At 41.4% G+C, this 144,179-nt stretch overlaps 24 non-coding genes and 3 pseudogenes across 24 annotated transcripts; 10 read left to right on the top strand and 17 right to left on the bottom strand.

Annotated features, from left to right (window-relative positions):
* Positions 1 to 4,579: 4,579 nt before the first annotated feature.
* TRNAN-AUU (transfer RNA asparagine (anticodon AUU)) lies at positions 4,580 to 4,653 on the bottom strand. The gene has a single exon. It is a non-coding gene; the product is annotated as a tRNA-Asn (tRNA).
* Positions 4,654 to 26,559: 21,906 nt separating this feature from the next.
* On the top strand, positions 26,560 to 26,738 carry LOC135013605 (U1 spliceosomal RNA; annotated as a pseudogene).
* Positions 26,739 to 29,991: 3,253 nt separating this feature from the next.
* On the bottom strand, positions 29,992 to 30,154 carry LOC135013499 (U1 spliceosomal RNA). Its single transcript, XR_010212172.1, has one exon. It is a non-coding gene; the product is annotated as a U1 spliceosomal RNA (small nuclear RNA).
* A 29,482-nt stretch (positions 30,155 to 59,636) lies between these two features.
* LOC135013482 (U1 spliceosomal RNA) lies at positions 59,637 to 59,800 on the bottom strand. The gene has a single exon (XR_010212155.1). It is a non-coding gene; the product is annotated as a U1 spliceosomal RNA (small nuclear RNA).
* Positions 59,801 to 59,944: 144 nt separating this feature from the next.
* LOC135013611 (U5 spliceosomal RNA) lies at positions 59,945 to 60,060 on the top strand. The gene has a single exon (XR_010212263.1). It is a non-coding gene; the product is annotated as a U5 spliceosomal RNA (small nuclear RNA).
* Positions 60,061 to 60,330: 270 nt separating this feature from the next.
* On the top strand, positions 60,331 to 60,446 carry LOC135013640 (U5 spliceosomal RNA). The gene has a single exon (XR_010212292.1). It is a non-coding gene; the product is annotated as a U5 spliceosomal RNA (small nuclear RNA).
* A 2,445-nt stretch (positions 60,447 to 62,891) lies between these two features.
* Positions 62,892 to 63,007, top strand: LOC135013622 (U5 spliceosomal RNA). Its single transcript, XR_010212274.1, has one exon. It is a non-coding gene; the product is annotated as a U5 spliceosomal RNA (small nuclear RNA).
* Positions 63,008 to 63,282: 275 nt separating this feature from the next.
* On the top strand, positions 63,283 to 63,398 carry LOC135013628 (U5 spliceosomal RNA). The gene has a single exon (XR_010212280.1). It is a non-coding gene; the product is annotated as a U5 spliceosomal RNA (small nuclear RNA).
* A 275-nt stretch (positions 63,399 to 63,673) lies between these two features.
* Positions 63,674 to 63,786, top strand: LOC135013651 (U5 spliceosomal RNA). The gene has a single exon (XR_010212303.1). It is a non-coding gene; the product is annotated as a U5 spliceosomal RNA (small nuclear RNA).
* A 3,834-nt stretch (positions 63,787 to 67,620) lies between these two features.
* LOC135013471 (U1 spliceosomal RNA) lies at positions 67,621 to 67,784 on the bottom strand. Its single transcript, XR_010212144.1, has one exon. It is a non-coding gene; the product is annotated as a U1 spliceosomal RNA (small nuclear RNA).
* A 144-nt stretch (positions 67,785 to 67,928) lies between these two features.
* LOC135013610 (U5 spliceosomal RNA) lies at positions 67,929 to 68,044 on the top strand. Its single transcript, XR_010212262.1, has one exon. It is a non-coding gene; the product is annotated as a U5 spliceosomal RNA (small nuclear RNA).
* A 270-nt stretch (positions 68,045 to 68,314) lies between these two features.
* LOC135013645 (U5 spliceosomal RNA) lies at positions 68,315 to 68,431 on the top strand. The gene has a single exon (XR_010212297.1). It is a non-coding gene; the product is annotated as a U5 spliceosomal RNA (small nuclear RNA).
* Positions 68,432 to 68,717: 286 nt separating this feature from the next.
* Positions 68,718 to 68,833, top strand: LOC135013618 (U5 spliceosomal RNA). Its single transcript, XR_010212270.1, has one exon. It is a non-coding gene; the product is annotated as a U5 spliceosomal RNA (small nuclear RNA).
* Positions 68,834 to 75,461: 6,628 nt separating this feature from the next.
* LOC135013557 (U1 spliceosomal RNA) lies at positions 75,462 to 75,625 on the bottom strand. The gene has a single exon (XR_010212222.1). It is a non-coding gene; the product is annotated as a U1 spliceosomal RNA (small nuclear RNA).
* Positions 75,626 to 76,296: 671 nt separating this feature from the next.
* Positions 76,297 to 76,459, bottom strand: LOC135013602 (U1 spliceosomal RNA). The gene has a single exon (XR_010212258.1). It is a non-coding gene; the product is annotated as a U1 spliceosomal RNA (small nuclear RNA).
* A 152-nt stretch (positions 76,460 to 76,611) lies between these two features.
* On the bottom strand, positions 76,612 to 76,775 carry LOC135013339 (U1 spliceosomal RNA). The gene has a single exon (XR_010212018.1). It is a non-coding gene; the product is annotated as a U1 spliceosomal RNA (small nuclear RNA).
* Positions 76,776 to 77,446: 671 nt separating this feature from the next.
* On the bottom strand, positions 77,447 to 77,609 carry LOC135013530 (U1 spliceosomal RNA). Its single transcript, XR_010212200.1, has one exon. It is a non-coding gene; the product is annotated as a U1 spliceosomal RNA (small nuclear RNA).
* A 152-nt stretch (positions 77,610 to 77,761) lies between these two features.
* LOC135013328 (U1 spliceosomal RNA) lies at positions 77,762 to 77,925 on the bottom strand. Its single transcript, XR_010212008.1, has one exon. It is a non-coding gene; the product is annotated as a U1 spliceosomal RNA (small nuclear RNA).
* Positions 77,926 to 78,626: 701 nt separating this feature from the next.
* On the bottom strand, positions 78,627 to 78,761 carry LOC135013593 (U1 spliceosomal RNA; annotated as a pseudogene).
* Positions 78,762 to 78,913: 152 nt separating this feature from the next.
* On the bottom strand, positions 78,914 to 79,077 carry LOC135013370 (U1 spliceosomal RNA). The gene has a single exon (XR_010212049.1). It is a non-coding gene; the product is annotated as a U1 spliceosomal RNA (small nuclear RNA).
* A 6,722-nt stretch (positions 79,078 to 85,799) lies between these two features.
* LOC135013346 (U1 spliceosomal RNA) lies at positions 85,800 to 85,963 on the bottom strand. Its single transcript, XR_010212025.1, has one exon. It is a non-coding gene; the product is annotated as a U1 spliceosomal RNA (small nuclear RNA).
* A 655-nt stretch (positions 85,964 to 86,618) lies between these two features.
* On the bottom strand, positions 86,619 to 86,781 carry LOC135013473 (U1 spliceosomal RNA). Its single transcript, XR_010212146.1, has one exon. It is a non-coding gene; the product is annotated as a U1 spliceosomal RNA (small nuclear RNA).
* Positions 86,782 to 86,933: 152 nt separating this feature from the next.
* On the bottom strand, positions 86,934 to 87,097 carry LOC135013394 (U1 spliceosomal RNA). Its single transcript, XR_010212071.1, has one exon. It is a non-coding gene; the product is annotated as a U1 spliceosomal RNA (small nuclear RNA).
* Positions 87,098 to 109,532: 22,435 nt separating this feature from the next.
* On the top strand, positions 109,533 to 109,695 carry LOC135013498 (U1 spliceosomal RNA). Its single transcript, XR_010212171.1, has one exon. It is a non-coding gene; the product is annotated as a U1 spliceosomal RNA (small nuclear RNA).
* Positions 109,696 to 112,948: 3,253 nt separating this feature from the next.
* Positions 112,949 to 113,127, bottom strand: LOC135013604 (U1 spliceosomal RNA; annotated as a pseudogene).
* Positions 113,128 to 133,405: 20,278 nt separating this feature from the next.
* On the bottom strand, positions 133,406 to 133,568 carry LOC135013567 (U1 spliceosomal RNA). The gene has a single exon (XR_010212232.1). It is a non-coding gene; the product is annotated as a U1 spliceosomal RNA (small nuclear RNA).
* A 152-nt stretch (positions 133,569 to 133,720) lies between these two features.
* Positions 133,721 to 133,884, bottom strand: LOC135013337 (U1 spliceosomal RNA). The gene has a single exon (XR_010212016.1). It is a non-coding gene; the product is annotated as a U1 spliceosomal RNA (small nuclear RNA).
* Between the last annotated feature and the right edge of the window lie 10,295 nt (positions 133,885 to 144,179).

Below are 144,179 nucleotides of genomic sequence, written 5' to 3'. Positions count from 1 at the left end.
TTTCTCTTAGTACGTAGAGGATGCTGGGCACCCGTCCCAGTCCATACTGTGTCTGCAGTTATTACTTGTGGTTATACACATGTTGTGTTACGGTTCTGGTCAGCTTTTTGCTGCAATTGTTCATGCCGTTGGCTTGTGTTCTGTTGAATGCCACGTTCTGCGGCATGCTTAAGGTGTGAGCTGGTAAGATGCTCACCTTAGTTTAACAATAAATCCTTTCCTCGAAATGTCCGTCTCCCTGGGCACAGTTCCTATAACTGGAGTCTGGAGGAGGGGCATAGAGGGAGGAGCCAGTTCACACCCTTTGAAAGTCTTAAAGTGCCCATGTCTCTTGCGGATCCCGTCTATACCCCATGGTTCTTAATGTGACCCCAGCATCCTTTACGGACTAAGAGAAAAGGATGCCCTTGTGTACTATCCTGACTTCTCCTCCCGTCTGCTTACTTTGTGCCTTCCAACGCACAATGCGAACTACAGGTGGTGCTGCAGGGCCCACACCCTTTTACTTGCCTTACAGAGCAGCTCTGGAGCTGTTACAGTGCCCAGCTGCTGCAAGAAATCAGCATGAATGCTTCAGGGGATGGGGCATGGCCAACATGAGCCCCACACCAAAGGAGGGTGGGGGTGTTTAATGCAAACTAGGGGTCATCCAAGCACTGCAAAAGGCCGCCATGCCCTGCATGCCCCTTTTCTCTTTTTATATGCAGATGAGGGTTCCAGCCAACTTTGGCCCACTGCTTGGATGACATCACCGTATGCAAATCCGTCTGCTGCAGACCTTCCCCCAGGAATGCTTGTACTAGTTGTTGGATATGGTTTGATATTTGATGGTGCTTCAGTATTAGGCAGCCTTCCGCCCTCCCATGTTCATCTGAAAAGATGTGGTCTCCCTGCAGTTGTTGTCCCCAGACGAGAGTTCCCTTGTGCTTCCTCAGTTGAATCTCCTTAACTTGACGGGGGAGGGGCTGCCCGAGCTGCCACCCTCCCCAGCCCTATCCCAACTCATACTTATTTTACATATTAGATCTCTTGATCATGAAGATTGTTCTCACAGGGTGAGGTTCATCCATTATATTTTAAAATAGGAAGGTACAAATTACATATTTGAATTGCATCTATGTGCTGGATTCAAATGCCCCCCCCCTTCCTTTCTCAATTGTGCCCGTCAGCAGCTATTCTAAGGTTGCTGCCAATGGGTGTGACACATTAATTTCTTCTGTGGGGTACACTGGACTCCACAAGGATTCACATTGGGGTGTAGAGTAGGATCTTGATCTGAGGCACCAACCGGCTCAAAGCTTTTGACTGTTCCCAAGATGCTCAGCGCATCCTCCTCTATAACCCCGCTTCCATGAACAGGGAGCTCAGTTTGTAGTTGGTGCCTTCAGTAGCAGGCCACTTAACAGGGGCCTGCCTCAGGCAGCCTATTCTTAGCTATTAATTTTGACAAGAAAAGAAGAACTTGTTTTATGAGAATCTACAAGGGCTGCTGCAGGCTAGGTCTAATAGACATCTTTACTGCAGCTTCATCACTCCCAGCGGCGCTGTATACTCCCGTGCCCTGGTTGCTGGGTCACTGCAGCGGAGGCTCCGGTTTCTTCCTAAGGTCAGTCACACACACACACCGCCCTTCCGGATCACGAGGCCGCTGATTAAGGGGAGCGTGGCCGTAGGGGGTGGGCCGTGTGCGCACTGGGGTGGACACTGATTACTGGGCAGCCGCTCCACTAGCCACCAGGTACAGTTAAGGAGCACAGGTCTGGGGGTTTTTCTCCTATATTAACCCAATTTTGTACTGCCCGCAGCGCATTGTGATAGGTAATAGGGCCTGATTCAGGTTGGATTGCAATCACAATAAGCGATCCAACTGCAAAAATTGCTAAGAGCATACGCATGTGCCTGCATGCGATCGCCTCTGCCTGTCAATCGGGGCAGGGGGGGAGAGTGGGGTCAGCAACACTCCATTTCCAAGTCAGGGATGGAGCAGTGCGGGGGCAAGGCTTCAAAATGGGGTCTGCAATGGAGGAGACACAGGGGGCGTGGTCACAGCGGCTGTATGACATCACATTCAGCCGCTGTGATCACAAAAATGGTGGCGGCTTCCTGCGCGCACATACAGTCTGCACCAGCAGGAGGCTACACCATTGTTTATGATCACGCTGAACTGCAGTGCGACTGCAATTACAGCATGGTCAAGAAGGGAGGTGTCATACTGGGTGGCCATGCCCTATCACTGTGCAGGAGCCAGCACCGCTTACACACTAGTCCCCGGGTGCAGCACCCAACCCCCGGGACACCCGGAGCAACAAAATGTAGATTCAGGCCACCAGGCCACGCCCCTACCTATGAAATCATGCCTCCTTTTTACCATTGCGCTGCTTATTTGCACGCACTGCATTACAATCTCCCTCGACACCTCTCTGGGTGTCACCAGTGATAGTGACACCTCTGCCATGCTTGTAGCAGCTAGTCCAAAGATCTATGCCTCAAGCCCTGAGTGTTTGCCCTTGTGACTTGTTGATCATCATAGCGAAGCAGATGCTTACAGAAAACTGCAGGGGCTTAGATTGAAAATAAAAAAAATTGATGGGTATAAGGTAGAGAGGAGCGGGTTCGGTTCTCCGAGAACCGAATTCCCCACGAACTCCACGTGGTTTACACTGGTCTGAGGCAGGCTCGGTTGTTCCCGCCTGACTCGGAAAACCTGAACAAGGGAAAATGTCATCATCCCGCTGTCGGATTCTCGCGAGATTCGGATATTATATATAGAGCAGCGCGTTGCCGCCATTTTTACTCGTGCATTGAAGAGAGAGCGGAGAGGACGTGGCTATGTTCTCTCAGTGGAAATCTCAATATCAGTGCTCAGTATCAGTGGTTACTTATTGCTGCTCAGTAATACTAGTAGTGTGTCTCTCCTGCTCAGTGTCAGTTCTCAGTAGTATCCTCATCAGTGCTCAGTATCACTGCTCATTGTCTTGTGCTGCATTGTGGTGCTCAGCATACTACAGTACATTACTAATAGTCCAGTGCTGCATCTTGCTGCTCAGTGTCAGTTCTAGTATCCTCATCAGTGCTCACTATCACTGCTCATTGCATTGTGGTGTTCTGTATACTACAGTAATATAGTAACATATAGTAACATAGTTTTTGAGGTTGAATAGAGGCAAATTGCCCATCGTGTTCAACCTGTTTTAAGTTGTGATGATTCTACATACTTGCTGAATAATGTTTTATGACTAGTTAGCTACTATAACTCATGTTACCCCCGGATTAACCATGTTGATATTTTAAGTATTATAACCTTGGATAGCTTTTTCATTCAGAAATGTATCCATTCCTTTTTTAAATCCAATTACAGAGTCCGCCATTACCACCTTCCCTGGCAGGGAATTCCACATCCTGATTGCCCTAACAGTGAAGAAACCTTTCCTCCATTGCGTTCTGAACTTTCCTCCAGTCGCAGCGAGTGACCACGTGTTCTTTTAATAAATAATTCCTCTGATAACTCTTTGTTATGTATCTTTACATATTTGAAGATATTAATAATATCTCCTCTTAGGCACCTCTTTTCTAGTGTATACATATTCAGCCTAGTAAGTCTTTCCTTATAGTCCAGTACTTTTAGGCCTTTAATCAATTTAGTCTTCAGGATCTCTCGGACTTCCATGAGCAGCAGAGTAGTGCAATGGAAGGATGCTGGGCGCATAACCCAGAGGTCGATTAATCGAAACTATCCTCTGCTATGTGCATTTTTTTTTATAATTAAAGTAATCAAAAACTGGGATTGATATTTTGGCTCTTTTATTTTTACTTAAAGTACAATAACTTTTATCATTTTAATTTGTTTTAATAGTATATTGACAGCATTGTTTTCTTTAAAAAATCCACTTAATTTTCTTTACCCTATTACTGAAATGGTAATTGACAAAAACAAACTACATTGTCACCAGAAGAGCAATGCAAAATGTACAAGTGATATATTAAAATCATCTTCCATCTTGAATTTCAATGATGCATTGGGACAACAATTTTGTGAGAAACATCTTCACCCATAAAGAAAGATTTTCTTAATTCCTTATCTGTGTGCTGATTAGATATTACCTTGTTTTCACATTAAACAGACTTCCACATGAGAAAGCAGCAAGGATGCAGTAACGTTTATGTTTCCTGGTGTCAACCTGTATTATTTCAGTAGACATTGAAATGAGGATGCATCTTGCTGCCTTTCCAATGTAGCAAGTTTAATTCAGTAATAGGTGAAAAAACATTCCTACAAAGGTGTTAATCAGAGACTTGGCTTTGTGGACACTTTTCAGAGAGCAAATTTGTTAGCATAAAAATAAAGTCAGAAAATGAAGAGCTGTTTAATCACTCAATTGGACTTTTCTGCCAGCATAATTTTTTTTTCTCTGCAACCCACTGCTAAATTGTGCTTCCTAGCTGTTTTTTATAAAATCACTTAATCAAATCTAACTCTGATTACATCAGAGAAGGCCAGGTACCCTACACCATAAGAGGGGGTTTGAAATTTTGACTTGTCTACTTAAAGATCACCAAAATCTGATCACAAGGTCAATTACATCCCTGGGTGGGATTGAACCACCAACCTTTTGGTTAATAGCCAAACATGCTAACCGATTGCACCACAGAGACACCTCGTAAAAGTCCATTCTGACAAAGGCTAATAAGCATTCATCTAGAACGTTTCCTAGAAAAACTTTAAAAAGTCAATAATCTGGAGAGTTTTTGTAAGAAACACATTGCTACTTTCCCATGATGAGTGAGTGCTTCAGGATCTCTTGCACTTACATGAGCAGCAGAGTACTGCAACGGAAGCATGCTGGGCCCATAACCCAGATGTAGGCAGATTGAAACTATCTTCTGCTATATGCATTGTTTTTTGTTAATTAAAGTAATCCAAAACTGGGATTGATATTTTGGCTCTTTTATTTTTACTTAAAGTACAATAACTTTTACCATTTTAATTTGTTTTAATAGTAAATTGACAGTATTGTTTTCTTTCAAAAATCCACTTAATTTTCTTTACCCTATTATTAAAATGGTAATTGACAAAAACAAACTACATTGTCACCAGAAGAGCAGTATAAAATGTACAAGTGATATATTAAAATCATCATTCCAGCTTGAATTTCAATGATGCTTTGGTGCAACAATTTTGTGAGAAACATCTTCACCCATAAAGAAAGATTTTCTTAATTCCTTACCTGTGTGCTGATTAGATATCACCTTGTTTTCACATTAAACAGACTTCCCCATGAGGAAGCAGCAAGGATGCAGTGACGTTTATGTTTCCTGGTGTCAACCTGTATTATTTCAGTAGACATTGAAATGAGGATGCATCTTGCTGCCTTTCCAATGAAGCAAGTTTAATTCAGTAATAGGTGAAAAACCATTCCTACAAAGGTGTTAATCAGAGACTTTACTTTGTGGACACTTTTCAGAGAGCAAATTTGTTAGCATAAACATAAAATCAGAAAATGAAGAGCTGTTTAATCACTCAATTGGACTTTTCTGCCAGCATAGTTTTTTTTCTCTGCAACCCACTGCTAAATTGTGCTTCCTAGCTGTTTTTTATAAAATCACTTAATCAAATCTAACTCTGATTACATCAGAGAAGGCCAGGTACCCTACACCATAAGAGGGAGTTTGACATTTTGACTTGTCTACTTAAAGATTACCAAAATCTAATCACAAGGTCAATTACATCCATGGGTGGGATTGAACCACCAACCTTTTGGTTAATAGCCAAACATGCTAACCGATTGCACCACAGAGACACCTCGTAAAAGTATATACTGACAAAGGCTAATAAGCATTCATCTAGAACGTTTCCTAGAAAAACTTTAAAAAGTCAATAATCTGGAGAGTTTTTGTAAGAAACACATTGGTACTTTCCCATGATGAGTGAGTGCTTCAGGATCTCTTGCACTTACATGAGCAGCAGAGTACTGCAACGGAAGCATGCTGGGCCCATAACCCAGAGGTAGGCAGATTGAAACTATCCTCTGCTATATGCATTGTTTTTTGTTAATTAAAGTAATCCAAAACTGGGATTGATATTTTGGCTCTTTTATTTTTACTTAAAGTACAATAACTTTTACCATTTTAATTTGTTTTAATAGTATATTGACAGTATTGTTTTCTTTCAAAAATCCACTTAATTTTCTTTACCCTATTATTAAAATGGTAATTGACAAAAACAAACTACATTGTCACCAGAAGAGCAGTACAAAATGTACAAGTGATATATTAAAATCATCTTTCCAGCTTGAATTTCAATGATGCTTTGGTGCAACAATTTTGTGAGAAACATCTTCACCCATAAAGAAGGATTTTCTTAATTCCTTACCTGTGTGCTGATTAGATATCACCTTGTTTTCACATTAAACAGACTTCCCCATGAGGAAGCAGCAAGGATGCAGTGACGTTTATGTTTCCTGGTGTCAACCTGTATTATTTCAGTAGACATTGAAATGAGGATGCATCTTGCTGCCTTTCCAATGAAGCAAGTTTAATTCAGTAATAGGTGAAAAACCATCCCTACAAAGGTGTTAATCAGAGACTTGGCTTTGTGGACACTTTTCAGAGAGCAAATTTGTTAGCATAAACATAAAATCAGAAAATGAAGAGCTGTTTCGTCACTAAATTGGACTTTTCTGCCAGCATAATTTTTTTTCTCTGCAACCCACTGCTAAATTGTGCTTCCTAGCTGTTTTTTTATAAAATGACTTAATCAAATCTAACTCTGATTACATCAGAGAAGGCCAGGTACCCTACACCATAAGAGGGGGTTTGAAATTTTGACTTGTCTATTTAAAGATCACCAAAATCTGATTACAAGGTTATTTACATCCCTGGGTGGGATTGAACCACCAACCTTTTGGTTAATAGCCAAACATGCTAACCGATTGCGCCACATAGACACCTTGCAAAAGTAGATACTGACAAAGGCTAATAAGCATTTATCTAGAACGTTTCCTAGAAAAACTTTAAAAAGTCAATAATCTGGAGAATTTTTGTAAGAAACACATTGGTACTTTCCCATGATGAGTGAGTGCTTCAGGATCTCTTTCACTTACATGGGCTATTAACCAAAAGGTTGGTGGTTCAATCCCACCCAGGGATGTAATTGACCTTGTGATCAGATTTTGGTGATCTTTAAGTAGACAAGTCAAAATGTCAAACCCCCTCTTATGGTGTAGGGTACCTGGCCTTCTCTGACGTAATCAGAGTTAGATTTAATTAAGTGATTTTATAAAAAACAGCTAGGAAGCACAATTTAGCAGTGGGTTGCAGAGAAAAAAATAACATTTTAAACCTACCGGTAAATTTTTTTTCTCGTAGTCCGTAGAGGATGATGGGGACTCCGTAAGGACCATGGGGGATAGACGGGCTCCGCAGCAGACATGGGCACTTTAAGAAAGACTTTAGATCTGGGTGTGCACTGGCTCCTCCCTCTATGCCCCTCCTCCATACCTCAGTTAGAGAAACTGTGCCCAGAGGAGACGGACAGTACGAGGAAAGGATTTTTGTTAATCCAAGGTCAAGATTCATACCAGCCACACCAATCACACCGTATAACTTGTGATATACTACCCAGTTAACAGTATGAAAACAACATAGCATCAGTCCAAGACCGATGAAAACTAACATATAACCCTTATGTAAGCAATAACTATATACAAGTCTTGCAGAAGTAGTCCGCACTTGGGACGGGCACCCAGCATCCTCTACGGACTACGAGAAAAAGATTTACCGGTAGGTTTAAAATCTTATTTTCTCTTACGTCCTAAAAGATGCTGGGGACTCCGTAAGGACCATGGGGATTATACCAAAGCTCCCAAACGGGCTCCTGCGGATGACTCTGCAGCACCGATTGAGCAAACAGGAGGTCCTCCTCAGCCAGGGTATCAAACTTATAGAACTTTGCAAAGGTGTTTGAACCCGACCAAGTAGCAGCTCGGCACAGCTGTAGTGCCGAGACCCCCGGGCAGCTGCCCAAGAAGAGCCCACCTTCCTAGTGGAATGGGCCTTGACTGAATTAGGCAACGGCAATCCCGCCATAGAATGCGCCTGCTGAATCGTGTTACAGATCCAGAGAGCAATAGTCTGATTTGAAGCAGGGGTGCCAATCTTGTTGGCTGCATACAGGACAAACAGTGCTTCTGTTTTTCTGACTCTAGCCGTTCTGGCCACGTAAATTTTCAAAGCCCTGACCACATCAAGGGACTCGGAATCCTCCAAGTCACGCGTAGCCACAGGCACCACAATAGGTTGGTTCATATGAAAGGATGAGTCCACTTTTAGCAGGAATTGAGGACGGGTCTGCAATTCCGCTCTATCCATATGGAAAACCAGATAGGGGATTTTATGTGATAAAGCTGCTAATTCCGACACTCGCCTAGCGGAAGCCAAGGCTAATAACATGACCACCTTCCAAGTGAGATATTTAAACTCCACCATTTTAAGTGGTTCAAACCATAACCTTAACACCACGTTAAGGTCCCAAGGGACCACCGGAGGTACAAAAGGAGGCTGAATATGCAGTACTCCCTTCACAAAAGTTTGTACTTACTTCAGGAAGAGAGGCCAATTCCTTTTGAAAGAAAATGGATAAGGCCAAAATCTGAACCTTAATAGAGCCTAATTTTAGGCCCAAATTCACTCCAGTTTGTAGGAAGTGAAGGAAGTGGCCCAGGTGGAATTCTTACGTATGAGCATTCCTGGCCTCACACAAAGAAACATATTTTCGCCATATACAGTGATAATGTTTAGATGTCACGTCCTTCCTAGCCTTTATTAGCGTAGGAATGACCTCATCTGGAATACCCTTTTCCGCTAGGATCCGGCGTTCAACCGCCATGCCGTCAAACGCAGCCGCGGTAAGTCTTGGAACAGACAGGGCCCCTGTTGCAACAGGTCCTGTCTTAGAGGAAGTGGCCACGGATCTTCTGTGAGCATTTCCTGCAGATCTGGATACCAGGTCCTTCGCGGCCAATCTGGAACAATGAGAATTGTTCTTACTCCTCTTTTTCTTACTATTATCAACACCTTGGGTATGAGAGGTAGAGGAGGAAATACATAGACCGACCAGAACACCCACGGTGTCACTAGGGCGTCTACAGCTACTGCCCGAGGGTCTCTTGACCTGTTGCAATACCTCTGTAGCTTTTTGTTGAGGCGGGACGCCATCATGTCTATCTGGAACAGTCCCCACCGACTTGCAATCTGTGCGAAGACTTCCTGATGGAGTCCCCACTCTCCTGGATGTAGGTCGTGTCTGCTGAGGAAGTCTGCATCCCAGTTGTCCACTCCCGGAATGAACACTGCTGACAGTGCGCTTTGATAAAGCTAAATATTTATCTTATTTAAAACCCTTTGTGAGGTCTAAGAACACTGTACGCTATTTGCGTATGGAGTACTGTAAGGGTACGCTCGTTGCGTAACAATCGCTTAGCCGTGGTCGAGACGCTCAAGCGTCACGTTCGCTCACGGCCAAGAGATCACAGGCAGACACGCTATTGGCTGCTGACTAACGTAATGGTTCGCTATAGCATAATGGACGCTGTATCGGGAGCGGGCTGCTCGAGCGATACAGACGCTCACGAGAATACACTGTTGGTATCGGGCACACTTATAGGTGAGCGACTACCGTAATGCTACGCTATCAGCGTAGCGGACGCTCGAGACCACGAGGAGATCACGAGCGGCGCCGACGCTCACAATGTTAAACCTTTATGTCTAAACCACAAACAATGTAATTTGCTGTAAAACCTTAGTGTAGAGATAGGGTGTAAATGCAACACTGTATAACCTTATTAACTCAAAAGCTGTTCGAGCGTCACCGACGCTCTGAGAATACTTAACACTATAAGAAATACACAAATACCGTGCTTAGGGTCCAACGCCTAATATATATATTATGAATGTTATACTTGCAAAAGAATTAATACAATACAAGTCATACACTACAATATAACATAGACTAACTAACCAGGTAACTACACAGTAAATACAATACAAGTACGTTTAAGAGAAAATGAGAGAAAGAGAAGAGAGAGAGAGAAAGATATGGCCCATAATAACAAGAAAAGACAATATGATTACGGAGAAAACTTACGCACAAAGGAAACGATCGCATGCGCCTCTGGACATCCAGCTCCCGATTTTCAGCAATGATAACCGATGAAGAGTGAGTGCTGGATGTGATCGGCCTGTCTATTTATGCCCCACACACAATACAATTCAATGGTCCCTACAATCTCATTGTTCATTGGACACAGGAATTCGTCTTCGCATTATAACAAAAGGTCATAGGTTGATTCATACAGGTGGGCTGTGACTATTTCCAACAGCTCAGGTGGGAGGGAAACTGGGTTTCCCGCCGCATGGATAAGTAAGTGCAAATACAGTAAATGTTCATAAACTTCTTATGTCCATAACTATTCGCACGAGCGATTGATCCGCTTCAAACCAACACCGGAATATTGCTAATTAAATACTCTTCCGATGGATACTAAACACCACTGTATTACTCCTGTCTGACCCTTCGTATCAAACAATGAGGGATCTCTCTGTCCAGGAACATACTACATTAACTAAACTTTCAGAATCTATCAAAGGGACCATAATCTACAAAATGCATTATATGGTGAAAATATGTAACGAAAGAGTCGCCCGCTAGACGCACACAATCTCTACCGTAAATGTGCATACCGTGCGCCTGCGGGTGCCCGCAACAGCGAGTATGCGCACGCACGGTAGAGCGCACGCATGCGCAGCAGGGACACATATGAGGTGCAAATATGGCAGTGTGCATCGTGATATTTTTCTGACTTTGACAGTCCACCCTTTGGCAGTCAACAATAACTGCCACTTCCTAAAACATTTCAAAAAGAGAAAAATATATGTCAGGGGTTAATACATTTACATGGTTGGGTAGGGGAGGAGAGGAGAAGGTAGGAAAAGGGTATGACCTAGTGAGATAGCAGAAGCATGTGTGTATGAATCCATGTTTGGGGGGTCATGTATCATCGTGCCGTACGTGTTTTAAATCAAGCTTTGAGGTATTGCGAAGTATACATTTGAATTCCTTCTTATCCCGTGGTACGGGTCTGTGGATGGGCTGTCAAACTTTACCGAGCTTTTTTCGGATTTTGGTTGTAACAAAAATGGGGAGCACATTTTAGTTGATGATACATGAATGGGGGAATATGTGATTGCTGATATCTGTGCCTGTATTCCCTATACTATGTGTGTAATTACCTGAAGGTTGTAGAGATGAAGAAAATACATAGTTACGGTAAATGCAGTGGTATTCTATGTCAGGTTAATGAACATTCGTCGATTGAGGTCTTGTTTGGTGTCTGTTGAATGCAGTCTTCTTTGTGCTTTTGCCCATAAGGTGCGAGCAAAAAGCTTTGTCAATGTCCATAGATTTACAAAAGTGTTGGGCTAGAGTAATTTTAAAATTTCTAGGGAAACTGGGGATCTATGGCATAGTTCATCAAAAATCTGTGTATAAGGTTGTCAAAACTTCTTCTTTAATCCATCTGTTGTCTGTATATCGGCTCATCAAATTCCTCGTCCAAGTGGGTCTTTTTACCTCAGAGGAAAACGGAAAAACAGGTGAAAGAAACGGACCGTAGAAATCGCATTACAATTTCCTCACTCCTTAAACTCATCACCCTGGTACTTCGTTTGCACTTCGTTAAAGCCTGACCGCATCTAAATATCAAGCCAATCGTTATGATAACACCTAAGATACATAGGAGAAACTTCCCTACATCCATTATAACTCCTTGAGCCCATTCTCCTAAACCGGAGAACCAATTTCGCGGGTTCAACCATGACACCCAACTAGTCAGCTCATTACTCACAGCAGCAAGGGTGAGATTGTGTCTCCTGCGAAATTCCCACTTCAATTGGAGAATATCGTCCATCTTTTGGTCTATGACCTCGACCGGGTCCTCGGTACTATTCGTTATATATGTGCAGCATTTCACGCCGTACTGCGTTGCCAGTGTGACACAATATCCACCTGTTACTGCTGTGAGATAATTGAGAATCATTCTATGCTGAACTAGTTCTGTTTTATAAGCTTGAAGTTCTCTTCCAGTATACCTAAACGTGTCATCATACATTTCTGTGATATTGTCTAACAAATTTGCGAGCGCAGATATGTATTTATAATTCAACACTCCTCTGGCGGTGCGAGCGAGGTCTAACGCAAGTAGAAACTGAATCCCGGTGGATTCATGGATCATGTCAGAGGCCGGGTGCTCTGTTCTTTCTATCAGGTGCCGTTTAACTACGTGCTCGTAATGGGTGTGAGTATAAGGAGTTTGGGCAACACGGTGTATGTCTTTCATTTTGGCATGTGATACAGTCATTACCTCAGGCAATACTTTTCCAATATAACACAATCCTTCAGAGTTTGGGGCAAGCCACTTATACGCCTTCCTCCCGCATATGAAATATGCATCATCGGGGAGAACATATGGGACGGAGTAGGACATAACCATATTACACATTTTCCATGTGAAATCTCCTAACCCTAATTCTCCCATCTGTCTAGTACACGTATCAGCTTGTACGATATGTGCACAGTATCCTGGTGATACCTCTCCAACTCTCGTAATCCTACTTCCTAGGGTATACCTATACCGGAAAGATTTTCCTCTACTGGCTATGTGGCGTATAAGCTCTGTATCTGTCGGCATTCTATCTGCTCTATATGAAAAGGTCATGGTTTGGTTACTCCATGACACTTCCCAATTTCCCGGCTTTCGGGGATTGGAAATGTTAAAACATATGAGGGATCTATCCACATGATATTGGTGGAGCTTCAAACTAGGAGGACTGGAGATATTAAACCTCCTGTCCACCGGTCTCCCACCACTTAGCTCAAGTACCTCCCCTATCGTTAAAGGAAATGGTACTAGTCCTGATTTGCTATGACCTTGAGGTACTTGAGAGCATACCCAACAATCTGTTTGATTTAACACGCTACCCACTAAGGAGTGATAGTCACTCAAGGGATGCCGGTCCATGTGGATATTAAAACTGGATTGGCATTTCTTAATGCACCCATCCTCGACTACGTTGTCACAGAGCCTACAGATACAGTTTTCTTCAGCTAACAATCCTTCACAATTCCTTCTATTGTCAATGCTATCGGATCGTTTTCTGATACTCGCCTTTGCTTGTTGATTATGTTGTTCTCGGAAAACTACGCCTCCATCTCTGTCATCAGAACCCATTCCAGAACCTCTCTCGACCTCCATGGTACTCTCGCCGGAACAGACTGCTCTGGTCAACATCATGGTCAACAGGAAAATCCGGATCACAGTCTCTTGGGGCAAGTCCATCTTATAGGAGGAAACGAAGAAGAATGAGAAGGGGGGGAAAATAATTTGAGGGAGAGGGGATGGGAAGTTGGAGAAAAACAATAAAAGGGAACAGGGAATCGACAACTGCTTTTGATCTTGTGATTTTCAATGCTCAGGTGCCGCCTCAGTCCTCCTGGAACAGACACTCCAGTGATACAACGTCCTCTACCGTCTGTTCCTTATCACGGGACCTCTCTGGATCAGCAACCTTCTTACAATGGGACGAATGAACCCAAGTCTCTCTCTCGGCAACTTTCAATGCTGTAGTGCTAGTCAATAAGACTTGGTATGGTCCTTCCCATCTGTCAATAAGGCAACCTGAGCGTAGAAAATTTTGTATCATTACATACTCCCCAGGTTCAATGTCATGACAATTACTTTCTGGTAAATCAGGAATCACCAACTTCAAATTATTATTTTGATTCCTTAGCTGTTTACTCATATTAACCAGGTACTTTACAGTCACTTCATTGTTACACTTCAAATCATCCTGAGGGTTAATCATAACATGCGGTTGTCGACCAAACAAGATTTCAAAAGGGGACAGATTAAGAGGGGACCTGGGAGTGGTTCTGATGCTGTACAGTACAATGGGTAAAGCTTCTGGCCATGTCAATCCTGTTTCTGCCATAACTTTGCTCAAATTATTTTTAATAGTGCTATTCACTCTTTCCACCTTCGCACTCGCCTGTGGACGGTATGGAGTGTGCAGCTTGCTATCAATTCCCATCAACTTACACATTCCTTGAAAGACATCACCTGTAAAATGGGTACCCCTATCACTTTTGATAATTCTAGGGATACCATATCTACATACAAATTCCTGCACAATTTTCTTAGCAGTAAACATAGCGGTATTTGTGGCCGCCGGGAATGCTTCAACCCAATTTGAGAACACATCTATACAAACAAGTACATATTTCAAATTTCGACAAGGGGGTAATTGAATGAAGTCAATCTGTATTGCCTGGAAAGGACCGCCTGCAGGTGGGATATGAGATGGTTCTGTTGGTATTGCCTTTCCGATATTCTTTCTCAAACAGGTAAGGCATGACATTGCTCTCTTACTTGCATGAGATGAAAATCCTGGGGCGCACCAATATGCTCTTACCAACTTGCACATTCCTTCCTTGCCCAGATGAGTCAGCCCGTGAGCTGCCTCAGCTAAACATGGAAGATATGCTCTGGGGGCCACCGGTTTACCTTGTCCATCCGTCCAGAGTCCTGAGGACTCCTGGCCATATCCCTTCGCCTTCCAGACTGCCTTTTCCTGTGTGGAACACAAATTTTGCATTTCACACAACTTCTGTGTGTTGATGGTATTAAATACCATCAGTTGTGTGGTGTCTGTCTGTCTGGGGGTACCAGCTGCTAACTTAGCTGCTTCGTCTGCTCGGCTGTTACCAAGTGATACTGGGTCCTAGCTATATGTGTGTGCTTTACACTTGATAACAGCCACTCTGTCGGGTTCCTGTATCGCTGTTAGAAGCCTTTTGATGTGAGCTGCATGCGCTACCGGTGTACCAGCTGCCGTCATGAAATTTCTGAGGCGCCATAGGGCTCCGAAATCATGGACTACCCCGAATGCGTATCTAGAGTCGGTGTAGATATTGGCTGATTTGCCCTTAGCCAATTCACATGCTCTGGTTAGGGCGACCAGTTCAGCAACCTGGGCTGAGTGAGGTGGGCCTAGCGGTTCCGCTTCTATGGTGCCTTGGTCATCTACGACTGCGTATCCAGTACACAAGTCTCCCGAGTCTGACTGTCTGTGACAACTACCGTCCGTGTAGAAAGTTAGATCTACATTTTCCAGCGGGTTGTCACTGATGTCAGGCCTTGCGGTAAAATTTTGGGTCAAATATTCCATACAATCATGTGTGTCCTCCTGTGTGTTAAATTCTCCTTCCCCACCACTCTCATCCTCCACCCTTTGTGCCTGTCCAGGCACACCTGGGAGATATGTTGCAGGATTTAATGCACTGCATCTCCTTATGGTGATGTTTACGGGGGCCATTAGTGCCAATTCCCATCTTGTAAACCGCGCTGATGAGACGTGCCTGGTTTGGGCAGAATTTAGCAAGGCTGACACTGCATGTGGTGTATGAATTGTGAGGTTGTGACCTAGCACTACATCTTCGCTTTTCGTTACTAGCAATGCTATCGCAGCGACGCTTCGCAAGCATGTGGGGAGGGATCGCGCTACCGTGTCTAGCTGAGCGCTGTAGTATGCTACTGGCCTGCTGGCATCACCGTGCTTTTGGGTTAAGACGCCTGCCGCGCAACCAGCACTTTCTGTTCCGTACAGCTCAAAGGGTTTCCCATAGTCTGGCATACCTAATGCTGGTGCCTGCGTTAGGCACTGTTTAAGTCTCTCAAATGCCATCTCGGACTCGTCTGTATGCGAAATCCGATCAGGTTTGTTTGAGGAGACCATCTCCTGCAGAGGTAACGCTAGAATGGAAAACCCTGGGATCCAGTTACGGCAATACCCACACATTCCTAAAAATGTTCTGATCTGTTGCTGGGTTTTTGGCAGAGTCATGTCTCTAATTGCTTGAATTCTATCAGTGGTCAGGTGTCTCAGTCCTTGTGTTAGACAGTGTCCCAAATATTTTACCTTAGTTTGGCATAATTACAACTTGTCTTTGGAAACCTTGTGTCCTGTGTCTGAAAGATGAAACAGGAGCTGTTTCGTATCCTTCAGGGATGCTTCCAATGAATCAGAACACAGTAGTAGATCATCCACGTACTGTATTAATACTGATCCACTCTCTGGTTGGAAAGACTGTAAACAATCATGCAAAGCCTGGGAAAATATACTTGGACTGTCTATGAAACCTTGTGGTAATCGAGTCCATGTGTATTGGACTCCTCTGTATGTGAATGCAAACAAATATTGGCTGTCAGGGTGCAGAGGTACCGAAAAGAAAGCGGAGCAGAGGTCAATAACAGTGAAAAATTTCGCAGTGGGAGGGATTTGCATAAGGATGACAGCTGGATTTGGCACTACGGGGAACTGACTCTCAACTATTTTGTTGATCCCCCTTAGATCCTGCACTAGCCGGTAACCCCTCCCCCCACTCTTTTTCACAGGGAAGATGGGACTATTGGCAGTGCTGGACGTTCTTACCAGAATACCCTGTTGTAGCAAGCGCTCTATTACGGGATACACTCCTAACTCCACCTCTGGCTTCAGAGGGTACTGTGGGATTTTTGGAGCTATCCTACCATCTTTTACTTGTACAACTACTGGAGCTACGTTTGCCATTAATCCTGTGTCCTGTCCATCTTTAGTCCAAAGTGACTCTGGTATCTGGGATGTCATTTCTTCTACTTTGGATGGAGTCCTATTTGTCATAATGGTATGTGACATTAATTTTGATGGGGAGTCTAACATGTCTCGCACTTCCTGAGCGTGATTCTCAGGTATGTCCAAGAATACACCTTCAGGAGTACAATAAATGACGCACCCCATTTTACACAATAAGTCTCTTCCCAGGAGATTAGTCGGTGCCGATGCAGCCAGCAAAAAGGAATGCTTGGTATGTAAAGGCCCTACTGTAATCTCGGCTGGTTTGCTAACAGGGTAGTGCTGGACTACTCCCGTTACCCCTATGGCTGGAATTGTCTTACCAGTGGTTCTCATGCCCACTGTCGAATTTATCACTGATTTGGCCGCCCCTGTGTCTACAAGAAAGTTTAATGATTTACCAGCTACATTGATTGCAATTTCAGGTTCACTCCCAAGGCTTGCAATCAATTTTACTGGCTGCAGATTACAGGTATGGCTACACCCCTATTGGGTATGGTGACCTCCCTGAATCCCGCTGGCAGCAACTACTTGTGAAGGGGTTAAATGGGAACTGCCAGGAGTTTGCCAGTCTCTGTTCGGGGGGTATCTTTTTGTTTCTCCTGCATGTGGCTCATAACTCCGTCTCTGCGGACCTTGCTCCCAATGTCGTGTGTCGTGTCGTTGTCTAGGGGGTTGGTAAGATCTTTGCGAATTTTTCGCTCTACAGTCTCGTGCTATGTGTCCCTGTTTATGACAAAAATAACATGTTACCACATTTGACTTACCCACAGGGTTTGGTGATATAAACACAGGCTGTTTTGTGGTCAGGGCCTGTATACTTACTGACATTAACTTATCACCTTGCGACTCCCTGTGTCTGGTGATATTCCGGTCGTGATCAATAGCAGCCTCTCTCAAAGTAGCCACTGACAGACCTCGCCAACATGGTTGCGTGGTCTGTACCCTTGTCTTTAATGCTTCTTTTAAACCATCCATTAGCACAGATACTGCTACTTCTTGATGGTTTGCATTGGTCCTAATGTCCTCTATGCCAGTGTACTTTGCCATTTCTAATAATGCCCGGTGAAAATAATCAGCAGCTGTTTCTGTCTCTTTTTGTTTAATGGAAAAAATTCTATTCCATTTGGCTACAGCTGGGAAATACTCCTTTAACTGTAAATTTATTCTTTTTACGTTATCTTTGTTGTACACATCTGTAAGAGGTACATCCAGATCCAATCCACAGTCAGCTAAAAATTGAGCTGAGTCGACATTGGAGGGTAAACATGCCCTCAGCAATATCTGCCAGTCTTTGTTATTGGGCTCTAAAGTGTTTCCTAGGTCTCTGATGTATTTTTGGCTAGCAACTAAGTCTTTTCTGGGGTCAGGGAATTCAGACACTATGGTCCTTAATTCCATTCTGGAAAATGGGATATACATGGCAATGTTCCTGATAGGAGTGACTCCTGATGTGTCAGTTTTCCCATTTGGAACAGCTATTACCCTAACAGGATTAAGTCTACTAACATCATTCTGTGTAGATTCTACAGCCTGTGGTGAAATGGTTTCAGCATAGTGTAAGGTGCCGTACTTACCCGTTGATACGACCTCACCTGTCCCTCCGCTAGGGGGCTTTGTTACTAATCTTATGGGTTGGGCCGTGCCTACTGTCGTTTCTGATATAGTGGCTGCTAGAGAGAGCGCCGATATTGTTGCCGATTCGTCCTCTTGATCACACTCCTGGGGAAAGTTCAAAACAGGGTACAACTTGCACGGGTTAATGCTTGCATTGGTTAACTTATTAACATTATCCTTAACATTTATACAGTTGCTAAGTGCCTGTTTGTTACCCCCTGATGCGTCATTCTCCGCAACCAATTTCTCTCCTGATATGTATGGTGGCGGCGGGGCCGTGGCTATCAGTTTCCTGATAGGGCCAGATCCCGCCGCCAGAGCCAATCCTCTCTGTATTTCACCCTCCTGTTGCCATAGCTGCAAATAATCATAATGTTGGATTCGTCTCTTTGTTGATTTAATGAGACATATCCTCCTCCTTAAATTCATTAACACTTCTGGGCTGAAGCTACCTACTCTTGGGAATTTCTCCCCGTCATGTACTGTCATTCTCTCCCATTCATCACATAAAATTTCTGTATGTAAACCATATTTTTCACACATTACATACCTTGCCGACCCGACTGGTCGGTTTACTGAATCAACCCGAACCGAGGTTGATCGCCCCCTTCCTGAACAACTGGCCCCCATAATTTGCAGGTGTTGCTTGCTCTACCTCTGACCTTTATCTCAGGGTCTTCAGCGAACCCTTACAAAAAAACAAAATATTAAAAGATAGGTTGACGGTGAAGTTTACCGAGCACCTCACTCACTCGCCCACGCCGACCAATACGCCCACACACTGATATAGCGCTGGCGTACTCGACCCAGGGCCCCTATGAACCTCTATTTACTGGAACATGCGAGAGATATCCGAAGAACACTTACTCTTTCCAGTAACTATTGGTTGTTGGACAATTCCTGAGTGACCAGCGAACTTCCCTTCAGAAAATAAAAAATTACACAAATAACGTCAGAATGTACAAATAGTTTTATGACCGGGTTTGTACACAAATGGTACTGGTCAGACTAACTTAATGCACACAATTACGTGCGGTACAATCGTTCAGCACATAAGCAACTAATCTTATGTACGGAGCGACCAGTGGAATCGACATTCAGCAGCTGCGAATTCCTTCAGCCTGAGCTTTTTATGGCCTATATGGGTGTCGCACCAACCCTTCTTGGTGTTGTGCCTTGTCTCTATAGCGGACTTCCTTGTCTGCTGTACTTGGACCTCCTGGTCTGTTATGCGACCTCCTGGTCTGACCTCCTGGTCTGTTACAGTATGACCTCCTGGTCTGCTACACTCTAATGCTCAAATTTTATGTTTAACCAGAGATGCCTCCCTAGCCACCACGTATGTCACTTACACGTATGTACTTCACGAGAACTCGATGATTTCTGTGGTTCAATCCCCAAAATTGTAAAAACAAACACTCACTCACCACATACACACTTTTGTTTCTATTTCTATTTCTGCGCAGAAATTTTTCTTTAGACCAGATGTGTTGTAAATTTGGAGAAGGATCTGTTAATTTAAATTTCGGATTTAAAATAGATTTGCGCTATTTATCGCCTGTTGCGCTATTTATCGCTTGTTGCGCTATTTATCGCCTGTTGCGATATTTATCGCTTATTGCGCTATTTATCGCTTATTGTGCTATTTAAAAATCAACACTATCGTGTGATTTGAGTTACGTGGGCGTACCCAGACGCTCCGTTGCATAATTTACGCTGCGTGCGTCGGCCTTTGCGTACGCGAGTCTCAGCCTTTTGTTAGAGACACGTGTATACAAAACCAATGTCCACCGTAACACAACTAACACGTTTTATCAATGTAGATGATCCTCAGTCGTCTACCGTGCAACACACCAATCTCTCCTTTTACCTTTAGGTAGAGCTGCGTGTGTGCTTTACACTTTATCCCTTAACGCATTACTTTTACACTTTAACTATGAAATAGCGACAAATCTCTCTTAGCACGTTTTATCAATTATAAAATGGCAAACAGGAGAGTGATATATGAAAATACACGAATGAAAAAGAAATGCAGATATGCGTGTGTGCGTACGCAAGATAGAAATAAACAGTTTTAAAAGACACTAGTGTGTTGTTCTTACCTCCGGTTCCCGGATTCCTTCAGCACCCTTTACTAAGCGAAACAGACGCTTATCCCGTCAGCACTGCGAAGAATATGATCTCCCGCCCTTTGCTGATGGATAATGTCTGCTGAAATTACCTAGCAGAGATATGTGAAGGACAGGACGAGCCGCCAATTGATAAAGCTAAATATTTATCTTATTTAAAACCCTTTGTGAGGTCTAAGAACACTGTACGCTATTTGCGTATGGAGTACCGTAAGGGTACGCTCGTTGCGTAACAATCGCTTAGCCGTGGTCGAGACGCTCAACCGTCACGTTCGCTCACGGCCAAGAGATCACAGGCAGGCACGCTATTGGCTGCTGACTAACGTAATGGTTCGCTATAGCGTAACGGACGCTGTATCGGGAGCGGGCTGCTCAAGCGATACAGACGCTCACGAGAATACGCTGTTGGTATCGGGCACACTTATAGGTGAGCGACTACCGTAATGCTACGCTATCAGCGTAGCGGACGCTCGAGACCACGAGGAGATCACGAGCGGCGCCGACGCTCACAATGTTAAACCTTTATGTCTAAACCACAAACAATGTAATTTGCTGTAAAACCTTAGTGTAGAGATAGGGTGTAAATGCAACACTGTATAACCTTATTAACTCAAAAGCTGTTCGAGCGTCACCGACGCTCTGAGAATACTTAACACTATAAGAAATACACAAATACCGTGCTTAGGGTCCAACGCCTAATATATATATTATGAATGTTATACTTGCAAAAGAATTAATACAATACAAGTCATACACTACAATATAACATAGACTAACTAACCAGGTAACTACACAGTAAATACAATACAAGTACGTTTAAGAGAAAATGAGAGAAAGAGAAGAGAGAGAGAGAAAGATATGGCCCATAATAACAAGAAAAGACAATATGATTACGGAGAAAACTTACGCACAAAGGAAACGATCGCATGCGCCTCTGGACATCCAGCTCCCGATTTTCAGCAATGATAACCGATGAAGAGTGAGTGCTGGATGTGATCGGCCTGTCTATTTATGCCCCACACACAATACAATTCAATGGTCCCTACAATCTCATTGTTCATTGGACACAGGAATTCGTCTTCGCATTATAACAAAAGGTCATAGGTTGATTCATACAGGTGGGCTGTGACTATTTCCAACAGCTCAGGTGGGAGGGAAACTGGGTTTCCCGCCGCATGGATAAGTAAGTGCAAATACAGTAAATGTTCATAAACTTCTTATGTCCATAACTATTCGCACGAGCGATTGATCCGCTTCAAACCAACACCGGAATATTGCTAATTAAATACTCTTCCGATGGATACTAAACACCACTGTATTACTCCTGTCTGACCCTTCGTATCAAACAATGAGGGATCTCTCTGTCCAGGAACATACTACATTAACTAAACTTTCAGACTCTATCAAAGGGACCATAATCTACAAAATGCATTATATGGTGAAAATATGTAACGAAAGAGTCGCCCGCTAGACGCACACAATCTCTACCGTAAATGCGCATACCGTGCGCCTGCGGGTGCCCGCAACAGCGAGTATGCGCACGCACGGGAGAGCGCACGCATGCGCAGCAGGGACACATATGAGGTGCAAATATGGCAGTGTGCATCGTGATATTTTTCTGACTTTGACAGCTTACATGATTCTCCGCCCAGCGAAGAATTCTGGTGGCTTCCGCCATCGCCACTCTGCTCCTTGTGCCGCCTTGGCGGTTTACATGAACTAGTGCGGTGACGTTGTCTGACTGGATCAGAACTGGTTGGTCGCGAAGTAAGGTCTCCGCTTGACATAGGGCGTTGTATATGGCCCTTAGCTCCAGGATGTTGATGTGAAGACAAGTCTCCTGACTTGACCAAAGACCTTGGAAATTTCTTCCCTGTGTGGCTGCTCCCCAACCTCGGAGGCTCGCGTTCGTGGTCACCAGGATCCAGTCCTGAATGCCGAACCTGCGGCCCTCTAGAAGGTGAGCACTCTGCAGCCACCACAGGAGAGATACCCTGGCCCTGGGGGACAGGGTGATCAACTGATGAATCTGTAGATGTGACCCGGACCACTTGTCCAGTAGGTCCCATTGCAAGATCCTCGCATGGAACCTGCCGAAGGGAATGGCCTCGTATGATGCCACCATCATTCCCAGGACTCGAGTGCAGTGATGCACTGACACCTGTTTTGGTTTCAATAGGTTCCTGACCAGAGTCATGAGTTCCTGGGCCTTTTCTATCGGAAGATAAACCCTTTTCTGGTCCGTATCCAGAATAATGCCCAAGCAAAGTCAGGCGAGTCGTAGGAACCAACTGCGACTTCGGGATATTGAGAATCCAGCCGTGTTGCTGTAACACCTTCAGTGAAAGTTATACGCTGTTCAGCAACTGCTCTCTTGATCTCGCTTTTATGAGGAGATCGTTCAAGTACGGGATAATTGTGACACCTTGCTTTCGCAGGAGCACCATAATTTCCGTCATTACCTTGGTGAAAATTCTCGGAGAAAATTCTGGAGAGACCAAACGGCAACGTCTGAAATTGGTAATGACAATACTGTACCGCAAATCTTAGGTACGCCTGATGAGGTGGATAAATGAGTACATGAAGGTATGCATCCTTTATGTCCAGAGATATCATAAAATCCCCCCCTTCTAGGCTGGCGATGACCGCTCTTAGCGATTCCATCTTGAACTTGAACCTTTTCAAGTATAGGTTCAGGGATTTTAAATTTAATATGGGTCTGACCAAACCGTCCGGTTTTGGGACTACAAACAGGGTCGAATAATTTCCATTTCCTTGTTGAAGCAGGGGAACCTTGACCACCACCTGTTGAAGATACAATTTGTGAATTGCATTTAACACTATCTCCCTTTCCTGGGGAGAAGATGGTAGGGCCGATTTGAAAAACCGGCGAGGAGGCACCTCTTCGAATTTCAGCTTGTAACCCTGAGAAACAATTTCTATTGCCTAGGGATCCACCTGCGAATGAACCCAGATGTGGCTGAAAACTCGAAGACGTGCCCCCAACTGGGCGGACTCCTTTAGCGGAGCCCCAGCGTCATGCGGTGGATTTTGTAGAGGCCGGGGAGGACTTCTGTTCCTGGGAACTAGCTGTGTTGTGCAGCTTCTTCCCTCTGCCCTTACCTCTGGCAAGAAAGGACACACCTCGTACTTTCTTGTTTCTCTGTGATCGAAAGGACTGCATTTGATAATGTGGTGCTTTCTTAGGCTGTGAGGGAATATAAGGCAAAAAATTTGATTTACCAGCTGTAGCTGTGGAGACTAGGTCCGAGACACCTTCCCCAAACAATTCCTCACCCCTGTAAGGTAAAACCTCCATATACCTTTTTGAGTCGGCATCACCTGTCCATTGCCGGGTCCATAGGACTCGTCTAGCAGAAATTGACATAGCGTTTATTCTAGAACCCAGTAGACTAATGTCACTTTGAGCATCTCTTATATATAGGACAGCATCTTTTATATGCCCTATGGTCAATAACATAGCATCCTTATCTAGGGTCTCAATCTCTGCTGATAAGGTATCTGTCCATGCTGCCACCGCGCTACAACCCCGGCCGACGCAATTGCCGGTCTGAGTAAGGTACCAGAATGTGTGTAAATGGACTTTAGGGTAACCTCCTGCTTGCGGTCAGCATGGTCCCTGATGGTAGCCGTATCCTGGGATGGCAGCGCTACCTTTTTGGATAAGCGTGTCAATGCTTTATCCACCCTAGGGGAGGATTCCCACCGTATCCTGTCCATTGGCGGGAAAGGATACGCCATAAGAATCCTTTTGGGAATCTGCAGCTTTTTGTCTGGAGATTCCCAAGCTTTTTCACATAATTCGTTCAACTCATGTGAGGGGGGAAAGGTTATCTCAGGTTTCTTTCCCTTATAGATGTGTACCCTCGTGTCAGGGACAGGGGACTCTGTGATGTGCAAAACATCTTTTATTGCAATAATCATATATCGAATACATTTAGCCAATTTTGGCTGTAACTTTGCATCATCGTAGTCGACACTGGAGTCAGAATCCGTGTCGGTATCTGTGTCAACTATTTGGGATAGTGGGCGCTTTTGAGACCCCGAAGGTCCCTGCGACATAGGGACAGGCATGGGTTGACTCCCTGACTGTTCCCTAGCTTCAGCTTTGTCTAATCTCTTGTGTAATAAGTTTACATTAGCACTTAAAACATTTCACATATCCATTCAGTCAGGTGTCGGCGTTGTCGATGGAGACACCACATTAATTTGCTCCTGCTCCTCTCTAGGAGAGCCTTCTACCTCAGACATGTCGACACACGTGTACCGACACACCATACACTCAGGGAATCCTCTTATCTGAGGACAGTTCCCCAACAAGGCCCTTTGGAGAGACAGAGAGAGAGAGTATGCCAGCACACACCCCAGCGCTATATGACCCAGGAAAAAAACACAATAATTTTATGTTTACCCAGTAGCGCTGTATTTCCATATATATATGCGCCTAATTATGTGCCCCCCTCTTCTTTAAGACCCTCTTTCTACCGTGGTATAAGCAGGGGAGAGTCCGTGGAGCTTCCCCTCAGCGGTGCTGTGGAGAAAATGGTGCTGGTGAGTGCTGAGGGAGAAGCCCCACCCCCTCAGCGACGGGCTTCTGTCCCGCTCAAATATAGTAAAAAAATGGCGGGGGCTCTTATATATATATATATACAGTGCCTAGCTGCATATATATTTATTTTGCCAAAGAGAGGTCTATATTGCTGCCCAGGGCGTCCCCCCTGAGCCCTTCACCCTTACACTGACTGCCGTGTGTGAGGTGTATGGGAGCAATGGAGCACAGCTTTACTGATGTGCGTTACCTCAGTGAAGATCATGAAGTCTTCCGCCGCCTCTGAAGTCTTCTTTTCTTCTCATACTCACCCGGCTTCTATCTTCCGGCTCTGCGAGGGGGACGGCGGCGCGGCTCTGGGATGGACGGCGAGGGTGAGACCTGCGTACCGATCCCTCTGGAGCTAATGCTGTACAGTAGCCTAAGAAGCAGAGCCTATCAACTCACAGAAGTAGGTGTGCATCTCTCCCCTCCGCCCCTCGATGCAGGGAGTCTGTTGCCAGCAGGCTCCCTGAAAATAAAAAAATCTAACAAATATACTTTCTGTCAGGAAACTCAGGAGAGCTCCCTGAAAAGCACCCAGTCTCCTCTGGGCACAGTAGTAAACTGAGGTCTGGAGGAGGGGCATAGAGGGAGGAGCCAGTGCACACCCAGATCTAAAGTCTTTCTTTAAGTGCCCATGTCTCCTGCGGAGCCCGTCTATCCCCCATGGTCCTTACGGAGTCCCCAGCATCCTCTAGGACGTAAGAGAAAAATTATGCTGGCAGAAAAATCCAATTGAGTGATTAAACAGCTCCAGAGCTGCTCTGTAAGGCAAGTAAAAGGGTGTGGGCCCTGCAGCACTACCTGTAGTTTGCATTGTGCATTGGAAGCCTAGTTTGCTGTCTGTTTCCACTTCTTTTTTCTTGAGCCCCTCCCGTCTATACCCTTGTGCACTATCCTGACTTCTCCTCCCGTCTGCTTACTTTGTGCCTTCCAATGCACAATGCAAACTACAGGTAGTGCTGCAGGGCCCACACCCTTTTACTTGCCTTACAGAGCAGCTCTGGAGCTGTTACAGTGCCCAGCTGCTGCAAGAAATCAGCTTGAATGCTTCAGGGGCTGGGGCATAGCCAACATGAGCCCCACACCGACGGAGGGTGGAGGTGTTTAATGCAAACTAGGGGTCATCCAAGTGCCGCAAAAGGCCGCCTTGCCCTGCACGCCCCTTTTCTCTTTTCATATGCAGACGAGGGTTGAAGCCAACTTTGACCCACTGCTTGGATGACATCGCCATATGCAAATCCATCTGCTGCAGGCCTTCCCCCAGGAATGCTTGCACTAGTTGTTGCATTTGGTTTGTTGTTTGGGGGTGCTTCAGTATTAGGCAGCCTTCTGCCCTCCCATGTTCATCTGAAAATATGTGTTCTCCCTGCAGTTGTTGTCCCCAGATGAGAGTTCCCTTGTGCTGCCTCAGTTGAATCTCCTTTACTTGACAGAGATGTGCCTGAGCAGCGGCCCTCCCCAGCCCTATCCCAAATCATACTTATTTTGCATAGGAGATACCATGGTCATGAAGACTGTTCTCCCAGGGTGCGGTTCATTCATTGCATTCTGGGTATGCTGACCCCTGTGATTTCCCCAAATGTGGGAAACTCGACTGCATTATTTAATGCGAACTAGGGGTCATCCAAGCACCGCAAAAGGCCGCCATGCCCTGCATACCCCTTTTCTCTTTTCATAAGCAGACGAGGTTTGAAGCCAACTTTGACCCACTGCTTGGATGACATCACTTGCTGCCTTTCCAATGAAGCAAGTTTAATTTAATAATAGGTGAAAAACCATCCCTACAAAGGTGTTAATCAGATACTTGGCTTTGTGGACACTTTTCAGAGCACAAATTTGTTAGCATAAAAATAAAGCCAGAAAATGAAGAGCTGTTTAATCACTCAATTGGATTTTTCTGCCAGCATATTTCTTTTTCTCTGCAACCCACTGCTAAATTGTGCTTCGTGGCTGTTTTTTTTATAAAATCACTTAATCAAATCTAACTCTAATTACATCAGAGAAGGCCAGGTACCCTACACCATAAGAGGTGGTTTGAAATTTTTACTTGTCTACTTAAAGATCACCAAAATCTGATAACGAGGTCAATTACGTCCCTAGGTGGGATTGAACCACCAACCTTTTGGTTAACAACTGAACACGCTAACTGTTTGCGCCTCAGAGACACTTTGCAAAAGTACATACTGACAAAGGTTAATAAGCATTCATCTAGAACGTTTCCTAGAAAAACTTTAAAAAGTCAATAATCTGGAGAGTTTTTGTAAGATGTTCCTTCCATCAACCAATGAAGAAACACATTGGTACTTTCCCATGATGAGTGAGTGCTTCAGGATCTCTTGCACTTACATGTGCAGCAAAGGACTACAATGGAAGCATGCTGGGCCTATAACCCAGAGGTAGGCAGATTGCAACTGTCCTCTGCTATATGCATTTTTTTTGTTAATTAAAGTAATCCAAAACTGGGATTGATATTTTGGCTCTTTTATTTTTACTTAAAGTACAATAACTTTTACTGTTTTAATTTGTTTTAATAGTATATTGACAGTATTGTTTTCTTTCAAAAATCCACTTAATTTTCTTTACCCTATTATTAAAATGGTAATTGACAAAAACAAACTACATTGTCACCAGAAGAGCAATACAAAATGTACAAGTGATATATTAAAATCATCTTTTCAGCTTGAATTTCAATGATGCATTGAGGTAACGATTTTGTGAGAAACATCTTCACCCTTAAATAAAGATTTTCTTAATTCCCTACCTGTGTGCTAATTAGATATCACCTTGTTTTCACATTAAACAGACTTTCACATGAGAAAGCAGCAAGGATGCAGTGGCGTTAATGTTTCCTGGTGTCAACCTGTATTATTTCAGTAGACATTGAAATGAGGATGCATCTTGCTGCCTTTCCAATGAAGCAAGTTTAATTTAGTAATAGGTTAAAAACCATCCCTACAAAGGTGTTAATCAGAGACTTGGCTTTGTGGACACTTTTCAGAGAACAAATTTGTTAGCATAAAAATAAAGCCAGAAAATGAAGAGCTGTTTAATCACTCAATTGGATTTTTCTGCCAGCATTTTTCTTTTTCTCTGCAACCCACTGCTAAATTGTGCTTCCTAGCTGTTTTTTTTATAAAATCACTTAATCAAATCTAACTCTGATTACATCAGAGAAGGCCAGGTACCCTACACCATAAGAGGGGGTTTGAAATTTTGACTTGTCTACTTAAAGATCACCGAAATCTGATAACAAGGTCAATTACGTCCCTGGGTGGGATTGAACCACCAACCTTTTGGTTAATAGCCTTACACACTAACTGATTGCGCCACAGCGACACTTTTCAAAAGTACATACTGACAAAGGCTAATAAGCATTCATCTAGAACGTTTCCTAGAAACATTTTAAAAAGTCAATAATGTGGAGAGTTTTTGTAAGATGTTTCTTCCATCAACCAATGAAGAAACACATTGGTACTTTCCTATGATGAGTGAGTGCTTCAGGATCTCTTGCACTTACATGTGCAGCAGAGTACTGTAATGGAAGCATGCTGGGTCCATAACCCAGAGGTAGGCAGATTGAAACTATCCTCTGCTATATGCATTGTTTTTATTAATTAAAGTAATCCAAAACTGGGATTGATATTTTTGCTCTTTTATTTTTACTTAAAGTACAATAACTTTTACCATTTTAATTTGTTTTAATAGTATATTGACAGTATTGTTTTCTTTCAAAAATCCAATTAATTTTCTTTACCCGATTATTAAAATGGTAATTGACAAAAACAATCTACATTGTCACCAGAAGAGCAGTACAAAATGTACAAGTGATATATTAAAATCATCTTTCCAGCTTGAATTTCAATGATGCCTTGGTGCAACAATTTTGTGAGAAACATCTTCACCCATAAAGAAAGATTTTCTTAATTCCTTACCTGTGTGCTGATTAGATATCACCTTGTTTTCACATTAAACAGACTTCCCCATGAGGAAGCAGCAAGGATGCAGTGACGTTTATGTTTCCTGGTGTCAACCTGTATTATTTCAGTAGACATTGAAATGAGGATGCATCTTGCTGCCTTTCCAATGAAGCAAGTTTAATTCAGTAATAGGTGAAAAACCATTCCTACAAAGGTGTTAATCAGAGACTTGGCTTTGTGGACACTTTTCAGAGAGCAAATTTGTTAGCATAAACATAAAATCAGAAAATGAAGAGCTGTTTAATCACTCAATTGGACTTTTCTGCCAGCATAATTTTTTTTCTCTGCAACCCACTGCTAAATTGTGCTTCCTAGCTGTTTTTTTATAAAATCACTTAATCAAATCTAATTCTGATTACATCAGAGAAGGCCGGGTACCCTACACCATAAGAGGGGGTTTGAAATTTTGACTTGTCTACTTAAAGATCACCAAAATCTGATAACAAGGTCTATTACGTCCCTGGGTGGGATTGAATCACCAACCTTTAGGTTAATAGCCATACACACTAACTGATTGCGCCACAGCGACACTTTGCAAAAGTACATACTGACAAAAGCTAATAAGCATTCATCTAGAACGTTTCCTAGAAAAACTTTAAAAAGTCAATAATCTGGAGAATTTTTGTAAGAAACACATTGGTACATTCCCATGATGAGTGAGTGCTTCAGGATCTCTTGCACTTACATGGGCTATTAACCAAAAGGTTCCCACCCAGTGATGTAATTGACCTTGTGATCAGATTTTGGTGATCTTTAAGTAGACAAGTCAAAATTTCAAACCCCCTCTTATGGTGTAGGGTACCTGGCCTTCTCTGACGTAATCAGAGTTAGATTTAATTAAGGTGCACAAGGGAATAGAAGGGAGCGGTTTAAGAAAAGAGAAGTGGAAACAGACAGCAAACTAGGCTGGAGAGAGACCTGAGACAAAGAGATCTGAATTATACGAGAGCCGACCAGGGGAAACACAAATTATGCAGTCAAGTTTCCCACATTTGGGGAAATCGCAGGAGCAGCACACCCAGAGTGCAATGGGTGAGCCTTTCCCTGGGAGAAGCACCTTCCTGATCATAGTATCTCACCTGGCAGGTAAGTAGGAGTTGGGCTAGTGCTGGGGAGGGTCGCTGCTCGGGTACCCCCCTGTCAAGTGAAGGAGATCCAACTGAGGCAGCACAAGGGAACTCTCGAAAGAAGAACAAGGCTAGAGGAAGATCTGAGACAAAGAAATCTGACTTTTACCAGAGCTGACCAGAGGAAAGCACAAACACAGTACCCCACTACCACCAGGAAACATTAACGCCACTGCATCCTTGCTGCTTTCTCATGTGGAAGTCTATTTAATGTGAAAACAAGGTGATATCTAATTAGCACACAGAAAAGAAAATTAAGTGAATTTTTGAAAGAAAACAATACTGTCAATATACTATTAAAACAAATTAAAATGGTAAAAGTTATTGTACTTTAAGTAAAAATAAAAGAGCAAAAATATCAATCCCAGTTTTGGATTACTTTAATTAACAAAAAAAATGCATATAGCAGAGGATAGTTTCAATCTTTCTACCTCTGGGTTATGGGCCCAGCATGCTTCCATTGCAGTACTCTGCTGCACATGTAAGTGCAAGAGATCCTGAAGCACTCACTCATCATGGGAAAGTACCAATGTGTTTCTTCATTGGTTGATGGCAGAAACATCTTACAAAAACACTCCAGATTATTGACTTTTTAAAGTTTTTCTAGGAAACGTTCTAGATGATTGTTTATTAGCCTTTGTCAGTATGTAATTTTGCAAAGTGTCGCTGTGGCGCAATCAGTTAGTGTGTATGGCTATTAACCAAAAGGTTGGTGGTTCAATCCCACCCAGGGATGTAATTGACTTTGTTATCAGATTTTGGTGATCTTTAAGTAGACAAGTCAAAATTTCAAACCCCCTGTTATGGTGTTAGGTATTTAGACTTCTCTGATGTAATCAGAGTTAGATTTGATTCAGTGATTTTATAAAAACAGCTAGGAAGCACAATTTAGCAGTGGGTTGCAGAGAAAAAGAAATATGCTGGCAAAAAAATCCAATTGAGTGATTAAACAGCTCTTGGATGGTTTTTCACCTATTACTAAATTAAACTTGCTTCATTGGAAAGGCAGCAAGATGCATCCTCATTTCAATATCTACTGAAATAATACAGGTTGACACCAGGAAACATTAACGCCACTGCATCCTTGCTGCTTTCTCATGTGGAAGTCTGTTTAATGTGAAAACAAGGTGATATCTAATTAGCACACAGGTAAGGAATTAAGAAAATCTTTATTAAAGGGTGAAGATGTTTCTCACAAAATCGTTGCCCCAATGCATCATTGAAATTCAAGCTGGAAAGATGATTTTAATATATCACTTGTACATTTTGTATTGCTCTTCTGGTGACAATGTAGTTTGTTTTTGTCAATTACCATTTTAATAATCGGGTAAAGAAAATTAATTGGATTTTTGAAAGAAAACAATACTGTCAATATACTATTAAAACAAATTAAAATGGTAAAAGTTATTGTACTTTAAGTAAAAATAAAAGAGCAAAAATATCAATCCCAGTTTTGGATTACTTTAATTAACAAAAAAAAATGCATATAGCAGAGGATAGTTTCAATCTGCCTACCTCTGGGTTATGGACCCAGCATGCTTCCATTACAGTACTCTGCTGCACAAGTAAGTGCAAGAGGTCCTGAAGCACTCACTTATCATGGGAAAGTTCCAATGTGTTTCTTCATTGGTTGATGGAAGAAACATCTTACAAAAACTCTCCACATTATTGACTTTTTAAAATGTTTCTAGGAAACGTTCTAGATGAATGCTTATTAGCATTTGTCAGTATGTACTTTTGCAAAGTGTCGCTGTGGCGCAATCAGTCTGTGTGTATGGTTATTAACCAAAAGGTTGGTGGTTCAATCCCACCCAGGGACGTAATTGACCTTGTTATCAGATTTTGGTGATCTTTAAGTAGACAAGTCAAAATTTCAAACCCCCTGTTATGGTGTAGGGTACCTGGCCTTCTCTGATGTAATCAGAGTTAGATTTGATTCAGTGATTTTATAAAAACAGCTAGGAAGCACAATTTAGCAGTGGGTTGCAGAGAAAAAGAAATATGCTGGCAAAAAAATCCAATTGAGTGATTAAACAGCTCTTCATTTTCTGGCTTTATTTTTATGCTAACAAATTTGTTCTCTGAAAAGTGTCCACAAAGCCAAGTATCTGATTAACATCTTTGTAGGGATGGTTTTTCACCTATTACTAAATTAAACTTGCTTCATTGGAAAGGCAGCAAGATGCATCCTCATTTCAATATCTACTGAAATAATACAGGTTGACACCAGGAAACATTAACGCCACTGCATCCTTGCTGCTTTCTCATGTGGAAGTCTGTTTAATGTGAAAACAAGGTGATATCTAATTAGCACACAGGTAAGGAATTAAGAAAATCTTTATTTAAGGGTGAAGATTTTTCTCACAAAATCGTTGCCCCAATGCATCATTGAAATTCAAGCTGGAAAGATGATTTTAATATATCACTTGTACATTTTGTATTGCTCTTCTGGTGACAATGTAGTTTGCTTTTGTCAATTACCATTTTAATAATCGGGTAAAGAAAATTAATTGGATTTTTGAAAGAAAACAATACTGTCAATATACTATTAAAACAAATTAAAATGGTAAAAGTTATTGTACTTTAAGTAAAAATAAAAGAGCAAAAATATCAATCCCAGTTTTGGATTACTTTAATTAACAAAAAAAATGCATATAGCAGAGGATAGTTTCAATCTGCCTACCTCTGGGTTATGGACCCAGCATGCTTCCATTACAGTACTCTGCTGCACATGTAAGTGCAAGAGATCCTGAAGCACTCACTCATCATGGGAAAGTACCAATGTGTTTCTTCATTGGTTGATGGAAGAAACATCTTACAAAAACTCTCCACATTATTGACTTTTTAAAATGTTTCTAGGAATCGTTCTAGATGAATGCGTATTAGTCTTTGTCAGTAAGTACTTTTGCAAAGTGTCACTGTGGCGCAATCAGTTAGTGTGTGAGGCTATTAACCAAAAGGTTGGTGGTTCAATCCCACCCAGGGACTTAATTGACCTTGTTATCAGATTTTGGTGATCTTTAAGTAGACAAGTCAAAATTTCAAACCCCCTGTTATGGTGTAGGGTACCTGGCCTTCTCTGATGTAATCAGAGTTAGATTTGATTTAGTGATTTTATAAAAACAGCTAGGAAGCACAATTTAGCAGTGAGTTGCAGAGAAAAAGAAATATGCTGGCAAAAAAATCCAATTGAGTGATTAAACAGCTCTTCATTTTCTGGCTTTATTTTTATGCTAACAAATTTGTTCTCTGAAAAGTGTCCACAAAGCCAAGTCTCTGATTAACATCTTTGTAGGGATGGTTTTTCACCTATTACTAAATTAAACTTGCTTCATTGGAAAGGCAGCAAGATGCATCCTCATTTCAATGTCTACTGAAATAATACAGGTTGACACCAGGAAACATTAACGCCACTGCATCCTTGCTGCTTTCGCATGTGGAAGTCTGTTTAATGTGAAAACAAGGTGATATCTAATTAGCACACAGGTAAGGAATTAAGAAAATCTTTATTTAAGGGTGAAGGTGTTTCTCACAAAATCGTTGCCCCAATGCATCATTGAAATTCAAGCTGGAAAGATGATTTTAATATATCACTTGTACATTTTGTATTGCTCTTCTGGTGACAATGTAGTTTGTTTTTGTCAATTACCATTATAATAATAGGGTAAAGAAAATTAAGTGGATTTTTGAAAGAAAACAATACTGTCAATATACTATTAAAACAAATTAAAATGGTAAAAGTTATTGTACTTTAAGTAAAAATAAAAGAGCAAAAATATCAATCCCAGTTTTGGATTACTTTAATTAACAATAAAAAATGCATATAGCAGAGGATAGTTTCAATCTGCCTACCTCTGGGTTATGGGCCCAGCATGTTTCCAATGCAGTACTCTGCTGCACATGTAAGTGCAAGAGATCCTGAAGCACTCACTCATCATGGGAAAGTACCAATGTGTTTCTTCGTTGGTTGATGGAAGAAACATTTTACAAAAACTCTCCAGATTATTGACTTTTTAAAGTTTTTCTAGGAAACGTTCTAGATGAATGCTTATTAGCCTTTGTCAGTATGTAAGTTTGCAAAGTGTCTCTGTGGCGCAATCGGTTAGTGTGTTTGGTTATTAATCAAAGGGTTGGTGGTTCAATACCACCCAGGGATGTAATTGACCTTGTTATCAGATTTTGGTGATCTTTAAGTAGACAAGTCAAAATTTCAAACCCCCTCTTATGGTGTAGGGTACCTGGCCTTCTCTGATGTAATCAGAGTTAGATTTGATTAAGTGATTTTATAAAAAAACAGCTAGGAAGCACAATTTAGCAGTGGGTTGCAGAGAAAAAGAAATATGCTGGCAGAAAAATCCAATTGAGTGATTAAACAGCTCTTCATTTTCTGGCTTTATTTTTATGCTAACTAATTTGTTCTCTGAAAAGTGTCCACAAAGCCAAGTGTCTGATTAACATCTTTGTAGGGATGGTTTTTAACCTATTACTAAATTAAACTTGCTTCATTGGAAAGGCAGCAAGATGCATCCTCATTTCAATATCTACGGAAATAATACAGGTTGACACCAGGAAACATTAACGCCACTGCATCTTTGCTGTTTTCTCATGTGGAAGTCTGTTTAATGTGAAAACAAGGTGATATCTAATTAGCACACAGGTAAGGAATTAAGAAAATCTTTATTTAAGGGTGAAAATGTTTCTCACAAAATCGTTGCCCCAATGCATCATTGAAATTCAAGCTGGAAAGATGATTTTAATATATCACTTGTACATTTTGTATTGCTCTTCTGGTGACAATGTAGTTTGTTTTTGTCAATTACCATTATAATAATAGGGTAAAGAAAATTAAGTGGATTTTTGAAAGAAAACAATACTGTCAATATACTACTAAAACAAATTAAAATGGTAAAAGTTATTGTACTTTAAGTAAAAATAAAAGAGCAAAAATATCAATCCCAGTTTTGGATTACTTTAATTAACAATAAAAAATGCATATAGCAGAGGATAGTTTCATTCTGCCTACCTCTGGGTTATGGGCCCAGCATGTTTCCAATGCAGTACTCTGCTGCACATGTAAGTGCAAGAGATCCTGAAGCACTCACTCATCATGGGAAAGTACCAATGTGTTTCTTCGTTGGTTGATGGAAGAAACATCTTACAAAAACTCTCCAGATTATTGACTTTTTAAAGTTTTTCTAGGAAACATTCTAGATGAATGCTTATTAGCCTTTGTCAGTAAGTACTTTTGCAAAGTGTCGCTGTGGCGCAATCAGTAAGTGTGTACGGCTATTAATCAAAAGGTTGGTGGTTCAATCCCACCCAGGGACGTAATTGACCTTGTTATCAGATTTTGTTGATCTTTAAGTAGACAAGTCAAAATTTCAAAAACCCCTGTTATGGTGTAGGGTACCTGGCCTTCTCTGATGTAATCAGAGTTAGATTTGATTCAGTGATTTTATAAAAACAGCTAGGAAGCACAATTTAGCAGTGGGTTGCAGAGAAAAAGAAATATGCTGGCAAAAAAATCCAATTGAGTGATTAAACAGCTCTTCATTTTCTGGCTTTATTTTTATGCTAACAAATTTGTTCTCTGAAAAGTGTCCACAAAGCCAAGTATCTAATTAACATCTTTGTAGGGATGGTTTTTCACCTATTACTAAATTAAACTTGCTTCATTGGAAAGGCAGCAAGATGCATCCTCATTTCAATATCTACTGAAATAATACAGGTTGACACCAGGAAACATTAACGCCACTGCATCCTTGCTGCTTTCTCATGTGGAAGTCTGTTTAATGTGAAAACAAGGTGATATCTAATTAGCACACAGGTAAGGAATTAAGAAAATCTTTATTTAAGGGTGAAGATGTTTCTCACAAAATCGTTGCCCCAATGCATCATTGAAATTCAAGCTGGAAAGATGATTTTAATATATCACTTGTACATTTTGTATTGCTCTTCTGGTGACAATGTAGTTTGCTTTTGTCAATTACCATTTTAATAATCGGGTAAAGAAAATTAATTGGATTTTTGAAAGAAAACAATACTGTCAATATACTATTAAAACAAATTAAAATGGTAAAAGTTAATGTACTTTAAGTAAAAATAAAAGAGCAAAAATATCAATCCCAGTTTTGGATTACTTTAATTAACAAAAAAAAATGCATATAGCAGAGGATAGTTTCAATCTGCCTACCTCTGGGTTATGGACCCAGCATGCTTCCATTACAGTACTCTGCTGCACATGTAAGTGCAAGAGATCCTGAAGCACTCACTCATCATGGGAAAGTACCAATGTGTTTCTTCATTGGTTGATGGAAGAAACATCTTACAAAAACTCTCCACATTATTGACTTTTTAAAATGTTTCTAGGAATCGTTCTAGATGAATGCTTATTAGCCTTTGTCAGTAAGTACTTTTGCAAAGTGTCACTGTGGCGCAATCAGTTAGTGTGTAAGGCTATTAACCAAAAAGTTGGTGGTTCAATCCCACCCAGGGACTTAATTGATCTTGTTATCAGATTTTGGTGATCTTTAAGTAGACAAGTCAAAATTTCAAACCCCCTGTTATGGTGTAGGGTACCTGGCCTTCTCTGATGTAATCAGAGTTAGATTTGATTCAGTGATTTTATAAAAACAGCTAGGAAGCACAATTTAGCAGTGGGTTGCAGAGAAAAAGAAATATGCTGGCAGAAAAATCCAATTGAGTGATTAAACAGCTCTTCATTTTCTGGCTTTATTTTTATGCTAACTAATTTGTTCTCTGAAAAGTGTCCACAAAGCCAAGTATCTGATTAACATATTTGTAGGGATGGTTTTTCACCTATTACTAAATTAAACTTGCTTCATTGGAAAGGCAGCAAGATGCATCCTCATTTCAATATCTACTGAAATAATACAGGTTGACACCAGGAAACATTAACGCCACTGCATCCTTGCTGCTTTCTCATGTGGAAGTCTGTTTAATGTGAAAACAAGGTGATATCTAATTAGCACACAGGTAAGGAATTAAGAAAATCTTTATTTAAGGGTGAAGATGTTTCTCACAAAATCGTTGCCCCAATGCATCATTGAAATTCAAGCTGGAAAGATGATTTTAATATATCACTTGTACATTTTGTATTGCTCTTCTGGTGACAATGTAGTTTGTTTTTGTCAATTTCCATTTTAATAATAGGGTAAAGAAAATTAAGTGGATTTTTGAAAGAAAACAATACTGTCAATATACTATTAAAACAAATTAAAATGGTAAAAGTTATTGTACTTTAAGTAAAAATAAAAGCTAAAATATCAATCCCAGTTTTGGATTACTTTAATGAACAAAAAAAAAATGCATATAGCAAAGGATAGTTTCAATCTGCCTACCTCTGGGTTATGGGCCCAGCATGCTTTCATTGCAGTACTCTGCTGCACATGTAAGTGCAAGAGATCCTGAAGCACTCACTCATCATGCGAAAGTACCAATGTGTTTCTTCATTGGTTGCTGGAAGAAACATCTTACAAAAACTCTCCAGATTATTGATTTTTTAAAGTTTTTCTAGGAAACGTTCTAGATGAATGCTTATTAGTCTTTGTCAGTATGTACTTTTTGCAAAGTGTCTCTGTGGCGCAATCGGTTAGTGTGTTCAGCTATTAATCAAAAGGTTGGTGGTTCAATCCCTCCCAGGGACATAATTGACCTTGTGATCAGATTTTGGTGATATTTAAGTAGACAAGTCAAAATTGCAAACCCCCTGTTATGGTGTAGGGTACCTGGCCTTCTCTGATGTAATCAGAGTTAGATTTGATTAAGTGATTTTATAAAAAAACAGCTAGGAAGCACAATTTAGCAGTGGGTTGCAGAGAAAAAGAATAATGCTCGCAGAAAAATCCAATTGAGTGATTAAACAGCTCTTCATTTTCTGGCTTTATTTTTATGATAACAAATTTGTTCTCTGAAAAGTGTCCACAAAGCCAAGTATCTGATTAACATCTTTGTAGGGATGGTTTTTCACCTATTACTAAATTAAACTTGCTTCATTGGAAAGGCAGCAAGATGCATCCTCATTTCAATATCTACGGAAATAATACAGGTTGACACCAGGAAACATTAACGCCACTGCATCTTTACTGTTTTCTCATGTGGAAGTCTGTTTAATGTGAAAACAAGGTGATATCTAATTAGCACACAGGTAAGGAATTAAGAAAATCTTTATTTAAGGGTGAAGATGTTTCTCGCAAAATCGTTGCCCCAATGCATCATTGAAATTCAAGCTGGAAAGATGATTTTAATATATCACTTGTACATTTTGTATTGCTCTTCTGGTGACAATGTAGTTTGTTTTTGTCAATTACCATTTTAATAATCGGGTAAAGAAAATTAAGTGGATTTTTGAAAGAAAACAATACTGTCAATATACTATTAAAACAAATTAAAATGGTAAAAGTTATTGTACTTTAAGTAAAAATAAAAGAGCAAAAATATCAATCCCAGTTTTGGATTACGTTAATTAACAAAAAAAAAAATGCATATAGCAGAGGATAGTTTCAATCTGCCTACCTCTGGGTTATGGACCCAGCATGCTTCCATTACAGTACTCTGCTGCACATGTAAGTGCAAAAGATCCTGAAGCACTCACTCATCATGGGAAAGTACCAATGTGTTTCTTCATTGGTTGATGGAAGAAACATCTTACAAAAACTCTCCACATTATTGACTTTTTAAAATGTTTCTAGGAATCGTTCTAGATGAATGCTTATTAGCCTTTGTCAGTATGTACTTTTGCAAAGTGTCGCTGTGGCGCAATCAGTTAGTGTGTAAGGCTATTAACCAAAAGGTTGGTGGTTCAATCCCACCCAGGGACTTAATTGACCTTGTTATCAGATTTTGGTGATCTTTAAGTAGACAAGTCAAAATTTCAAACCCCCTGTTATGGTGTAGGGTACCTGGCCTTCTCTGATGTAGTTAGATTTGATTCAGTGATTTTATAAAAACAGCTAGGAAGCACAATTTAGCAGTGGGTTGCAGAGAAAAAGAAATATGCCTTCAGAAAAATCCAATTGAGTGATTAAACAGCTCTTCATTTTCTGGCTTTATTTTTATGCTAACTAATTTGTTCTCTGAAAAGTGTCCACAAAGCCAAGTATCTGATTAACATATTTGTAGGGATGGTTTTTCATCTATTACTAAATTAAACTTGCTTCATTGGAAAGGCAGCAAGATGCATCCTCATTTCAATATCTACTGAAATAATACAGGTTGACACCAGGAAACATTAACGCCACTGTATCCTTGCTGCTTTCTCATGTGGAAGTCTGTTTAATGTGAAAACAAGGTGATATCTAATTAGCACACAGGTAAGGAATTAAGAAAATCTTTATTTAAGGGTGAAGATGTTTCTCACATTATCGTTGCCCCAATGCATCATTGAAATTCAAGCTGGAAAGATGATTTTAATGTATCACTTGTACATTTTGTATTGCTCTTCTGGTGACAATGTAGTTTGTTTTTGTCAATTACCATTTTAATAATCGGGTAAAGAAAATTAATTGGATTTTTGAAAGAAAACAATACTGTCAATATACTATTAAAACAAATTAAAATGGTAAAAGTTATTGTACTTTAAGTAAAAATAAAAGCTAAAATATCAATCCCAGTTTTGGATTACTTTAATGAACAAAAAAAAATGCATATAGCAAAGGATAGTTTCAATCTGCCTACCTCTGGGTTATGGGCCCAGCATGCTTCCATTGCAGTACTCTGCTGCACATGTAAGTGCAAGAGATCCTGAAGCACTCACTCATCATGCGAAAGTACCAATGTGTTTCTTCGTTGGTTGCTGGAAGAAACATCTTACAAAAACTCTCCAGATTATTGACTTTTTAAAGTTTTTTTAGGAAACGTTCTAGATGAATGCTTATTAGTCTTTGTCAGTATGTACTTTTTGCAAAGTGTCTCTGTGGCGCAATTGGTTAGTGTGTTCAGCTATTAATCAAAAAGTTGGTGGTTCAATCCCACCCAGGGACATAATTGACCTTGTGATCAGATTTTGGTGATATTTAAGTAGACAAGTCAAAATTGCAAACCCCCTCTTATGGTGTAGGGTACCTGGCCTTCTCTGATGTAATCAGAGTTAGATTTGATTAAGTGATTTTATAAAAAAAACAGCTAGGAAGCACAATTTAGCAGTGGGTTGCAGAGAAAAAGAAAAATGCTGGCAGAAAAATCCAATTGAGTGATTAAACAGCTCTTCATTTTCTGGCTTTATTTTTATGATAACAAATTTGTTCTCTGAAAAGTGTCCACAAAGCCAAGTATCTGATTAACATTTTTGTAGGGATGGTTTTTCACCTATTACTAAATTAAACTTGCTTCATTGGAAAGGCAGCAAGATGCATCCTCATTTCAATATCTACGGAAATAATACAGGTTGACACCAGGAAACATTAACGCCACTGCATCTTTGCTGTTTTCTCATGTGGAAGTCTGTTTAATGTGAAAACAAGGTGATATCTAATTAGCACACAGGTAAGGAATTAAGAAAATCTTTATTTAAGGGTGAAGATGTTTCTCACAAAATCGTTGCCCCAATGCATCATTGAAATTCAAGCTGGAAAGATGATTTTAATATATCACTTGTACATTTTGTATTGCTCTTCTGGTGACAATGTAGTTTGTTTTTGTCAATTACCATTTTAAAAATCGGGTAAAGAAAATTAATTGGATTTTTGAAAGAAAACAATACTGTCAATATACTATTAAAACAAATTAAAATGGTAAAAGTTATTGTACTTTAAGTAAAAATAAAAGCTAAAATATCAATCCCAGTTTTGGATTACTTTAATGAACAAAAAAAAATGCATATAGCAAAGGATAGTTTCAATCTGCCTACCTCTGGGTTATGGGCCCAGCATGCTTCCAGTGCAGTACTCTGCTGCACATGTAAGTGCAAGAGATCCTGAAGCACTCACTCATCATGCGAAAGTACCAATGTGTTTCTTCATTGGTTGCTGGAAGAAACATCTTACAAAAACTCTCCAGATTATTGACTTTTTAAAGTTTTTCTAGGAAACGTTCTAGATGAATGCTTATTAGTCTTTGTCAGTATGTATTTTTTGCAAAGTGTCTCTGTGGCGCAATCGGTTAGTGTGTTCAGCTATTAATCAGAAGGTTGGTGGTTCAATCCCACCCAGGGACGTAATTGACCTTGTGATCAGATTTTGGTAATATTTAAGTAGACAAGTCAAAATTGCAAAACCCCTCTTATGGTGTAGGGTACCTGGCCTTCTCTGATGTAATCAGAGTTAGATTTGATTAAGTGATTTTATAAAAAAAACAGCTAGGAAGCACAATTTAGCAGTGGGTTGCAGAGAAAAAGAAAAATGCTGGCAGAAAAATCCAATTGAGTGATTAAACAGCTCTTCATTTTCTGGCTTTATTTTTATGATAACAAATTTGTTCTCTGAAAAGTGTCCACAAAGCCAAGTATCTGATTAACATCTTTGTAGGGATGGTTTTTCACCTATTACTAAATTAAACTTGCTTCATTGGAAAGGCAGCAAGATGCATCCTCATTTCAATATCTACGGAAATAATACAGGTTGACACCAGGAAACATTAACGCCACTGCATCTTTGCTGTTTTCTCATGTGGAAGTCTGTTTAATGTGAAAACAAAGTGATATCTAATTAGCACACAGGTAAGGAATTAAGAAAATCTTTATTTAAGGGTGAAGATGTTTCTCACAAAATCGTTGCCCCAATGCATCATTGAAATTCAAGCTGGAAAGATGATTTTAATATATCACTTGTACATTTTGTATTGCTCTTCTGGTGACAATGTAGTTTGTTTTTGTCAATTACCATTTTAATAATCGGGTAAAGAAAAGTAATTGGATTTTTGAAAGAAAACAATACTGTCAATATACTATTAAAACAAATTAAAATGGTAAAAGTTATTGTACTTTAAGTAAAAATAAAAGAGCAAAAATATCAATCCCAGTTTTGGATTACTTTAATTAACAAAAAAAAAATGCATATAGCAGAGGATAGTTTCAATCTGCCTACCTCTGGGTTATGGACCCAGCATGCTTTCATAACAGTACTCTGCTGCACATGTAAGTTCAAGAGATCCTGAAGCACTCACTCATCATGGGAAAGTACCAATGTGTTTCTTCATTGGTTGATGGAAGAAACATCTTACAAAAACTCTCCAGATTATTGACTATTTAAAGTTTTTATAGGAAACGTTCTAGATGAATGCTTATTAGCCTTTGTCAGTATGTACTTTTTCAAAGTGTCGCTGTGGCGCAATCAGTTAGTGTGTACAGCTATTAACCAAAAGGTTGGTGGTTCAATCCCACCCAGGGACATAATTGACCTTGTTATCAGATTTTGTTGATCTTTAAGTAGACAAGTCAAAATTTCGAAAACCCCTGTTATGGTGTAGGGTACCTGGCCTTCTCTGATGTAATCAGAGTTAGATTTGATTCAGTGATTTTATAAAAACAGCTAGGAAGCACAATTTAGCAGTGGGTTGCAGAGAAAAAGAAATATGCTATCAAAAAAATCCAATTGAGTGATTAAACAGCTCTTCATTTTCTGGCTTTATTTTTATGCTAACAAATTTGTTCTCTGAAAAGTGTCCACAAAGCCAAGTCTCTGATTAACACCTTTGTAGGGATGGTTTTTCACCTATTACTAAATTAAACTTGCTTCATTGGAAAGGCAGCAAGATGCATCCTCATTTCAATATCTACTGAAATAATACAGGTTGACACCAGGAAACATTAACGCCACTGCATCCTTGCTGCTTTCTCATGTGGAAGTCTGTTTAATGTGAAAACAAGGTGATATCTAATTAGCACACAGGTAAGGAATTAAGAAAATCTTTATTTAAGGGTGAAGATGTTTCTCACAAAATCGTTGCCCCAATGCATCATTGAAATTCAAGCTGGAAAGATGATTTTAATATATCACTTGTACATTTTGTATTGCTCTTCTGGTGACAATGTAGTTTGTTTTTGTCAGTTACCATTTTAATAATCGGGTAAAGAAAATTAATTGGATTTTTGAAAGAAAACAATACTGTCAATATACTATTAAAACAAATTAAAATGGTAAAAGTTATTGTACTTTAAGTAAAAATAAAAGCTAAAATATCAATCCCAGTTTTGGATTACTTTAATGAACAAAAAAAATGCATATAGCAGAGGATAGTTTCAATCTGCCTACCTCTGGGTTATGGACCCAGCATGCTTCCATTACAGTACTCTGCTGCACATGTAAGTGCAAGAGATCCTGAAGCACTCACTCATCATGGGAAAGTACCAATGTGTTTCTTCATTGGTTGATGGAAGAAACATCTTACAAAAACTCTCCACATTATTGACTTTTTAAAATGTTTCTAGGAATCGTTCTAGATGAATGCTTATTAGCCTTTGTCAGTAAGTACTTTTGCAAAGTGTCGCTGTGGCGCAATCAGTTAGTGTGTAAGGCTATTAACCAAAAGGTTGGTGGTTCAATCCCACCCAGGGACTTAATTGACCTTGTTATCAGATTTTGGTGATCTTTAAGCAGACAAGTCAAAATTTCAAACCCCCTGTTATGGTGTAGGGTACCTGGCCTTCTCTGATGTAATCAGAGTTAGATTTGATTCAGTGATTTTATAAAAACAGCTAGGAAGCACAATTTAGCAGTGGGTTGCAGAGAAAAAGAAATATGCTGGCAGAAAAATCCAATTGAGTGATTAAACAGCTCTTCATTTTCTGGCTTTATTTTTATGCTAACTAATTTGTTCTCTGAAAAGTGTCCACAAAGCCAAGTATCTGATTAACATATTTGTAGGGATGGTTTTTCACCTATTACTAAATTAAACTTGCTTCATTGGAAAGGCAGCAAGATGCATCCTCATTTCAATATCTACTGAAATAATACAGGTTGACACCAGGAAACATTAACGCCACTGCATCCTTGCTGCTTTCTCATGTGGAAGTCTGTTTAATGTGAAAACAAGGTGATATCTAATTAGCACACAGGTAAGGAATTAAGAAAATCTTTATTTAAGGGTAAAGATGTTTCTCACAAAATCATTGCCCCAATGCATCATTGAAATTCAAGCTGGAAAGATGATTTTAATATATCACTTGTACATTTTGTATTGCTCTTCTGGTGACAATGTAGTTTGTTTTTGTCAATTACCATTTTAATAATAGGGTAAAGAAAATTAAGTGGATTTTTGAAAGAAAACAATACTGTCAATATACTATTAAAACAAATTAAAATGGTAAAAGTTATTGTACTTTAAGTAAAAATAAAAGCTAAAATATCAATCCCAGTTTTGGATTACTTTAATGAACAAAAAAAAAATGCATATACTGTAGCAGAGGATAGTTTCAATCTGCCTACCTCTGGGTTATGGGCCCAGCATGCTTCCATTGCAGTACTCTGCTGCACATGTAAGTGCAAGAGATCCTGAAGCCCTCACTCATCATGCGAAAGTACCAATGTGTTTCTTCATTGGTTGCTGGAAGAAACATCTTACAAAAACTCTCCAGATTATTGACTTTTTAAAGTTTTTCTAGGAAACGTTCTAGATGAATGCTTATTAGTCTTTGTCAGTATATTCTTTTTGCAAAGTGTCTCTGTGGCGCAATCGGTTAGTGTGTTCAGCTATTAATCAAAAGGTTGGTGGTTCAATCCCACCCAGGGACGTAATTGACCTTGTGGTCAGATTTTGGTGATATTTAAGTAGACAAGTCAAAATTGCAAACCCCCTCTTATGGTGTAGGGTACCTGGCCTTCTCTGATGTAATCAGAGTTAGATTTGATTAAGTGATTTTATAAAAAAACAGCTAGGAAGCACAATTTAGCAGTGGGTTGCAGAGAAAAAGAAAAATGCTGGCAGAAAAATACAATTGAGTGATTAAACAGCTCTTCATTTTCTGGCTTTATTTTTATGATAACAAATTTGTTCTCTGAAAAGTGTCCACAAAGCCAAGTCTCTGATTAACACCTTTGTAGGGATGGTTTTTCACCTATTACTAAATTAAACTTGCTTCATTGGAAAGGCAGCAAGATGCATCCTCATTTCAATATCTACTGAAATAATACAGGTTGACACCAGGAAACATTAACGCCACTGCATCCTTGCTGCTTTCTCATGTGGAAGTCTGTTTAATGTGAAAACAAGGTGATATCTAATTAGCACACAGGTAAGGAATTAAGAAAATCTTTATTTAAGGGTGAAGATGTTTCTCACAAAATCGTTGCCCCAATGCATCATTGAAATTCAAGCTGGAAAGATGATTTTAATATATCACTTGTACATTTTGTATTGCTCTTCTGGTGACAATGTAGTTTGTTTTTGTCAGTTACCATTTTAATAATCGGGTAAAGAAAATTAATTGGATTTTTGAAAGAAAACAATACTGTCAATATACTATTAAAACAAATTAAAATGGTAAAAGTTATTGTACTTTAAGTAAAAATAAAAGCTAAAATATCAATCCCAGTTTTGGATTACTTTAATGAACAAAAAAAAATGCATATAGCAGAGGATAGTTTCAATCTGCCTACCTCTGGGTTATGGACCCAGCATGCTTCCATTACAGTACTCTGCTGCACATGTAAGTGCAAGAGATCCTGAAGCACTCACTCATCATGGGAAAGTACCAATGTGTTTCTTCATTGGTTGATGGAAGAAACATCTTACAAAAACTCTCCACATTATTGACTTTTTAAAATGTTTCTAGGAATCGTTCTAGATGAATGCTTATTAGCCTTTGTCAGTAAGTACTTTTGCAAAGTGTTGCTGTGGCGCAATCAGTTAGTGTGTAAGGCTATTAACCAAAAGGTTGGTGGTTCAATCCCACCCAGGGACTTAATTGACCTTGTTATCAGATTTTGGTGATCTTTAAGCAGACAAGTCAAAATTTCAAACCCCCTGTTATGGTGTAGGGTACCTGGCCTTCTCTGATGTAATCAGAGTTAGATTTGATTCAGTGATTTTATAAAAACAGCTAGGAAGCACAATTTAGCAGTGGGTTGCAGAGAAAAAGAAATATGCTGGCAGAAAAATCCAATTGAGTGATTAAACAGCTCTTCATTTTCTGGCTTTATTTTTATGCTAACTAATTTGTTCTCTGAAAAGTGTCCACAAAGCCAAGTATCTGATTAACATATTTGTAGGGATGGTTTTTCACCTATTACTAAATTAAACTTGCTTCATTGGAAAGGCAGCAAGATGCATCCTCATTTCAATATCTACTGAAATAATACAGGTTGACACCAGGAAACATTAACGCCACTGCATCCTTGCTGCTTTCTCATGTGGAAGTCTGTTTAATGTGAAAACAAGGTGATATCTAATTAGCACACAGGTAAGGAATTAAGAAAATCTTTATTTAAGGGTAAAGATGTTTCTCACAAAATCATTGCCCCAATGCATCATTGAAATTCAAGCTGGAAAGATGATTTTAATATATCACTTGTACATTTTGTATTGCTCTTCTGGTGACAATGTAGTTTGTTTTTGTCAATTACCATTTTAATAATAGGGTAAAGAAAATTAAGTGGATTTTTGAAAGAAAACAATACTGTCAATATACTATTAAAACAAATTAAAATGGTAAAAGTTATTGTACTTTAAGTAAAAATAAAAGCTAAAATATCAATCCCAGTTTTGGATTACTTTAATGAACAAAAAAAAAATGCATATAGCAAAGGATAGTTTCAATCTGCCTACCTCTGGGTTATGGGCCCAGCATGCTTCCATTGCAGTACTCTGCTGCACATGTAAGTGCAAGAGATCCTGAAGCACTCACTCATCATGCGAAAGTACCAATGTGTTTCTTCATTGGTTGCTGGAAGAAACATCTTACAAAAACTCTCCAGATTATTGACTTTTTAAAGTTTTTCTAGGAAACGTTCTAGATGAATGCTTATTAGTCTTTGTCAGTATATGCTTTTTGCAAAGTGTCTCTGTGGCGCAATCGGTTAGTGTGTTCAGCTATTAATCAAAAGGTTGGTGGTTCAATCCCACCCAGGGACGTAATTGACCTTGTGATCAGATTTTGGTGATATTTAAGTAGACAAGTCAAAATTGCAAACCCCCTCTTATAGTGTAGGGTACCTGGCCTTCTCTGATGTAATCAGAGTTAGATTTGATTAAGTGATTTTATAAAAAAACAGCTAGGAAGCACAATTTAGCAGTGGGTTGCAGAGAAAAAGAAAAATGCTGGCAGAAAAATACAATTGAGTGATTAAACAGCTCTTCATTTTCTGGCTTTATTTTTATGATAACAAATTTGTTCTCTGAAAAGTGTCCACAAAGCCAAGTATCTGATTAACATATTTGTAGGGATGGTTTTTCACCTATTACTAAATTAAACTTGCTTCATTGGAAAGGCAGCAAGATGCATCCTCATTTCAATATCTACTGAAATAATACAGGTTGACACCAGGAAACATTAACGCCACTGCTTCCTTGCTGCTTTCTCATGTGGAAGTCTGTTTAATGTGAAAACAAGGTGATATCTAATTAGCACACAGGTAAGGAATTAAGAAAATCTTTATTTAAGGGTAAAGATGTTTCTCACAAAATCATTGCCCCAATGCATCATTGAAATTCAAGCTGGAAAGATGATTTTAATATATCACTTGTACATTTTGTATTGCTCTTCTGGTGACAATGTAGTTTGTTTTTGTCAATTACCATTTTAATAATAGGGTAAAGAAAATTAAGTGGATTTTTGAAAGAAAACAATACTGTCAATATACTATTAAAACAAATTAAAATGGTAAAAGTTATTGTACTTTAAGTAAAAATAAAAGCTAAAATATCAATCCCAGTTTTGGATTACTTTAATGAACAAAAAAAAATGCATATAGCAAAGGATAGTTTCAATCTGCCTACCTCTGGGTTATGGGCCCAGCATGCTTCCATTGCAGTACTCTGCTGCACATGTAAGTGCAAGAGATCCTGAAGCACTCACTCATCATGCGAAAGTACCAATGTGTTTCTTCATTGGTTGCTGGAAGAAACATCTTACAAAAACTCTCCAGATTATTGACTTTTTAAAGTTTTTCTAGGAAACGTTCTAGATGAATGCTTATTAGTCTTTGTCAGTATATTCTTTTTGCAAAGTGTCTCTGTGGCGCAATCGGTTAGTGTGTTCAGCTATTAATCAAAAGGTTGGTGGTTTAATCCCACCCAGGGACGTAATTGACCTTGTGATCAGATTTTGGTGATATTTAAGTAGACAAGTCAAAATTTCAAAAACCCCTGTTATGGTGTAGGGTACCTGGCCTTCTCTGATGTAATGAGAGTTAGATTTGATTCAGTGATTTTATAAAAACAGCTAGGAAGCACAATTTAGCAGTGGTTTGCAGAGAAAAAGAAATATGCTGGCAAAAAAATCCAATTGAGTGATTAAACAGCTCTTCATTTTCTGGCTTTATTTTTATGCTAACAAATTTGTTCTCTGAAAAGTGTCCACAAAGCCAAGTATCTGATTAACATCTTTGTAGGGATGGTTTTTCACCTATTACTAAATTAAACTTGCTTCATTGGAAAGGCAGCAAGATGCATCCTCATTTCAATATCTACGGAAATAATACAGGTTGACACCAGGAAACATTAACGCCACTGCATCTTTGCTGTTTTCTCATGTGGAAGTCTGTTTAATGTGAAAACAAAGTGATATCTAATTAGCACACAGGTAAGGAATTAAGAAAATCTTTATTTAAGGGTGAAGATGTTTCTCACAAAATCGTTGCCCCAATGCATCATTGAAATTCAAGCTGGAAAGATGATTTTAATATATCACTTGTACATTTTGTATTGCTCTTCTGGTGACAATGTAGTTTGTTTTTGTCAATTACCATTTTAATAATCGGGTAAAGAAAAGTAATTGGATTTTTGAAAGAAAACAATACTGTCAATATACTATTAAAACAAATTAAAATGGTAAAAGTTATTGTACTTTAAGTAAAAATAAAAGAGCAAAAATATCAATCCCAGTTTTGGATTACTTTAATTAACAAAAAAAAAATGCATATAGCAGAGGATAGTTTCAATCTGCCTACCTCTGGGTTATGGACCCAGCATGCTTTCATAACAGTACTCTGCTGCACATGTAAGTGCAAGAGATCCTGAAGCACTCACTCATCATGGGAAAGTACCAATGTGTTTCTTCATTGGTTGATGGAAGAAACATCTTACAAAAACTCTCCAGATTATTGACTATTTAAAGTTTTTATAGGAAACGTTCTAGATGAATGCTTATTAGCCTTTGTCAGTATGTACTTTTTCAAAGTGTCGCTGTGGCGCAATCAGTTAGTGCGTACAGCTATTAACCAAAAGGTTGGTGGTTCAATCCCACCCAGGGACATAATTGACCTTGTTATCAGATTTTGTTGATCTTTAAGTAGACAAGTCAAAATTTCGAAAACCCCTGTTATGGTGTAGGGTACCTGGCCTTCTCTGATGTAATCAGAGTTAGATTTGATTCAGTGATTTTATAAAAACAGCTAGGAAGCACAATTTAGCAGTGGGTTGCAGAGAAAAAGAAATATGCTATCAAAAAAATCCAATTGAGTGATTAAACAGCTCTTCATTTTCTGGCTTTATTTTTATGCTAACAAATTTGTTCTCTGAAAAGTGTCCACAAAGCCAAGTCTCTGATTAACACCTTTGTAGGGATGGTTTTTCACCTATTACGAAATTAAACTTGCTTCATTGGAAAGGCAGCAAGATGCATCCTCATTTCAATATCTACTGAAATAATACAGGTTGACACCAGGAAACATTAACGCCACTGCATCCTTGCTGCTTTCTCATGTGGAAGTCTGTTTAATGTGAAAACAAGGTGATATCTAATTAGCACACAGGTAAGGAATTAAGAAAATCTTTATTTAAGGGTGAAGATGTTTCTCACAAAATCGTTGCCCCAATGCATCATTGAAATTCAAGCTGGAAAGATGATTTTAATATATCACTTGTACATTTTGTATTGCTCTTCTGGTGACAATGTAGTTTGTTTTTGTCAGTTACCATTTTAATAATCGGGTAAAGAAAATTAATTGGATTTTTGAAAGAAAACAATACTGTCAATATACTATTAAAACAAATTAAAATGGTAAAAGTTATTGTACTTTAAGTAAAAATAAAAGCTAAAATATCAATCCCAGTTTTGGATTACTTTAATGAACAAAAAAAATGCATATAGCAGAGGATAGTTTCAATCTGCCTACCTCTGGGTTATGGACCCAGCATGCTTCCATTACAGTACTCTGCTGCACATGTAAGTGCAAGAGATCCTGAAGCACTCACTCATCATGGGAAAGTACCAATGTGTTTCTTCATTGGTTGATGGAAGAAACATCTTACAAAAACTCTCCACATTATTGACTTTTTAAAATGTTTCTAGGAATCGTTCTAGATGAATGCTTATTAGCCTTTGTCAGTAAGTACTTTTGCAAAGTGTCGCTGTGGCGCAATCAGTTAGTGTGTAAGGCTATTAACCAAAAGGTTGGTGGTTCAATCCCACCCAGGGACTTAATTGACCTTGTTATCAGATTTTGGTGATCTTTAAGCAGACAAGTCAAAATTTCAAACCCCCTGTTATGGTGTAGGGTACCTGGCCTTCTCTGATGTAATCAGAGTTAGATTTGATTCAGTGATTTTATAAAAACAGCTAGGAAGCACAATTTAGCAGTGGGTTGCAGAGAAAAAGAAATATGCTGGCAGAAAAATCCAATTGAGTGATTAAACAGCTCTTCATTTTCTGGCTTTATTTTTATGCTAACTAATTTGTTCTCTGAAAAGTGTCCACAAAGCCAAGTATCTGATTAACATATTTGTAGGGATGGTTTTTCACCTATTACTAAATTAAACTTGCTTCATTGGAAAGGCAGCAAGATGCATCCTCATTTCAATATCTACTGAAATAATACAGGTTGACACCAGGAAACATTAACGCCACTGCATCCTTGCTGCTTTCTCATGTGGAAGTCTGTTTAATGTGAAAACAAGGTGATATCTAATTAGCACACAGGTAAGGAATTAAGAAAATCTTTATTTAAGGGTAAAGATGTTTCTCACAAAATCATTGCCCCAATGCATCATTGAAATTCAAGCTGGAAAGATGATTTTAATATATCACTTGTACATTTTGTATTGCTCTTCTGGTGACAATGTAGTTTGTTTTTGTCAATTACCATTTTAATAATAGGGTAAAGAAAATTAAGTGGATTTTTGAAAGAAAACAATACTGTCAATATACTATTAAAACAAATTAAAATGGTAAAAGTTATTGTACTTTAAGTAAAAATAAAAGCTAAAATATCAATCCCAGTTTTGGATTACTTTAATGAACAAAAAAAAAATGCATATACTGTAGCAGAGGATAGTTTCAATCTGCCTACCTCTGGGTTATGGGCCCAGCATGCTTCCATTGCAGTACTCTGCTGCACATGTAAGTGCAAGAGATCCTGAAGCCCTCACTCATCATGCGAAAGTACCAATGTGTTTCTTCATTGGTTGCTGGAAGAAACATCTTACAAAAACTCTCCAGATTATTGACTTTTTAAAGTTTTTCTAGGAAACGTTCTAGATGAATGCTTATTAGTCTTTGTCAGTATATTCTTTTTGCAAAGTGTCTCTGTGGCGCAATCGGTTAGTGTGTTCAGCTATTAATCAAAAGGTTGGTGGTTCAATCCCACCCAGGGACGTAATTGACCTTGTGGTCAGATTTTGGTGATATTTAAGTAGACAAGTCAAAATTGCAAACCCCCTCTTATGGTGTAGGGTACCTGGCCTTCTCTGATGTAATCAGAGTTAGATTTGATTAAGTGATTTTATAAAAAAACAGCTAGGAAGCACAATTTAGCAGTGGGTTGCAGAGAAAAAGAAAAATGCTGGCAGAAAAATACAATTGAGTGATTAAACAGCTCTTCATTTTCTGGCTTTATTTTTATGATAACAAATTTGTTCTCTGAAAAGTGTCCACAAAGCCAAGTCTCTGATTAACACCTTTGTAGGGATGGTTTTTCACCTATTACTAAATTAAACTTGCTTCATTGGAAAGGCAGCAAGATGCATCCTCATTTCAATATCTACTGAAATAATACAGGTTGACACCAGGAAACATTAACGCCACTGCATCCTTGCTGCTTTCTCATGTGGAAGTCTGTTTAATGTGAAAACAAGGTGATATCTAATTAGCACACAGGTAAGGAATTAAGAAAATCTTTATTTAAGGGTGAAGATGTTTCTCACAAAATCGTTGCCCCAATGCATCATTGAAATTCAAGCTGGAAAGATGATTTTAATATATCACTTGTACATTTTGTATTGCTCTTCTGGTGACAATGTAGTTTGTTTTTGTCAGTTACCATTTTAATAATCGGGTAAAGAAAATTAATTGGATTTTTGAAAGAAAACAATACTGTCAATATACTATTAAAACAAATTAAAATGGTAAAAGTTATTGTACTTTAAGTAAAAATAAAAGCTAAAATATCAATCCCAGTTTTGGATTACTTTAATGAACAAAAAAAAATGCATATAGCAGAGGATAGTTTCAATCTGCCTACCTCTGGGTTATGGACCCAGCATGCTTCCATTACAGTACTCTGCTGCACATGTAAGTGCAAGAGATCCTGAAGCACTCACTCATCATGGGAAAGTACCAATGTGTTTCTTCATTGGTTGATGGAAGAAACATCTTACAAAAACTCTCCACATTATTGACTTTTTAAAATGTTTCTAGGAATCGTTCTAGATGAATGCTTATTAGCCTTTGTCAGTAAGTACTTTTGCAAAGTGTTGCTGTGGCGCAATCAGTTAGTGTGTTCAGCTATTAATCAAAAGGTTGGTGGTTCAATCCCACCCAGGGACGTAATTGACCTTGTGATCAGATTTTGGTGATATTTAAGTAGACAAGTCAAAATTTCAAAAACCCCTGTTATGGTGTAGGGTACCTGGCCTTCTCTGATGTAATGAGAGTTAGATTTGATTCAGTGATTTTATAAAAACAGCTAGGAAGCACAATTTAGCAGTGGTTTGCAGAGAAAAAGAAATATGCTGGCAAAAAAATCCAATTGAGTGATTAAACAGCTCTTCATTTTCTGGCTTTATTTTTATGCTAACAAATTTGTTCTCTGAAAAGTGTCCACAAAGCCAAGTATCTGATTAACATCTTTGTAGGGATGGTTTTTCACCTATTACTAAATTAAACTTGCTTCATTGGAAAGGCAGCAAGATGCATCCTCATTTCAATATCTACTGAAATAATACAGGTTGACACCAGGAAACATTAACGCCACTGCATCCTTGCTGCTTTCTCATGTGGAAGTCTGTTTAATGTGAAAACAAGGTGATATCTAATTAGCACACAGGTAAGGAATTAAGAAAATCTTTATTTAAGGGTGAAGATGTTTCTCACAAAATCGTTGCCCCAATGCATCATTGAAATTCAAGCTGGAAAGATGATTTTAATATATCACTTGTACATTTTGTATTGCTCTTCTGGTGACAATGTAGTTTGTTTTTGTCAATTACCATTTTAATAATAGGGTAAAGAAAATTAAGTGGATTTTTGAAAGAAAACAATACTGTCAATATACTATTAAAACAAATTAAAATGGTAAAAGTTATTGTACTTTAAGTAAAAATAAAAGAGCAAAAATATCAATCCCAGTTTTGGATTACTTTAATTAACAAAAAAAAATGCATATAGCAGAGGATAGTTTCAATCTGCCTACCTCTGGGTTATGGGCCCAGCATGCTTCCATTGCAGTACTCTGCTGCACATGTAAGTGCAAGAGATCCTGAAGCACTCACTCATCATGGGAAAGTACCAATGCGTTTCTTCATTGGTTGATGGAAGAAACATCTTACAAAATCTCTCCAGATTATTGACTTTTTAAAGTTTTCTAGGAATTGTTCTAGATGAATGCTTATTAGCCTTTGTCAGTATGTACTTTTGCAAAGTGTCTCTGTGGTGAAATCGGTTAGTGTGTTTGGTTATTAACCAAAGGGTTGGTGGTTCAATCCCACCCAGGGATGTTATTGACCTTGTCATCAGATTTTGGTGATCTTTAAGTAGACAAGTCAAAATTTCAAACCCCCTCTTATGGTGTAGGGTACCTGGCCTACTCTGATGTAATCAGAGTTAGATTTGATTAAGTGATTTTATCAAAAAACAGCTAGGAAGCACAATTTAGCAGTGGGTTGCAGAGAAAATGAAATATGCTGGCAGAAAAATCCAATTGAGTGATTAAACAGCTCTTCATTTTCTGGCTTTATTTTTATGCTAACAAATTTGTTCTCTGAAAAGTGTCCACAAAGCCAAGTATCGGATTAACATCTTTGTAGGGATGGTTTTTCACCTATTACTAAATTAAACTTGCTTCATTGGAAAGGCAGCAAGATGCATCCTCATTTCAATATCTACTGAAATAATACAGGTTGACACCAGGAAACATTAACGCCACTGCATCCTTGCTGCTTTCTCATGTGGAAGTCTGTTTAATGTGAAAACAAGGTGATATCTAATTAGCACACAGGTAAGGAATTAAGAAAATCTTTATTTAAGGGTGAAGATGTTTCTCACAAAATCGTTGCCCCAATGCATCATTGAAATTCAAGCTGGAAAGATGATTTTAATATATCACTTGTACATTTTGTATTGCTCTTCTGGTGACAATGTAGTTTGTTTTTGTCAATTACCATTTTAATAATCGGGTAAAGAAAATTAAGTGGATTTTTGAAAGAAAACAATACTGTCAATATACTATTAAAACATATTAAAATGGTAAAAGTTATTGTACTTTAAGTAAAAATAAAAGAGAAAAAATATCAATCCCAGTTTTGGATTACTTTAATTAACAAAAAAAAAATGCATATAGCAGAGGATAGTTTCAATCTGCCTACCTCTGGGTTATGAACCCAGCATGCTTTCATTACAGTACTCTGCTGCACATGTAAGTGCAAGAGATCTTGAAGCACTCACTCATCATGGGAAAGTAACAATGTGTTTCTTCGTTGGTTGATGGAAGAAACATCTTACAAAAACTCTCCAGATTATTGACTTTTAAAAGTTTTTCTAGGAAACGTTCTAGATGAATGCTTATTAGCCTTTGTCAGTATGGACTTTTGCAAAGTGTCTCTGTGGCGCAATTGGTTAGTGTGATTGGTTATTAACCAAAGGGTTGGTGGTTCAATCCCACCCAGGGATGTAATTGACCTTGTTATCAGATTTTGGTGATCTTTAAGTAGACAAGTCAAAATTTCAAAAACCCCTGTTATGGTGTAGGGTACCTGGCCTTCTCTGATGTAATCAGAGTTAGATTTGATTCAGTGATTTTATAAAAACAGCTAGGAAGCACAATTTAGCAGTGGTTTGCAGAGAAAAAGAAATATGCTGGCAAAAAAATCCAATTGAGTGATTAAACAGCTCTTCATTTTCTGGCTTTATTTTTATGCTAACAAATTTGTTCTCTGAAAAGTGTCCACAAAGCCAAGTATCTGATTAACATCTTTGTAGGGATGGTTTTTCACCTATTACTAAATTAAACTTGCTTCATTGGAAAGGCAGCAAGATGCATCCTCATTTCAATATCTACTGAAATAATACAGGTTGACACCAGGAAACATTAACGCCACTGCATCCTTGCCGATGATAACCTCAAGTTGGGTCATTCGGTGCTGCAGAGTCGTACGCACTCTTCCACCCGTTCAAGAGCTTTGGTATAACCCCATGGTTCTTAATGTGACCCCAGCATCCTCTAGGTCGTATGAGAAAATAGGATTTTAATACCTACCGGTAAATCCTTTTCTCTTAGTCTGTAGAGGATGCTGGGCACCTGTCCCAGTCCATACTGTGTCTGCAGTTATTACTTGTGGTTATACACATGTTGTGTTATGGTTCTGGTCAGCTTTTTGCTGCAATTGTTCATGCCGTTGGCTTGTGTTCTGTTGAATGCCACGTTCTGCGGCATGCTTAAGGTGTGAGCTGGTAAGATGCTCACCTTAGTTTAACAATAAATCCTTTCCTCTAAATGTCCGTCTCCCTGGGCACAGTTCCTATAACTGGAGTCTGGAGGAGGGGCATAGAGGGAGGAACCAGTTCACACCCTTTGATAGTCTTAAAGTGCCCATGTCTCTTGCGGATCCCGTCTATACCCCATGGTTCTTAATGTGACCCCAGCATCCTCTACGGACTAAGAGAAAAGGATGCCCTTGCGCACTATCCTGACTTCTCCTCCCGTCTGCTTACTTTGTGCCTTCCAACGCACAATGCGAACTACAGGTGGTGCTGCAGGGCCCACACCCTTTTACTTGCCTTACAGAACAGCTCTGGAGCTGTTACAGTGCCCAGCTGCTGCAAGAAATCAGCTTGAATGCTTCAGGGGATGGGGCATGGCCAACATGAGCCCCACACCAAAGGAGGGTGTGGGTGTTTAATGAGAACTAGGGGTCATCCAAGCACTGCAAAAGGCCGCCATGCCCTGCACGCCCCTTTTCTCTTTTCATATGCAGATGAGGGTTCCAGCCAACTTTGGCCCACTGCTTGGATAACATCACTGTATGCAAATCCGTCTGCTGCAGACCTTCCCCCAGGAATGCTTGTACTTGATGTTGCATATGGTTTGATATTTGATGGTGCTTCAGTATTAGGCAGCCTTCCGCCCTCCCATGTTCATCTGAAAAGATGTGGTCTCCCTGCAGTTGTTGTCCCCAGACGAGAGTTCCCTTGTGCTTCCTCAGTTGAATCTCCTTAACTTGACGGGGGAGGGGCTGCCCGAGCAGCCACCCTCCCCAGCCCTATCCCAACTCATACTTATTTTGCATATGAGATCTCTTGATCATGAAGATTGTTCTCACAGGGTGAGGTTCATCCATTATATTTTAAAATAGGAAGGTACAAATTACATATTTGAATTGCATTTATGTGCTGGATTCAAATGTCCCCCCCCCCCCTTCCATTCTCAATTGTGCCCGTCAGCAGCTATTCTAAGGTTGCTGCCAATGGGTGTGACACATTAATTTCTTCTGTGGGGTACACTGGACTCCACAAGGATTCACATTGGGGTGTAGAGTAGGATCTTGATCTGAGGCACCAACCGGCTCAAAGCTTTTGACTGTTCCCAAGATGCTCAGTGCATTCTCCTCTATAACCCCGCTTCCATGAACAGGGAGCTCAGTTTGTAGTTGGTGCCTTCAGTAGCAGGCCACTTAACAGGGGCCTGCCTCAGGCAGCCTATTCTTAGCTATAAATTTTGACAAGAAAAGAAGAACTTGTTTTATGAGAATCTACAAGGGCTGCAGCAGGCTAGGTCTAATAGACATCTTTACTGCAGCTTCATCACTCCCAGCGGCGCTGTATACTCCCATGCCCTGGTTGCTGGGTCACTGCAGCGGAGGCTCCGGTTTCATCCTAAGGTCAGTCACACACACACCACCCTTCCGGATCACGAGGCCGCTGATGAAGGGGAGCGTGGCCGTAGGGGGTGGACCGTGTGCGCACTGGCGTGGACACTGATTACTGGGCAGCCGCTCCACTAGCCACCAGGTACAGTTAAGGAGCACAGGTCTGGGGGTTTTTCTCCTATATTAACCCAATTTTGTACTGCCCGCAGCGCATTGTGATAGGTAATAGGGCCTGATTCAGGTTGGATTGCAATCACAATAAGCGATCCAACTGCAAAAATTGCTAAGAGCATACGCATGTGCCTGCATTTTCTGTGGCACCCCGCAGAGAATGCGATCGCCTCTGCCTGTCAATCGGGGCGGGGGGGGGGATAGGTGGGTCAGCAACACTCCATTTCCAAGTCAGGGATGGAGCGGTGCGGGGGCAAGGCTTCAAAATGGGGTCTGCAACGGAGGAGACACAGGGGGCGTGGTCACAGCGGCTGTATGACATCACATTCAGCCGCTGTGATCACAAAAATGGTGGCGGCTTCCTGCGCGCACATACAGTCTGCACCAGCAGGAGGCTACATCATTTTTTATGATCACGCTGAACTGCAGTGCGACTGCAATTACAGCATGGTCAAGAAGGGAGGCGTCATGCTGGGTGGCCATGCCCTTTCACTGTGCAGGAGCCAGCACCGCTCACACACTAGTCCCCGGGTGCAGCCCCCAACCCCCGGGACACCCGGAGCAACAAAATGTAGATTCAGGCCACCAGGCCACGCCCCTACCTATGAAACCATGCCTCCTTTTTACCATTGCGCTGCTTATCTGCGCGCACTGCATTACAATCTCCCTCGCCACCTCTCTGGGTGTCACCAGTGATAGTGACACCTCTGCCATGCTTGTAGCAGCTGGTCCTAAGATCTACGCCTCAAGCCCTGAGTGTTTGCCCTTGTGACTTGTTGATCATCATAGCGAAGCAGATGCTTACAGAAAACTGCAGGGGCTTAGATTGAAAATAAAAAAATTGATAGGTATAAGGTAGAGAGGAGCGGGTTCGGTTCTCCGAGAACCGAATTCCCCACGAACTCCACGTTGTTTACACTGGTCCGAGGCAGGCTCGGTTGTTCCCGCCTGACTCGGAAAACCTGAAAAAGGGAAAATGTCATCATCCCGCTGTCGGATTCTCGCGAGATTCGGATTCCATATAAAGAGCTGCGCGTTGCCGCCATTTTTACTCGTGCATTGAAGATAGAGCGGAATGGACGTGGCTATGTTCTCTCAGTGGAAATCTCAATATCAGTGCTCAGTATCAGTGGTTACTTATTGCTGCTCAGTAATACTAGTAGTGTGTCTCTCCTGCTCAGTGTCAGTTCTCAGTAGTATCCTCATCAGTGCTCAGTATCACTGCTCATTGTCTTGTGCTGCATTGTGGTGCTCAGCATACTACAGTACATTACTAATAGTCCAGTGCTGCATCTTGCTGCTCAGTGTCAGTTCTAGTATCCTCATCAGTGCTCACTATCACTGTTCATTGCATTTTGGTTTTCTGTATACTACAGTAACATAGTAATATAGTAACATATAGTAACATAGTTTTTGAGGTTGAATAGAGGCAAATTGTCCATCGTGTTCAACCTGTTTTAAGTTGTGATGATTCTACATACTTGCTGAATAATGTTTTATGACTAGTTAGCTACTATAACTCATGTTACCCCCGGATTAACCATGTTGATATTTTAAGTATTATAACCTTGGATAGCTTTTTCATTCAGAAATGTATCCATTCCTTTTTTAAATCCAATTACAGAGTCCACCATTACCACCTTCCCTGGCAGGGAATTCCACATCCTGATTGCCCTAACAGTGAAGATCATAGTATCTCACCTGGCAGGTAAGTAGGAGTTGGGCTAGAGCTGTGGAGGATTGCTGCTCGGGCACCCCCTGTCAAGTGAAGGAGATCCAACTGAGGCAGCACAAGGGAACTCTCGAAAGAAGAACAAGGCTAGAGGAAGATCTGAGACAAAGAAATCTGACTTTTACCAGAGCTGACCAGAGGAAAGCACAAACACAGTCCCCCACTACCACAAATAATGCAGTCGAGTTTCCCACATTTGGGGAAATCACAGGGGTCAGCATACCCAGAATGCAATGAATGAACCTCACCCTGGGAGAACAATCTTCATGACCATGGTATCTCCTATGCAAAATAAGTATGATTTGGGATAGGGCTGGGGAGGGCCGCTGCTCAGGCACATCTCTGTCAAGTAAAGGAGATTCAACTGAGGCAGCACAAGGGAACTCTCATCTGGGGACAACAACTGCAGGGAGAACACATATTTTCAGATGAAAATCTTGGTCATGCTCTGGTTTCTCTTCAGAACGAACAAATCTTTCGCCTTTTACTAAAGATTTCCGTGGAGAGGAGCAAAACTGAGTTTTACCTCAATTTTTGCATGCCCCATCTTTTTGGGGTTTCTTTTATCGGTTTAAAGATAGAATGAGTGTGCTTTAATGAAAGCTCATTTGCATAGAAATTACAGTAAATGTTTGTTTCTTTTCAAACAGAACTTTCTTGACCATGCTACTTGCTTGAAAGATCTGGGAGCACATGGAATACAGTACAAACCATGCTTATAGCAAGGAGAAGCCAGGTGAGAAATCTGCTTTCTTTTAAATTGGGCGCTCACTTTGATCTGAATGAGGACTGCTGGCATGGCACTCAGGCGACAGGTGGAATCTTGGTCATGCTCTGGTTTCTCTTCAGAACTAACAAATATTTCGCCTTTTATTAAAGATTTCCGTGGAGAGGAGCAAAACTGAGTTTTATCTCAATTTTTGCATGCCCCATATTATTGGGGTTTCTTTTATCAGTTTAAAGACAGAACGAGTGTGCTTTCTTGTTAGCTTTAATGTAAGTTTATTTGTATAACAATGACAGTAAATGTCTGTTTCTTTTCAAGCAGAACTTTCTTGACCATACTAATTGCTTGAAAGATCTGGGAGCACATGGAAAAGAGTACAAACCATGCTTATAGCAAGGGGAAGCCTGGTGAGAAATCTGCTTTCTTTCTTTCAAATTGGGTGCTCACTTTGAGCTGAATGAGGACTGCTGGCATCAGGGCCGGCTCTAGGCATGTTCGAATAGAGCGGCCGCGCAGGGCACCACCCTTAATGGGCGCCACGCGCTGGCGCCGCCATATTCGATGCTGGAGCCGGCCCTGTGTGTGTGCTGCTGCAGCATTTGGCGGTCGCGCTGTGTATGCGCGCTGCGCGGCGCCGGTATCTAACATCAGACGCCGGCGCCGCGCATAGCCCGCCTGCACAAGTGGCCGCCCACCCGCCCGCCAGCCCGGACCCAGGCTCAGGCTCACTCGCCCGGCCTCCCGCCCGCCCGCCAGCGCTCCCACACAGGCGGACAGCAGTACTCCTCCCCAGCGCCGCAGGTATTTTTTTTTTTTTGGGGGGGGGGAGATCCGCACTGTGGGGGCATTTCTGGCACACAGGGGGCATTTTTGGTTATGTGGGGGCATTTCTGGCACTGTGGGGGCATTTCTGGCTCTGTGGGGGGCATTTCTGGCACTGTGGGGGCATTTCTGGCACTGTGGGGGCATTGCATATCTGGCTCTGTGGGGGCATATTTGGCACTGTGGGGACATATCTGGCCCTGTGGGGGCATATCAGGCACTGTGGGGACATTTCTGGCACTGTGGGGGCATTTCTGGCACTGTGTGGGCATTTCTGGCACTGTGGGGGCATTTATCTGGCTCTGTGGGGGCATTTATCTGGCTCTGTGGGGGCATTTATCTGGCTCTGTGGGGGCATTTATCTGGCACTGTGGGGGCATTTCTGGCACTGTGGGGGCATTTCTGGCACTGTGGGGACATATCAGGCACTGTGGGGGCATATCTGGCACTGTGGGGGCATATCTGGCATTGTGGGGGCATATCTGGCACTGTGGGGGCATTTCTGGCACTGTGGGGGCATTTCTGGCACTGTGGGGGCATTTATCTGGCTCTGTGGGGGCATTTATCTGGCACTGTGGGGGCATTTATCTGGCACTGGGGGCATTTATCTGGCACTGTGGGGGCATTTCTGGCACCGTGGGGGCATATCTGGCACTGTGGGGGCATATCTGGCACTGTGGGGACATATCTGGCACTGTGGGGGCATTTATCTGGCTCTGTGGGGGCATTTATGTATCAGGCACCGTGGGGGCATTTATGTATCAGGCACCGTGGGGGCATTTATGTATCATGCACCGTGGGGGCATTTATGTATCATGCACCGTGGGGGCATTTATGTATCAGGCACCGTGGGGACATTTATGTATCTGGCACCGTGGGGGCATTTATGTATCTGGCACCGTGGGGGCATTTATGTATCTGGCACCGTGGGGGCATTTATGTATCAGGCACCGTGGGGGCATTTATGTATCTGGCACCGTGGGGGCATTTATGTATCTGGCACCGTGGGGGCATTTATGTATCTGGCACCGTGGGGGCATTTCTTGCACTGTGGGGGCATTTCTTGCACTGTGGGGACATTTCTTGCACTGTGGGGGCATATCTTGCACTGTGAGGGCATTAATGTATGTGGCACTGTGGGGGCATATCTGCGCTGTGGGGGCATTTATCCATCTGGAACTGTGTGGCCATTTATGTAGCTGGCACTGCTGGGGGGCATGTCACGTGTAGCTGGCACTGCTGGGGGGCATGTCATGTGTAGCTGGCACTGCTGGGGGGCATATCATGTAGTGTTCCCGCTAGGCGTCTGTGGCTGGGCAGTGTGTCTCAGTGCTCTACCTGGCGCAATGTGTCTAACGTGCTCTTATAGGAGGTTCTACCTGGTGCAATGTGTATTAGCTGCACTACTGTGTGGTGTAATGTGAATTGCCACTATAATGTGGCTACGCACCTTCCCCACGAAGTAACTCCCCTAAATTTTTGCTGCGCGCCTTTGGCGCGCACTGTCCATGCTTTAGCGTGTGGAAATGGGAACAACAAGCATTACAGTATGTACATCATTTTGCCCACCTAACTTAAAAATGTGCCCTCCCTGTGATCAGCAACCTGCCCTAAAAAGTGAACACTAGCACGTGTAGCTGGCACTGCTGGAGGGCATGTCATGTGTAGCTGGCACTGCTGGGGGACGAGACCACGCCCACTTTTTCAAGAGGCCACGCCCACTTTTCCAAGGGCGCGCGCATGGGGGGGGGGCACTTTTACATTTTCTCGCTCAGGGTGCTAGTAGGCCTGGAGCCGGCCCTGGCTGGCATGGCACTCAGGCGACAGGTGGAATCTTGGTCATGCTCTGGTTTCTCTTCAGAACGAACAAATCTTTCGCCTTTTACTAAAGATTTCCGTGGAGAGGAGCAAAACTGAGTTTTATCTCAAATTTTGCATGCCCCATCTTATTGGGGTTTTATTTTATCGGTTTAAAGATAGAACGAGTGTGCGTTAATGTAAGCTCATTTGCATAGAAATGACAGTAAATGTTTGTTTCTTTTCAAACAGAACTTTCTTGACTATACTAATTGCTTGAAAGATCTGGGAACACATGGAAAAAAATACAAACCATGTTTATAGCTAGGGGAAGCCTGGTGAGAAATCTGCTTTCTTTCTTTCAAATTGGGTGCTCACTTTGAGCTGAATAAGAACTGCTGGCATGGCACTCAGGCGACAGGTGGAATCTTGGTCATGCTCTGGTTTCTCTTCAGAACGAACAAATCTTTCGCCTTTTACTAAAGATTTCCGTGGAGAGGAGCAAAACTGAGTTTTATCTCATTTTTTCCTTGCCCCATCTTATTGGGGTTTTATTTTATCTGTTTAAAGATAGAACGAGTGTGCTTTAATGTAAGCTCATTTGCATAGAAATTACAGTAAATGTTTGTTTCTTTTCAAACAGAACTTTCTTGACCACACTAATTGCTTGAAAGATCTGGGAGCACATGGAAAAGAGTACAAACCATGTTTATAGCAAGGGTAAGCCTGGTGAGAAATCTGCTTTCTTTCATTCAAATTGGGTGCTCACTTTCAGCTGAATGAGAACTGCTGGCATGGCACTCAGGCGACAGGTGGAATCTTGGTCATGCTCTGGTTTCTCTTCAGAACTAACAAATATTTCGCCTTTTATTAAAGATTTCCGTGGAGAGGAGCAAAACTGAGTTTTATCTCAATTTTTGCATGCCCCATATCATACCTCCCAACTGTCCCGATTTTCGCGGGACAGTCCCGTTTTTTGGGGACTGTCCCGCTGTCCCACCTGCGGGCCGCAGTGTCCCGCGGTGGGGAGGACAGTTGGGAGGCTCTGTCTGTCGCTGCCCTGCTTAGCAGAGCAGCGGTGAATAGACGCTGTGCGCATGCGCACAGCGTCTATTCACTGAAGTCAGAGGGAGAGGTGGCATGCCAGCGGCTCACAGAGCGCTGGGCATGCCCCCTCAGTGCCGAAAACGGGGGCGTGACTCGCGATCGCGGGTCCTCCCGTGAAGTCACACCCCCTTTTACTTAGGCCACGCTGCAATTGTTCATGCCGTTGGCTTGTGTTCTGTTGAATGCCACGTTCTGCGGCATGCTTAAGGTGTGAGCTGGTAAGATGCTCACCTTAGTTTAAAAATAAATCCTTTCCTCGAAATGTCCGTCTCCCTGGGCACAGTTCCTATAACTGGAGTCTGGAGGAGGGGCATAGAGGGAGGAGCCAGTTCACACCCTTTGATAGTCTTAAAGTGCCCATGTCTCTTGCGGATCCCGTCTATACCCCATGGTTCTTAATGTGACCCCAGCATCCTCTACGGACTAAGAGAAAAGGATGCCCTTGCGCACTATCCTGACTTCTCCTCCCGTCTGCTTACTTTGTGCCTTCCAACGCACAATGCGAACTACAGGTGGTGCTGCAGGGCCCACACCCTTTTACTTGCCTTACAGAACAGCTCTGGAGCTGTTACAGTGCCCAGCTGCTGCAAGAAATCAGCTTGAATGCTTCAGGGGATGGGGCATGGCCAACATGAGCCCCACACCAAAGGAGGGTGGGGGTGTTTAATGAGAACTAGGGGTCATCCAAGCACTGCAAAAGGCCGCCATGCCCTGCACGCCCCTTTTCTCTTTTCATATGCAGATGAGGGTTCCAGCCAACTTTGGCCCACTGCTTGGATAACATCACTGTATGCAAATCCGTCTGCTGCAGACCTTCCCCCAGGAATGCTTGTACTAGATGTTGCATATGGTTTGATATTTGATGGTGCTTCAGTATTAGGCAGCCTTCCGCCCTCCCATGTTCATCTGAAAAGATGTGGTCTCCCTGCAGTTGTTGTCCCCAGACGAGAGTTCCCTTGTGCTTCCTCAGTTGAATCTCCTTAACTTGACGGGGGAGGGGCTGCCCGAGCAGCCACCCTCCCCAGCCCTATCCCAACTCATACTTATTTTGCATATGAGATCTCTTGATCATGAAGATTGTTATCACAGGGTGAGGTTCATCCATTATATTTTAAAATAGGAAGGTACAAATTACATATTTGAATTGCATTTATGTGCTGGATTCAAATGTCCCCCCCCCCCCCCCCTTCCTTTCTCAATTGTGCCCGTCAGCAGCTATTCTAAGGTTGCTGCCAATGGGTGTGACACATTAATTTCTTCTGTGGGGTACACTGGACTCCACAAGGATTCACATTGGGGTGTAGAGTAGGATCTTGATCTGAGGCACCAACCGGCTCAAAGCTTTTGACTGTTCCCAAGATGCTCAGTGCATTCTCCTCTATAACCCCGCTTCCATGAACAGGGAGCTCAGTTTGTAGTTGGTGCCTTCAGTAGCAGGCCACTTAACAGGGGCCTGCCTCAGGCAGCCTATTCTTAGCTATAAATTTTGACAAGAAAAGAAGAACTTGTTTTATGAGAATCTACAAGGGCTGCAGCAGGCTAGGTCTAATAGACATCTTTACTGCAGCTTCATCACTCCCAGCGACGCTGTATACTCCCGTGCCCTGGTTGCTGGGTCACTGCAGCGGAGGCTCCGGTTTCATCCTAAGGTCAGTCACACACACACCACCCTTCCGGATCACGAGGCCGCTGTTGAAGGGGAGCGTGGCCGTAGGGGGTGGACCGTGTGCGCACTGGCGTGGACACTGATTACTGGGCAGCCGCTCCACTAGCCACCAGGTACAGTTAAGGAGCACAGGTCTGGGGGTTTTTCTCCTATATTAACCCAATTTTGTACTGCCCGCAGCGCATTGTGATAGGTAATAGGGCCTGATTCAGGTTGGATTGCAATCACAATAAGCGATCCAACTGCAAAAATTGCTAAGAGCATACGCATGTGCCTGCATTTTCTGCGGCACCCCGCAGAGAATGCGATCGCCTCTGCCTGTCAATCGGGGCGGGGGGGGGGGGATAGGTGGGTCAGCAACACTCCATTTCCAAGTGAGGGATGGAGCGGTGCGGGTGCAAGGCTTCAAAATGGGGTCTGCAATGGAGGAGACACAGGGGGCGTGGTCACAGCGGCTGTATGACATCACATTCAGCCGCTGTGATCACAAAAATGGTGGCGGCTTCCTGCGCGCACATACAGTCTGCACCAGCAGGAGGCTACACCATTTTTTATGATCACGCTGAACTGCAGTGCGACTGCAATTACAGCATGGTCAAGAAGGGAGGCGTCATGCTGGGTGGCCATGCCTTTTCACTGTGCAGGAGCCAGCACCGCTCACACACTAGTCCCCGGGTGCAGTCCCCAACCCCCGGGACACCCGGAGCAACAAAATGTAGATTCAGGCCACCAGGCCACGTCCCTACCTATGAAACCATGCCTCCTTTTTACCATTGCGCTGCTTATCTGCGCGCACTGCATTACAATCTCCCTCGCCACCTCTCTGGGTGTCACCAGTAATAGTGACACCTCTGCCATGCTTGTAGCAGCTGGTCCTAAGATCTACGCCTCAAGCCCTGAGTGTTTGCCCTTGTGACTTGTTGATCATCATAGCGAAGCAGATGCTTACAGAAAACTGCAGGGGCTTAGATTGAAAATAAAAAAATTGATGGGTATAAGGTAGAGAGGAGCGGGTTCGGTTCTCCGAGAACCGAATTCCCCACGAACTCCACGTGGTTTACACTGGTCCGAGGCAGGCTCGGTTGTTCCCGCCTGACTCGGAAAACCTGAACAAGGGAAAATGTCATCATCCCGCTGTCGGATTCTCGCGAGATTCGGATTCCATATAAAGAGCTGCGCGTTGCCGCCATTTTTACTCGTGCATTGAAGAGAGAGCGGAATGGACGTGGCTATGTTCTCTCAGTGGAAATCTCAATAGCAGTGCTCAGTATCAGTGGTTACTTATTGCTGCTCAGTAATACTAGTAGTGTGTCTCTCCTGCTCAGTGTCAGTTCTCAGTAGTATCCTCATCAGTGCTCAGATCACTGCTCATTGTCTTGTGCTGCATTGTGGTGCTCAGCATACTACAGTACATTACTAATAGTCCAGTGCTGCATCTTGCTGCTCAGTGTCAGTTCTAGTATCCTCATCAGTGCTCACTATCACTGTTCATTGCATTTTGGTTTTCTGTATACTACAGTAACATAGTAATATAGTAACATAGTTTTTGAGGTTGAATAGAGGCAAATTGCCCATCGTGTTCAACCTGTTTTAAGTTGTGATGATTCTACATACTTGCTGAATAATGTTTTATGACTAGTTAGCTACTATAACTCATGTTACCCCCGGATTAACCATGTTGATATTTTAAGTATTATAACCTTGGATAGCTTTTTCATTCAGAAATGTATCCATTCCTTTTTTAAATCCAATTACAGAGTCCGCCATTACCACCTTCCCTGGCAGGGAATTCCACATCCTGATTGCCCTAACAGTGAAGATCATAGTATCTCACCTGGCAGGTAAGTAGGAGTTGGGCTAGAGCTGTGGAGGATTGCTGCTCGGGCACCCCCTGTCAAGTGAAGGAGATCCAACTGAGGCAGCACAAGGGAACTCTCGAAAGAAGAACAAGGCTAGAGGAAGATCTGAGACAAAGAAATCTGACTTTTACCAGAGCTGACCAGAGGAAAGCACAAACACAGTCCCCCACTACCACAAATAATGCAGTCGAGTTTCCCACATTTGGGGAAATCACAGGGGTCAGCATACCCAGAATGCAATGAATGAACCTCACCCTGGGAGAACAATCTTCATGACCATGGTATCTCCTATGCAAAATAAGTATGATTTGGGATAGGGCTGGGGAGGGCCGCTGCTCAGGCACATCTCTGTCAAGTAAAGGAGATTCAACTGAGGCAGCACAAGGGAACTCTCATCTGGGGACAACAACTGCAGGGAGAACACATATTTTCAGATGAAAATCTTGGTCATGCTCTGGTTTCTCTTCAGAACGAACAAATCTTTCGCCTTTTACTAAAGATTTCCGTGGAGAGGAGCAAAACTGAGTTTTACCTCAATTTTTGCATGCCCCATCTTTTTGGGGTTTCTTTTATCGGTTTAAAGATAGAATGAGTGTGCTTTAATGAAAGCTAATTTGCATAGAAATTACAGTAAATGTTTGTTTCTTTTCAAACAGAACTTTCTTGACCATGCTACTTGCTTGAAAGATCTGGGAGCACATGGAATACAGTACAAACCATGCTTATAGCAAGGAGAAGCCAGGTGAGAAATCTGCTTTCTTTCAAATTGGGCGCTCACTTTGATCTGAATGAGGACTGCTGGCATGGCACTCAGGCGACAGGTGGAATCTTGGTCATGCTCTGGTTTCTCTTCAGAATGAACAAATCTTTCGCCTTTTATTAAAGATTATCCGTGGAGAGGAGCAAAACTGAGTTTTATCTCAATTTTTGCATGCCCCATATTATTGGGGTTTCTTTTATCAGTTTAAAGACAGAACGAGTGAGCTTTCTTGTTGGCTTTAATGTAAGTTTATTTGTATAACAATGACAGTAAATGTCTGTTTCTTTTCAAGCAGAACTTTCTTGACCATACTAATTGCTTGAAAGATCTGGGAGCACATGGAAAAGAGTACAAACCATGCTTATAGCAAGGGGAAGCCTGGTGAGAAATCTGCTTTCTTTCTTTCATATTGGGTGCTCACTTTGAGCTGAATGAGGACTGCTGGCATGGCACTCAGGCGACAGGTGGAATCTTGGTCATGCTCTGGTTTCTCTTCAGAACGAACAAATCTTTCGCCTTTTACTAAAGATTTCCGTGGAGAGGAGCAAAACTGAGTTTGATCTAAATTTTTGCATGCCCCATATTATTGGGGTTTCTTTTATCTGTTTAAAGACAGAACGAGTGTGCTTTCTTGTTAGCTTTAATGTAAGTTGCCATAGATGCAGTGAAACACGCGTGTAGGGCACGGCGTGTCCTCGTGTATTTGACTCATGTGAAATGTTATAAAACAAAAATATATGATTATGATGTTAGCTGTTAGTCTCCACTAATAGGGAATAGAAGCTGAGCTATAAGAAAGGAATACACTAGATATGATGTCACTTAGCAATTACAATGTCTAAAGTGCATACAGATAGCTACTAATAACTCTTGATAAGAAAGTATATCAGTGTGGGTATATTTATATGATGGGATATTGGGACTAGTGAATATATATCACTCCTGCTGTCCAGATTGGCAATAACCAGACAATTATGATAAGAGTAGAGATGTCACATGGGCTGCTATAGATATTAATTTAATGCTGTATGTGTCATTTGTTACAAATGGATACATTTTCTATGAGTCAGCCTAGCAGCTGCATGTTCTAACAGAACACTATCCTCACACAGAATCTGCTAACCTTGAGATAACTAAATGACAGTGTGTAACAGTCTCTTTACTATAAGACTGTTACAAAGTAATATATATATTTGAAGTCAGTCTAGCAGCTGTGTGTTCCAGCAGTTTATAAGACAAAGAAAATCTCCTATTGTGGAATCTAGACACATGGGACTGCTGGCCTGTGTCATACTATTTCTATGTAATACCAGTAACATGTATATAACTGTTACATAATTGTTACAAATGGATAAATCTTTGAGTCAGCCTAGCAGCTGCATGTCCTAACAGGACACCATAAATCCTTTACAGTGTAACAAATTGATTGGTAACACTTAAAGGCTGGAGAGCAGCTATATGCCTTACTAGCATACTCAATATACCACATTATTACACCAGTTACCACGATTATTGACAGCGCATTTGATATATTATATTACCCTCACACTGAGTCTGTTTACCTTTAGATAACTAAGTGACCGAATATGTAACAGTTTCTCTATCATAAGACTGTTACAAAGTGAGATAGATATATTTGGAAGTCAGTCAAACAGCTGTGTGTTTCAGCGGTTTATAAGAAAATTCCTCATTGTGGAATCTGGACCACTAAGGGTTATTATATATATAGCACATGGAATTGCCACATCTCCCTATATGATAATTTCATTACACTGTAACATAATAAGAATTAACTCTTTAACAGTGTAAATAGAGAGTAATGAATCTCTGACACATGGAATATATTATTTCTTAGATGAATTGGATAAACCATTATGACAGACACTTTGCTTCCTAATAAGAATTGAGGTGGCTATACCTCTAAGGAAAGCATTATTGCCTACGCCTAGATCAGATTAAATAAGATCTGGCTGAATATATGAAGGAAGGTTGCTATTTATATGAGAATTGGAATTGCTATATTCCTTAAGGCAACCCCACCGATTGATATATGTTGTCAATTAAGTATATCTGAACGGCTATATCTGGACCAGATTTAATAAGATCTGGCTGATTATATGAAGGAGGGCTGCTATTTATATTGGAATTGCCATATTCCTTAAGGCAACCGCACCTGTTGGTATATCTCGCCAATTAACTATATCTAAACAGCTAAATTAAAGGTATTCATCATTTTTTTAGTTTGGATATTAATAAATATGATCTTTCCATGATGCATAGAGATTTCCCTATCAAGTGATTCCTTATCCGATATAGAAAGCTATCCCCCTATGGTATTGAATTTAGGAATATAGTCTTAGGGGACACAGAGAAATAAGTGATCCCCATCTACCTAAGCACCCCACAAATTGGAGGTTAGCTTACCGGTTATACTCAATCACCCCCACAAATTCGCCAATGGGGATGGCTTCCCGGGAGGTAACCCCTATTGAGTGAAGGGAGTATATAGGATACGACCCAGTGGTACCTGACGACATAGATACTAACAGCTATTTAATAACATTACGCTAGAAAGTGATTATTAGCAACATATATATCTATATAAACAACCCCGCCAGGGTTGTGCCTTCAAAAATAATCACACATGGACACGCTTTTTAAACCTTTTTTTCACATCTCTTTATTCTTCTTATGCACATGTATGTTAGTTCTGTGATTTTAACCTTTATGTTTCACTGCAGTTTGGGATAATAATATTAATATTTATCCAATTTTAATACATACTTAATAAAGGTTATATTTTATGATTCATTCATTCTGTCCAGTGCGTCAACAGTGCAGATTTCTTCTTGTTTTTTCTCCCAAATTCTATAACAATGACAGTAAATGTTGTTACTTTTCAAACAGAACTTTCTTGACCATGCTACTTGCTTGAAAGATCTGGGAGCACATGGAAAACAGTACAAACCATGCAGTATCACAAGAGCCTTTATTTGATCTTTCATGAAGATAGAGCAGAATTGAGGACACGTCAACAATTTCTGCCGAAGGTGGTTCATCTTTCCACATGGTGCCTTTGGCCACTGACACCTTCGTTGAGTCAAAGTCTCTGGCTGTGGTCAGAACTTTGAAAATTTATGTCACCAGAACGGTTCAGATTAGGAAAACAGAGGCTCTGTTTGTCCTGTATGCTCCCAACAGGATTGGGTGTCCTGCTTCCATGTAGACCATTATGCGCTGGATCTGTGGTAAGATTCAGCATGCTCATTCCACGGCAGGATTGCCGTTACTGAAATAGGTGAAGACCCATTCTACTAGAAAGGTGGGTTCATCCTGGGCAGCTGGTCGGGGAGTCTCGGCATTGCAATTTTGCCGAGCAGCTATTTAGTAAACACTTTTGCTAAGTTTTACAAGTTTGATACCTTGGCTGATGATAACCTCAAGTTGGGTCATTCGGTGCTGCAGAGTCGTACGCACTCTCCCACCCGTTCAAGAGCTTTGGTATAACCCCATGGTTCTTAATGTGACCCCAGCATCCTCTAGGTCGTATGAGAAAATAGGATTTTAATACCTACCGGTAAATCCTTTTCTCTTAGTCCGTAGAGGATGCTGGGCACCCGTCCCAGTCCATACTGTGTCTGCAGTTATTACTTGTGGTTATACACATGTTGTGTTATGGTTCTGGTCAGCTTTTTGCTGCAATTGTTCATGCCGTTGGCTTGTGTTCTGTTGAATGCCACGTTCTGCGGCATGCTTAAGGTGTGAGCTGGTAAGATGCTCACCTTAGTTTAACAATAAATCCTTTCCTCGAAATGTCCGTCTCCCTGGGCTCAGTTCCTATAACTGGAGTCTGGAGGAGGGGCATAGAGGGAGGAGCCAGTTCACACCCTTTGAAAGTCTTAAAGTGCCCATGTCTCTTGCGGATCCCGTCTATACCCCATGGTTCTTAATGTGACCCCAGCATCCTCTACGGACTAAGAGAAAAGGATGCCCTTGCGCACTATCCTGACTTCTCCTCCCGTCTGCTTACTTTGTGCCTTCCAACGCACAATGCGAACTACAGGTGGTGCTGCAGGGCCCACACCCTTTTACTTGCCTTACAGAACAGCTCTGGAGCTGTTACAGTGCCCAGCTGCTGCAAGAAATCAGCTTGAATGCTTCAGGGGATGGGGCATGGCCAACATGAGCCCCACACCAAAGGAGGGTGGGGGTGTTTAATGCGAACTAGGGGTCATCCAAGCACCGCAAAAGGCCGCCATGCCCTGCATGCCCCTTTTCTCTTTTCATATGCAGATGAGGGTTCCAGCCAACTTTGGTCCACTGCTTGGATGACATCACCGTATGCAAATCCGTCTTCTGCAGACCTTCCCCTGGAATGCTTGTACTAGTTGTTGCATATGGTTTGATATTTGATGGTGCTTCAATATTAGGCAGCCTTCCACCCTCCCATGTTCATCTGAACAGATGTGGTCTCCCTGCAGTTGTTGTCCCCAGACGAGAGTTCCCTTGTGCGTCCTCAGTTGAATCTCCTTAACTTGACGGGGGAGGGGCTGCCCGAGCAGCCACCCTCCCCAGCCCTATCCCAACTCTTACTTATTTTGCATATGAGATCTCTTGATCATGAAGATTGTTCTCACAGGGTGAGGTTCATCCATTATATTTTAAAATAGGAAGGTACAAATTACATATTTGAATTGCATCTATGTGCTGGATTCAAATGTCCCCCCCCCCCCTTCCTTTCTCAATTGTGCCCGTCAGCAGCTATTCTAAGGTTGCTGCCAATGGGTGTGACACATTAATTTCTTCTGTGGGGTACACTGGACTCCACAAGGATTCACATTGGGGTGTAGAGTAGGATCTTGATCTGAGGCACCAACCGGCTCAAAGCTTTTGACTGTTCCCAAGATGCTCAGTGCATTCTCCTCTATAACCCCGCTTCCATGAACAGGGAGCTCAGTTTGTAGTTGGTGCCTTCAGTAGCAGGCCTCTTAACAGGGGCCTGCCTCAAGCAGCCTATTCTTAGCTATTAATTTTGACAAGAAAAGAAGAACTTGTTTTATGAGAATCTACAAGGGCTGCAGCAGGCTAGGTCTAATAGACATCTTTACTGCAGCTTCATCACTCCCAGCGGCGCTGTATACTCCCGTGCCCTGGTTGCTGGGTCACTGCAGCGGAGGCTCCAGTTTCTTCCTAAGGTCAGTCACACACACACCGCCCTTCCGGATCACGAGGCCGCTGATGAAGGGGAGCGTGGCCGTAGGGGGTGGACCGTGTGCGCACTGGCGTGGACACTGATTACTGGGCAGCCGCTCCACTAGCCACCAGGTACAGTTAAGGAGCACAGGTCTGGGAGTTTTACTCCTATATTAACCCAATTTTGTACTGCCCGCAGCGCATTGTGATAGGTAATAGGGCCTGATTCAGGTTGGATTGCAATCACAATAAGCGATCCAACTGCAAAAATTGCTAAGAGCATACGCATGTGCCTGCATTTTCTGCGGCACCCCGCAGAGAATGCGATCGCCTCTGCCTGTCAATCGGGGCGGGGGGGGGGGAGAGGGGGGTCAGCAACACTCCATTTCCAAGTCAGGGATGGAGCGGTGCGGGGGCAAGGCTTCAAAATGGGGTCTGCAACGGAGGAGACACAGGGGGCGTGGTCACAGCGGCTGTATGACATCACATTCAGCCGCTGTGATCACAAAAATGGTGGCGGCTTCCTGCGCGCACATACAGTCTGCACCAGCAGGAGGCTACACCATTTTATATGATCACGCTGAACTGCAGTGCGACTGCAATTACAGCATGGTCAAGAATGGAGGCGTCATGCTCGGTGGCCATGCACTGTCACTGTGCAGGAGCCAGCACCGCACACACACTAGTCCCCGGGTGCAGCCCCCAACCCCCGGGACACCCGGAGCAACAAAATGTAGATTCAGGCCACCAGGCCACGCCCCTACCTATGAAACCATGCCTCCTTTTTACCATTGCACTGCTTATCTGCACGCACTGCATTACAATCTCCCTCGCCACCTCTCTGGGTGTCACCAGTGATAGTGACACCTCTGCCATGCTTGTAGCAGCTGGTCCTAAGATCTACGCCTCAAGCCCTGAGTGTTTGCCCTTGTGACTTGTTGATCATCATAGCGAAGCAGATGCTTACAGAAAACTGCAGGGGCTTAGATTGAAAATAAAAAAATTGATGGGTATAAGGTAGAGAGGAGCGGGTTCGGTTCTCCGAGAACCGAATTCCCGACGAACTCCACGTGGTTTACACTGGTCCGAGGCAGGCTCGGTTGTTCCCGCCTGACTCGGAAAACCTGAACAAGGGAAAATGTCATCATCCCGCTGTCGGATTCTCGCGAGATTCGGATTCCATATAAAGAGCTGCGCGTTGCCGCCATTTTTACTCGTGCATTGAAGAGAGAGCGGAGAGGACGTGGCTATGTTCTCTCAGTGGAAATCTCAATATCAGTGCTCAGTATCAGTGGTTACTTATTGCTGCTCAGTAATACTAGTAGTGTGTCTCTCCTGCTCAGTGTCAGTTCTCAGTAGTATCCTCATCAGTGCTCAGTATCACTGCTCATTGTCTTGTGCTGCATTGTGGTGCTCAGCATACTACAGTACATTACTAATAGTCCAGTGCTGCATCTTGCTGCTCAGTGTCAGTTCTAGTATCCTCATCAGTGCTCACTATCACTGCTCATTACATTGTGGTGTTCTGTATACTACAGTAACATAGTAATATAGTAACATATAGTAACATAGTTTTTGAGGTTGAATAGAGGCAAATTGCCCATCGTGTTCAACCTGTTTTAAGTTGTGATGATTCTACATACTTGCTGAATAATGTTTTATGACTAGTTAACTACTATAACTCATGTTACCCCCGGATTAACCATGTTGATATTTTAAGTATTATAACCTTGGATAGCTTTTTCATTCAGAAATGTATCCATTCCTTTTTTAAATCCAATTACAGAGTCCGCCATTACCACCTTCCCTGGCAGGGAATTCCACATCCTGATTGCCCTAACAGTGAAGATCATAGTATCTCACCTGGCAGGTAAGTAGGAGTTGGGCTAGAGCTGTGGAGGATTGCTGCTCGGGCACCCCCTGTCAAGTGAAGGAGATCCAACTGAGGCAGCACAAGGGAACTCTCGAAAGAAGAACAAGGCTAGAGGAAGATCTGAGACAAAGAAATCTGACTTTTACCAGAGCTGACCAGAGGAAAGCACAAACACAGTCCCCCACTACCACAAATAATGCAGTCGAGTTTCCCACATTTGGGGAAATCACAGGGGTCAGCATACCCAGAGTGCAATGAATGAACCTCACCCTGGGAGAACAATCTTCATGACCATGGTATCTCCTATGCAAAATAAGTATGATTTGGGATAGGGCTGGGGAGGGCCGCTGCTCAGGCACATCTCTGTCAAGTAAAGGAGATTCAACTGAGGCAACACAAGGGAACTCTCATCTGGGGACAACAACTGCAGGGAGAACACATATTTTCAGATTAACATGGGAGGGCAGAAGGCTGCCTAATACTGAAGCACCCCCAAACAACAAACCAAATGCAACTACTAGTGCAAGCATTCCTGGGGGAAGGCCTGCAGCAGATGGATTTGCATATGGTGATGTCATCCAAGCAGTGGGTCAAAGTTGGCTTCAACCCTCGTCTGCATATGAAAATAAAAATGGGGTGTGCAGGGCATGGCGGCCTTTTGCGGCGCTTGGATGACCCCTAGTTCGCATTAAACACCTCCACCTTCCTTCGGTGTGGGGCTCATGTTGGCTATGCCCCAGCCCCTGAAGCATTCAAGCTGATTTCTTGCAGCAGCTGGGCACTGTAACAGCTCCAGAGCTGCTCTGTAAAGCAAGTAAAAGGGTGTGGGCCCTGCAGCATTACCTGTAGTTTGCATTGTGCTTTGGAAGGCACAAAGTAAGCAGACGGGAGAAGTCAGGATAGTGCACAAGGGCATAGAAGGGAGCGGCTCAAGAAAAGAGAAGTGGAAACAGACAGCAAACTAGGCTGGAGAGAGACCTGAGACAAAGAGATCTGAATTATACGAGAGCCGACCAGAGGAAACACAAATTATGTAATCAAGTGTCCCACATTTGGGGAAATCGTAGGAGCAGCACACCCAGAGTGCATTGGGTGAGCCTTGCCCTGGGAGAAGCACCTTCCTGATCATAGTATCTCACCTGGCAGGTAAGTAGGAGTTGGGCTAGAGCTGGGGAGGGTCGCTGTTCGGGCACCCCCCTGTCAAGTGAAGGAGCTCCAACTGAGGCAGCACAAGGAAACTCTCGAAAAAAGAACAAGGCTAGAGGAAGATCTGAGACAAAGAAATCTGACTTTTACCAGAGCTGACCAGAGGAAAGCACAAACACAGTCCCCCACTACCACAAATAATGCAGTCGAGTTTCCCACATTTGGGGAAATCACAGGGGTCAGCATACCCAGAATGCAATGAATGAACCTCACCCTGGGAGAACAATCTTCATGACAATGGTATCTCCTATGCAAAATAAGTATGATTTGGGATAGGGCTGGGGAGGGCCGCTGCTCAGGCACATCTCTGTCAAGTAAAGGAGATTCAACTGAGGCAGCACAAGGGAACTCTCATCTGGGGACAACAACTGCAGGGAGAACACATATTTTCAGATGAACATGGGAGAGCAGAAGTATGCCTAATACTGAAGCACCCCCAAACAACAAACCAAATGCAACAACTAGTACAAGCATTCCTGGGAAAAGGTCTGCAGAAGACGGATTTGCATACGGTGATGTCATCCAAGCAGTGGGCCAAAGTTGGCTGGAACCCTCATCTGCATATGAAAAGAGAAAAGGGGTATGCAGGGCATGGCGGCCTTTTGCGGCGCTTGGATGACCCTTAGTTCGCATTAAACACCTCCACCCTCCGTCGGTGTGGGGCTCATGTTGGCTATGCCCCAGCCCCTGAAGCATTCAAGCTGATTTCTTGCAGCAGCTGGGCACTGTAACAGCTCCAGAGCTGCTCTGAAAGGCAAGTAAAAGGGTGTGGGCCCTGCAGCACTACCTGTAGTTTGCATTGTGCGTTGGAAGGCACAAAGTAAGCAGACAGGAGAAGTCAGGAGAGTGCACAAGGGCATAGAAGGCAGCGGCTCAAGAAAAGAGAAGTGGAAACAGACAGCAAACTAGGCTGGAGAGAGACCTGAGACAAAGAGATCTGAATTATACGAGAGCCGACCAGGGGAAACACAAATTATGCAGTCAAGTTTCCCACATTTGGGGAAATCGCAGGAGCAGCACACCCAGAGTGCAATGGGTGAGCCTTGCCCTGGGAGAAGCACCTTCATGATCATAGTATCTCACCTGGCAGGTATGTAGGAGTTGGGCTAGAGCTGGGGAGGGTCACTGCTTGGGTACCCCCCTGTCAAGTGAAGGAGATCAAACTGAGGCAGCACAATGGAACTCTCGAAAGAAGAACAAGGCTAGAGGAAGATCTGAGACAAAGAAATCTGACTTTTACCAGAGCTGACCAGAGGAAAACACAAACACAGTCCCCCACTACCACAAATAATGCAGTTGAGTTTCCCACATTTGGGGAAATCACAGGGGTCAGCATACCCAGAATGCAATGAATGAACCTCACCCTGGGAGAACAATCTTTATGACCATGGTATCTCCTATGCAAAATAAGTATGATTTGGGAAAGGGCTGGGGAGGGCCGCTGCTCAGGCACATCTCTGTCAAGTAAAGGAGATTCAACTGAGGCAGCACAAAGGAACTCTCATCTGGGGACAACAACTGCCGGGAGAACACATATTTTCAGATGAACATGGGAGGGCAGAAGGCTGCCTAATACTGAAGCACCCCCAAACAACAAACCAAATGCAACAACTAGTTCAAGCATTCCTGGGGGAAGGTCTGCAGAAGACGGATTTGCATACAGTGATGTCATCCAAGCAGTGGGCCAAAGTTGGCTGGAACCCTCATCTGCATATGAAAAGAGAAAAGGGGTATGCAGGGCATGGCGGCCTTTTGCGGCGCTTGGATGACCCTTAGTTCGCATTAAACACCCCCACCCTCCTTCGGTGTGGCATCATGTTGGCCATGCCCCAGCCCCTGAAGCATTCAAGCTGATTTCTTTCAGCAGCTTGGCACTGTAACAGCTCCAGAGCTGCTCTGTAAGGCAAGTAAAAGGGTGTGGGCCCTGCAGCACTACCTGTAGTTTGCATTGTGCATCGGAAGGCACAAAGTAAGCAGACAGGAGGAGAAGTCAGGATAGTGCACAAGGGTGTAGAAGGGAGGGGCTCAAGAAAAAAGAAGTGGAAACAGACAGCAAACTAGGCTGGAGAGAGACCTGAGACAAAGAGATCTGAATTATATGAGAGCCGACTAGGGGAAACACAAATTATGCAGTCAAGTTTCCCACATTTGGGGAAATCGCAGGGGCAGCACACCCAGAGTGCAATGGGTGAGCCTTGCCCTGGGAGAAGCAACTTCATGATCATAGTATCTAACCTGGCAGGTAAGTAGGAGTTGGGCTAGAGCTGGGGAGGGTCGCTGCTCGGGCACCCCCCTGTCAAGTGAAGGAGATCCAACTGAGGCAGCACAAGGGAACTCTTGAAAGAAGAACAAGGCTAGAGGAAGATCTGAGACAAAGAAATCTGACTTTTACCAGAGCTGACCAGAGGAAAGCACAAACACAGTCCCCCACTACCACAAATAATGCAGTTGAGTTTCCCACATTTGGGGAAATCACAGAGGTCAGCATACCCAGAATGCAATGAATGAACCTAACCCTGGGAGAACAATCTTCATGACCATGTTATCTCCTATGCAAAATAAGTATGATTTGGGATAGGGCTGGGGAGGGCCGCTGCTCAGGCACATCTCTGTCAAGTAAAGGAGATTCAACTGAGGCAGCACAAGGGAACTCTCATCTGGGGACAACAACTGCAGGGAGAACACATATTTTCAGATGAACATGGGAGGGCAGAAGGCTGCCTAATACTGAAGCACCCCCAAACAACAAACCAAATGCAACAACTAGTGCAAGCATTCCTGGGGGAAGGCCTGCCGCAGATGGATTTGCATATGGTGATGTCATCCAAGCAGTGGGTCAAAGTTGGCTTCAACCCTCGTCTGCATATGAAAAGAGAAAAGGGGCATGCAGGGCATGGCGGCCTTTTGCGGCGCTTGGCTGACCCCTAGTTTGCATTAAACACCTCCACCCTCCGTCGGTGTGGGGCTCTTGTTGGCTATGCCCCAGCACCTGAAGCATTCAAGCTGATTTCTTGCTGCAGCTGGGCACTGTAACAGCTCCAGAGCTGCTCTGTAAGGCAAGGTAAAAGGGTGTGGGCCCTGCAGCACTACCTGTAGTTTGCATTGTGCGTTGGAAGGCACAAAGTAAGCAGACAGGAGAAGTCAGGAGAGTGCACAAGGGCATAGAAGGCAGCGGCTCAAGAAAAGAGAAGTGGAAACAGACAGCAAACTAGGCTGGAGAGAGACCTGAGACAAAGAGATCTGAATTACACCAGGTCCGTCATTATATTATATATACCTACAGTAGTTATATATATTTTTTTTTATATCATTAATTATCATCTCTATACTAGCAGACGCAGTACGGTAGTCCACGGCTGTGGCTATCTCTGTGTCGTCAGTGCTCGTCCATAATTGTATACCTACCTACCTGTGGTGGAAGTTTTTTTCTATCTTCTTCATACTAGTAGTTTAGCAGTCTGCTGACAGTGTCCACCAGGTCCGTCATTATATTATATATACCTACAGTAGTTATATATATTTTTTTTTTATATCATTAATTATCATCTCTATACTAGCAGACGCAGTACGGTAGTCCACGGCTGTAGCTACCTCTGTGTCGTCAGTCACTCGTCATCCATAAGTATACTAGTATCCATCCATCTCCATTGTTTACCTGAGGTGCCTTTTAGTTGTGCCTATTAAAATATGGAGAACAAAAATGTTGAGGTTCCAAAAATAGGGAAAGATCAAGATCCACTTCCACCTCGTGCTGAAGCTGCTGCCACTAGTCATGGCCGAGACGATGAAATTCCATCAACGTCGTCTGCCAAGGCCGATGCCCAATGTCATAGTACAGAGCATGTAAAATCCAAAACACAAAAGATCAGTAAAAAAAGGACTCAAAAATCTAAATAAAAATCGTCGGAGGAGAAGCGTAAACTTGCCAATATGCCATTTACCACACGGAGTGGCAAGGAACGGCTGAGGCCCTGGCCTATGTTCATGGCTAGTGGTTCAGCTTCACATGAGGATGGAAGCACTCAGCCTCTCGCTAGAAAAATGAAAAGACTTAAGCTGGCAAAAGCACAGCAAAGAACTGTGCGTTCTTCAAAATCACAAATCCACAAGGAGAGTCCAATTGTGTCGGTTGCGATGCCTGACCTTCCCAACACTGGACGTGAAGAGCATGCACCTTCCACCATTTGCACGCCCCCTGCAAGTGCTGGAAGGAGCACCCGCAGTCCAGTTCCTGATAGTCAGATTGAAGATGTCAGTGTTGAAGTACACCAGGATGAGGAGGATATGGGTGTTGCTGGCGCTGGGGAGGAAATTGACAAGGAGGATTCTGATGGTGAGGTGGTTTGTTTAAGTCAGGCACCCGGCGAGACACCTGTTGTCCGTGGGAGGAATATGGCCATTGACATGCCTGGTGAAAATACCAAAAAAATCAGCTCTTCGGTGTGGAAGTATTTCAACAGAAATGCGGACAACAGGTGTCAAGCCGTGTGTTGCCTTTGTCAAGCTGTAATAAGTAGGGGTAAGGACGTTAACCACCTCGGAACATCCTCCCTTATACGTCACCTGCAGCGCATTCATCATAAGTCAGTGACAAGTTCAAAAACTTTGGGCGACAGCGGAAGCAGTCCACTGACCAGTAAATCCCTTCCTCTTGTAACCAAGCTCACGCAAACCACCCCACCAACTCCCTCAGTGTCAATTTCCTCCTTCCCCAGGAATGCCAATAGTCCTGCAGGCCATGTCACTGACAATTCTGACGAGTTCTCTCCTGCCTGGGATTCCTCCGATGCATCCTTGAGTGTAACGCCTACTGCTGCTGGCGCTGCTGTTGTTGCTGCTGGGAGTCGATGGTCATCCCAGAGGGGAAGTCGTAAGACCACTTTTACTACTTCCACCAAGCAATTGACTGTCCAACAGTCTTTTGCAAGGAAGATGAAATATCACAGCAGTCATCCTGCTGCAAAGCGGATAACTGAGGCCTTGGCATCCTGGGCAGTGAGAAACGTGGTTCCGGTATCCATCATTACTTCAGAGCCAACTATAGACTTGATTGAGGTACTGTGTCCCCGGTACCAAATACCATCTAGGTTCCATTTCTCTAGGCAGGCGATACCGAAAATGTACACAGACCTCAGAAAAAGACTCACCAGTGTCCTAAAAAATGCAGTTGTACCCAATGTCCACTTAACCACGGACATGTGGACAAGTGGAGCAGGGCAGACTCAGGACTATATGACTGTGACAGCCCACTGGGTAGATGTATTGACTCCCGCCGCAAGAACAGCAGCGGCGGCACCAGTAGCAGCATCTCGCAAACGCCAACTCTTTCCTAGGCAGGCTACGCTTTGTATCACCGCTTTCCAGAATACGCACACAGCTGAAAACCTCTTACGGCAACTAAGGAAGATCATCACAGAATGGCTTACCCCAATTGGACTCTCCTGTGGATTTGTGGCATCGGACAACGCCAGCAATATTGTGCGTGCATTATATCTGGGCAAATTCCAGCACGTCCCATGTTTTGCACATACCTTGAATTTGGTGGTGCAGAATTATTTAAAAAACGACAGGGGCGTGCAAGAGATGCTGTCGGTGGCCACAAGAATTGCGGGACACTTTCGGCGTACAGGCACCACGTACAGAAGACTGGAGCAACACCAAAAACGCCTGAACCTGCCCTGCCATCATCTGAAGCAAGAAGTGGTAACGAGGTGGAATTCAACCCTCTATATGCTTCAGAGGATGGAGGAGCAGCAAAAGGCCATTCAAGCCTATACATCTGACCACGATATAGGAGGTGGAATGCACCTGTCTCAAGCGCAGTGGAGAATGATTTCAACGTTGTGCAAGGTTCTGCAACCTTTTGAACTTGCCACACGTGAAGTCAGTTCAGACACTGCCAGCCTGAGTCAGGTCATTCCCGTCATCAGGCTTTTGCAGAAGAAGCTGGAGACATTGAAGGAGGAGCTAAGACAGAGCGATTCCGCTAGGCATGTGGGACTTGTGGATGGAGCCCTTCATTCGCTTAACCAGGATTCACGGGTGGTCAATCTGTTGAAATCAGAGCACTACATTTTGGCCACCGTGCTCGATCCTAGATTTAAAACCTACGTTGTATCTCTCTTTCCGGCAGACACAAGTCTGCAGGGGTTCAAAGACCTGCTGGTGAGAAAATTATCAAGTCAAGCGGAACTTGATCGGTCAACAGCTCCTCCTTCACATTCTCCCGCAATTGGGGGTGCGAGGAAAAGGCTCAGAATTCCGAGCCCACCCGCTGGCGGTGATGCAGGGCAGTCTGGAGCGACTGCTGATGCTGACATCTGGTCCGGACTGAAGGACCTGCCAACGATTACGGACATGTCGTCTACTGTCACTGCATATGATTCTCTCACCATTGAAAGAATGGTGGAGGATTATATGAGTGACCGCATCCAAGTAGGCACGTCAGACAGTCCGTACGTATACTGGCAGGAAAAAGAGGCAATTTGGAGGCCCTTGCACAAACTGGCTTTATTCTACCTAAGTTGCCCTCCCACAAGTGTGTACTCCGAAAGAGTGTTTAGTGCCGCCGCTCACCTTGTCAGCAATCGGCGTACGAGGTTACTTCCAGAAAATGTGGAGAAGATGATGTTCATTAAAATGAATTATAATCAATTTCTCCGTGGAGACATTGACCAGCAGCAATTGCCTCCACAAAGTATACAGGGAGCTGAGATGGTGGATTCCAGTGGGGATGAATTGATAATCTGTGAGGAGGGGGATGTACACGGTGATGAATCGGAGGATGATGAGGTGGACATCTTGCCTCTATAGAGCCAGTTTGTGCAAGGAGAGATTAATTGCTTCTTTTTTGGTGGGGGTCCAAACCAACCCGTCATTTCAGTCACAGTCGTGTGGCAGACCCTGTCACTGAAATGATGGGTTGGTTAAAGTGTGCATGTCCTGTTTATACAACATAAGGGTGGGTGGGAGGGCCCAAGGCAATTCCACCTTGCACCTCTTTTTTCTTTTATTTTTCTTTGCGTCATGTGCTGTTTGGGGAGTGTTTTTTGGAAGGGCCATCCTGCGTGACACTGCAGTGCCACTCCTAGATGGGCCAGGTGTTTGTGTCGGCCACTTGGGTCGCTGAGCTTAGTCACACAGCTACCTCATTGCGCCTCTTTTTTTCTTTGCGTCATGTGCTGTTTGGGGAGTGTTTTTTGGAAGGGCCATCCTGCGTGACACTGCAGTGACACTCCTAGATGGGCCAGGTGTTTGTGTCGTCCACTTGGGTCGCTGAGCTTAGTCACACAGCTACCTCATTGCGCCTCTTTTTTTCTTTGCGTCATGTGCTGTTTGGGGAGTGTTTTTTGGAAGGGCCATCCTGCGTGACACTGCAGTGCCACTCCTAGATGGGCCAGGTGTTTGTGTCGGCCACTTGGGTCGCTGAGCTTAGTCACACAGCTACCTCATTGCGCCTCTTTTTTTCTTTGCGTCATGTGCTGTTTGGGGAGTGTTTTTTGGAAGGGCCATCATGCGTGACACTGCAGTGCCACTCCTAGATGGGCCAGGTGTTTGTGTCGGCCACTTGGGTCACTGAGCTTAGTCATCCAGCGACCTCGGTGCAAATTTTAGGACTAAAAATAATATTGTGAGGTGTGAGGTGTTAAGAATAGACTGAAAATGAGTGGAAATTATGGTTATTGAGGTTAATAATACTTTGGGATCAAAATGACTCCCAAATTCTATGATTTAAGCTGTTTTTTAGGGTTTTTTGAAAAAAACACCCGAATCCAAAACACACCCGAATCCGACAAAAAAAATTCGGTGAGGTTTAGCCAAAACGCGTTCGAACCCAAAACACGGCCGCGGAACCGAACCCAAAACCAAAACACAAAACCCGAAAAATTTCCGGTGCACATCTCTAGTGGCCATGCCATGTCACTGTGCAGGAGCCAGCACCGCTCACACACTAGTCCCCGGTGCAGCCCCCAACCCCCGGGACACCCGGAGCAACAAAATGTAGATTCAGGCCACCAGGCCACGCCCCTACCTATGAAACCATGCCTCCTTTTTACCATTGCGCTGCTTATCTGCGCGCACTGCATTACAATCTCCCTCGCCACCTCTCTGGGTGTCACCAGTGATAGTGACACCTCTGCCATGCTTGTAGCAGCTGGTCCTAAGATCTACGCCTCAAGCCCTGAGTGTTTGCCCTTGTGACTTGTTGATCATCATAGCAAAGCAGATGCTTACAGAAAACTGCAGGGGCTTAGATTGAAAATAAAAAAAATTGATGGGTATAAGGTAGAGAGGAGCGGGTTCGGTTCTCCGAGAACCGAATTCCCCACGAACTCCACGTGGTTTACACTGGTACGAGGCAGGCTCGGTTGTTCCCGCCTGACTCGGAAAACCTGAACAAGGGAAAATGTCATCATCCCGCTGTCGGATTCTCGCGAGATTCGGATTCCATATAAAGAGCTGCGCGTTGCCGCCATTTTTACTCGTGCATTGAAGAGAGAGCGGAGAGGACGTGGCTATGTTCTCTCAGTGGAAATCTCAATATCAGTGCTCAGTATCAGTGGATACTTATTGCTGCTCAGTAATACTAGTAGTGTGTCTCTCCTGCTCAGTGTCAGTTCTCAGTAGTATCCTCATCAGTGCTCAGTATCACTGCTCATTGTCTTGTGCTGCATTGTTGTGCTCAGCATACTACAGTACATTACTAATAGTCCAGTGCTGCATCTTGCTGCTCAGTGTCAGTTCTAGTATCCTCATCAGTGCTCACTATCACTGCTCATTGCATTGTGGTGTTCTGTATACTACAGTAACATAGTAATATAGTAACATAGTTTTTGAGGTTGAATAGAGGCAAATTGCCCATCGTGTTCAACCTGTTTTAAGTTGTGATGATTCTACATACTTGCTGAATAATGTTTTATGACTAGTTAGCTACTACAACTCATGTTACCCCCGGATTAACCATGTTGATATTTTAAGTATTATAACCTTGGATAGCTTTTTCATTCAGAAATGTATCCATTCCTTTTTTAAATCCAATTACAGAGTCCGCCATTACCACCTTCCCTGGCAGGGAATTCCACATCCTGATTGCCCTAACAGTGAAGATCATAGTATCTCTCCTGGCAGGTAAGTAGGAGTTGGGCCAGAGCTGTGGAGGATTGCTGCTCGGGCACCCCCTGTCAAGTGAAGGAGATCCAACTGAGGCAGCACAAGGGAACTCTCGAAAGAAGAACAAGGCTAGAGGAAGATCTGAGACAAAGAAATCTGACTTTTACCAGAGCTGACCAGAGGAAAGCACAAACACAGTCCCCCACTACCACAAATAATGCAGTCGAGTTTCCCACATTTGGGGAAATCACAGGGGTCAGCATACCCAGAATGCAATGAATGAACCTCACCCTGGGAGAACAATCTTCATGACCATGGTATCGCCTATGCAAAATAAGTATGATTTGGGATAGGGCTGGGGAGGGCCGCTGCTCAGGCACATCTCTGTCAAGTAAAGGAGATTCAACTGAGGCAGCACAAGGGAACTCTCATCTGGAGACAACAACTGCAGGGAGAACACATATTTTCAGATGAACATGGGAGGGCAGAAGGCTGCCTAATACTGAAGCACCCCCAAACAACAAACCAAATGCAACAACTAGTACAAGCATTCCTGGGGGAAGTTCTGCAGAAGATGGATTTGCATACGGTGATGTCATCCAAGCAGTGGGCCAAAGTTGGCTGGAACCCTCATCTGCATATGAAAAGAGAAAAGGGGTATGCAGGGCATGGCGGCCTTTTGCGGCGCTTGGATGACCCTTAGTTCGCATTAAACACCCCCACCCTCCTTCGGTGTGGGGCTCATGTTGACAATGCCCCAGCCCCTGAAGCATTCAAGCTGATTTCTTACAGCAGCTTGGCACTGTAACAGCTCCAGAGCTGCTCTGTAAGGCAAGTAAAAGGGTGTGTAGTTTGCATTGTGCATTGGAAGGCACAAAGTAAGCAGACAGGAGGAGAAGTCAGGATAGTGCACAAGGGTATAAAAGGGAGGGGCTCAAGAAAAAAGAAGTGGAAACAGACAGCAAACTAGGCTGGAGAGAGACCTGAGACAAAGAGATCTGAATTATACGAGAGCCGACCAGGGGAAACACAAATTATGCAGTCAAGTTTCCCACATTTGGGGAAATCGCAGGGGCAGCACACCCAGAGTGCAATGGGTGAGCCTTGCCCTGGGAGAAGCACCTTCATGATCATAGTATCTCACCTGGCAGGTAAGTAGGAGTTGGGCTTGAGCTGGGGAGGGTCGCTGCTCGGGCACCCCCCTGTCAAGTGAAGGAGATCCAACTGAGGCAGCACAAGGGAACTCTCGAAAGAAGAACAAGGCTATAGGAAGATCTGAAACAAAGAAATCTGACTTTTACCAGAGCTGACCAGAGGAAAACACAAACACAGTCCCCCACTACCACAAATAATGCAGTCGAGTTACCCACATTTGGGGAAATCACAGGGGTCAGCATACCCAGAATGCAATGAATGAACCTCACCCTGGGAGAATAATCTTCATGACCATGGTATCTCCTATGCAAAATAAGTATGATTTGGGATAGGGCTGGGGAGGGCCGCTGCTCAGGCACATCTCTGTCAAGTAAAGGAGATTCAACTGAGGCAGCACAAGGGAACTCCAGCATCCTCTACAGACTAAGAGAAAAGGATTTACCGGTAGGTATTAAAATCCTATTTTCTCATACGACCTAGAGGATGCTGGGGTCACATTAAGAACCATGGGGTTATACCAAAGCTCTTGAACGGGTGGAAGAGTGCGTACGACTCTGCAGCACCGAATGACCCAACTTGAGGTTATCATCGGCAAGGATGCAGTGGCGTTAATGTTTCCTGGTGTCAACCTGTATTATTTCAGTAGATATTGAAATGAGGATGCATCTTGCTGCCTTTCCAATGAAGCAAGTTTAATTTAGTAATAGGTGAAAAACCATCCCTACAAAGATGTTAATCAGATACTTGGCTTTGTGGACACTTTTCAGAGAACAAATTTGTTATCATAAAAATAAAGCCAGAAAATGAAGAGCTGTTTAATCACTCAATTGGATTTTTTTGCCAGCATATTTCTTTTTCTCTGCAAACCACTGCTAAATTGTGCTTCCTAGCTGTTTTTATAAAATCACTGAATCAAATCTAACTCTGATTACATCAGAGAAGGCCAGGCACCCTACACCATAACAGGGGTTTTTGAAATTTTGACTTGTCTACTTAAAGATCACCAAAATCTGATAACAAGGTCAATTACATCCCTGGGTGGGATTGAACCACCAACCCTTTGGTTAATAACCAATCACACTAACCAATTGCGCCACAGAGACACTTTGCAAAAGTCCATACTGACAAAGGCTAATAAGCATTCATCTAGAACGTTTCCTAGAAAAACTTTAAAAAGTCAATAATCTGGAGAGTTTTTGTAAGATGTTTCTTCCATCAACCAACGAAGAAACACATTGTTACTTTCCCATGATGAGTGAGTGCTTCAAGATCTCTTGCACTTACATGTGCAGCAGAGTACTGTAATGAAAGCATGCTGGGTTCATAACCCAGAGGTAGGCAGATTGAAACTATCCTTTGCTATATGCATTTTTTTTTTGTTAATTAAAGTAATCCAAAACTGGGATTGATATTTTTTCTCTTTTATTTTTACTTAAAGTACAATAACTTTTACCATTTTAATATGTTTTAATAGTATATTGACAGTATTGTTTTCTTTCAAAAATCCACTTAATTTTCTTTACCCGATTATTAAAATGGTAATTGACAAAAACAAACTACATTGTCACCAGAAGAGCAATACAAAATGTACAAGTGATATATTAAAATCATCTTTCCAGCTTGAATTTCAATGATGCATTGGGGCAACGATTTTGTGAGAAACATCTTCACCCTTAAATAAAGATTTTCTTAATTCCTTACCTGTGTGCTAATTAGATATCACCTTGTTTTCACATTAAACAGACTTCCACATGAGAAAGCAGCAAGGATGCAGTGGCGTTAATGTTTCCTGGTGTCAACCTGTATTATTTCAGTAGATATTGAAATGAGGATGCATCTTGCTGCCTTTCCAATGAAGCAAGTTTAATTTAGTAATAGGTGAAAAACCATCCCTACAAAGATGTTAATCCGATACTTGGCTTTGTGGACACTTTTCAGAGAACAAATTTGTTAGCATAAAAATAAAGCCAGAAAATGAAGAGCTGTTTAATCACTCAATTGGATTTTTCTGCCAGCATATTTCATTTTCTCTGCAACCCACTGCTAAATTGTGCTTCCTAGCTGTTTTTTGATAAAATCACTTAATCAAATCTAACTCTGATTACATCAGAGTAGGCCAGGTACCCTACACCATAAGAGGGGGTTTGAAATTTTGACTTGTCTACTTAAAGATCACCAAAATCTGATGACAAGGTCAATAACATCCCTGGGTGGGATTGAACCACCAACCCTTTGGTTAATAACCAAACACACTAACCGATTGCACCACAGAGACACTTTGCAAAAGTACATACTGACAAAGGCTAATAAGCATTCATCTAGAACGTTTCCTAGAAAACTTTAAAAAGTCAATAATCTGGAGAGATTTTGTAAGATGTTTCTTCCATCAACCAATGAAGAAACGCATTGGTACTTTCCCATGATGAGTGAGTGCTTCAGGATCTCTTGCACTTACATGTGCAGCAGAGTACTGCAATGGAAGCATGCTGGGCCCATAACCCAGAGGTAGGCAGATTGAAACTATCCTCTGCTATATGCATTTTTTTTTGTTAATTAAAGTAATCCAAAACTGGGATTGATATTTTTGCTCTTTTATTTTTACTTAAAGTACAATAACTTTTACCATTTTAATTTGTTTTAATAGTATATTGACAGTATTGTTTTCTTTCAAAAATCCACTTAATTTTCTTTACCCTATTATTAAAATGGTAATTGACAAAAACAAACTACATTGTCACCAGAAGAGCAATACAAAATGTACAAGTGATATATTAAAATCATCTTTCCAGCTTGAATTTCAATGATGCATTGGGGCAACGATTTTGTGAGAAACATCTTCACCCTTAAATAAAGATTTTCTTAATTCCTTACCTGTGTGCTAATTAGATATCACCTTGTTTTCACATTAAACAGACTTACACATGAGAAAGCAGCAAGGATGCAGTGGCGTTAATGTTTCCTGGTGTCAACCTGTATTATTTCAGTAGATATTGAAATGAGGATGCATCTTGCTGCCTTTCCAATGAAGCAAGTTTAATTTAGTAATAGGTGAAAAACCATCCCTACAAAGATGTTAATCAGATACTTGGCTTTGTGGACACTTTTCAGAGAACAAATTTGATAGCATAAAAATAAAGCCAGAAAATGAAGAGCTGTTTAATCACTCAATTGGATTTTTTTGCCAGCATATTTCTTTTTCTCTGCAAACCACTGCTAAATTGTGCTTCCTAGCTGTTTTTATAAAATCACTGAATCAAATCTAACTCTGATTACATCAGAGAAGGCCAGGTACCCTACACCATAACAGGGGTTTTTGAAATTTTGACTTGTCTACTTAAAGATCACCAAAATCTGATAACAAGGTCAATTACGTCCCTGGGTGGGATTGAACCACCAACCTTTTGGTTAATAGCCGTACACACTAACTGATTGCGCCACAGCGACACTTTGCAAAAGTACATACTGACAAAGGCTAATAAGCATTCATCTAGAACGTTTCCTAGAAAAACTTTAAATAGTCAATAATCTGGAGAGTTTTTGTAAGATGTTTCTTCCATCAACCAATGAAGAAACACATTGGTACTTTCCCATGATGAGTGAGTGCTTCAGGATCTCTTGCAATTACATGTGCAGCAGAGTACTGTAATGGAAGCTCGCTGGGTCCATAACCCAGAGGTAGGCAGATTGAAACTATCCTCTGCTATATGCATTTTTTTTTGTTAATTAAAGTAAACCAAAACTGGGATTGATATTTTTGCTCTTTTATTTTTACTTAAAGTAACAATAAGTTTTACCATTTTAATTTGTTTTAATAGTATATTGACAGTATTGTTTTCTTTCAAAAATCCACTTAATTTTCTTTACCCGATTATTAAAATGGTAATTGACAAAAACAAACTACATTGTCACCAGAAGAGCAATACAAAATGTACAAGTGATATATTAAAATCATCTTTCCAGCTTGGATTTCAATGATGCATTGGGGCAACGATTTTGTGAGAAACATCTTCACCCTTAAATAAAGATTTTCTTAATTCCTTACCTGTGTGCTAATTAGATATCACCTTGTTTTCACATTAAACAGACTTCCACATGAGAAAACAGCAAAGATGCAGTGGCGTTAATGTTTCATGGTGTCAACCTGTATTATTTCCGTAGATATTGAAATGAGGATGCATCTTGCTGCCTTTCCAATGAAGCAAGTTTAATTTAGTAATAGGTGAAAAACCATCCCTACAAAGATGTTAATCAGATACTTGGCTTTGTGGACACTTTTCAGAGAACAAATTTGTTATCATAAAAATAAAGCCAGAAAATGAAGAGCTGTTTAATCACTCAATTGTATTTTTCTGCCAGCTTTTTTCTTTTTCTCTGCAACCCACTGCTAAATTGTGCTTCCTAGCTGTTTTTTTATAAAATCACTTAATCAAATCTAACTCTGATTACATCAGAGAAGGCCAGGTACCCTACACCATAAGAGGGGGTTTGCAATTTTGACTTGTCTACTTAAATATCACCAAAATCTGATCACAAGGTCAATTACGTCCCTGGGTGGGATTGAACCACCAACCTTTTGATTAATAGCTGAACACACTAACCGATTGCGCCACAGAGACACTTTGCAAAAAGACTATACTGACAAAGACTAATAAGCATTCATCTAGAACGTTTCCTAGAAAAACTTTAAAAAGTCAATAATCTGGAGAGTTTTTGTAAGATGTTTCTTCCAGCAACCAATGAAGAAACACATTGGTACTTTCGCATGATGAGTGAGTGCTTCAGGATCTCTTGCACTTACATGTGCAGCAGAGTACTGCAATGGAAGCATGCTGGGCCCATAACCCAGAGGTAGGCAGATTGAAACTATCCTTTGCTATATGCATTTTTTTTTTGTTCATTAAAGTAATCCAAAACTGGGATTGATATTTTAGCTTTTATTTTTACTTAAAGTACAATAACTTTTACCATTTTAATTTGTTTTAATAGTATATTGACAGTATTGTTTTCTTTCAAAAATCCACTTAATTTTCTTTACCCTATTATTAAAATGGTAATTGACAAAAACAAACTACATTGTCACCAGAAGAGCAATACAAAATGTACAAGTGATATATTAAAATCATCTTTCCAGCTTGAATTTCAATGATGCATTGGGGCAATGATTTTGTGAGAAACATCTTTACCCTTAAATAAAGATTTTCTTAATTCCTTACCTGTGTGCTAATTAGATATCACCTTGTTTTCACATTAAACAGACTTCCACATGAGAAAGCAGCAAGGATGCAGTGGCGTTAATGTTTCCTGGTGTCAACCTGTATTATTTCAGTAGATATTGAAATGAGGATGCATCTTGCTGCCTTTCCAATGAAGCAAGTTTAATTTAGTAATAGGTGAAAAACCATCCCTACAAATATGTTAATCAGATACTTGGCTTTGTGGACACTTTTCAGAGAACAAATTAGTTAGCATAAAAATAAAGCCAGAAAATGAAGAGCTGTTTAATCACTCAATTGGATTTTTCTGCCAGCATATTTCTTTTTCTCTGCAACCCACTGCTAAATTGTGCTTCCTAGCTGTTTTTATAAAATCACTGAATCAAATCTAACTCTGATTACATCAGAGAAGGCCAGGTACCTTACACCATAACAGGGGGTTTGAAATTTTGACTTGTCTGCTTAAAGATCACCAAAATCTGATAACAAGGTCAATTAAGTCCCTGGGTGGGATTGAACCACCAACCTTTTGGTTAATAGCCTTACACACTAACTGATTGCGCCACAGCGACACTTTGCAAAAGTATTTACTGACAAAGGCTAATAAGCATTCATCTAGAACGATTCCTAGAAACATTTTAAAAAGTCAATAATGTGGAGAGTTTTTGTAAGATGTTTCTTCCATCAACCAATGAAGAAACACATTGGTACTTTCCCATGATGAGTGAGTGCTTCAGGATCTCTTGCACTTACATGTGCAGCAGAGTACTGTAATGGAAGCATGCTGGGTCCATAACCCAGAGGTAGGCAGATTGAAACTATCCTCTGCTATATGCATTTTTTTTTTGTTCATTAAAGTAATCCAAAACTGGTATTGATATTTTAGCTTTTATTTTTACTTAAAGTACAATAACTTTTACCATTTTAATTTGTTTTAATAGTATATTGACAGTATTGTTTTCTTTCAAAAATCCAATTAATTTTCTTTACCCGATTATTAAAATGGTAACTGACAAAAACAAACTACATTGTCACCAGAAGAGCAATACAAAATGTACAAGTGATATATTAAAATCATCTTTCCAGCTTGAATTTCAATGATGCATTGGGGCAACGATTTTGTGAGAAACATCTTCACCCTTAAATAAAGATTTTCTTAATTCCTTACCTGTGTGCTAATTAGATATCACCTTGTTTTCACATTAAACAGACTTCCACATGAGAAAGCAGCAAGGATGCAGTGGCGTTAATGTTTCCTGGTGTCAACCTGTATTATTTCAGTAGATATTGAAATGAGGATGCATCTTGCTGCCTTTCCAATGAAGCAAGTTTAATTTAGTAATAGGTGAAAAACCATCCCTACAAAGGTGTTAATCAGAGACTTGGCTTTGTGGACACTTTTCAGAGAACAAATTTGTTATCATAAAAATAAAGCCAGAAAATGAAGAGCTGTTTAATCACTCAATTGTATTTTTCTGCCAGCATTTTTCTTTTTCTCTGCAACCCACTGCTAAATTGTGCTTCCTAGCTGTTTTTTTATAAAATCACTTAATCAAATCTAACTCTGATTACATCAGAGAAGGCCAGGTACCCTACACCATAAGAGGGGGTTTGCAATTTTGACTTGTCTACTTAAATATCACCAAAATCTGATCACAAGGTCAATTACGTCCCTGGGTGGGATTGAACCACCAACCTTTTGATTAATAGCTGAACACACTAACCGATTGCGCCACAGAGACACTTTGCAAAAAGAATATACTGACAAAGACTAATAAGCATTCATCTAGAACGTTTCCTAGAAAAACTTTAAAAAGTCAATAATCTGGAGAGTTTTTGTAAGATGTTTCTTCCAGCAACCAATGAAGAAACACATTGGTACTTTCGCATGATGAGTGAGTGCTTCAGGATCTCTTGCACTTACATGTGCAGCAGAGTACTGCAATGGAAGCATGCTGGGCCCATAACCCAGAGGTAGGCAGATTGAAACTATCCTTTGCTATATGCATTTTTTTTTTGTTCATTAAAGTAATCCAAAACTGGGATTGATATTTTAGCTTTTATTTTTACTTAAAGTACAATAACTTTTACCATTTTAATTTGTTTTAATAGTATATTGACAGTATTGTTTTCTTTCAAAAATCCACTTAATTTTCTTTACCCTATTATTAAAATGGTAATTGACAAAAACAAACTACATTGTCACCAGAAGAGCAATACAAAATGTACAAGTGATATATTAAAATCATCTTTCCAGCTTGAATTTCAATGATGCATTGGGGCAATGATTTTGTGAGAAACATCTTTACCCTTAAATAAAGATTTTCTTAATTCCTTACCTGTGTGCTAATTAGATATCACCTTGTTTTCACATTAAACAGACTTCCACATGAGAAAGCAGCAAGGATGCAGTGGCGTTAATGTTTCCTGGTGTCAACCTGTATTATTTCAGTAGATATTGAAATGAGGATGCATCTTGCTGCCTTTCCAATGAAGCAAGTTTAATTTAGTAATAGGTGAAAAACCATCCCTACAAATATGTTAATCAGATACTTGGCTTTGTGGACACTTTTCAGAGAACAAATTAGTTAGCATAAAAATAAAGCCAGAAAATGAAGAGCTGTTTAATCACTCAATTGGATTTTTCTGCCAGCATATTTCTTTTTCTCTGCAACCCACTGCTAAATTGTGCTTCCTAGCTGTTTTTATAAAATCACTGAATCAAATCTAACTCTGATTACATCAGAGAAGGCCAGGTACCCTACACCATAACAGGGGGTTTGAAATTTTGACTTGTCTGCTTAAAGATCACCAAAATCTGATAACAAGGTCAATTAAGTCCCTGGGTGGGATTGAACCACCAACCTTTTGGTTAATAGCCTTACACACTAACTGATTGCGCCACAGCGACACTTTGCAAAAGTAGATACTGACAAAGGCTAATAAGCATTCATCTAGAACGATTCCTAGAAACATTTTAAAAAGTCAATAATGTGGAGAGTTTTTGTAAGATGTTTCTTCCATCAACCAATGAAGAAACACATTGGTACTTTCCCATGATGAGTGAGTGCTTCAGGATCTCTTGCACTTACATGTGCAGCAGAGTACTGTAATGGAAGCATGCTTGGTCCATAACCCAGAGGTAGGCAGATTGAAACTATCCTCTACTATATGCATTTTTTTTTGTTCATTAAAGTAATCCAAAACTGGGATTGATATTTTAGCTTTTATTTTTACTTAAAGTACAATAACTTTTACCATTTTAATTTGTTTTAATAGTATATTGACAGTATTGTTTTCTTTCAAAAATCCAATTAATTTTCTTTACCCGATTATTAAAATGGTAACTGACAAAAACAAACTACATTGTCACCAGAAGAGCAATACAAAATGTACAAGTGATATATTAAAATCATCTTTCCAGCTTGAATTTCAATGATGCATTGGGGCAACGATTTTGTGAGAAACATCTTCACCCTTAAATAAAGATTTTCTTAATTCCTTACCTGTGTGCTAATTAGATATCACCTTGTTTTCACATTAAACAGACTTCCACATGAGAAAGCAGCAAGGATGCAGTGGCGTTAATGTTTCCTGGTGTCAACCTGTATTATTTCAGTAGATATTGAAATGAGGATGCATCTTGCTGCCTTTCCAATGAAGCAAGTTTAATTTAGTAATAGGTGAAAAACCATCCCTACAAAGGTGTTAATCAGAGACTTGGCTTTGTGGACACTTTTCAGAGAACAAATTTGTTAGCATAAAAATAAAGCCAGAAAATGAAGAGCTGTTTAATCACTCAATTGGATTTTTTTGATAGCATATTTCTTTTTCTCTGCAACCCACTGCTAAATTGTGCTTCCTAGCTGTTTTTATAAAATCACTGAATCAAATCTAACTCTGATTACATCAGAGAAGGCCAGGTACCCTACACCATAACAGGGGTTTTCGAAATTTTGACTTGTCTACTTAAAGATAAACAAAATCTGATAACAAGGTCAATTATGTCCCTGGGTGGGATTGAACCACCAACCTTTTGGTTAATAGCTGTACACACTAACTGATTGCGCCACAGCGACACTTTGCAAAAGTACATACTGACAAAGGCTAATAAGCATTCATCTAGAACGTTTCCTATAAAAACTTTAAATAGTCAATAATCTGGAGAGTTTTTGTAAGATGTTTCTTCCATCAACCAATGAAGAAACACATTGGTACTTTCCCATGATGAGTGAGTGCTTCAGGATCTCTTGCACTTACATGTGCAGCAGAGTACTGTTATGAAAGCATGCTGGGTCCATAACCCAGAGGTAGGCAGATTGAAACTATCCTCTGCTATATGCATTTTTTTTTTGTTAATTGAAGTAATCCAAAACTGGGATTGATATTTTTGCTCTTTTATTTTTACTTAAAGTACAATAACTTTTACCATTTTAATTTGTTTTAATAGTATATTGACAGTATTGTTTTCTTTCAAAAATCCAATTAATTTTCTTTACCCGATTATTAAAATGGTAATTGACAAAAACAAACTACATTGTCACCAGAAGAGCAATACAAAATGTACAAGTGATATATTAAAATCATCTTTCCAGCTTGGATTTCAATGATGCATTGGGGCAACGATTTTGTGAGAAACATCTTCACCCTTAAATAAAGATTTTCTTAATTCCTTACCTGTGTGCTAATTAGATATCACTTTGTTTTCACATTAAACAGACTTCCACATGAGAAAACAGCAAAGATGCAGTGGCGTTAATGTTTCCTGGTGTCAACCTGTATTATTTCCGTAGATATTGAAATGAGGATGCATCTTGCTGCCTTTCCAATGAAGCAAGTTTAATTTAGTAATAGGTGAAAAACCATCCCTACAAAGATGTTAATCAGATACTTGGCTTTGTGGACACTTTTCAGAGAACAAATTTGTTATCATAAAAATAAAGCCAGAAAATGAAGAGCTGTTTAATCACTCAATTGGATTTTTCTGCCAGCATTTTTCTTTTTCTCTGCAACCCACTGCTAAATTGTGCTTCCTAGCTGTTTTTTTTATAAAATCACTTAATCAAATCTAACTCTGATTACATCAGAGAAGGCCAGGTACCCTACACCATAAGAGGGGTTTTGCAATTTTGACTTGTCTACTTAAATATTACCAAAATCTGATCACAATGTCAATTACGTCCCTGGGTGGGATTGAACCACCAACCTTCTGATTAATAGCTGAACACACTAACCGATTGCGCCACAGAGACACTTTGCAAAAAGTACATACTGACAAAGACTAATAAGCATTCATCTAGAACGTTTCCTAGAAAAACTTTAAAAAGTCAATAATCTGGAGAGTTTTTGTAAGATGTTTCTTCCAGCAACCAATGAAGAAACACATTGGTACTTTCGCATGATGAGTGAGTGCTTCAGGATCTCTTGCACTTACATGTGCAGCAGAGTACTGCACTGGAAGCATGCTGGGCCCATAACCCAGAGGTAGGCAGATTGAAACTATCCTTTGCTATATGCATTTTTTTTTTGTTCATTAAAGTAATCCAAAACTGGGATTGATATTTTAGCTTTTATTTTTACTTAAAGTACAATAACTTTTACCATTTTAATTTGTTTTAATAGTATATTGACAGTATTGTTTTCTTTCAAAAATCCAATTAATTTTCTTTACCCGATTTTTAAAATGGTAATTGACAAAAACAAACTACATTGTCACCAGAAGAGCAATACAAAATGTACAAGTGATATATTAAAATCATCTTTCCAGCTTGAATTTCAATGATGCATTGGGGCAACGATTTTGTGAGAAACATCTTCACCCTTAAATAAAGATTTTCTTAATTCCTTACCTGTGTGCTAATTAGATATCACCTTGTTTTCACATTAAACAGACTTCCACATGAGAAAACAGCAAAGATGCAGTGGCGTTAATGTTTCCTGGTGTCAACCTGTATTATTTCCGTAGATATTGAAATGAGGATGCATCTTGCTGCCTTTCCAATGAAGCAAGTTTAATTTAGTAATAGGTGAAAAACCATCCCTACAAAAATGTTAATCAGATACTTGGCTTTGTGGACACTTTTCAGAGAACAAATTTGTTATCATAAAAATAAAGCCAGAAAATGAAGAGCTGTTTAATCACTCAATTGGATTTTTCTTTTTCTCTGCAACCCACTGCTAAATTGTGCTTCCTAGCTGTTTTTTTATAAAATCACTTAATCAAATCTAACTCTGATTACATCAGAGAAGGCCAGGTACCCTACACCATAAGAGGGGGTTTGCAATTTTGACTTGTCTACTTAAATATCACCAAAATCTGATCACAAGGTCAATTATGTCCCTGGGTGGGATTGAACCACCAACTTTTTGATTAATAGCTGAACACACTAACCAATTGCGCCACAGAGACACTTTGCAAAAAGTACATACTGACAAAGACTAATAAGCATTCATCTAGAACGTTTCCTAAAAAAACTTTAAAAAGTCAATAATCTGGAGAGTTTTTGTAAGATGTTTCTTCCAGCAACCAACGAAGAAACACATTGGTACTTTCGCATGATGAGTGAGTGCTTCAGGATCTCTTGCACTTACATGTGCAGCAGAGTACTGCAATGGAAGCATGCTGGGCCCATAACCCAGAGGTAGGCAGATTGAAACTATCCTTTGCTATATGCATTTTTTTTTGTTCATTAAAGTAATCCAAAACTGGGATTGATATTTTAGCTTTTATTTTTACTTAAAGTACAACAACTTTTACCATTTTAATTTGTTTTAATAGTATATTGACAGTATTGTTTTCTTTCAAAAATCCAATTAATTTTCTTTACCCGATTATTAAAATGGTAATTGACAAAAACAAACTACATTGTCACCAGAAGAGCAATACAAAATGTACAAGTGATATATTAAAATCATCTTTCCAGCTTGAATTTCAATGATGCATTGGGGCAACGATTTTGTGAGAAACATCTTCACCCTTAAATAAAGATTTTCTTAATTCTTTACCTGTGTGCTAATTAGATATCACCTTGTTTTCACATTAAACAGACTTCCACATGAGAAAACAGCAAAGATGCAGTGGTGTTAATGTTTCCTGGTGTCAACCTGTATTATTTCTGTAGATATTGAAATGAGGATGCATCTTGCTGCCTTTTTAATGAAGCAAGTTTAATTTAGTAATAGGTGAAAAACCATCCCTACAAAGATGTTAATCAGATACTTGGCTTTGTGGACACTTTTCAGAGAACAAATTTGTTATCATAAAAATAAAGCCAGAAAATGAAGAGCTGTTTAATCACTCAATTGGATTTTTCTGCCAGCATTTTTCTTTTTCTCTGCAACCCACTGCTAAATTGTGCTTCCTAGCTGTTTTTTTTATAAAATCACTTAATCAAATCTAACTCTGATTACATCAGAGAAGGCCAGGTACCCTACACCATAAGAGAGGGTTTGCAATTTTGACTTGTCTACTTAAATATCACCAAAATCTGATCACAAGGTCAATTACGTCCCTGGGTGGGATTGAACCACCAACCTTTTGATTAATAGCTGAACACACTAACAGATTGCGCCACAGAGACACTTTGCAAAAAGTCCATACTGACAAAGACTAATAAGCATTCATCTAGAACGTTTCCTAGAAAAACTTTAAAAAGTCAATAATCTGGAGAGTTTTTGTAAGATGTTTCTTCCAGCAACCAATGAAGAAACACATTGGTACTTTCGCATGATGAGTGAGTGCTTCAGGATCTCTTGCACTTAAATGTGCAGCAGAGTACTGCAATGGAAGCATGCTGGGCCCATAACCCAGAGGTAGGCAGATTGAAACTATCCTTTGCTATATGCATTTTTTTTTGTTCATTAAAGTAATCCAAAACTGGGATTGATATTTTAGCTTTTATTTTTACTTAAAGTACAATAACTTTTACCATTTTAATTTGTTTTAATAGTATATTGACAGTATTGTTTTCTTTCAAAAATCCAATTAATTTTCTTTACCCGATTATTAAAATGGTAATTGACAAAAACAAACTACATTGTCACCAGAAGAGCAATACAAAATGTACAAGTGATATATTAAAATCATCTTTCCAGCTTGAATTTCAATGATGCATTGGGGCAACGATTTTGTGAGAAACATCTTCACCCTTAAATAAAGATTTTCTTAATTCTTTACCTGTGTGCTAATTAGATATCACCTTGTTTTCACATTAAACAGACTTCCACATGAGAAAACAGCAAAGATGCAGTGGTGTTAATGTTTCCTGGTGTCAACCTGTATTATTTCTGTAGATATTGAAATGAGGATGCATCTTGCTGCCTTTTTAATGAAGCAAGTTTAATTTAGTAATAGGTGAAAAACCATCCCTACAAAGATGTTAATCAGATACTTGGCTTTGTGGACACTTTTCAGAGAACAAATTTGTTATCATAAAAATAAAGCCAGAAAATGAAGAGCTGTTTAATCACTCAATTGGATTTTTCTGCCAGCATTTTTCTTTTTCTCTGCAACCCACTGCTAAATTGTGCTTCCTAGCTGTTTTTTTTATAAAATCACTTAATCAAATCTAACTCTGATTACATCAGAGAAGGCCAGGTACCCTACACCATAAGAGAGGGTTTGCAATTTTGACTTGTCTACTTAAATATCACCAAAATCTGATCACAAGGTCAATTACGTCCCTGGGTGGGATTGAACCACCAACCTTTTGATTAATAGCTGAACACACTAACAGATTGCGCCACAGAGACACTTTGCAAAAAGTCCATACTGACAAAGACTAATAAGCATTCATCTAGAACGTTTCCTAGAAAAACTTTAAAAAGTCAATAATCTGGAGAGTTTTTGTAAGATGTTTCTTCCAGCAACCAATGAAGAAACACATTGGTACTTTCGCATGATGAGTGAGTGCTTCAGGATCTCTTGCACTTAAATGTGCAGCAGAGTACTGCAATGGAAGCATGCTGGGCCCATAACCCAGAGGTAGGCAGATTGAAACTATCCTTTGCTATATGCATTTTTTTTTGTTCATTAAAGTAATCCAAAACTGGGATTGATATTTTAGCTTTTATTTTTACTTAAAGTACAATAACTTTTACCATTTTAATTTGTTTTAATAGTATATTGACAGTATTGTTTTCTTTCAAAAATCCACTTAATTTTCTTTACCCTATTATTAAAATGGTAATTGACAAAAACAAACTACATTGTCACCAGAAGAGCAATACAAAATGTACAAGTGATACATTAAAATCATCTTTCCAGCTTGAATTTCAATGATGCATTGGGGCAACGATTATGTGAGAAACATCTTCACCCTTAAATAAAGATTTTCTTAATTCCTTACCTGTGTGCTAATTAGATATCACCTTGTTTTCACATTAAACAGACTTCCACATGAGAAAGCAGCAAGGATGCAGTGGCGTTAATGTTTCCTGGTGTCAACCTGTATTATTTCAGTAGATATTGAAATGAGGATGCATCTTGCTGCCTTTCCAATGAAGCAAGTTTAATTTAGTAATAGATGAAAAACCATCCCTACAAATATGTTAATCAGATACTTGGCTTTGTGGACACTTTTCAGAGAACAAATTAGTTAGCATAAAAATAAAGCCAGAAAATGAAGAGCTGTTTAATCACTCAATTGGATTTTTCTGCCAGCATATTTCTTTTTCTCTGCAACCCACTGCTAAATTGTGCTTCCTAGCTGTTTTTATAAAATCACTGAATCAAATCTAACTACATCAGAGAAGGCCAGGTACCCTACACCATAACAAGGGGTTTGAAATTTTGACTTGTCTACTTAAAGATCACCAAAATCTGATAACAAGGTCAATTAAGTCCCTGGGTGGGATTGAACCACCAACCTTTTGGTTAATAGCCTTACACACTAACTGATTGCGCCACAGCGACACTTTGCAAAAGTACATACTGACAAAGGCTAATAAGCATTCATCTAGAACGATTCCTAGAAACATTTTAAAAAGTCAATAATGTGGAGAGTTTTTGTAAGATGTTTCTTCCATCAACCAATGAAGAAACACATTGGTACTTTCCCATGATGAGTGAGTGCTTCAGGATCTTTTGCACTTACATGTGCAGCAGAGTACTGTAATGGAAGCATGCTGGGTCCATAACCCAGAGGTAGGCAGATTGAAACTATCCTCTGCTATATGCATTTTTTTTTGTTAATTAACGTAATCCAAAACTGGGATTGATATTTTTGCTCTTTTATTTTTACTTAAAGTACAATAACTTTTACCATTTTAATTTGTTTTAATAGTATATTGACAGTATTGTTTTCTTTCAAAAATCCACTTAATTTTCTTTACCCGATAATTAAAATGGTAATTGACAAAAACAAACTACATTGTCACCAGAAGAGCAATACAAAATGTACAAGTGATATATTAAAATCATCTTTCCAGCTTGAATTTCAATGATGCATTGGGGCAACGATTTTGTGAGAAACATCTTCACCCTTAAATAAAGATTTTCTTAATTCCTTACCTGTGTGCTAATTAGATATCACCTTGTTTTCACATTAAACAGACTTCCACATGAGAAAACAGTAAAGATGCAGTGGCGTTAATGTTTCCTGGTGTCAACCTGTATTATTTCCGTAGATATTGAAATGAGGATGCATCTTGCTGCCTTTCCAATGAAGCAAGTTTAATTTAGTAATAGGTGAAAAACCATCCCTACAAAGATGTTAATCAGATATTTGGCTTTGTGGACACTTTTCAGAGAACAAATTTGTTATCATAAAAATAAAGCCAGAAAATGAAGAGCTGTTTAATCACTCAATTGGATTTTTCTGCCAGCATTATTCTTTTTCTCTGCAACCCACTGCTAAATTGTGCTTCCTAGCTGTTTTTTTATAAAATCACTTAATCAAATCTAACTCTGATTACATCAGAGAAGGCCAGGTACCCTACACCATAACAGGGGGTTTGCAATTTTGACTTGTCTACTTAAATATCACCAAAATCTGATCACAAGGTCAATTATGTCCCTGGGAGGGATTGAACCACCAACCTTTTGATTAATAGCTGAACACACTAACCGATTGCGCCACAGAGACACTTTGCAAAAAGTACATACTGACAAAGACTAATAAGCATTCATCTAGAACGTTTCCTAGAAAAACTTTAAAAAATCAATAATCTGGAGAGTTTTTGTAAGATGTTTCTTCCAGCAACCAATGAAGAAACACATTGGTACTTTCGCATGATGAGTGAGTGCTTCAGGATCTCTTGCACTTACATGTGCAGCAGAGTACTGCAATGAAAGCATGCTGGGCCCATAACCCAGAGGTAGGCAGATTGAAACTATCCTCTGCTATATGCATTTTTTATTGTTAATTAAAGTAATCCAAAACTGGGATTGATATTTTTGCTCTTTTATTTTTACTTAAAGTACAATAACTTTTACCATTTTAATTTGTTTTAATAGTATATTGACAGTATTGTTTTCTTTCAAAAATCCACTTAATTTTCTTTACCCTATTATTATAATGGTAATTGACAAAAACAAACTACATTGTCACCAGAAGAGCAATACAAAATGTACAAGTGATATATTAAAATCATCTTTCCAGCTTGAATTTCAATGATGCATTGGGGCAACGATTTTGTGAGAAACACCTTCACCCTTAAATAAAGATTTTCTTAATTCCTTACCTGTGTGCTAATTAGATATCACCTTGTTTTCACATTAAACAGACTTCCACATGCGAAAGCAGCAAGGATGCAGTGGCGTTAATGTTTCCTGGTGTCAACCTGTATTATTTCAGTAGACATTGAAATGAGGATGCATCTTGCTGCCTTTCCAATGAAGCAAGTTTAATTTAGTAATAGGTGAAAAACCATCCCTACAAAGATGTTAATCAGAGACTTGGCTTTGTGGACACTTTTCAGAGAACAAATTTGTTAGCATAAAAATAAAGCCAGAAAATGAAGAGCTGTTTAATCACTCAATTGGATTTTTTTGCCAGCATATTTCTTTTTCTCTGCAACTCACTGCTAAATTGTGCTTCCTAGCTGTTTTTATAAAATCACTAAATCAAATCTAACTCTGATTACATCAGAGAAGGCCAGGTACCCTACACCATAACAGGGGGTTTGAAATTTTGACTTGTCTACTTAAAGATCACCAAAATCTGATAACAAGGTCAATTAAGTCCCTGGGTGGGATTGAACCACCAACCTTTTGGTTAATAGCCTCACACACTAACTGATTGCGCCACAGCGACACTTTGCAAAAGTACTTACTGACAAAGACTAATAAGCATTCATCTAGAACGATTCCTAGAAACATTTTAAAAAGTCAATAATGTGGAGAGTTTTTGTAAGATGTTTCTTCCATCAACCAATGAAGAAACACATTGGTACTTTCCCATGATGAGTGAGTGCTTCAGGATCTCTTGCACTTACATGTGCAGCAGAGTACTGTAATGGAAGCATGCTGGGTCCATAACCCAGAGGTAGGCAGATTGAAACTATCCTCTGCTATATGCATTTTTTTTGTTAATTAAAGTAATCCAAAACTGGGATTGATATTTTTGCTCTTTTATTTTTACTTAAAGTACAATAACTTTTACCATTTTAATTTGTTTTAATAGTATATTGACAGTATTGTTTTCTTTCAAAAATCCAATTAATTTTCTTTACCCGATTATTAAAATGGTAATTGACAAAAGCAAACTACATTGTCACCAGAAGAGCAATACAAAATGTACAAGTGATATATTAAAATCATCTTTCCAGCTTGAATTTCAATGATGCATTGGGGCAACGATTTTGTGAGAAAAATCTTCACCCTTAAATAAAGATTTTCTTAATTCCTTACCTGTGTGCTAATTAGATATCACCTTGTTTTCACATTAAACAGACTTCCACATGAGAAAGCAGCAAGGATGCAGTGGCGTTAATGTTTCCTGGTGTCAACCTGTATTATTTCAGTAGATATTGAAATGAGGATGCATCTTGCTGCCTTTCCAATGAAGCAAGTTTAATTTAGTAATAGGTGAAAAACCATCCCTACAAAGATGTTAATCAGATACTTGGCTTTGTGGACACTTTTCAGAGAACAAATTAGTTAGCATAAAAATAAAGCCAGAAAATGAAGAGCAGTTTAATCACTCAATTGGATTTTTTTGCCAGCATATTTCTTTTTCTCTGCAACCCACTGCTAAATTGTGCTTCCTAGCTGTTTTTATAAAATCACCGAATCAAATCTAACTCTGATTACATCAGAGAAGGCCAGGTACCCTACACCATAACAGGGGTTTTCGAAATTTTGACTTGTCTACTTAAAGATCAACAAAATCTGATAACAAGGTCAATTACGTCCCTGGGTGGGGTTGAACCACCAACCTTTTGGTTAATAGCCATACACACTAACTGATTGCGCCACAGCGACACTTTGCAAAAGTACTTACTGACAAAGGCTAATAAGCATTCATCTAGAACGTTTCCTATAAAAACTTTAAATAGTCAATAATCTGGAGAGTTTTTGTAAGATGTTTCTTCCATCAACCAATGAAGAAACACATTGGTACTTTCCCATGATGAGTGAGTGCTTCAGGATCTCTTGCACTTACATGTGCAGCAGAGTACTGTAATGGAAGCATGCTGGGTCCATAACCCAGAGGTAGGCAGATTGAAACTATCCTCTGCTATATGCATTTTTTTTGTTAATTAAAGTAATCCAAAACTGGGATTGATATTTGTGCTCTTTTATTTTTACTTAAAGTACAATAACTTTTACCATTTTAATTTGTTTTAATAGTATATTGACAGTATTGTTTTCTTTCAAAAATCCAATTAATTTTCTTTACCCGATTATTAAAATGGTAATTGACAAAAACAAACTACATTGTCACCAGAAGAGCAATACAAAATGTACAAGTGATATATTAAAATCATCTTTCCAGCTTGAATTTCAATGATGCATTGGGGCAACGATTTTGTGAGAAACATCTTCACCCTTAAATAAAGATTTTCTTAATTCCTTACCTGTGTGCTAATTAGATATCACCTTGTTTTCACATTAAACAGACTTCCACATGAGAAAACAGCAAAGATGCAGTGGCGTTAATGTTTCCTGGTGTCAACCTGTATTATTTCCGTAGATATTGAAATGAGGATGCATCTTGCTGCCTTTCCAATGAAGCAAGTTTAATTTAGTAATAGGTGAAAAACCATCCCTACAAAGATGTTAATCAGACACTTGGCTTTGTGGACACTTTTCAGAGAACAAATTAGTTAGCATAAAAATAAAGCCAGAAAATGAAGAGCAGTTTAATCACTCAATTGGATTTTTCTGCCAGCATATTTCTTTTTCTCTGCAACCCACTGCTAAATTGTGCTTCCTAGCTGTTTTTTTATAAAATCACTTAATCAAATCTAACTCTGATTACATCAGAGAAGGCCAGGTACCCTACACCATAAGAGGGGGTTTGAAATTTTGACTAGTCTACTTAAAGATCACCAAAATCTGATAACAAGGTCAATTACATCCCTGGGTGGGATTGAACCACCAACCCTTTGATTAATAACCAAACACACTAACCGATTGCGCCACAGAGACACTTTGCAAACTTACGTACTGACAAAGGCTAATAAGCATTCATCTAGAACGTTTCCTAGAAAAACTTTAAAAAGTCAATAATCTGGAGAGTTTTTGTAAGATGTTTCTTCCATCAACCAACGAAGAAACACATTGGTACTTTCCCATGATGAGTGAGTGCTTCAGGATCTCTTGCACTTACATGTGCAGCAGAGTACTGCATTGGAAACATGCTGGGCCCATAACCCAGAGGTAGGCAGATTGAAACTATCCTCTGCTATATGCATTTTTTATTGTTAATTAAAGTAATCCAAAACTGGGATTGATATTTTTGCTCTTTTATTTTTACTTTAAAGTACAATAACTTTTACCATTTTAATTTGTTTTAATAGTATATTGACAGTATTGTTTTCTTTCAAAAATCCACTTAATTTTCTTTACCCTATTTTTATAATGGTAATTGACAAAAACAAACTACATTGTCACCAGAAGAGCAATACAAAATGTACAAGTGATATATTAAAATCATCTTTCCAGCTTGAATTTCAATGATGCATTGGGGCAACGATTTTGTGAGAAACATCTTCACCCTTAAATAAAGATTTTCTTAATTCCTTACCTGTGTGCTAATTAGATATCACCTTGTTTTCACATTAAACAGACTTCCACATGCGAAAGCAGCAAGGATGCAGTGGCGTTAATGTTTCCTGGTGTCAACCTGTATTATTTCAGTAGACATTGAAATGAGGATGCATCTTGCTGCCTTTCCAATGAAGCAAGTTTAATTTAGTAATAGGTGAAAAACCATCCCTACAAAGGTGTTAATCAGAGACTTGGCTTTGTGGACACTTTTCAGAGAACAAATTTGTTAGCATAAAAATAAAGCCAGAAAATGAAGAGCTGTTTAATCACTCAATTGGATTTTTTTGCCAGCATATTTCTTTTTCTCTGCAACTCACTGCTAAATTGTGCTTCCTAGCTGTTTTTATAAAATCACTGAATCAAATCTAACTCTGATTACATCAGAGAAGGCCAGGTACCCTACACCATAACAGGGGGTTTGAAATTTTGACTTGTCTACTTAAAGATCACCAAAATCTGATAACAAGGTCAATTACGTCCCTGGGTGGGATTGAACCACCAACCTTTTAGTTAATAACCATACACACAGACTGATTGCGCCACAGCGACACTTTGCAAAAGTACATACTGACAAATGCTAATAAGCATTCATCTAGAACGTTTCCTAGAAACATTTTAAAAAGTCAATAATGTGGAGAGTTTTTGTAAGATGTTTCTTCCATCAACCAATAAAGAAACACATTGGAACTTTCCCATGATAAGTGAGTGCTTCAGGACCTCTTGCACTTACATGTGCAGCAGAGTACTGTAATGGAAGCATGCTGGGTCCATAACCCAGAGGTAGGCAGATTGAAACTATCCTCTGCTATATGCATTTTTTTTTGTTAATTAAAGTAATCCAAAACTGGGATTGATATTTTTGCTCTTTTATTTTTACTTAAAGTACAATAACTTTTACCATTTTAATTTGTTTTAATAGTATATTGACAGTATTGTTTTCTTTCAAAAATCCAATTAATTTTCTTTACCCGATTATTAAAATGGTAATTGACAAAAACAAACTACATTGTCACCAGAAGAGCAATACAAAATGTACAAGTGATATATTAAAATCATCTTTCCAGCTTGAATTTCAATGATGCATTGGGGCAACGATTTTGTGAGAAACATCTTCACCCTTTAATAAAGATTTTCTTAATTCCTTACCTGTGTGCTAATTAGATATCACCTTGTTTTCACATTAAACAGACTTCCACATGAGAAAGCAGCAAGGATGCAGTGGCGTTAATGTTTCCTGGTGTCAACCTGTATTATTTCAGTAGATATTGAAATGAGGATGCATCTTGCTGCCTTTCCAATGAAGCAAGTTTAATTTAGTAATAGGTGAAAAACCATCCAAGAGCTGTTTAATCACTCAATTGGATTTTTTTGCCAGCATATTTCTTTTTCTCTGCAACCCACTGCTAAATTGTGCTTCCTAGCTGTTTTTATAAAATCACTGAATCAAATCTAACTCTGATTACATCAGAGAAGTCTAAATACCTAACACCATAACAGGGGGTTTGAAATTTTGACTTGTCTACTTAAAGATCACCAAAATCTGATAACAAAGTCAATTACATCCCTGGGTGGGATTGAACCACCAACCTTTTGGTTAATAGCCATACACACTAACTGATTGCGCCACAGCGACACTTTGCAAAATTACATACTGACAAAGGCTAATAAACAATCATCTAGAACGTTTCCTAGAAAAACTTTAAAAAGTCAATAATCTGGAGTGTTTTTGTAAGATGTTTCTGCCATCAACCAATGAAGAAACACATTGGTACTTTCCCATGATGAGTGAGTGCTTCAGGATCTCTTGCACTTACATGTGCAGCAGAGTACTGCAATGGAAGCATGCTGGGCCCATAACCCAGAGGTAGAAAGATTGAAACTATCCTCTGCTATATGCATTTTTTTTGTTAATTAAAGTAATCCAAAACTGGGATTGATATTTTTGCTCTTTTATTTTTACTTAAAGTACAATAACTTTTACCATTTTAATTTGTTTTAATAGTATATTGACAGTATTGTTTTCTTTCAAAAATTCACTTAATTTTCTTTTCTGTGTGCTAATTAGATATCACCTTGTTTTCACATTAAATAGACTTCCACATGAGAAAGCAGCAAGGATGCAGTGGCGTTAATGTTTCCTGGTGGTAGTGGGGTACTGTGTTTGTGCTTTCCTCTGGTCAGCTCTGGTAAAAGTCAGATTTCTTTGTCTCAGATCTTCCTCTAGCCTTGTTCTTCTTTCGAGAGTTCCCTTGTGCTGCCTCAGTTGGATCTCCTTCACTTGACAGGGGGGTACCCGAGCAGCGACCCTCCCCAGCACTAGCCCAACTCCTACTTACCTGCCAGGTGAGATACTATGATCAGGAAGGTGCTTCTCCCAGGGAAAGGCTCACCCATTGCACTCTGGGTGTGCTGCTCCTGCGATTTCCCCAAATGTGGGAAACTTGACTGCATAATTTGTGTTTCCCCTGGTCGGCTCTCGTATAATTCAGATCTCTTTGTCTCAGGTCTCTCTCCAGCCTAGTTTGCTGTCTGTTTCCACTTCTCTTTTCTTAAACCGCTCCCTTCTATGCCCTTGTGCACCTTAATTAAATCTAACTCTGATTACGTCAGAGAAGGCCAGGTACCCTACACCATAAGAGGGGGTTTGAAATTTTGACTTGTCTACTTAAAGATCACCAAAATCTGATCACAAGGTCAATTACATCACTGGGTGGGAACCTTTTGGTTAATAGCCCATGTAAGTGCAAGAGATCCTGAAGCACTCACTCATCATGGGAATGTACCAATGTGTTTCTTACAAAAATTCTCCAGATTATTGACTTTTTAAAGTTTTTCTAGGAAACGTTCTAGATGAATGCTTATTAGCCTTTGTCAGTATGTACTTTTGCAAAGTGTCGCTGTGGCGCAATCAGTTAGTGTGTATGGCTATTAACCTAAAGGTTGGTGATTCAATCCCACCCAGGGACGTAATAGACCTTGTTATCAGATTTTGGTGATCTTTAAGTAGACAAGTCAAAATTTCAAACCCCCTCTTATGGTGTAGGGTACCCGGCCTTCTCTGATGTAATCAGAATTAGATTTGATTAAGTGATTTTATAAAAAACAGCTAGGAAGCACAATTTAGCAGTGGGTTGCAGAGAAAAAAAATTATGCTGGCAGAAAAGTCCAATTGAGTGATTAAACAGCTCTTCATTTTCTGATTTTATGTTTATGCTAACAAATTTGCTCTCTGAAAAGTGTCCACAAAGCCAAGTCTCTGATTAACACCTTTGTAGGAATGGTTTTTCACCTATTACTGAATTAAACTTGCTTCATTGGAAAGGCAGCAAGATGCATCCTCATTTCAATGTCTACTGAAATAATACAGGTTGACACCAGGAAACATAAACGTCACTGCATCCTTGCTGCTTCCTCATGGGGAAGTCTGTTTAATGTGAAAACAAGGTGATATCTAATCAGCACACAGGTAAGGAATTAAGAAAATCTTTCTTTATGGGTGAAGATGTTTCTCACAAAATTGTTGCACCAAGGCATCATTGAAATTCAAGCTGGAAAGATGATTTTAATATATCACTTGTACATTTTGTACTGCTCTTCTGGTGACAATGTAGATTGTTTTTGTCAATTACCATTTTAATAATCGGGTAAAGAAAATTAATTGGATTTTTGAAAGAAAACAATACTGTCAATATACTATTAAAACAAATTAAAATGGTAAAAGTTATTGTACTTTAAGTAAAAATAAAAGAGCAAAAATATCAATCCCAGTTTTGGATTACTTTAATTAATAAAAACAATGCATATAGCAGAGGATAGTTTCAATCTGCCTACCTCTGGGTTATGGACCCAGCATGCTTCCATTACAGTACTCTGCTGCACATGTAAGTGCAAGAGATCCTGAAGCACTCACTCATCATAGGAAAGTACCAATGTGTTTCTTCATTGGTTGATGGAAGAAACATCTTACAAAAACTCTCCACATTATTGACTTTTTAAAATGTTTCTAGGAAACGTTCTAGATGAATGCTTATTAGCCTTTGTCAGTATGTACTTTTGAAAAGTGTCGCTGTGGCGCAATCAGTTAGTGTATAAGGCTATTAACCAAAAGGTTGGTGGTTCAATCCCACCCAGGGACGTAATTGACCTTGTTATCAGATTTCGGTGATCTTTAAGTAGACAAGTCAAAATTTCAAACCCCCTCTTATGGTGTAGGGTACCTGGCCTTCTCTGATGTAATCAGAGTTAGATTTGATTAAGTGATTTTATAAAAAAAACAGCTAGGAAGCACAATTTAGCAGTGGGTTGCAGAGAAAAAGAAAAATGCTGGCAGAAAAATCCAATTGAGTGATTAAACAGCTCTTCATTTTCTGGCTTTATTTTTATGCTAACAAATTTGTTCTCTGAAAAGTGTCCACAAAGCCAAGTCTCTGATTAACACCTTTGTAGGGATGGTTTTTAACCTATTACTAAATTAAACTTGCTTCATTGGAAAGGCAGCAAGATGCATCCTCATTTCAATGTCTACTGAAATAATACAGGTTGACACCAGGAAACATTAACGCCACTGCATCCTTGCTGCTTTCTCATGTGAAAGTCTGTTTAATGTGAAAACAAGGTGATATCTAATTAGCACACAGGTAGGGAATTAAGAAAATCTTTATTTAAGGGTGAAGATGTTTCTCACAAAATCGTTACCTCAATGAATCATTGAAATTCAAGCTGAAAAGATGATTTTAATATATCACTTGTACATTTTGTATTGCTCTTCTGGTGACAATGTAGTTTGTTTTTGTCAATTACCATTTTAATAATAGGGTAAAGAAAATTAAGTGGATTTTTGAAAGAAAACAATACTGTCAATATACTATTAAAACAAATTAAAACAGTAAAAGTTATTGTACTTTAAGTAAAAATAAAAGAGCCAAAATATCAATCCCAGTTTTGGATTACTTTAATTAACAAAAAAAATGCATATAGCAGAGGACAGTTGCAATCTGCCTACCTCTGGGTTATAGGCCCAGCATGCTTCCATTGTAGTCCTTTGCTGCACATGTAAGTGCAAGAGATCCTGAAGCACTCACTCATCATGGGAAAGTACCAATGTGTTTCTTCATTGGTTGATGGAAGGAACATCTTACAAAAACTCTCCAGATTATTGACTTTTTAAAGTTTTTCTAGGAAACGTTCTAGATGAATGCTTATTAACCTTTGTCAGTATGTACTTTTGCAAAGTGTCTCTGAGGCGCAAACAGTTAGCGTGTTCAGTTGTTAACCAAAAGGTTGGTGGTTCAATCCCACCTAGGGACGTAATTGACCTCGTTATCAGATTTTGGTGATCTTTAAGTAGACAAGTAAAAATTTCAAACCACCTCTTATGGTGTAGGGTACCTGGCCTTCTCTGATGTAATCAGAGTTAGATTTGATTAAGTGATTTTATAAAAAAAAACAGCCACGAAGCACAATTTAGCAGTGGGTTGCAGAGAAAAAGAAATATGCTGGCAGAAAAATCCAATTGAGTGATTAAACAGCTCTTCATTTTCTGGCTTTATTTTTATGCTAACAAATTTGTGCTCTGAAAAGTGTCCACAAAGCCAAGTATCTGATTAACACCTTTGTAGGGATGGTTTTTCACCTATTATTAAATTAAACTTGCTTCATTGGAAAGGCAGCAAGTGATGTCATCCAAGCAGTGGGTCAAAGTTGGCTTCAAACCTCGTCTGCTTATGAAAAGAGAAAAGGGGTATGCAGGGCATGGCGGCCTTTTGCGGTGCTTGGATGACCCCTAGTTCGCATTAAATAATGCAGTCGAGTTTCCCACATTTGGGGAAATCACAGGGGTCAGCATACCCAGAATGCAATGAATGAACCGCACCCTGGGAGAACAGTCTTCATGACCATGGTATCTCCTATGCAAAATAAGTATGATTTGGGATAGGGCTGGGGAGGGCCGCTGCTCAGGCACATCTCTGTCAAGTAAAGGAGATTCAACTGAGGCAGCACAAGAGAACTCTCATCTGGGGACAACAACTGCAGGGAGAACACATATTTTCAGATGAACATGGGAGGGCAGAAGGCTGCCTAATACTGAAGCACCCCCAAACAACAAACCAAATGCAACAACTAGTGCAAGCATTCCTGGGGGAAGGCCTGCAGCAGATGGATTTGCATATGGCGATGTCATCCAAGCAGTGGGTCAAAGTTGGCTTCAACCCTCGTCTGCATATGAAAAGAGAAAAGGGGCGTGCAGGGCATGGCGGCCTTTTGCGGCACTTGGATGACCCCTAGTTTGCATTAAACACCTCCACCCTCCGTCGGTGTGGGGCTCATGTTGGCTATGCCCCAGCCCCTGAAGCATTCAAGCTGATTTCTTGCAGCAGCTGGGCACTGTAACAGCTCCAGAGCTGCTCTGTAAGGCAAGTAAAAGGGTGTGGGCCCTGCAGCACTACCTGTAGTTCGCATTGTGCGAGACCCCTAGTTCGCATTAAACACCCCCACCCTCCTTCGGTGTGGGGCTCATGTTGGCCATGCCCCAGCCCCTGAAGCATTCACGCTGATTTCTTGCAGCAGCTGGGCACTGTAACAGCTCAAGAGCTGCTCTGTAAGGCAAGTAAAAGGGTGTGGGCCCTGCAGCACTACCTGTAGTTTGCATTGTGCATTGGAAGGCACAAAGTAAGCAGACGGGAGGAGAAGTCAGGATAGTGCACAAGGGTATAGACGGGAGGGGCTCAAGAAAAAAGAAGTGGAAACAGACAGCAAACTAGGCTTCCAATGCACAATGCAAACTACAGGTAGTGCTGCAGGGCCCACACCCTTTTACTTGCCTTACAGAGCAGCTCTGGAGCTGTTTAATCACTCAATTGGATTTTTCTGCCAGCATAATTTTTCTCTTACGTCCTAGAGGATGCTGGGGACTCCGTAAGGACCATGGGGGATAGACGGGCTCCACAGGAGACATGGGCACTTAAAGAAAGACTTTAGATCTGGGTGTGCACTGGCTCCTCCCTCTATGCCCCTCCTCCAGACCTCAGTTTACTACTGTGCCCAGAGGAGACTGGGTGCTTTTCAGGGAGCTCTCCTGAGTTTCCTGACAGAAAGTATATTTGTTAGATTTTTTTATTTTCAGGGAGCCTGCTGGCAACAGACTCCCTGCATCGAGGGGCGGAGGGGAGAGATGCACACCTACTTCTGTGAGTTGATAGGCTCTGCTTCTTAGGCTACTGTACAGCATTAGCTCCAGAGGGATCGGTACGCAGGTCTCACCCTCGCCGTCCGTCCCAGAGCCGCGCCGCCGTCCCCCTCGCAGAGCCGGAAGATAGAAGCCGGGTGAGTATGAGAAGAAAAGAAGACTTCAGAGGCGGCGGAAGACTTCATGATCTTCACTGAGGTAACGCACAGCAGTAAAGCTGTGCTCCATTGCTCCCATACACCTCACACACGGCAGTCAGTGTAAGGGTGAAGGGCTCAGGGGGGACGCCCTGGGCAGCAATATAGACCTCTCTTTGGCAAAATAAATATATATGCAGCTAGGCACTGTATATATATATATAAGAGCCCCCGCCATTTTTTTACTATATTTGAGCGGGACAGAAGCCCGTCGCTGAGGGTGTGGGGCTTCTCCCTCAGCACTCACCAGCACCATTTTCTCCACAGCACCGCTGAGGGGAAGCTCCACGGACTCTCCCCTGCTTATACCACGGTAGAAAGAGGGTCTTAAAGAAGAGGGGGGCACATAATTAGGCGCATATATATATGGAAATACAGCGCTACTGGGTAAACATAAAATTATTGTGTTTTTTTCCTGGGTCATATAGCGCTGGGGTGTGTGCTGGCATACTCTCTCTCTCTGTCTCTCCAAAGGGCCTTGTTGGGGAACTGTCCTCAGATAAGAGGATTCCCTGAGTGTATGGTGTGTCGGTACACGTGTGTCGACATGTCTGAGGTAGAAGGCTCTCCTAGAGAGGAGCAGGAGCAAATTAATGTGGTATCTCCATCGACAACGCCGACACCTGACTGAATGGATATGTGAAATGTTTTAAGTGCTAATGTAAACTTATTACACAAGAGATTAGACAAAGCTGAAGCTAGGGAACAGTCAGGGAGTCAACCCATGCCTGTCCCTATGTCGCAGGGACCTTCGGGGTCTCAAAAGCGCCCACTATCCCAAATAGTTGACACAGATACCGACACGGATTCTGACTCCAGTGTCGACTACGATGATGCAAAGTTACAGCCAAAATTGGCTAAATGTATTCGATATATGATTATTGCAATAAAAGATGTTTTGCACATCACAGAGTCCCCTGTCCCTGACACGAGGGTACACATCTATAAGGGAAAGAAACCTGAGATAACCTTTCCCCCCTCACATGAGTTGAACGAATTATGTGAAAAAGCTTGGGAATCTCCAGACAAAAAGCTGCAGATTCCCAAAAGGATTCTTATGGCGTATCCTTTCCCGCCAATGGACAGGATACGGTGGGAATCCTCCCCTAGGGTGGATAAAGCATTGACACGCTTATCCAAAAAGGTAGCGCTGCCATCCCAGGATACGGCTACCATCAGGGACCATGCTGACCGCAAGCAGGAGGTTACCCTAAAGTCCATTTACACACATTCTGGTACCTTACTCAGACCGGCAATTGCGTCGGCCGGGGTTGTAGCGCGGTGGCAGCATGGACAGATACCTTATCAGCAGAGATTGAGACCCTAGATAAGGATGCTATGTTATTGACCATAGGGCATATAAAAGATGCTGTCCTATATATAAGAGATGCTCAAAGTGACATTAGTCTACTGGGTTCTAGAATAAACGCTATGTCAATTTCTGCTAGACGAGTCCTATGGACCCGGCAATGGACAGGTGATGCCGACTCAAAAAGGTATATGGAGGTTTTACCTTACAGGGGTGAGGAATTGTTTGGGGAAGGTCTCTCGGACCTAGTCTCCACAGCTACAGCTGGTAAATCAATTTTTTTGCCTTATATTCCCTCACAGCCTAAGAAAGCACCACATTATCAAATGCAGTCCTTTCGATCACAGAGAAACAAGAAAGTACGAGGTGTGTCCTTTCTTGCCAGAGGTAAGGGCAGAGGGAAGAAGCTGCACAACACAGCTAGTTCCCAGGAACAGAAGTCCTCCCCGGCCTCTACAAAATCCACCGCATGACGCTGGGGCTCCGCTAAAGGAGTCCGCCCAGTTGGGGGCACGTCTTCGAGTTTTCAGCCACATCTGGGTTCATTCGCAGGTGGATCCCTAGGCAATAGAAATTGTTTCTCAGGGTTACAAGCTGAAATTCGAAGAGGTGCCTCCTCGCCGGTTTTTCAAATCGGCCCTACCATCTTCTCCCCAGGAAAGGGAGATAGTGTTAAATGCAATTCACAAATTGTATCTTCAACAGGTGGTGGTCAAGGTTCCCCTGCTTCAACAAGGAAATGGAAATTATTCGACCCTGTTTGTAGTCCCAAAACCGGACGGTTTGGTCAGACCCATATTAAATTTAAAATCCCTGAACCTATACTTGAAAAGGTTCAAGTTCAAGATGGAATCGCTAAGAGCGGTCATCGCCAGCCTAGAAGGGGGGGATTTTATGATATCTCTGGACATAAAGGATGCATACCTTCATGTACTCATTTATCCACCTCATCAGGCGTACCTAAGATTTGCGGTACAGTATTGTCATTACCAATTTCAGACGTTGCCGTTTGGTCTCTCCAGAATTTTCTCCGAGAATTTTCACCAAGGTAATGACGGAAATTATGGTGCTCCTGCGAAAGCAAGGTGTCACAATTATCCCGTACTTGAATGATCTCCTCATAAAAGCGAGATCAAGAGAGCAGTTGCTGAACAGCGTATAACTTTCACTGAAGGTGTTACAGCAACACGGCTGGATTCTCAATATCCCGAAGTCGCAGTTGGTTCCTACGACTCGTCTGACTTTGCTTGGGCATTATTCTGGATACGGACCAGAAAAGGGTTTATCTTCCGATAGAAAAGGCCCAGGAACTCATGACTCTGGTCAGGAACCTATTGAAACCAAAACAGGTGTCAGTGCATCACTGCACTCGAGTCCTGGGAATGATGGTGGCATCATACGAGGCCATTCCCTTCGGCAGGTTCCATGCGAGGATCTTGCAATGGGACCTACTGGACAAGTGGTCCGGGTCACATCTACAGATTCATCAGTTGATCACCCTGTCCCCCAGGGCCAGGGTATCTCTCCTGTGGTGGCTGCAGAGTGCTCACCTTCTAGAGGGCCGCAGGTTCGGCATTCAGGACTGGATCCTGGTGACCACGAACGCGAGCCTCCGAGGTTGGGGAGCAGCCACACAGGGAAGAAATTTCCAAGGTCTTTGGTCAAGTCAGGAGACTTGTCTTCACATCAACATCCTGGAGCTAAGGGCCATATACAACGCCCTATGTCAAGCGGAGACCTTACTTCGCGACCAACCAGTTCTGATCCAGTCAGACAACGTCACCGCACTAGTTCATGTAAACCGCCAAGGCGGCACAAGGAACAGAGTGGCGATGGCGGAAGCCACCAGAATTCTTCGCTGGGCGGAGAATCATGTAAGCTGTCAAAGTCAGAAAAATATCACGATGCACACTGCCATATTTGCACCTCATATGTGTCCCTGCTGCGCATGCGTGCGCTCTCCCGTGCGTGCGCATACTCGCTGTTGCGGGCACCCGCAGGCGCACGGTATGCGCATTTACGGTAGAGATTGTGTGCGTCTAGCGGGCGACTCTTTCGTTACATATTTTCACCATATAATGCATTTTGTAGATTATGGTCCCTTTGATATATTCTGAAAGTTTAGTTAATGTAGTATGTTCCTGGACAGAGAGATCCCTCATTGTTTGATACGAAGGGTCAGACAGGAGTAATACAGTGGTGTTTAGTATCCATCGGAAGAGTATTTAATTAGCAATATTCCGGTGTTGGTTTGAAGCGGATCAATCGCTCGTGCGAATAGTTATGGACATAAGAAGTTTATGAACATTTACTGTATTTGCACTTACTTATCCATGCGGCGGGAAACCCAGTTTCCCTCCCACCTGAGCTGTTGGAAATAGTCACAGCCCACCTGTATGAATCAACCTATGACCTTTTGTTATAATGCGAAGACGAATTCCTGTGTCCAATGAACAATGAGATTGTAGGGACCATTGAATTGTATTGTGTGTGGGGCATAAATAGACAGGCCGATCACATCCAGCACTCACTCTTCATCGGTTATCATTGCTGAAAATCGGGAGCTGGATGTCCAGAGGCGCATGCGATTGTTTCCTTTGTGCGTAAGTTTTCTCCGTAATCATATTGTCTTTTCTTGTTATTATGGGGCATATCTTTCTCTCTCTCTCTTCTCTTTCTCTCATTTTCTCTTAAACGTACTTGTATTGTATTTACTGTGTAGTTACCTGGTTAGTTAGTCTATGTTATATTGTAGTGTATGACTTGTATTGTATTAATTCTTTTGCAAGTATAACATTCATAATATATATATTAGGCGTTGGACCCTAAGCACGGTATTTGTGTATTTCTTATAGTGTTAAGTATTCTCAGAGCGTCGGTGACGCTCGAACAGCTTTTGAGTTAATAAGGTTATACAGTGTTGCATTTACACCCTATCTCTACACTAAGGTTTTACAGCAAATTACATTGTTTGTGGTTTAGACATAAAGGTTTAACATTGTGAGCGTCGGCGCCGCTCGTGATCTCCTCGTGGTCTCGAGCGTCCGCTACGCTGATAGCGTAGCATTACGGTAGTCGCTCACCTATAAGTGTGCCCGATACCAACAGCGTATTCTCGTGAGCGTCTGTATCGCTTGAGCAGCCCGCTCCCGATACAGCGTCCGTTACGCTATAGCGAACCATTACGTTAGTCAGCAGCCAATAGCGTGCCTGCCTGTGATCTCTTGGCCGTGAGCGAACGTGACGCTTGAGCGTCTCGACCACGGCTAAGCGATTGTTACGCAACGAGCGTACCCTTACGGTACTCCATACGCAAATAGCGTACAGTGTTCTTAGACCTCACAAAGGGTTTTAAATAAGATAAATATTTAGCTTTATCAATTGGCGGCTCGTCCTGTCCTTCACATATCTCTGCTAGGTAATTTCAGCAGACATTATCCATCAGCAAAGGGCGGGAGATCATATTCTTCGCAGTGCTGACGGGATAAGCGTCTGTTTCGCTTAGTAAAGGGTGCTGAAGGAATCCGGGAACCGGAGGTAAGAACAACACACTAGTGTCTTTTAAAACTGTTTATTTCTATCTTGCGTACGCACACACGCATATCTGCATTTCTTTTTCATTCGTGTATTTTCATATATCACTCTCCTGTTTGCCATTTTATAATTGATAAAACGTGCTAAGAGAGATTTGTCGCTATTTCATAGTTAAAGTGTAAAAGTAATGCGTTAAGGGATAAAGTGTAAAGCACACACGCAGCTCTACCTAAAGGTAAAAGGAGAGATTGGTGTGTTGCACGGTAGACGACTGAGGATCATCTACATTGATAAAACGTGTTAGTTGTGTTACGGTGGACATTGGTTTTGTATACACGTGTCTCTAACAAAAGGCTGAGACTCGCGTACGCAAAGGCCGACGCACGCAGCGTAAATTATGCAACGGAGCGTCTGGGTACGCCCACGTAACTCAAATCACACGATAGTGTTGATTTTTAAATAGCACAATAAGCGATAAATAGCGCAATAAGCGATAAATATCGCAACAGGCGATAAATAGCGCAACAAGCGATAAATAGCGCAACAGGCGATAAATAGCGCAAATCTATTTTAAATCCGAAATTTAAATTAACAGATCCTTCTCCAAATTTACAACACATCTGGTCTAAAGAAAAATTTCTGCGCAGAAATAGAAATAGAAACAAAAGTGTGTATGTGGTGAGTGAGTGTTTGTTTTTACAATTTTGGGGATTGAACCACAGAAATCATCGAGTTCTCGTGAAGTACATACGTGTAAGTGACATACGTGGTGGCTAGGGAGGCATCTCTGGTTAAACATAAAATTTGAGCATTAGAGTGTAGCAGACCAGGAGGTCATACTGTAACAGACCAGGAGGTCAGACCAGGAGGTCGCATAACAGACCAGGAGGTCCAAGTACAGCAGACAAGGAAGTCCGCTATAGAGACAAGGCACAACACCAAGAAGGGTTGGTGCGACACCCATATAGGCCATAAAAAGCTCAGGCTGAAGGAATTCGCAGCTGCTGAATGTCGATTCCACTGGTCGCTCCGTACATAAGATTAGTTGCTTATGTGCTGAACGATTGTACCGCACGTAATTGTGTGCATTAAGTTAGTCTGACCAGTACCATTTGTGTACAAACCCGGTCATAAAACTATTTGTACATTCTGACGTTATTTGTGTAATTTTTTATTTTCTGAAGGGAAGTTCGCTGGTCACTCAGGAATTGTCCAACAACCAATAGTTACTGGAAAGAGTAAGTGTTCTTCGGATATCTCTCGCATGTTCCAGTAAATAGAGGTTCATAGGGGCCCTGGGTCGAGTACGCCAGCGCTATATCAGTGTGTGGGCGTATTGGTCGGCGTGGGCGAGTGAGTGAGGTGCTCGGTAAACTTCACCGTCAACCTATCTTTTAATATTTTGGTTTTTTGTAAGGGTTCGCTGAAGACCCTGAGATAAAGGTCAGAGGTAGAGCAAGCAACACCTGCAAATTATGGGGGCCAGTTGTTCAGGAAGGGGGCGAGCAACCTCGGTTCGGGTTGATTCAGTAAACCGACCAGTCGGGTCGGCAAGGTATGTAATGTGTGAAAAATATGGTTTACATACAGAAATTTTATGTGATGAATGGGAGAGAATGACAGTACATGACGGGGAGAAATTCCCAAGAGTAGGTAGCTTCAGCCCAGAAGTGTTAATGAATTTAAGGAGGAGGATATGTCTCATTAAATCAACAAAGAGACGAATCCAACATTATGATTATTTGCAGCTATGGCAACAGGAGGGTGAAATACAGAGAGGATTGGCTCTGGCGGCGGGATCTGGCCCTATCAGGAAACTGATAGCCACGGCCCCGCCGCCACCATACATATCAGGAGAGAAATTGGTTGCGGAGAATGACGCATCAGGGGGTAACAAACAGGCACTTAGCAACTGTATAAATGTTAAGGATAATGTTAATAAGTTAACCAATGCAAGCATTAACCCGTGCAAGTTGTACCCTGTTTTGAACTTTCCCCAGGAGTGTGATCAAGAGGACGAATCGGCAACAATATCGGCGCTCTCTCTAGCAGCCACTATATCAGAAACGACAGTAGGCACGGCCCAACCCATAAGATTAGTAACAAAGCCCCCTAGCGGAGGGACAGGTGAGGTCGTATCAACGGGTAAGTACGGCACCTTACACTATGCTGAAACCATTTCACCACAGGCTGTAGAATCTACACAGAATGATGTTAGTAGACTTAATCCTGTTAGGGTAATAGCTGTTCCAAATGGGAAAACTGACACATCAGGAGTCACTCCTATCAGGAACATTGCCATGTATATCCCATTTTCCAGAATGGAATTAAGGACCATAGTGTCTGAATTCCCTGACCCCAGAAAATACTTAGTTGCTAGCCAAAAATACATCAGAGACCTAGGAAACACTTTAGAGCCCAATAACAAAGACTGGCAGATATTGCTGAGGGCATGTTTACCCTCCAATGTCGACTCAGCTCAATTTTTAGCTGACTGTGGATTGGATCTGGATGTACCTCTTACAGATGTGTACAACAAAGATAACGTAAAAAGAATAAATTTACAGTTAAAGGAGTATTTCCCAGCTGTAGCCAAATGGAATAGAATTTTTTCCATTAAACAAAAAGAGACAGAAACAGCTGCTGATTATTTTCACCGGGCATTATTAGAAATGGCAAAGTACACTGGCATAGAGGACATTAGGACCAATGCAAACCATCAAGAAGTAGCAGTATCTGTGCTAATGGATGGTTTAAAAGAAGCATTAAAGACAAGGGTACAGACCACGCAACCATGTTGGCGAGGTCTGTCAGTGGCTACTTTGAGAGAGGCTGCTATTGATCACGACCGGAATATCACCAGACACAGGGAGTCGCAAGGTGATAAGTTAATGTCAGTAAGTATACAGGCCCTGACCACAAAACAGCCTGTGTTTATATCACCAAACCCTGTGGGTAAGTCAAATGTGGTAACATGTTATTTTTGTCATAAACAGGGACACATAGCACGAGACTGTAGAGCGAAAAATTCGCAAAGATCTTACCAACCCCCTAGACAACGACACGACACACGACATTGGGAGCAAGGTCCGCAGAGACGGAGTTATGAGCCACATGCAGGAGAAACAAAAAGATACCCCCCGAACAGAGACTGGCAAACTCCTGGCAGTTCCCATTTAACCCCTTCACAAGTAGTTGCTGCCAGCGGGATTCAGGGAGGTCACCATACCCAATAGGGGTGTAGCCATACCTGTAATCTGCAGCCAGTATAATTGATTGCAAGCCTTGGGAGTGAACCTGAAATTGCAATCAATGTAGCTGGTAAATCATTAAACTTTCTTGTAGACACAGGGGCGGCCAAATCAGTGATAAATTCGACAGTGGGCATGAGAACCACTGGTAAGACAATTCCAGCCATAGGGGTAACGGGAGTAGTCCAGCACTACCCTGTTAGCAAACCAGCCGAGATTACAGTAGGGCCTTTACATACCAAGCATTCCTTTTTGCTGGCTGCATCGGCACCGACTAATCTCCTGGGAAGAGACTTATTGTGTAAAATGGGGTGCGTCATTTATTGTACTCCTGAAGGTGTATTCTTGGACATACCTGAGAATCACGCTCAGGAAGTGCGAGACATGTTAGACTCCCCATCAAAATTAATGTCACATACCATTATGACAAATAGGACTCCATCCAAAGTAGAAGAAATGACATCCCAGATACCAGAGTCACTTTGGACTAAAGATGGACAGGACACTGGATTAATGGCAAACGTAGCTCCAGTAGTTGTACAAGTAAAAGATGGTAGGATAGCTCCAAAAATCCCACAGTACCCTCTGAAGCCAGAGGTGGAGTTAGGAGTGTATCCCGTAATAGAGCGCTTGCTACAACAGGGTATTCTGGTAAGAACGTCCAGCACTGCCAATAGTCCCATCTTCCCTGTGAAAAAGAGTGGGGGGAGGGGTTACCGGCTAGTGCAGGATCCAAGGGGGATCAACAAAATAGTTGAGAGTCAGTTCCCCGTAGTGCCAAATCCAGCTGTCATCCTTATGCAAATCCCTCCCACTGCGAAATTTTTCACTGTTATTGACCTCTGCTCCGCTTTCTTTTCGGTACCTCTGCACCCTGACAGCCAATATTTGTTTGCATTCACATACAGAGGAGTCCAATACACATGGACTCGATTACCACAAGGTTTCATAGACAGTCCAAGTATATTTTCCCAGGCTTTGCATGATTGTTTACAGTCTTTCCAACCAGAGAGTGGATCAGTATTAATACAGTACGTGGATGATCTACTACTGTGTTCTGATTCATTGGAAGCATCCCTGAAGGATACGAAACAGCTCCTGTTTCATCTTTCAGACACAGGACACAAGGTTTCCAAAGACAAGTTGCAATTATGCCAAACTAAGGTAAAATATTTGGGACACTGTCTAACACAAGGACTGAGACACCTGACCACTGATAGAATTCAAGCAATTAGAGACATGACTCTGCCAAAAACCCAGCAACAGATCAGAACATTTTTAGGAATGTGTGGGCATTGCCGTAACTGGATCCCAGGGTTTTCCATTCTAGCGTTACCTCTGCAGGAGATGGTCTCCTCAAACAAACCTGATCGGATTTCGCATACAGACGAGTCCGAGATGGCATTTGAGAGACTTAAACAGTGCCTAACGCAGGCACCAGCATTAGGTATGCCAGACTATGGGAAACCCTTTGAGCTGTACGGAACAGAAAGTGCTGGTTGCGCGGCAGGCGTCTTAACCCAAAAGCACGGTGATGCCAGCAGGCCAGTAGCATACTACAGCGCTCAGCTAGACACGGTAGCGCGATCCCTCCCCACATGCTTGCGAAGCGTCGCTGCGATAGCATTGCTAGTAACGAAAAGCGAAGATGTAGTGCTAGGTCACAACCTCACAATTCATACACCACATGCAGTGTCAGCCTTGCTAAATTCTGCCCAAACCAGGCACGTCTCATCAGCGCGGTTTACAAGATGGGAATTGGCACTAATGGCCCCCGTAAACATCACCATAAGGAGATGCAGTGCATTAAATCCTGCAACATATTTATTTATTTATTTATTTATTAACAGTTTCTTATATAGCGCAGCATATTCCGTTGCGCTTTATCTCCCAGGTGTGCCTGGACAGGCACAAAGGGTGGAGGATGAGAGTGGTGGGGAAGGAGAATTTAACACACAGGAGGACACACATGATTGTATGGAATATTTGACCCAAAATTTTACCGCAAGGCCTGACATCAGTGACAACCCGCTGGAAAATGTAGATCTAACTTTCTACACGGACGGTAGTTGTCACAGACAGTCAGACTCGGGAGACTTGTGTACTGGATACGCAGTCGTAGATGACCAAGGCACCATAGAAGCGGAACCGCTAGGCCCACCTCACTCAGCCCAGGTTGCTGAACTGGTCGCCCTAACCAGAGCATGTGAATTGGCTAAGGGCAAATCAGCCAATATCTACACCGACTCTAGATACGCATTCAGGGTAGTCCATGATTTCGGAGCCCTATGGCGCCTCAGAAATTTCATGACGGCAGCTGGTACACCGGTAGCGCATGCAGCTCACATCAAAAGGCTTCTAACAGCGATACAGGAACCCGACAGAGTGGCTGTTATCAAGTGTAAAGCACACACATATAGCCAGGACCCAGTATCACTTGGTAACAGCCGAGCAGACGAAGCAGCTAAGTTAGCAGCTGGTACCCCCAGACAGACAGACACCACACAACTGATGGTATTTAATACCATCAACACACAGAAGTTGTGTGAAATGCAAAATTTGTGTTCCACACAGGAAAAGGCATTCTGGAAGGCGAAGGGATATGGCCAGGAGTCCTCAGGACTCTGGACGGATGGACAAGGTAAACCGGTGGCCCCCAGAGCATATCTTCCATGTTTAGCTGAGGCAGCTCACGGGCTGACTCATCTGGGCAAGGAAGGAATGTGCAAGTTGGTAAGAGCATATTGGTGCGCCCCAGGATTTTCATCTCATGCAAGTAAGAGAGCAATGTCATGCCTTACCTGTTTGAGAAAGAATATCGGAAAGGCAATACCAACAGAACCATCTCATATCCCACCTGCAGGCGGTCCTTTCCAGGCAATACAGATTGACTTCATTCAATTACCCCCTTGTCGAAATTTGAAATATGTACTTGTTTGTATAGATGTGTTCTCAAATTGGGTTGAAGCATTCCCGGCGGCCACAAATACCGCTATGTTTACTGCTAAGAAAATTGTGCAGGAATTTGTATGTAGATATGGTATCCCTAGAATTATCGAAAGTGATAGGGGTACCCATTTTACAGGTGATGTCTTTCAAGGAATGTGTAAGTTGATGGGAATTGATAGCAAGCTGCACACTCCATACCGTCCACAGGCGAGTGCGAAGGTGGAAAGAGTGAATAGCACTATTAAAAATAATTTGAGCAAAGTTATGGCAGAAACAGGATTGACATGGCCAGAAGCTTTACCCATTGTACTGTACAGCATCAGAACCACTCCCAGGTCCCCTCTTAATCTGTCCCCTTTTGAAATCTTGTTTGGTCGACAACCGCATGTTATGATTAACCCTCAGGATGATTTGAAGTGTAACAATGAAGTGACTGTAAAGTACCTGGTTAATATGAGTAAACAGCTAAGGAATCAAAATAATAATTTGAAGTTGGTGATTCCTGATTTACCAGATAGTAATTGTCATGACATTGAACCTGGGGAGTATGTAATGATACGAAATTTTCTACGCTCAGGTTGCCTTATTGACAGATGGGAAGGACCATACCAAGTCTTATTGACTAGCACTACAGCATTGAAAGTTGCCGAGAGAGAGACTTGGGTTCATTCGTCCCATTGTAAGAAGGTTGCTGATCCAGAGAGGTCCCGTGATAAGGAACAGACGGTAGAGGACGTTGTATCACTGGAGTGTCTGTTCCAGGAGGACTGAGGCGGCACCTGAGCATTGAAAATCACAAGATCAAAAGCAGTTGTCGATTCCCTGTTCCCTTTTATTGTTTTTCTCCAACTTCCCATCCCCTCTCCCTCAAATTATTTTCCCCCCCCTTCTCATTCTTCTTCGTTTCCTCCTATAAGATGGACTTGCCCCAAGAGACTGTGATCCGGATTTTCCTGTTGACCATGATGTTGACCAGAGCAGTCTGTTCCGGCGAGAGTACCATGGAGGTCGAGAGAGGTTCTGGAATGGGTTCTGATGACAGAGATGGAGGCGTAGTTTTCCGAGAACAACATAATCAACAAGCAAAGGCGAGTATCAGAAAACGATCCGATAGCATTGACAATAGAAGGAATTGTGAAGGATTGTTAGCTGAAGAAAACTGTATCTGTAGGCTCTGTGACAACGTAGTCGAGGATGGGTGCATTAAGAAATGCCAATCCAGTTTTAATATCCACATGGACCGGCATCCCTTGAGTGACTATCACTCCTTAGTGGGTAGCGTGTTAAATCAAACAGATTGTTGGGTATGCTCTCAAGTACCTCAAGGTCATAGCAAATCAGGACTAGTACCATTTCCTTTAACGATAGGGGAGGTACTTGAGCTAAGTGGTGGGAGACCGGTGGACAGGAGGTTTAATATCTCCAGTCCTCCTAGTTTGAAGCTCCACCAATATCATGTGGATAGATCCCTCATATGTTTTAACATTTCCAATCCCCGAAAGCCGGGAAATTGGGAAGTGTCATGGAGTAACCAAACCATGACCTTTTCATATAGAGCAGATAGAATGCCGACAGATACAGAGCTTATACGCCACATAGCCAGTAGAGGAAAATCTTTCCGGTATAGGTATACCCTAGGAAGTAGGATTACGAGAGTTGGAGAGGTATCACCAGGATACTGTGCACATATCGTACAAGCTGATACGTGTACTAGACAGATGGGAGAATTAGGGTTAGGAGATTTCACATGGAAAATGTGTAATATGGTTATGTCCTACTCCGTCCCATATGTTCTCCCCGATGATGCATATTTCATATGCGGGAGGAAGGCGTATAAGTGGCTTGCCCCAAACTCTGAAGGATTGTGTTATATTGGAAAAGTATTGCCTGAGGTAATGACTGTATCACATGCCAAAATGAAAGACATACACCGTGTTGCCCAAACTCCTTATACTCACACCCATTACGAGCACGTAGTTAAACGGCACCTGATAGAAAGAACAGAGCACCCGGCCTCTGACATGATCCATGAATCCACCGGGATTCAGTTTCTACTTGCGTTAGACCTCACTCGCACCGCCAGAGGAGTGTTGAATTATAAATACATATCTGCGCTCGCAAATTTGTTAGACAATATCACAGAAATGTATGATGACACGTTTAGGTATACTGGAAGAGAACTTCAAGCTTATAAAACAGAACTAGTTCAGCATAGAATGATTCTCAATTATCTCACAGCAGTAACAGGTGGATATTGTGTCACACTGGCAACGCAGTACGGCGTGAAATGCTGCACATATATAACGAATAGTACCGAGGACCCGGTCGAGGTCATAGACCAAAAGATGGACGATATTCTCCAATTGAAGTGGGAATTTCGCAGGAGACACAATCTCACCCTTGCTGCTGTGAGTAATGAGCTGACTAGTTGGGTGTCATGGTTGAACCCGCGAAATTGGTTCTCCGGTTTAGGAGAATGGGCTCAAGGAGTTATAATGGATGTAGGGAAGTTTCTCCTATGTATCTTAGGTGTTATCATAACGATTGGCTTGATATTTAGATGCGGTCAGGCTTTAACGAAGTGCAAACGAAGTACCAGGGTGATGAGTTTAAGGAGTGAGGAAATTGTAATGCGATTTCTACGGTCCGTTTCTTTCACCTGTTTTTCCGTTTTCCTCTGAGGTAAAAAGACCCACTTGGACGAGGAATTTGATGAGCCGATATACAGACAACAGATGGATTAAAGAAGAAGTTTTGACAACCTTATACACAGATTTTTGATGAACTATGCCATAGATCCCCAGTTTCCCTAGAAATTTTAAAATTACTCTAGCCCAACACTTTTGTAAATCTATGGACATTGACAAAGCTTTTTGCTCGCACCTTATGGGCAAAAGCACAAAGAAGACTGCATTCAACAGACACCAAACAAGACCTCAATCGACGAATGTTCATTAACCTGACATAGAATACCACTGCATTTACCGTAACTATGTATTTTCTTCATCTCTACAACCTTCAGGTAATTACAAACATAGTATAGGGAATACAGGCACAGATATCAGCAATCACATATTCCCCCATTCATGTATCATCAACTAAAATGTGCTCCCCATTTTTGTTACAACCAAAATCCGAAAAAAGCTCGGTAAAGTTTGACAGCCCATCCACAGACCCGTACCACGGGATAAGAAGGAATTCAAATGTATACTTCGCAATACCTCAAAGCTTGATTTAAAACACGTACGGCACGATGATACATGACCCCCCAAACATGGATTCATACACACATGCTTCTGCTATCTCACTAGGTCATACCCTTTTCCTACCTTCTCCTCTCCTCCCCTACCCAACCATGTAAATGTATTAACCCCTGACATATATTTTTCTCTTTTTGAAATGTTTTAGGAAGTGGCAGTTATTGTTGACTGCCAAAGGGTGGACTGTCAAAGTCAGAAAAATATCACGATGCACACTGCCATATTTGCACCTCATATGTGTCCCTGCTGCGCATGCGTGCGCTCTACCGTGCGTGCGCATACTCGCTGTTGCAGGCACCCGCAGGCGCACGGTATGCACATTTACGGTAGAGATTGTGTGCGTCTAGCGGGCGACTCTTTCGTTACATATTTTCACCATATAATGCATTTTGTAGATTATGGTCCCTTTGATAGATTCTGAAAGTTTAGTTAATGTAGTATGTTCCTGGACAGAGAGATCCCTCATTGTTTGATACGAAGGGTCAGACAGGAGTAATACAGTGGTGTTTAGTATCCATCGGAAGAGTATTTAATTAGCAATATTCCGGTGTTGGTTTGAAGCGGATCAATCGCTCGTGCGAATAGTTATGGACATAAGAAGTTTATGAACATTTACTGTATTTGCACTTACTTATCCATGCGGCGGGAAACCCAGTTTCCCTCCCACCTGAGCTGTTGGAAATAGTCACAGCCCACCTGTATGAATCAACCTATGACCTTTTGTTATAATGCGAAGACGAATTCCTGTGTCCAATGAACAATGAGATTGTAGGGACCATTGAATTGTATTGTGTGTGGGGCATAAATAGACAGGCCGATCACATCCAGCACTCACTCTTCATCGGTTATCATTGCTGAAAATCGGGAGCTGGATGTCCAGAGGCGCATGCGATCGTTTCCTTTGTGCGTAAGTTTTCTCCGTAATCATATTGTCTTTTCTTGTTATTATGGGCCATATCTTTCTCTCTCTCTCTTCTCTTTCTCTCATTTTCTCTTAAACGTACTTGTATTGTATTTACTGTGTAGTTACCTGGTTAGTTAGTCTATGTTATATTGTAGTGTATGACTTGTATTGTATTAATTCTTTTGCAAGTATAACATTCATAATATATATATTAGGCGTTGGACCCTAAGCACGGTATTTGTGTATTTCTTATAGTGTTAAGTATTCTCAGAGCGTCGGTGACGCTCGAACAGCTTTTGAGTTAATAAGGTTATACAGTGTTGCATTTACACCCTATCTCTACACTAAGGTTTTACAGCAAATTACATTGTTTGTGGTTTAGACATAAAGGTTTAACATTGTGAGCGTCGGCGCCGCTCGTGATCTCCTCGTGGTCTCGAGCGTCCGCTACGCTGATAGCGTAGCATTACGGTAGTCGCTCACCTATAAGTGTGCCCGATACCAACAGCGTATTCTCGTGAGCGTCTGTATCGCTCGAGCAGCCCGCTCCCGATACAGCGTCCGTTACGCTATAGCGAACCATTACGTTAGTCAGCAGCCAATAGCGTGCCTGCCTGTGATCTCTTGGCTGTGAGCGAACGTGACGCTTGAGCGTCTCGACCACGGCTAAGCGATTGTTACGCAACGAGCGTACCCTTACGGTACTCCATACGCAAATAGCGTACAGTGTTCTTAGACCTCACAAAGGGTTTTAAATAAGATAAATATTTAGCTTTATCAAAGTGCACTGTCAGCAGTGTTCATTCCGGGAGTGGACAACTGGGATGCAGACTTCCTCAGCAGACACGACCTACATCCAGGAGAGTGGGGACTCCATCAGGAAGTCTTCGCACAGATTGCAAGTCGGTGGGGACTGTTCCAGATAGACATGATGGCGTCCCGCCTCAACAAAAAGCTACAGAGGTATTGCAACAGGTCAAGAGACCCTCGGGCAGTAGCTGTAGACGCCCTAGTGACACCGTGGGTGTTCCGGTCGGTCTATGTATTTCCTCCTCTACCTCTCATACCCAAGGTGTTGATAATAGTAAGAAAAAGAGGAGTAAGAACAATTCTCATTGTTCCAGATTGGCCGCGAAGGACCTGGTATCCAGATCTGCAGGAAATGCTCACAGAAGATCCGTGGCCACTTCCTCTAAGACAGGACCTGTTGCAACAGGGGCCCTGTCTGTTCCAAGACTTACCGCGGCTGCGTTTGACGGCATGGCGGTTGAACGCCGGATCCTAGCGGAAAAGGGTATTCCAGATGAGGTCATTCCTACGCTAATAAAGGCTAGGAAGGACGTGACATCTAAACATTATCACTGTATATGGCGAAAATATGTTTCTTTGTGTGAGGCCAGGAATGCTCATACGTAAGAATTCCACCTGGGCCACTTCCTTCACTTCCTACAAACTGGAGTGAATTTGGGCCTAAAATTAGGCTCTATTAAGGTTCAGATTTTGGCCTTATCCATTTTCTTTCAAAAGGAATTGGCCTCTATTCCTGAAGTAAGTACAAACTTTTGTGAAGGGAGTACTGCATATTCAGCCTCCTTTTGTACCTCCGGTGGTCCCTTGGGACCTTAACGTGGTGTTAAGGTTATGGTTTGAACCACTTAAAATGGTGGAGTTTAAATATCTCACTTGGAAGGTGGTCATGTTATTAGCCTTGGCTTCCGCTAGGCGAGTGTCGGAATTAGCAGCTTTATCACATAAAATCCCCTATCTGGTTTTCCATATGGATAGAGCGGAATTGCAGACCCGTCCTCAATTCCTGCTAAAAGTGGACTCATCCTTTCATATGAACCAACCTATTGTGGTGCCTGTGGCTACGCGTGACTTGGAGGATTCCGAGTCCCTTGATGTGGTCAGGGCTTTGAAAATTTACGTGGCCAGAACGGCTAGAGTCAGAAAAACAGAAGCACTGTTTGTCCTGTATGCAGCCAACAAGATTGGCACCCCTGCTTCAAATCAGACTATTGCTCTCTGGATCTGTAACACGATTCAGCAGGCGCATTCTATGGCGGGATTGCCGTTGCCTAATTCAGTCAAGGCCCATTCCACTAGGAAGGTGGGCTCTTCTTGGGCAGCTGCCCGGGGGTCTCGGCACTACAGCTGTGCCGAGCTGCTACTTGGTCGGGTTCAAACACCTTTGCAAAGTTCTATAAGTTTGATACCCTGGCTGAGGAGGACCTCCTGTTTGCTCAATCGGTGCTGCAGAGTCATCCGCAGGAGCCCGTTTGGGAGCTTTGGTATAATCCCCATGGTCCTTACGGAGTCCCCAGCATCTTTTAGGACGTAAGAGAAAATAAGATTTTAAACCTACCGGTAAATCTTTTTCTCGTAGTCCGTAGAGGATGCTGGGTGCCCGTCCCAAGTGCGGACTACTTCTGCAAGACTTGTATATAGTTATTGCTTACATAAGGGTTATATGTTAGTTTTCATCGGTCTTGGACTGATGCTATGTTGTTTTCATACTGTTAACTGGGTAGTATATCACAAGTTATACGGTGTGATTGGTGTGGCTGGTATGAATCTTGACCTTGGATTAACAAAAATCCTTTCCTCGTACTGTCCGTCTCCTCTGGGCACAGTTTCTCTAACTGAGGTATGGAGGAGGGGCATAGAGGGAGGAGCCAGTGCACACCCAGATCTAAAGTCTTTCTTAAAGTGCCCATGTCTGCTGCGGAGCCCGTCTATCCCCCATGGTCCTTATGGAGTCCCCATCATCCTCTACGGACTACGAGAAAAAAAATTTACCGGTAGGTTTAAAATGTTATTTTTTTCTCTGCAACCCACTGCTAAATTGTGCTTCCTAGCTGTTTTTTATAAAATCACTTAATTAAATCTGGGAGAACAATCTTCATGACAATAGTATCTCCTATGCAAAATAAGTATGATTTGGGATAGGGCTGGGGAGGGCCGTTGCTCAGGCACATCTCTGTCAAGTAAAGGAGATTCAACTGAGGCAGCACAAGGGAACTCTCATCTGGGGACAACAACTGCAGGGAGAACACATATTTTCAGATGAACATGGGGTGGCAGAAGGCTGCCTAATACTGAAGCACCCCCAAACAACAAACCAAATGCAACAACTAGTGCAAGCATTCCTGGGGGATGGCCTGCAGCAGATGGATTTGAATATGGTGATGTCATCCAAGCAGTGGGTCAAAGTTGGCTTCAACCCTCGTCTGCATATGAAAAGAGAAAAGGAGCGTGCAGGGCATGGAGGCCTTTTGTGGTGCTTGGATGACCCCTAGTTCGCATTAAGCACCCCCACCCTCCTTCGGTGTGGGGCTCATGTTGGCCATTCCCCAGCCCCTGAAGCATTCAAGCTGATTTCTTGCAGCAGCTGGGCACTGTAACAGCTCCAGAGCTGCTCTGTAAAGCAAGTAAAAGGGTGTGGGCCCTGCAGCACTACCCGTAGTTTGCATTGTGCATTGGGAGGCACAAAGTAAGCAGACGGGAGGAGAAGTCAGGATAGTGCACAAGGGTATAGAAGGGAGGGGCTCAAGAAAAAAGAAGTGGAACCAGACAGCAAACTAGGCTGGAGAGAGACCTGAGACAAAGAGATCTGAATTACATGAGAGCCGACCAGGGAAAACTCAAATTATGCAGTCAAGTTTCCCACATTTGGGGAAATAGCAGGGGCAGCACACCCAGAGTGCAATGGGTGAGCCTTGCCCTGGGAGAAGCAACTTCATGATCATAGTATCTCACCTGGCAGGTAAGTAGGAGTTGGGCTAGAGCTGGGGAGGGTCGCTGCTCGGGCACCCCCCTGTCAAGTGAAGGAGATCCAACTGAGGCAGCACAAGGGAACTCTCGAAAGAAGAACAAGGCTAGAGGAAGATCTGAGACAAAGAAATCTGACTTTTACCAGAGCTGACCAGAGGAAAGCACAAACACAGTCCCCCACTACCACAAATAATGCAGTCGAGTTTCCCACATTTGGGGAAATCACAGGGGTCAGCATACCCAGAATGCAATGAATGAACCTAACCCTGGGAGAACAATCTTCATGACCATGGTATCTCCTATGCAAAATAAGTATGATTTGGGATAGGGCTGGGGAGGGCCGTTGCTCAGGCACATCTCTGTCAAGTAAGTTGCATTTGATTTGTTGTTTGGGGGTGCTTCAGTATTAGGCAGCCTTCTGCCCTACCATGTTCATCTGAAAATATGTGTTCTCCCTGCAGTTGTTGTCCCCAGATGAGAGTTCCCTTGTGCTGCCTCAGTTGAATCTCCTTTTGGAGAAGACCTCAATAAGATTGTAGCTGATCTGGCTACTGCTAAAACAGCTTGCCTACCTAGTATGACTCCTACCACGCAGAAGGCTAAAAGTACTTTTCTTGGCCCTTTCATCCTCCAGGTAAAGCGTACCCAAGGTCAGGCATACCCAAAGCAAGCTCATGTTTCCAGACCTGCCAAGCCCAGACTGAAGCAATCCTGGGCTGCCCATCAGCCTGCTTCCAAAACGGACAAGCCTGCCGCATGACGGTGCAGGCCTCCCTCTGGGGGATCCCAGGGTGGGGGGCCCGACTTCTAGGTTTGGCAAAGAAAGGTATAATTCTAAGCTAGAGAATTCTGTTTGGAGCTCACCTTGTACTTTGTGAAGAAATAATCAGCATTGTGGCTGAGCAGATACATGTAGTGTGTGGCTGCAAACTGCATGGATCTGCTGCGTTGTAATGCTGATTCTTTTTTTTTGCAAAGTACCAATAGCTTCATATAATGTTCACAATTTTTATGCAGGATCAAATAGCTCAATAGGTAGGGTGTTTGATTAGAATTCAACAGGTTATAGGTTTGAATCCTGGGTATGGTAGTTTGAGATGTGTTATTTAATAAAGTATGTTGTTCTGACTGCCGGCATCCTATCACCTGGGATATCATACTAAATAAATGGAGTTGATAAAAAATTTTTTTTTTTTTTAACTAGGGACAATTTCCAGATACTTCCCTTTATAACTGAGATTGCCCCCTGGAACTTCACATCAGTTGACAACTATGCATAAGTGGGCAGTGCTTGCCCTGGATCTGTCCACCCATTTATGTGCCGCCATAAAATAAAGCATGACTAACAGTTATCCTGGGCGTACACTACACAATTATCTGTCAGGCTATCTATCCAGTCTGGATGGATGGAATGAAAATCTGGTAATGTATAGGAGCAAATGTCAATTAACCATTTGCTCCCAAACACTAGAAAAGTGGTCAAAAATGGTCATTACACAAATTGGTTAAACCCAAAATTTAACCAATTTGTTTAGGGGACCATTTTTGTCCATTTTTTAGTGTTTGAGAGTAAATCGTTGATGGTCATTTGCTCACATAGATAACCGGATTTCTATTCCAACCAGCCAGTGTTGGAGAGATGGTCTGCCAGATTACATAATGCATACCAGAGCCATAACTAGACTTTTTGGTGCCCTGTGACAGAGAATTATATGCCCTCCCCCCCATTTTTGCAATATGGACAAAAGGCGCATGCCTTGTGGGGAAGGGGCATAACAAGATTGGTCTCAGAGAAAGCACATGAGATATGAAGATATATCTAGTATACTTGACACTCAATGGTTTGTGGTATTGCAGGGGTGCCCTCCTTAAATGCATATACAGTCACACATGGCATGTTTGTGTAAATGGCATATCAGCAGTCAGCACTAACTGGTGACATGCCATTTGTACAAGTAAGCCATGTGTGACTAATATATAAACATACTTTATTAAATAACACCTCAAACTATCATACCCAGGATTCAAACCTATAACCTGTTAAATTCTAATCAAACACCCTACCCATTGAGCTACTTGATCCTGCATCTATTCTAACCTCCAAAAACAGATTCAGTTGCATTTTCCAGCGTGTTTTGTTTGCGCCTTTGCAAATGTCTTACATCGACAAACTTATTTAGTACTATTTTGCAAATAGGGTTACATTGTCGCAACATTGTGTTCCCTAATTGCTTGATTTTTTAAATGCAAAAATTGATAAAGACACCTGATAATTGCTCTGTGGAGTCTTCTTTTGTGTCTACTTCTTATCTACATTTAATTCCCTACCTATAATCAAGGCATTTTTAAATGCTGGGTGCTGCCAGGACGTGAGGCCTACCTAGTCTTTAGATCTGAATTTGAATGTACTTGTGAACTAACTTAATTTCCTACTTCTAAACTCATTCCTAAATTCACTACTTACATTAATCCTGTAGTTGGGCAATTTGAGCCTTCAATTGTGGGCATTGTTTTGTGTCCAGACCAGCAGCTGGTGGTGTGCATTTGCTGGAAAGGCATCGAAGACCTCCGATATGCTGCATCTCCTGATGTGTGTCTGCCTCAAGTGGCTGTCAGCAAATGCATGCTAGACACCCCATTCCAAGCTGATTGTGACATCACGGAACATGCATCATAGAACAGGCATGCTAGAACATGGGTCTTCAACCTGCGACCCTCCAGCTGCTGTGGAACTACATATCCCAGCATGCCCTGCCTCAGTTTTAGCATACCTTAATAGCAAAACTGTGGCAGGGCATGCTGGGATGTGTAGTTTCACAGCAGCTGGAGGGCCACAGGATGAAGACCCATGTGCTAGAACCAAACCGCAGGTACATTGAATGCTAGCAAGCTGAATGTTTAAATCCTTTTTGTTCCGCAGCATTCCAATGCGGAAGATTCCATGGAACCAGAGATTATTCCATTGAGAAGGACATGCTGCCTGGATGACTGCACTGTGCAAATTAAATCACGGAGCCAGTTGGCTTGTGGGTGGCTCTGGTGACTGGGTGGTTGGGTGGGCGGTGTGTCGGAGGTGGAGCACATGCAAATGAATGTGTATCATCCAGCTAGTGAGAGAGAAAACTCATGTAGGAGTGTGCCTGCTTGTCAGTGAGTTATGCACCTTGCCAGACGTCAAATCTACATGGAGCAACTGGAGGGGACAAGAGCAGGTTTGGAAAATATAGACAGAAGAGCATATATGCTGGCGCATTCTCCATGATTGTGTCAGCTTATGTTTTGGTGCACTGCACTTTCCTCCACTAAGTTTTAGCCATTTTGTTTAAACGCAAGTGTAGTTGCTTCTCGCTCTTTTGGCTGTGATATTGTATTGTGGTTGAAGAGTCTGCTGGAGGGATTGTTTTCTTCATTGGCGAGAGACTGAAGATATTCCAGGATGGAAGGCTTGGGAACACTATCCGTTTTTCAGTTGTGGAAGAGTTGAAAGACCGGATTGGACTACATTCTATAGTAAAGGGTATCTTTGTATTTATTAATCCTCCCTTTATATGTGTCTGTCTTTCAATAAAGCTTTGGGCTTGTGATTCCGTCACCCTCTTACACTCCACACCCATAGCCTTATTAACTATTGTATTGTTTAAATGTATAGTGCAGTTCATGATTTATAGTGTAGGCTGACCTGTGCTGTAGTTCTTGAACTGTACTATACCGACAGCATTTGTATTGTGTTTTGGCTGTGCTGCAACACAGTACTTATGTGTGTAATGTTTATGTATGTTTTTTTGCTTCTTTATGTCAATAAAGACTGCTTTTTCAATCCAATATCTGAAAACAATCAATGTTTATCTTTGATGGCAATAGAAGTGGTATGATATTTGCTGCTTTTGAAAGGCAATATCTGATATGTCCCCTATCTGGGAACCATATATTAAATGGCTTTTCAGAAAAGGGAGATGGGAGAAGAGCTTTCAGTACTTGTAGGACCGATGCACATTTCCTATTCTAGCCTCCAAAAACAGATTCAGTTGCATTTTCCAGCGTGTTTTGGATGCGCCTTTGCAAATGTCTTACATCGACAAACTTATTTAGTACTATTTTGCAAATAGGGTTACATTGTTGCAACCTAATTGCTTGATTTTTTAAATGCAACAATTGATAAAAACACCTGATAACTGCTCTGCGGAGTCTTATTTTGTGTCTACTTCTTATCTACATTTAATTCCGTACCTCTAATCAAGGCATTTTTAAATGCTGGCGGCTGCCAGGACGTGAGGCCTACCTAGACTTTAGATCTGAATTTGAATGTACTTGTGAACTAACTTAATTTCCTACTTCTAAATTCATTCCTAAATTCACTACTTACATGAATCCTGTAGTTGGGCATTTTGGGACTTCGATTGTGGGCATTGTTTTGTGTCCAGACCAGCAGCAGGTGGTGTGCATTTGCTGGAAAGGCATCGAAGACCTCCGATATGCTGCATCTCCTGATGTGTGTCTCCCTCAAGTGGCTGTCAGCAAATGCCTGCTAGACACCCCATTCCAAGCTGATTGTGACATCACGGAACATGCATCATAGAACAGGCATGCTAAAACATGGGTCTTCAACCTGCGACCCTCCAGCTGCTGTGGAACTACACATCCCAGCATGCCCTGCCTCAGTTTTAGCATACCTTATAGCAAAACTGTGGCAGGGCATGCTGGGATGTGTAGTTTCACAGCAGCTGGAGGGCCACAGGATGAAGACCCATGTGCTAGAGCCAAGCCGCAGGTACATTGAATGCTAGCAAGCTGAATATTTAAATCCTTTTTGTTCCGCAGCATTCCAATGCGGAAGATTCCATGGAACCAGAGATCCTTCCATTGAGAAGGACATGCTGCCTGGATGACTACACTGTGCAAATTAAATCACGGAGCCAGTTGGTTTGTGGGTGGCTCTGGTGACTGGGTGGTTGGGTGGGTGGTGTGTCGGAGGTGGAGCACATGCAAATGATTGTGTATCATCCAGCTAGTGAGAGTGAAAACTCATGCAGGAGTGTGCCTGCTTGTCAGTGGGTTATGCACCTTGCCAGACGTTAAATCTACATAGAGCAGCTGGAGGGGACAAGAGCAGGTTTGCAAAATATAGATAGAAGAGCATATATGCTGGCGCATTCTCCATGATTGTGTCAGCTTATGTTTTGGTGCACTGCACTTTCCTCCACTAAGTTTTAGCCATTTTTGTTAAGCTCAAGTGTAGTTGCTTCTCGGCCTTTTGGCTGTGATCTTGTATTGTGGTTGAAGGGTCTGCTGGAGGGAGGGATTGCTTTCTTCATTGGCGAAAGACCAAAGATATTCCAGGATGGAAGGCTTGGGAACACTATCCGTTTTTCAATTGTGGAAGAGTTGAAAGACCGGATTGGACTACATTCTATAGTAAAGGATGTCTTTCTATTTATTAATCCTCCCCTTATATGTGTCAGTCTTTCAATAAAGCTTCGGGCTTGTGATTCCCTCACCCTCTTACACTCCACACCCATAGCCTTATTAACTGTTGTATTATTGTACAGTTTAAATGTATAGTGCAGTTCATGATTTATAGTGTAGGCTGGCCTGTGCTGTAGTTCTTGAACTGTACTATACCGTCAGCATTTCTATTGTGTTTTGGCATTGCCGCAACGCGGTACTTATGTCTGTAATGTTTATGTATGTTTTTTTGCTTCTTTATGTGCATCGGTCCTACAAGTACTGAAAGCTCTTCTCCCATCTCCCTTTTCTGAAAAGCCATTTAATATATGGTTCCCAGATAGGGGACATATCAGATATTGCCTTTCAAAAGCATCAAATATCATACCACTTTTATTGCCATCAAAGATAAACATTGATTGTTTTCAGATATTGGCTTGAAAAAGCAGTTTTTATTGACATTAAAAAAACATACATAAACATTACACACATAAGTACAGTGTTGCAGCACAGCCAAAACACAATACAAATGCTGACGGTATAGTACAGTTCCAGAACTACAGCACAGGCCAGCCTACACTATAAATCATGAACTGCACTATACATTTAAACTATACAATAATACAACAGTTAATAAGGCTATGGGTGTGGAGTGTAAGAGGGTGAGGGATTCACAAAACCGAAGCTTTATTGTAACACAGACACATATAAGGGGAGGGTCAATAAATAGAAAGATATCCTTTACTATAGAATGTAGTCCAATCCGACCTCTGTGCTCTTCCACAACTGAAAAACAGATAGTGTTCCCAAGCCTTCCATCCTGGAATATCTTTGGTCTTGCGCCAATGAAGAAAACAATCCCTCCCTCCAGCAGACCCTTCAACCACGATACAAGATCACAGCCAAAAGGCCGAGAAGCAACTACACTTGAGCTTAACAAAAATGGCTAAAACTTAGTGGAGGAAAGTGCAGTGCACCAAAACATAAGCTGACACAATCATGGAGAATGCGCCAGCATATATGCTCTTCTATCTATATTTTGCAAACCTGCTCTTGTCCCCTCCAGCTGCTCTATGTAGATTTAACGTCTGGCAAGGTGCATAACCCACTGACAAGCAGGCACACTCCTGCATGAGTTTTCTCTCTCACTAGCTGGATGATACACAATCATTTGCATGCGCTCCACTTCCGACACACCACCCACCCAACCACCCAGTCACCAGAGCCACCCACAAGCCAACTGGCTCCGTGATTTAATTTGCACAGTGTAGTCATCCAGGCAGCATGTCCTTCTCAATGGAAGGATCTCTGGTTCCATGGAATCTTCCGCATTGGAATGCTGCGGAACAAAAAGGATTTAAATATTCAGCTTGCTAGCATTCAATGTACCTGCGGCTTGGCTCTAGCACATGGGTCTTCATCCTGTGGCCCTCCAGCTGCTGTGAAACTACACATCCCAGCATGCCCTGCCACAGTTTTGCTATTAAGGTATGCTAAAACTGAGGCAGGGCATGCTGGGATGTGTAGTTCCACAGCAGCTAGAGGGTCGCAGGTTGAAGACCCATGTTTTAGCATGCCTGTTCTATGATGCATGTTCCATGATGTCACAATCAGCTTGGAATGGGGTGTCTAGCAGGCATTTGCTGACAGCCACTTGAGGGAGACACACATCAGGAGATGCAGCATATCGGAGGTCTTCGATGCCTTTCCAGCAAATGCACACCACCTGCTGCTGGTCTGGACACAAAACAATGCCCACAATCGAAGTCCCAAAATGCCCAACTACAGGATTCATGTAAGTAGTGAATTTAGGAATGAATTTAGAAGTAGGAAATTAAGTTAGTTCACAAGTACATTCAAATTCAGATCTAAAGACTAAACACAAAACACAAAATAAGACTCCACAGAGCAATTATCAGGTGTCTTTATCAATTGTTGCATTTAAAAAATCAAGCAATTAGGGAACACAATGTTGCGACAATGTAACCCTATTTGCAAAATAGTACTAAATAAGTTTGTCGATGTAAGACATTTGCAAAGGCGCAAACAAAACACGCTGGAAAATGCAACTGAATCTGTTTTTGGAGGTTAGAAAAGATGCAGGATCAAGTAGCTCCATGGGTAGGGTGTTTGATTAGAATTCAACAGGTTATAGGTTTGAATCCAGGGTATGATAGTTTGAGGTGTTATTTAATAAAGTATGTTTATATATTAGTCACACATGGCTTACTTGTACAAATGGCATGTCACCAGTTAGTGCTGACTGCTGATATGCCTTTTGCACTAAAACAAATTAAAATGGTAAAAGTTATTGTACTTTAAGTAAAAATAAAAGCTAAAATATCAATCCCAGTTTTGGATTACTTTAATGAACAAAAAAAAAATGCATATAGCAAAGGATAGTTTCAATCTGCCTACCTCTGGGTTATGGGCCCAGCATGCTTCCATTGCAGTACTCTGCTGCACATGTAAGTGCAAGAGATCCTGAAGCACTCACTCATCATGCGAAAGTACCAATGTGTTTCTTCATTGGTTGCTGGAAGAAACATCTTACAAAAACTCTCCAGATTATTGACTTTTTAAAGTTTTTCTAGGAAACGTTCTAGATGAATGCTTATTAATCTTTGTCAGTATGTACTTTTTGCAAAGTGTCTCTGTGGCGCAATCGGTTAGTGTGTTCAGCTATTAATCAAAAGGTTGGTGGTTCAATCCCACCCAGGGATGTAATTGACCTTGTAATCAGATTTTGGTGATATTTAAGTAGACAAGTCAAAATTGCAAACCCCCTCTTATGGTGTAGGGTACCTGGCCTTCTCTGATGTAATCAGAGTTAGATTTGATTAAGTGATTTTATAAAAAAAACAGCTAGGAAGCACAATTTAGCAGTGGGTTGCAGAGAAAAAGAAAAATGCTGGCAGAAAAATCCAATTGAGTGATTAAACAGCTCTTCATTTTCTGGGTTTATTTTTATGATAACAAATTTGTTCTCTGAAAAGTGTCCACAAAGCCAAGTATCTGATTAACATCTTTGTAGGGATGTTTTTTCACCTATTACTAAATTAAACTTGCTTCATTGGAAAGGCAGCAAGATGCATCCTCATTTCAATATCTACGGAAATAATACAGGTTGACACCAGGAAACATTAACGCCACTGCATCTTTGCTGTTTTCTCATGTGGAAGTCTGTTTAATGTGAAAACAAGGTGATATCTAATTAGCACACAGGTAAGGAATTAAGAAAATCTTTATTTAAGGGTGAAGATGTTTCTCACAAAATCGTTGCCCCAATGCATCATTGAAATTCAAGCTGGAAAGATGATTTTAATATATCACTTGTACATTTTGTATTGCTCTTCTGGTGACAATGTAGTTTGTTTTTGTCAATTACCATTTTAATAATCGGGTAAAGAAAATTAATTGGATTTTTGAAAGAAAACAATACTGTCAATATACTATTAAAACAAATTAAAATGGTAAAAGTTATTGTACTTTAAGTAAAAATAAAAGAGCAAAAATATCAATCCCAGTTTTGGATTAATTTAATTAACAAAAAAAAATGCATATAGCAGAGGATAGTTTCAATCTGCCTACCTCTGGGTTATGGACCCAGCATGCTTCCATTACAGTACTCTGCTGCACATGTAAGTGCAAGAGATCCTGAAGCACTCACTCATCATGGGAAAGTACCAATGTGTTTCTTCATTGGTTGATGGAAGAAACATCTTACAAAAACTCTCCACATTATTGACTTTTTAAAATGTTTCTAGGAATCGTTCTAGATGAATGCTTATTAGCCTTTGTCAGTATGTACTTTTGCAAAGTGTCGCTGTGGCGCAATCAGTTAGTGTGTAAGGCTATTAACCAAAAGGTTGGTGGTTCAATCCCACCCAGGGACTTAATTGACCTTGTTATCAGATTTTGGTGATCTTTAAGTAGACAAGTCAAAATTTCAAACCCCCTGTTATGGTGTAGGGTACCTGGCCTTCTCTGATGTAATCAGAGTTAGATTTGATTCAGTGATTTTATAAAAACAGCTAGGAAGCACAATTTAGCAGTGGGTTGCAGAGAAAAAGAAATATGCTGGCAGAAAAATCCAATTGAGTGATTAAACAGCTCTTCATTTTCTGGCTTTATTTTTATGCTAACTAATTTGTTCTCTGAAAAGTGTCCACAAAGCCAAGTATCTGATTAACATATTTGTATGGATGGTTTTTCACCTATTACTAAATTAAACTTGCTTCATTGGAAAGGCAGCAAGATGCATTCTCATTTCAATATCTACTGAAATAAAACAGGTTGACACCAGGAAACATTAACGCCACTGCATCCTTGCTGCTTTCTCATGTGGAAGTCTGTTTAATGTGAAAACAAGGTGATATCTAATTAGCACACAGGTAAGGAATTAAGAAAATCTTTATTTAAGGGTGAAGATGTTTCTCACAAAATCGTTGCCCCAATGCATCATTGAAATTCAAGCTGGAAAGATGATTTTAATATATCACTTGTACATTTTGTATTGCTCTTCTGGTGACAATGTAGTTTGTTTTTGTCAATTACCATTTTAATAATAGGGTAAAGAAAATTAAGTGGATTTTTGAAAGAAAACAATACTGTCAATATACTATTAAAACAAATTAAAATGGTAAAAGTTATTGTACTTTAAGTAAAAATAAAAGAGCAAAAATATCAATCCCAGTTTTGGATTACTTTAATTAACAAAAAAAATGCATATAGCAGAGGATAGTTTCAATCTGCCTACCTCTGGGTTATGGACCCAGCATGCTTCCATTACAGTACTCTGCTGCACATGTAAGTGCAAGAGATCCTGAAGCACTCACTCATCATGGGAAAGTACCAATGTGTTTCTTCATTGGTTGATGGAAGAAACATCTTACAAAAACTCTCCACATTATTGACTTTTTAAAATGTTTCTAGGAATCGTTCTAGATGAATGCTTATTAGCCTTTGTCAGTATATAGTTTTGCAAAGTGTCGCTGTGGCGCAATCAGTTAGTGTGTAAGGCTATTAACCAAAAGGTTGGTGGTTCAATCCCACCCAGGGACTTAATTGACCTTGTTATCAGATTTTGGTGATCTTTAAGTAGACAAGTCAAAATTTCAAACCCCCTGTTATGGTGTAGGGTACCTGGCCTTCTCTGATGTAATCAGA

The sequence above is a fragment of the Pseudophryne corroboree genome, unplaced genomic scaffold (assembly GCF_028390025.1).
Source record: "Pseudophryne corroboree isolate aPseCor3 unplaced genomic scaffold, aPseCor3.hap2 scaffold_271, whole genome shotgun sequence".
NCBI classification, from domain to species: Eukaryota; Metazoa; Chordata; class Amphibia; order Anura; family Myobatrachidae; genus Pseudophryne; species Pseudophryne corroboree.
This window is presented reverse-complemented; position numbering and strand designations above follow the sequence as displayed.